Source organism: Canis lupus, chromosome 16, assembly GCF_011100685.1.
Source record: "Canis lupus familiaris isolate Mischka breed German Shepherd chromosome 16, alternate assembly UU_Cfam_GSD_1.0, whole genome shotgun sequence".
NCBI classification, from domain to species: domain Eukaryota; kingdom Metazoa; phylum Chordata; class Mammalia; order Carnivora; family Canidae; genus Canis; species Canis lupus.
In genome coordinates, this window is record NC_049237.1 from 39,048,300 (window position 1) to 39,192,478 (window position 144,179).

Here is a 144,179-nt window from a genome sequence, read left to right on the forward strand (position 1 = left end):
GACGTAGTAGGGATCCCTGGGTGGTGCAGCGGTTTAGCGCCTGCCTTTGGCCCAGGGCGCGATCCTGGAGACCCGGGATCGAGTCCCACGTCGGGCTCCCGGTGCATGGAGCCTGCTTCTCCCTCTGCCTGTGTCTCTGCCTCTCTCTCTCTCTCTGTGAGACTATCATAAATAAATAAAAATTTAAAAAAAAAAAAAAAAAAAAAAAAAAAAAAAAGACGTAGTAACAAATATATTCAGTAATCTACACCAGAACAATTATCCCAAAAGTTCCAACAAACAGATCACTAAATTGTTCATAAGTAATAAAATAATCTTAATTTCATTATGATGCCTCATATTAGATGATGCTTCTGCGTGTGTGTTTTGTTTTGAGGAGTGATGGGATAGAGATCATTTTTCCTGTGTTCATCAAACTAGAAGCATTCTGAATTCTCTTGACACATTTCAGGTTTATTTCCACTTTCTGAAAGGTGACACATTGAGCAGAAAATAGCTGTGGGCAATGGGAATAATTCAAATTGCCAATGGTCACCCTAGTGTACAGATCTGGTTACTTAGATCCTAATGGCTCACATTTCTAATCAACCACAATCTACTACATTCGAACAAAATCAGCAGATCCTAACTGATTTACTGCCTCCCATATCCCACTGGAATAAGTGTCACCATTGCCCCTATTCCTCCGAAAAGACAGAATCAAATCAAATCCTGGACACGAAGTTATCTATGGAATAAAGTGTAGCTCTAGAATAAAGAGAACATTTGGTAAACAAGAAAAAAACAGCATGTTTTCAGTCATATAATTTCTGGCAGTTAAACCTGAACTGTCAATCCTTTGTTGATTTAAGAATCAGATATAATATGGGATCCCTGGGTGGCGCAGCGGTTTAGCGCCTGCCTTTGGCCCAGCGCGTGATCCTGGAGACCCAGGATCGAATCCCACATCGGGCTCCCAGGGCATGGAGCCTGCTTCTCCCTCTGCCTATGTCTCTGCCATTCTCTCTCTCTCTCTCTCTGTGACTATCATAAATAAATTAAAAAATTCAGAAAAAAAAAGAATCAGATATAATAATTTTGATATAAATAAAATTTCTGAAATAATGAATACTTCTGTGGAGAAATTTAACTTCAGCTCTCCTAACAAAACCTTATTGCAGAAGTGCTTTACTGGTTTCAGAAGTAGTCTGTTACAGTGAAAATACATTTTGAAATATATACACAGGACCATAAAATACTAATGTTTGATGTATTTTATGCGTGTATAAATATTACTTTTACCTTCATCTTTCAACCTCTTTTATTTATTTCCTTAGAATTAATTAGGTTTAGAAACTGAGCATACCTTATATACTACATGGAAACTTGAATAAAACTTCAAAAGATAATAATATAATATGCAGTAGCATTTTATCTATATATTGAAATGATAAAAGGATTCTTGAGAGGTCAAAGGATTTTATAATAATGATGTTATTCTAATAAACTACCACTTAAGATTTTTGTGTTTCTTCATTCCCATAAAAAGGGTAAAAAGTAGCTGCATTAATGTTACATATGCATCTATTTTATGTACATCTATTTCTTTCCGGCTTATAGATATTTAGGTAAAATAAATAATAAAAAGGATAAAATGCTGGTTTAAATAATAACAAAGTTAAATAGCAAACAAGAGATAAAATAGGAGACATTTCTTTACAAAGTCCTTCTCTGAAGATTATACATATTAGACCCACTTTGCTACTGCTCCACTTAATGACTTAAAAGCAAAGTTACAGTTTGTAGATTTTTTAATGCATAGAAGATACCAAAAATGGCATAAGGCCCCAAAGAGCAAAGATGTCTTCTAGATGGACAAAATCCATAAAATGTCCTTTGGAAGAAAATAAAATCCATCTTACTTCAGCATAGGAATATTTATTACTATATATTTTAGGTTTAGCATAGGAATATTTATTACTATATATTTTAGGTTTAGAACTATATATTTAGGATATACATTCTTTTTAATGTTTCATTTTGATAAAATATTTTAAGTAACTGAACACCTTAAATGAGGACAAAATAATGTAGAATATAGTAATGATGTTTCCAAGTTGTCATGGTTACTTGCTTGTCAAATGTTTCAAACTCATACACCATGTCTAACAGCAATAGAACAGCACAGCAAAACTCTCAAAGTCACCACTCACCTGAGAAGGCCAAAATAAAAATGTCAAAAATGATGGCATATATACAGATCTTGGCTGCAATTTGAAATACTGCTCTTTTGCCAAAACCCAGAAGCTTCCAGAATTAATGAAAAATGAAATTTTGAGTTGAATGTGATCTCAACAGGAATGAAATACATCTTTCTATCTCTTTGGAGGACTACCAACAGTGTCTCCTTGCATCAGATCTGCTTCCAATTCTTAATTGGGTTCCAAAAAGGAAAAAGACTAACACTGCATAGTGAGAGAATAAATTGTATAGCTACCCACTTAATCATTCTTGTTTGGTTTAGACTGATGATTTATTTGTTCTACTTAATAAAATATTATGATAAATTTTAATAATCCACAGTATCACAAATATGTCTCATGTGATAGAGTGAATAAATAACATAAGAATGTATATATATTGGCCAAAATCTTTATAACTCATTTGCATTTAATTAAAAAGAGAAATCACATCCTAATTGCTCAATATATTTTAAAAAAATGGGATCTTGGTATTAACAAATGTATTTGTATGACTTTAAAAAACAAAATGTAATTATTTAATACATGCAGGTAATGTGTAGAAAAATAAGTATTAATGCATCTTATTATAATTCTAAATATCCAGACCAATATTACCTAAAATATGGAAAATATGGTCTTTGAAAACAGGGCCCTGAAATATATAAATCTGGGAAAACTACATTCATGAAGATTCACAATTTATCTTTGCAAGTTAAAGGTCTTGGAATGTTTGAGCAAAATATAACAATACTAGTTTACCTTTATTTTTTATTATCTTTTTTCAAAATAAATGTTCATCATATAGGCTTAAAAAGTTTAATGTTTCCCTAAAAGACTATACTAAGAAGTCTCTGCAACAAAAGGTTTAAGTAAGTCTGTCCTTCAGATAGACTTTCCCCCACCTTAGTGCTACACATTTATTTACTTAATTTTGTCAAGAAACTTAAGTTAAATCTGTTTATGAATCAATTATGGTAAATTTTATATGTAACATATTTAATAAATAACAGCACAACACTAATTTTAAAATATTTGCATATAATAACAGGTCTTAGAAAAATATCAGTCAGAAATCACTGTGGGAAAATGGCAGCAGGCTGGAAAGGCAACAAAGTTTCTTTAGTAATAGGTTTTCCAAATTAAGTTGCTTAAAAGAAAAATCAATGCAACTCTCTGGTCATTAGAATGATAAAATTAAAGCTATCTTATTTCACAGCAGTCCTAAGAACAGCTGATTTTCATAAATTGGAGAAGAAAAAAGAATCAGGTTTGCAGAAGAATAAACAAAAATGTTCTAGCTTAAAGCATAATCATAAAATTCACATTTTCCTCAGATTTATAGAGGTATAATAGACAATTTAAAAATTGTCTACATTTAAGGCATATCACTTAGTGATTTGGGATGTGTTTACATTGTGAAATAATATCCACAATCAAGCTAATTAACATACCCATCACCTTACATAGTAACTATTTTCTTTTTCTCATTTTTAATAAAGAATATATAAAACAGAAAAATATGTGGATGCTTGCTAGTGCGTTTACAACAACGTATTTTTTAAAGGGTATGAGAGAATATTCAGAAATAAACATTTCTTTTTTTTAAGATTTTATTTATTTATTCATGAGAGACACAGATTGAGAGAGAGAGGCAGAGACACAGGCAGAGGGAGAAGCAGGTGCCATGCAGGGAGTCCGATGTGGGATTCGATCTCGGGTCCCCAGGATCACGCCTGGGGCCAAAGGAGGCACCAAACCACTAAGCCACCATGGCTGCCCAGAAATAAACATTTTTAAAGGGCAAAATGCATTTCGAGAAATTGTGTAATCTACAATCATACATACATATATCCAAACATATATATGTAATGTGTACACACATATACACGCTGTGAGTACCTATATCTGAAATGTAAATGTACTGGTGTCACAGACAAGCAAAATAAGGGAATATGATAGGCATGAATATATTTCCTTTTTTAATATTTTATTGTATTTATTCATGAGAGACAGAGACAGAGAGACAGAGAGAAAGAGAGAGAGAGGCAGAGATACAGACAAAGGAAGAAGTAGGCTCCCTGCAAGGAGCCCGGTGTGGGACTTGATCCTGGATTCTGGGATCACGCCCTGAGTCCAAGGCAGATGCTCAATCGGCAAGACACCCAGGCCTCCCTAGGCATGAATATCTTAAGTCCCACCTCTGTATCCATGCTAGCCTCTGGATCCCTCAGTTTTACTCCTAATTCTTTTTTAGACTGGCAATTGTAGTTCTTCTACACATCATTTATCCATGCTCCTGGTTATATCTGAAAGTTCTTTAGGTCAGGTAAGTTTTCTCTTTTTACCAGCATTTCTTGGCCAGCAAAGTAACCTACTTGGCAAAAGGCTGTTTGGAAACAGGTAAGGTACAATGAAAAATGCCTACAGTAGAGGTATACCAAGAGAGTTCCTTTAGTTACAGTACATAAATTACAAATATTAGTAATTCCTTTGCATACTTTAGAAAAACACATTATTCCTTTCAGCACACTAGCTATTTTGGGAAATGCTGTTGTTCTATTCACAATTCAGAAGGTCTTACACTATGGAAGTTGCTACTTAGCTGGGGGCCAGCCCAAAAACTACCACATCATTGCTATTAGACTGCTAACGCTGCAAAACTTTGCAAGCAAAAGGAGAACTGGCAGGTGGCTTCATGTGGAATTGAGCATGACATATACTTGCTACATCTTACTTGTGGGTCTTACTGCAGTAAAAACTGCAGTTTTTTTTTCAACCACCAAAAGCTCTTTCATATCTTTTTGTTGTTGTTGTTAAATATTTTATTTATTTATTCATGAGAGACACAGAGAAAGAGAGAGAGAGAGAGACAGGCAGAGGGAGGAGCAGGCTCCATGCAGGGAGCCCGATGTGGGACTCAATCCCAGGTCTCCAGGATCATGCCCTGGGCCCAAGGCAGGTGCTAAACCGCTGAGCCACCCAGGGATCCCCTCTTTCATATCTTATTGTTTTTTCCACCCTCTTTCCTAAAGATAGCTCAAAGATTTAAAAAATGGTTTTAAAAAATGGCTATCTTCCATAGTGTTATAGGCGTACAAAGTTTACCTGCATGTAGGTAAATGGCACCCTACAAAAATATCTGCAAATTCAATTACAAACCTTTGAGGGAAAAATCTGTTTGTGTATGTATATCAGTGTTTATGCAATTTAACTTGAGAGACTGGGTACTCAAGAAATAAAAGTTATCTATCCTTATATTTCTAATAAATGTTTGCCATTCTAACATGTTTTCCAGTAGATTTATAAAGAAACTGTTGGGATTCAAAAAGTAATTAGATTTTGTATTTAAAGTACAAACTAAACATACTATATATTAACATATTATACACATAGGTTGGTAAAATAATAGTGGTACTACCTATATTCTGTATAGAAAACATTTTTTAAAAATGAGTTTTTAATTTTTTAAAAAGATTTTATTTATTTATTTATTTGTTTATTTATTTATTTATTTATTTATTTATTTATTTATGAGAGACACACAGAGAGAGAGAGAGAGAGAGAGGCAGAGACATAGGCAGAGGGAGAAGCATGCTCCATGCAGGGAGCCTGAACTGGGACTCGATCCCAGGTCTCCAGGATCACACCCTGGGCTGAAGGCAGCACTAAACCGCTGAGCACCGGGGTTGTCCCAAAAATGAGTTTTTTAAAAAGTACATTCCTTGAGCAAATAATAAAGTTATGGATCAGATTTCTACTAAAGGTCTTTGATTTCTTATCTACTGCTTTAAAGTTATAAAATACTTATGGCAATAATCATGCTGTTTAGATAATATAGGTATAACAAAGAAATCAAACAAGATTCAAAATTCAAGAAGGCCAAAATTTTTTTACACTTCAAATAGAAAATGAAAACTTATAGTAAAAGATGTAAGAAACAAAGGCAAAAGAAAAATTATTAAATTTACGATTAAATTTTAAAAACAATTTAATTTAAAATTATTTAGCAATTTAATTATTAAAGTACTACTTACAGCCCATTGGCAAGTCCATGTCATTCAAACAGGCAGAGTGACATTCCTCTAGGGCCTCATCTGCCTGGACTTTAATACTTTACTAAAGACAAGAGGCAATCTTAGCCTGACTCCCAGGACTCTCTAAGTCTACTTTAACATTTAAAAATGCCTTTGGAAAAAAAAAAAAAAAAAAAAAATGCCTTTGGAAAATTCATCTCTACTCTGCAAAATACATGTGTTAGCAATCATCCCCCAAGCATATGACTCACTGAAATCATATGAAGGGTCTTATGACTAAGGTTTTATTAGACAGTAATAAATGACCATTTTCCCAACAATAGTTAACCCCCTCAAGGTCCTGGAAACTTTGCTTGAAAATTCCTTAGAGACTAGGCTAATCCCAACTTCTTCCCAACTTGAAATATATAATGGGCCACTCCTCGTGAGCCCAGTGCAGCTCTTCCTGTCCATGGGCCCTCACTCCGTGCTTTAATAAAATCACCCTTTTGCACCAAAAACATCTTCTTAGGCTTTCCTGGCCATCAGCTTTGAACCCTAACATCTTCCCTATGTCAGTCAATCTTTGATATGGGATAGTTTGGTTCTTGCCTCACAGTGTCTAAGAATGGATCTAGCAGGCAACAGGGAGTGAGCAAAGCGATAGAAGTTAATTAAGCAGAGATACGGAGAAAGCTCTCAGAAATCAAAGGGATCCTGATAAGGTTGCCTCGGAGGGCTTCTGTGGTCTGTCTCTTATAGGAAACTGACCAGGGAGCTTGGTAAATTTCTTGTCAATATCAGGGTGGATTTGTAAATATCATGTCTATATTTAGAGCAAGCATGGTGGACTTGTAACTATTAAACTGACAAACAAGATATGTTTGTAAATATCACGAGCCCAAACAACGTGTTCCCTTCTCTCTGGTTATATCTCCTCCATATTTCTCTACATCTGGGATTTCAGGTAGCCCATGGCCTTGAGATTCTTGTGCCATCTTGGTTTGAGCAGGGACTATGGATAACATATTTCCGTGATGACTTAGTAGCCATTAAAGGGGGATACTCCCTAACATTTTATAGCTAGCGAGCCAAGTTTTTCTGTTTTTACTGTCTTATCTCTGTTTTCTTGGGATGGGTAGGAGCCTGACTGGGGTCTTTCCCTTATCTTTCCCTACCTAGGCCCGTCAGTCCATAACTTGTTCCTACATCATTACCAGGATATAGATACCATGGAAGAAAAGAGGGAAGTAGCTCAAGAATAAAGTGAAAAAGTAAAGTAATAATGATACTTTTCTCAACCCAGTGTTTGCAGAAATGTGTAATGTTACTGTGCCAGTCTATTTTTTTGAAGTATGCCCCAAACTTACAAGTGACCTTACCACACTGTGAACCATATTTAGTATAAGACAGTACTTGCTTATGGAAGATCATATTCTGTAATCTGTATATAATATTTAACTAATCTTCCTTTAAAGGGAAAAAAAAATTTGACTTCATATATTGTGGTTTTATAACTAAGATCCCATTCGTGAGATGGCACTTTTTCTTGATTTTACTTTGCCTACCTACACATGAGCAGAGTTTCTCTTTTTGTACAAAAAGAAGAAAAAGAAAGAAAGAAGAAAGAAAGAAAGAAAGAAAGAAAGAAAGAAAGAAAGAAAGAAAGAAAGAAAGAAAAGATCATTATGCATAACTAGTCCTGTATAAGTAAGTGGCATTAATCTGTACTTATAACCATGTAGGCACACCAGAGAGTCTAATCTAGTAGTGCATGTAAGAGTGGAAGCATAACTATTTTCAAAAGAACAACATCTAGTCTTTTGGTTACTTATGAACTTTTTGTTTTCTTAACTATACCTACTGCAGATCTATGCATGATACCCTTATTTGTTATCAGAAAAAACAGTCATACTCAAGGCATAATAGGAGTACAACTTTCCATTAAGCAATATAATTTTGGAGGTATTCACATCTTTTCAAATGGACAGTTTGACTACACATCAGATTCTTCATATAAAATATGTCCTGGTGTACTTAGCAGGTACAGCTATTAGCTAATCAAAATATACATTGCCAAATAAATTTCTCTCTGCCTGAATTATCTGTCATAATTTATAGCTTCACTGCAATCTTATCATTATAATTAATCTTATTTAATGCTTTATTGACAAAAATAATTTAAAAGAAGTAAAATGTTGAAAATTCCAATAACAAGGTAGCCAATTTAAGTATGAGATTTTCTTTTTAGCTGAATTATGATTATTATTCTTCTTCCATTATAACTTTAACCAAGCAGAAGGAAAATTTATTGAAGGGATCCTGAATACCAAGTTCATTCCTAACTCAAAGGTCCTTACAAAGTTTAATCAATAAAACTACTGAGCAAGAAAGACTGTCCAAATCATTTCTAGTAATATAACACTAAGATTAGATTCTTTATTTGAATCTTCAATTCTTCCATTGGTTTAGACATATCATGGTAATCTATTGACCCATTGCAAATAATTCTTATTATAAATTGGCCAACCAAATGCATACTCTGTCAGTTCTAAACTGTGTGTTAATAGATGACTAACTTTGCATCCTATTCCACATAATAAGGTTCTAGAACACTTAACAATGGTGCTGAACTGAAAGAAAAGTCAAGGAGAGATTACATATTTGTAATTGTGTATTCCTCTTTATGTGCATTCATTCTGACTGCATTTGAAAAGAGCTAAATGATTTTTTTGCCTTTTCTAATTTTGTGCCATCTGTACTTTCCTCGCATCATTAGAGTAAATAAGAGGTGAGTGTGTAAAATATGGAACCATAATGCAACATATTTGTTTGGCTTTTAACATTTCAGGATGCTTTCAGTTCCATTATCTCATGTATCTCTTACTATGTTTCTACAGGATATTAGGGCAGTTATTATTATACCTGTTATCATTTCATTTAAATAGGAAATAATATATCTATAAAAGGAAACCAAAATGTTTTGTCCTCTTTGAAAGTGATAATGGATAGTAGCAAAGACAAGGATTCTATTAGAAGTAATTATCTAATTTTGAATTTGACATTCAAGAAGATAGTATGCAGTCTTCATAAGGGAGAGAATAGGTGAACATCCTTTCCTCGGCTTCTTCCCAATTTTCTTTACGTTTCCTTATAAGGGAGAATTTAAGTGAGTGAAAGGTTGCATCTGAAGTAAGTGTAGCAGCACAGTATCTATCACCATAGTTATGCCTATCAGCTTCATCCCACTAGTCCTCAGAACTAAGTTCACAGTTTCTGGTTAGTGTAAATTAAGGACACTTTTCATTCATGAAGGATTAAACACACTTCTCTGGATCATACTCTTGGAGTTTCTTACACCACCATTTTTAAGTAAAGCTTATCATTGCTCTTTAAAACAAATTTATGTATCTTTTCTCTAAACTCAAGAATCCTCTAATAATGAGGATATTCCTACACCATAGAGATTTGTAATACTCATTTGAAGTCTAGAGATATTTGCATGTAAACAAATGATAATAAAGCAACCCATCAATTAAATGGAATTTCATTAAATTCGTTAAAATGGAAGCAACACTATTTTATAGTCTCACAGAACTTTCTATAACAGATTTTTATCTGATTACACCACCAATAATTTTGGTTTTTAATATATTGAGGAAAACTTTATTACTGTTCTGGGGAGAGCATGCAGTCAGAACACATTAGATGGAGTTTCTGAACCATTCATTGTTTTGTGTGGAGGCATAAGGATGTCCAGTTATCTCAGAGTCTTCTTCACTGTAACAACTGTAACACTGACCAGCATACATTACAGAATTCCTGCCAAGAGTCAGCTAATGAATTTTTTAGAAACTATTTTGAAAGCTACTAAATTGGTACAAAAATATGATTAATCCACCTGGAGGCAGCATATGTTTTGGTTAGTGGCATGGACTTTGAATGTCTCAAAAGCTCTCCTGTAGTATCTAGCTCCATGACCTTGCATAAGATTTTCATTTTTCTATATGTCAGTAAATAATCAGCTTTTATACTTTTTGATTCAATGAATTAATATTTAAAATTTATTTAGAATAGAAGTTTTGTTGATAGTATTTGTTAACATAGGCAATATGCCATATAAAATATAAAAATATGCCAGATGTCAATTTTATACATATTGCTCTTCATACTCATTTCAGAGAACACATAAATAGAACTAGAAAGATGATAAAAATTAAAATATAGACCCTGTTTGAACAATTAAAACCAATTAGCATTAATATTATCCCATGATAATTTTTAATAGTAGCAATGTTTACAATTTATTGCACTTCTACTAAATAATAGTTTGGAGTGTATGCTAGCTTATGAGTTTTTGTGTAGGGTTGTGATTGCTGCCTATGCAACCACCAGACAGCCAGACTCTCAGGAGTAGAGCTTCATGAGGTTAATAATAACCCAAACTGAAATGGTGCTATAATAAGACTTGAAAGTGGTGCTTAATGATTCCTGGATCATATGTCAGCAAATCTGTCACTCTAGATATCACTGTCTGCATTACAAGAAAAGCTGGACAACCTTGTTCACATGTAAATTTTTATCAAGAAGTTCTGAACCATTTATGAATATTGTATTTAAAGAAGGAAATATTCAGTGGAGGTAGGACAACGAATAAATCAGAGTCAACTAAACATACCTCCAATTCTAAAAAAAAAAATAATAATTCCAAGAGGAATAGCAAACATTCTACTTTGGATAATGGGCCAAAGACTCTTGGGGAGGAACAATGATAATGAATTAAGAAGATATCTCCTAAATAAGCAACTCCAACTAGTCACTGGTATGCTTAAAGTTGAACTCCAATGGCCAGAATTTGCTTCCAGAGGAATTTCACAAGTCTCTGACATCATTTTATAGATCAAAGATTTGCAACAATCAACAAATTGAACAACTGCTATAATGATGACTTTGTGTTCCCCTTTCCATACATTTGTTATAATTTAAGAAAAGATTCCTTTTTGGAGGAGTCCAAATATTTTTAACCAATGAGAGGCCTTTAGAACTATAAAGAACAGGCTGATAAACAGAAACCCCAGATTAGAAAATAAAACTGAAAATGGAATGAAGCAATTTGCATCATTTTTTACCTACCAAGCAATAGTAATCCATGAAAACACATGTTATGCAATACTATGGTATAATGAAATGGTTCTGGTGGTTTCAGAGAGTTTAAATCACCTGTCATTTATCTGAATACACTTGATTTTATTTTCTTTACCACTAAGATATTGATAGAACTTGAAGTCATGCCAAATCATGCTCATTCCAGCTTTGGCTACTTTATTTCAAATATCCCTTGGTCAGCTTCAGACTGTGAGAAACCATATGAGTAACAAAAGAAACAGGATCAGCTAGAGAAATACCACAAAAGACATGAAAAGACTGCTTACAATTAACTATCCTTTGTAATGACATTATTACTTGATAGGCAATTAGTTTTGTGCCCAACATGCCTTAAAAAAATATATTTGATATAGAAAGATTGAATATAGTCTTTAAGGAATAAAGCTTTCATTTAACTTATTCCATCATTTGTTTTCAGAACAAAAATTATTTTTTGCTAAAGTAGTATTATTTGAAAAAGTGATTCAAGTGGATATAGGTTATGTAATTCTGACTGATATTCTCCAATTTCCAAAATAAGATGCTTGCAACTTCATCTTCAGAATCATGAATACAAAAATATTTATACATGGAATAGTTTTAAATACTCCATTGACACTAGGAACATAAAATATAAGATATGATTCTCATCTTCTGAGGCATAAAGTATTTTGCATATATTTAAGACAAAATAACAATTCAAGGCAACATGTATGTATTAAATGTGTGGAAAAAGAAACAAAGATACTCCAAGAGGAAACAAACTAAAAACCTAATTGCCAAAATCTGAATGGGGGATGATGTCAAGAAAGATTCTTCCAAGTTGTTTTACATAGACTTACATATTCTAAACTCAACCACAGAGGAAGAACTGAAATTTCCACCACCAATTTCAAACACTGAATTTTACCATTGCAGTGTTAACTTCTACACATTGTTATATTTTTGTCTTTCACATGGATTTGAGGTATTTTTACAAATGAAATAATATAGCTTTTTTTCTGAACTAGAATTTAAAAATCTGTTTGTGTTTGAAAGGTCATTTACTGTCAGGAAACTATAACCGCAAGCCAAACTGTGCTGTAAACTTCAGAGCAGTGGTTTAGGTAAAGTCAGCTTTCACAGGCAACTCAGTGTTGGTTTCCAGAAGAATCTGACTACTCTAGCTATTTTTAAATTCTATATTGACTTGATGGAAGGGTTGCTATTATCTACTGTGATATTTCTAATAAAAAACTTAAAATATTTCAATACAGTATATTTTTACTAAAAATGTGTAAATGTAGCTTCCTTAATTTTCAGAGAAAAAGAGATGAACCTCTCTGGATGTGTGCCCAGAAGTACAGAGATAACAGAATTGGATATGCAGAGACAGAAAATAAATATGGTAGCAGTTAAAAAGATTAAAATCATTCCCATAGTATTTGCTCTTCCTATGGAGTTTTTCTAAAGCTACAAGTTAGCAAGTTATAAGCCGGGTAAAAGAAATTAACTCTTTTAGGATACTGTGCAAAATTCCCAGGAGGCCATTTATTACTTGTGCCCTATCTGTTCCATTTATTTAAAAATCATTTCAAGATCCCCTTTCTTTTCTTTTTTTTTAAGATTTTATCTATTTCACTATATGTGGGATGGAATTCAAAGGCAATGCACAATTCTGTATCCATTGGAAATAGAACTTTGCATGGTAAATTATGTCACCAGAACAACTGCTGCTGATTAAGCAAAAACTCAATCTCTACCATAAGCTTCTAGGCTATTGTAAGAGGGGTTTTTTTTTTGTCTTTAAATTCATGTTTTCATATTTTATAATAATAAAAGACATTAGGGCATCTGCCACTATAAAGAAACCCTTGTGAAATAATAAAAGTATTATTCATGAGCATCTTAGAGGCCAATGTGACAAAATGGGTGGGCACAGGTGGACAAGGTGATGTAGGAACAAGTTAGGGGCAGATGGGGCTAAGCAGGGAAAGATAAGGGAAAGACCCAGAGTCAGGCTCCCATAAATCTGTGGGTTCCCACAGATCCCAAGGACACTGAGAGGCCCCAAGTCAGGTTCCTACCCATCCCAAGGAAACAGAGATAAGACAGCAAAAACAGAGAAAAAAATAAATAAATCTGGCTCCCTAGCTCCAAAATATTAGGGAGTATCTCCCTTTAATGGCTACCAAGTAATCACAGAAACTCACCAGACTACAAAGAAGTCAGTCATTAAAAATATTATCAAAAGTCCTTGCTCAGACTACACAAGAATCTGAAGGCCATGGGCTCCCTGGCTAGGTTCTCAATAAAAGGCTAACCAAAAAGCCTTCAGTGGCAATCCTGTCAGGACTCCTCTCACTTCTGAGAGCTTTTTCTATATGTTTGCTTAATAAACTTTTATCGCTTTACCTACTCTCCATTGTCCACAAGATTCATTCTTTGACTCCATGAGACAAGAACCTAGCTCTCCCGTGTCTAAGGGAAAACTGATTGCTAGGGAACTCACCACTTTGTTACTTGATATAGATAAAATGTGTTGGGAAATATTAGCTTAATGAAAAGCTGAGGAAATTTTCAATGTTGCATGTTTGTGGGTCTGCTTCTGGGATCCCAAGGTAGCTCTACTTTAGCAATTACCAAGGTCAAAAATGTCTGGACAAAACCTCAAACCATGCATGGGCTCTATTTCTACCCCTAGCACACATCCTACCTCTGGTTTGTTTTTAAAATAAATAAATAAATAATAAAAATAAAAATTCCAAAGATAAGAAAAAAAAACCCTCATTTATACCCATAAGATTAAAGTCATACAGTCTTGCATATACTAAAAATGTAAGATAAAGTCTGTAACTACTTTCTGGAATGTCCTTCATCATGATGATTTGTAACTCTTTATGTAAAAAAACATATATAGCCCTGCACCAAATGTTCCTTCCCTAGAGCACTCTCTTTCTTGTGAAGATTGTGTATCCTGGGCAACAGTCCTAACTTGGGCTCAAATAAAACTCTTTTCTGTTCCCTTTAAATTTCTTTTTAAATAAGGTTTGCTCATCTTTGACAAAGCAAAAAATCTATCAAAAATATATGAGTTCCATACATTTTGGTATTCTTTATCTAAGGAAGATAGTTCAAATAATCAAGACAAGGTACACACACACATCCATACACAAAAGCACACCTTCCAATTTACATTAAATGGGTACCCATATAATTCTAAATTCATTTTTTTCTAAGTTCTTTAAAGAAGAAAAAATAGTGGTCTGAGAGGGGTTATGTTAGTGATAATATTTAGTATTTTGTAAAAGATTTACTTATTGATGGGGGCAGGGACAGAAAGAGAGAATCTCCAAGAAGACTCCCCACTGAGCGCTGAGCCTGACTCTGGGCTCCATCCTAAAATCCATGAAATTACGACCTGAGCTAAAACCAAGAGTCAGATGCTCAACCTCAACTGACTGAGCCACCCAAGTGTCCCTATTTAGTATTTTTTAATATAAATAAACTTCAGAAAGAACAATCAAATGAATACATTTCTCAAGTCTTTTTCAATATAGTAAATTGAATTTGAAGCTAAAATTACTAATATGCTAAAACTTTAATTTGTTAAAGTTTTAAAAATTATTATTATTGTATTATTTTTATTTCAAGTATATTCTCATATCTTTACCGAGGAATTTAAGACATTTTTCTTTACTCAGCAGTTAAATTTATAATTTGATTTTCTTATTTAGCATTTACATATACTCACACAATATTAACATGGTCTTTACTTTATTATCAAAGACAAAATTTTCTCTTGACAGAACATCAATCTAATTCACATGGCATTTCTTTTTCTTTTAATTTCTTAACATCAGTAATTTACTACACTCATAGCATGAAAATTCCAGCTTAAAAAAAAAAGAGAGAGAACATTGCATATTAAGAGTTTTGTCCTTTACTTTCATGTACCAGGAACCAAAATGTTTTAAGAATTGACACAGCAGGAAGGGGAGGTGGGCAGGGGGTGGGGGTGACTAGGTGATGGGCACTGAGGTGGGCACTTGAGGGGATGAACACTGAGTGTTATTCTATATGTGGGCAAATCGAACACCAATAAAAAATAAATGTATATATATAAAAAAAGAATTGACCCAGCAGGGCAGCCCCGGTGGCTCAGCGGTTTAGCACCACCTTCAGCCCAAGGTGTGATCCTGGAGACCTGGGATGGAGTCCCACGTCAGGCTCCCTGCATGGAGCCTGCTTCTCCCTCTGTCTGTGTCTCTGCCTCTCTCTCTCTCTGTGTCTCTCATGAATAAATAAATAAAATTAAAAAAAAAGAATTGACCCAGCAGATAGATCAATTTATAAAAAGGTTAACTGAGGTTAACTCTTTCATCTCAAGGAAATGCATGCCTGTAAGTATATGGGCAGGATGGATGAGACTGACCCCCTAGGTTGCTTGAGAAGCAAGCAATTCCCAAGAACGCTGGTAATCCTGGTGTAAGAGGCAGCATTACTGGTGCATGCACAGCAAAGCTGCAGTTTTTCCAGGTTTGGTTTGGCTTCATTTTTCCATTGCTGTCCCAGATGGACAAAAAAGTACAAACCAATGAATACCATGGTAGTTGTTTCCTGGGAGCACCTGAGAAGGGACAGGAAATCCAATTATAGAGATGCCTTATGAAATTAGAAAAAATTACACATAAAGGGAAGTGTACTTACTGTGAACAGGATAATTACAACAGAGCAGAAATGGCTTTTTTTAACTGTCGAATGCAAGGATATGATTTGCAAGTGGATGGCTGAAGTGCAAATGATCTCAGTGGGTCTAAAGTTAATTATATGAAAAAGGAAAATGAATTTACGAAAGAGAAAATATAAATCATGATTAATGTATGGAGCAAACACTAAGAATACTGGTCATTAAATTCAAACTATAATTTCAATGAAAATACTTTATATTTCAGCAACACAGATTTTAAATTTTAATAGCGATTACATGCTCCTTTACTAATTTGTAAGTCAAAGTTCAGCCAATTTTGTAGAAAATTAGTACATTAGATAATAAATGGTTATAAGGAAGCATTTTGTCATCATTTTTCACCTATAAAAATTATAGCTAGTCCAGGTTTTAAAAATAAATTATATTGATAAGGTAAATATATACAGAACAATTAATGTTAAAAATTTTCTTCTTTGACTTTGCTAAATTTTGGAGGACCATCCCTTCCTGGGGCATGCACATTTATCATCTAAGTATCTCAAATGCACTTTTGGAGAACGACATGGGGGAAGTTCCAGTTTTGCTGTGATATAATTGACAACGTTATATATATTTAAGATGCCTAATATGATATTTTGATATATATTTATATATACACTTTATATACACACATTGTGAAAATTATTATTACAGTGAAACCAACATATTTTTAAATTTGAGTGCAGTAGACACACGACATTACATTAGTTTCTTTTTTTTTTTTAAGATTTTATTTATTTATTCATGAGAGACACAGAGAGATGGGGAGGCAGAGACACAGGCAGAGGGAGAAGCAGGATCCATGCAGGGAGCCTGATGTAGGACTTGATCCCAGGAACCCAGGATCATGCCCTGAGCTGAAGGCAGGCACCAAACTACTGGGCCACCCAGGTGTCCCACATTAGTTTCATATGTACAACTTAGTTCTTAATTCTAAACAAATGTTGGAATGCTATTGCATTTTGTTGTCCTAGTTTGGTAAGGACTGCTGGGTGAACACAGTTGATGTTTTGATTTGGAAAGAGAACTGAGGCTCAAAGGGATTTTCTTAAATTTCCAAAATGTCACAGTCCAATGAACACACCATATACATAGTGCCTCAGTATCAATTACATTTTTATAGCAAATTTAAATTTAACATATGCTTTAAGTATTGGATTTTTAAACTAAAAAGGATATAAATAAAATCCACCTTTGGAGTTGTTTAGTAATTAATGTAAAAGAGAAAGCAAGAATAAAGAAAGGAGAGGCATAACAAGAAGAAAGAAGGCAACATAGAAGAAAGACTAAGAAGGGAGAGATGTATAAGGAGGAAGGAGGCAGAGCATTGGAAGAAAAAGACACAAATATTTATTTGAGGAAACTATTGAAACACTTCTACTAGGGTGTTTATATTTTCAATAATTACTATTTAAGAAAAGGAAAAACTCTAAGATTTAAAACGTAAAAATTAAATAACATGGTCTCGCTTCATTAAAGGATTAAATTCCATTCTGACTCAATGTTCCTTGTTAATAATTAATACAAATAATGCCAGGATTTTCCCACACCAAATAGGGAGAAATAACTGCCATAGATTTCAGTCATCCTCATTAGTACACATTTGATGACTTCAGAATATCCCAAGATCCTGGACGTTGCTGACTAATGTCCCATCATAGTCAAGTCCTTCTGGCCTCAGCTGACCTTCAGAGACTTGACTGCTTGTTTGACATCTGCCAGACGTCTCTGCCTTCGTATGGTTTCAGGTCCTGGTCTCTAGTGACTAGCTTGTCACACTACTATCCAGGTCATGTGAAAATATTTTATGAAAGCTAAGAAGTTTCAGATAAATTCATCTCTTGGCCAGATTCTTCCAAGGAATAAAAAAAATCAATATCAGTGACACCATTCAAGGTTGAAGATACATCAAATATTTAAAACTGAATATTGGCATATGACTTGTAGTTATTATGGCATGTCTTGGAATTTCTAATTCTCAAAGTCAAATATTCTGGCCTATTAGTCCTTTAAATATATCTATGCTCAATGAGAAAAATGTGCTAACTCTTCTTATATCCTATATCACTCTAAACTGATTGATGACATGAAGGTGAAAAGTAAAATGAAACAAAGGGGGACAAAAATAAAACAAAGCAGAAACTATCTGAAGGGAATAGAAGAAATACATAGTACCAGACATAGAAGATTTGCAAATTATTATAATTTTATCTCTGCCTTTGGCATTAGGTGTGCTGCTAATCAAGGTCAAAAATGAAAACTAATTGGTTTATACAGTTTTTACTAAATTTTTGTGAAATCATGTTGTTTGGTCCTCACTGGCAGAAAAATATTTCACTGTAGCTTTGTTAAAAACAAAATTGTCATTCATTCAAACTGACACTTTAAAATAAAGAATTACTATAAATGCTAAAGGTATAACAACCCTGAGGATATTTCTAGGCGTAGGACTTGTGATAACATACACTATATATTTTTCTTCCTGTATATATAATTTAATATAGAGACCAAATGTGTAATTTTAATATAGAGGAATGGATGGCTAACACATCCATTTCTCAAATATCAAATTTCTTTTTTTAAAGATTTTATTTATTTATTCCTGAGAGAGAGAGAGGCAGAAAGAGAGGCAGAGACATAGGCAGAGAGAGAAGCAGGTTCCCCTTGGGGAGCCTGATGCGGGACTCAATTCCAGGACCTCAGGATCATGACCTGAGCCAAAGGCAGATAGATGCTCAACCACTAAGCCACTCAGGGGCCCCTCAAATATTAAATTTCTTTAAAATCAATGGTATTTCTTTAATGGCGGCCTCATTATATTTAATTTTTGACTGCATTCTTAAAAATGCCCCTAATGTAGAAACTATGCTACTGTATCAAGTGAGAGCCATATGCTCTAGATACGAAAGGGCAACTGATTTGTTATTATGCTATGAAAGTGGCTCAGCAGTTTAGCGCCACCTTCAGCCCAGGGTGTGATCCTGGAGACCTGGGATCAAGTCCCACGTCAGGCTCCCTGCATAGAACCTGCTTCTCCCTCTGCCTGTCTCTCTGCCTGTCTCTGTGTATCTCTCATAAATAAATAAATAAATAAATAAATAAATAAATAAATAAATAAATAAAATCTTAAAAAAAAAGAAAGCTTAAGTGCCAAGCTAATATTCTGACTCTGACATACTGTTATGGAAATGCCTTACATGATGTTGCAAAATAAATGCTCTATAAATGTTAGTGGAATCTCAGTCTGAGGCAGTCCAACACACTGATCATTGGCCTCTGGGCCTCAGAGGGTCTGAGTTTGATAAATCTAAAGGAAATAATTTTCTTAACCTGTTCTTAGTCTTCCAAAGAGTGAAAACACACGCAGAAGCCCCTCATTAGTCTCTGAATCTACATTTTGGGATCACCTATTATAAGGTTTGTTGGTATATTAGAAATAAACCATGGATGAAATCCAAGGCAGACACTGAAGATTTGAATTCAGGTTTTCATGGTTAATTAATGTCTTCATTGCCCAGTAACAGATAGTGCTTTAACATTATGAGGATATGGAATTTGGCAGAAGAAACTCCTCATTATTTCAACAGAATAACAAGTGCAGGCTAGGACTTAAAGTTGATGACTATCATTCACCAAATAATTATGGCCAGCACCCTAATTACTGAATTTTTCAATAATAGCTTTTACACTATTCTTAAACTTAGGTTTGTAGTACTATTGCACTGCGTTGGGAAAAACCTGGCATTTCTGCACCTGAGATTAGTTTGTTTTTAGACTCCTAGTAGATAGAGAACTTAAAGTTGTTTTTTATTAACTCAAGAATGGTTTATGAATTATATCAGATTTTGAATTAAATATGATTTGTTTGAATGAATCTTTTTCCTTACTTTTTTCAAATATTTTGCATTCTTTTAGGTCCAAACTCTATTATAGGGTTTTTAGATATCTGTGTCAGATGTAATATTGGCTGCATTAGTTTTTTCACCATTTCACATAAATTTCTCATTAATTTCTTTGATGGAGTCTTTATTTTTAAAAGACTTTATTTATAATAGTTTTAGGTTCATCACACAATTGAGAGGACTGTTCAGGGATTCTCCATATATTCCCAGCCCCTACAAATGCATAGCCTTCCTCATTTTCAACATCACTAACCAGAATGATACATTTTTTTAAACAAGGGTGAGTGTACACTGATGAAACATATCACCTAAATCCTATAGTTTACATCAGGGATCACTCTTGGTGTTGTACATTCTATGAATTTGTAAAAAACTATGATAATTTATGTCCATCATTAGATCATACAGACTATTTTCATGGCCCTAAAAATCCTCCGTGCTTTGCTGACAACCCCTGACAACCACAACCACTGACTTTTTTTTTTTAAGTTTTATTTATTGTTTTAAAGATTTTATTTATTTATTTGACAGAAAGAGAGCACACAAGCAGGGAGAGTGGCAGGGAGAGGGAGAAGCAGGTTCCCCATTGAGCAGAGAGCCTGATGTGGGGCTTGATCCCAGGACCCTGGGATCATGACCTGAGCTAAAGGCAGATGAGCCTTCAGCTGACCAACTGAGTCATCCAGTCACCCCATCCCCTTTAATTTATTTGATCTTTTTGTTGTCTAGATAGTTTTGCCTTTTCCATAGGCCATATTGTTGGGATCAAATAGTATGTATCCTTTTCACGTTAATTTCTTTTTCTTAGCAACATACATTTAAGGTAGTTCCATGTCTTCTTATGGCTTGATAGCTCATTTCCTTCCAGTGCTGAATAATATTTAATTTTCTGGATATACCACAATTCATCCATTTATCTACTGAAGAACATCATGGTTGCTTCCAAAGTTGAGAAATTCTAAATAAAGCTGCTATAGATAACCATATGAAAGTTTTTGTGGTGATGTAAGTTTTCATATACTTTGGGTAAATAACAAGCAGTGTGATTGCTAGATCCATAATAAAAACATGTTTAGTCTCATAAGAAATCATCAAACTGTCTTACAAAGTACTGGTACCATTTTACAGTGCCACCAATGATAAATGAGAGTTTTTATTGTTCTACATCCTTACATTTGGTATTGTTAGCATTCCAGATTCTGGCCATTCTAATATGTGTGTAATGGTATCTCATTGTTGCTTTGAGTAGCATTTTCCTACTGACATATAAGGAGGAGTGTCTTTTCATATGCTTATTTGCCATCTGTATATCTTCTCTATGAGGTGTCTATTAAGGTCATTGGCCTACTCTATAATTGGATTGTTATCTTGTTTTAGATGTTTTTTGTATATATTGGATTATAGTCTTTGGTTAGATGTATCTCTTGCAAATACATTCTCCCAATCTGTGTCTTATCTTCTCATTTTTTTTGACATTATCTTTTGTAGAGTAGTAGTTTATAATTTTAATGAGATCGGCTTTTCAATTATTTCTTTTATGGATCACATCTTGGGCGTTGATTCTAAAAAAATGCCTTATTATGCCCAGTGTCATCTAGATTTTCTCTTATGTTATCTTCTAGGAATTTTGTTATTTTGCATTTCATATTTAGAACTTTCATTCATTTTGTTTTTTTTTCTTTTGAAGCATATAAGATCTGTGTTTAAGTTCACTTTTTTTACATGTGGATGTTCAATTGTTCCAGCACTACTTGAAGAGACTATCTGCTCCATTGTATTGTCTTTTACTCTTTGTCAAAGGTCAGTTAACTATATATCTATGTGGGTCAAATTCTAGGTTTTCTATTTTATTCCACTATTATTTCTCTATTCTTTTACCAATACTACCTTGCCTTGATAACTGAAGCTTTATTGTAAGTTTTGAAGTTGAGAAGTGTCAGTCCTCCAATTTTTTGCTTCTCTTTCAGTACTGTATTGGTTACTCTGGATCTTCTGTCTCTCCATGTGAACTTTATAATCAGTTTGTTGATATCTACAAAATAACAGCTTTGGATTTGCTTGAGATTGCATTGAAGCTATCCATCAAGCTGGGAAATTTGACATTTGACACTAGAGTTTTTCTATTCATGATCATGGAATATTTCTTCAATTATTTAGTTCTTTATTGATTTCACTTATCAGACTTGGTTTTCCTCATATAAAGCTCGTACATATTATATCAAATTTATACCTTATTCACTTTGGGGATACCAATGTAAATGGTATTGTGTTTTTCTTTCAAATTCCACTGTCCATTGTTGATTTTTGGACAGCAATCTACTTTTATATATTAACTTTTTATCCTGACACTTGCTGTAATCACTTATTAATGCTAAGAGATTTTTTTGTAAGTTAGTTTAGATTTTCTACATAGTGTATAACTTTTATTTCCTTTTCTTGTGTTATTACATTAGTTAGAACTTCTAGTGTGATGTTGAAAAGGAGTAGTAAGAGGGAAAATCTTTGCCTTGTACTAGATCTTAGTGGAAAATTTCAAGTTCTCACTATTATGTATGATGTTAGCTGCAGAGTTTTTGTATATCTTCTTTATCAAATTGTGGATATTAACTTCTATTTCTAGTTTATTTTTAGTTTTTATCATGAATGGGTATTGGATTTTATTAATTGTCTTTCCTATATATATTGATACAATTCTGTGATTTTTTTTGATCTGTAGATAGATTACATAAATTGATTTCTAAATGTTGAAACCAGGCTTGCTTGTGATAAATCCACTGGAATATGGTTTATAATTCTTTTTAGCCTCTTGGGGTTCAATTTTTAAAATATTTTATTGGAGATTTTCACCTCTACATTCACGAGAGATATTGGTCCATAGTTTTCTTTTCATGTAACGTCTTTGTCTGGTTTTACTATTTGAACAATGCTGGATTTATAGAATGAATTAGGGAGTATTCCTTCTGCAACTATCCTCAGAAGGAGATTAAAGAGAATCAGTATAATAATTTCTTCTTTATCTGTTTGGTAGAATTTCTCCAGGGAATCTATTTAGGTCTGACACTTTCTATTTTGGAGGGTTATTAATTGTTGATTCAATTTCTCTAATACAGTCCTTTATAAAGTGTCTCTTCTTGTGCAAATTCTGGAAGACTACATCTTTCAAGAAATGGTTGTATTTTTTCTAGGTGAACAAATTGGGACCTTAATGGATTCTTGGTCATGTATATGCTATGCCTTTTTAATCTAAATTACACTACACACACAAAAAAGTAATTCTATTTACTTAGTGTTTGTTGCTTTTCTAATGATATAAATTTCTATTTATTCTACAACATATTTTGATCAATTTTCAAATATTTTCATCTAATTTAATGGCTTCTACTTTACTTATATCTGTCTTAATAGTAAATAATTGATGAAATGCAATATTCCAGAAAGATATGTATATTGTATCTTGAGCATATTTACTAATGTTTCTAGAAACTTACCTGCATATTTTTATAATTCCTGATTAGTGTCACTGATAAAGGGCAATAAAACAATAAAATAGATTGCCACATGATCCTAATATTTTTAGCAACCCAGTTTTTGTTTGTAAGAAATCTAATGATGATTTCATCTTTGAAGGTGAGCTGTAAAGCTATTGAGGTAGTTTTCATATTATTACACTGAAAATACTAATTAAGTTTCCATTACAACCGTAAATTATAAAGATTATAAAATTAATACAACAGCTCAGACATTTTCTTCTTTTTTTTTGAAGATTTTATTTATTTATTTGACAGAGAAGGGAGAGGGAGAAAGAGGGAGCACAAGTAGGGGGAGCAGCAGAGTGAGAGGGAGAAGCTGATTTGGGGCTTGCTCCCATGACCCTGAGATCATGACTTGAGCCTAAGGCAGATGCTTAGCTGACTGAGCCACACAGACACCCTTCAGATGTTCTTTGTGATATTAAGGCTTGTCCTTAAAGATAGCTTTGTCCATGAAATGAACCCATAATGGGAATATTGGGGTAAGCGATTCCCAACAACACTGTCACTTTTCTCAGTAAGCTCTTTGTTTTCTTGTTTGGTTTTTATTCACTGTTGTCTTTACCTTGACACTCCTGTGACCCCTATTTGAAACATTATCTTAATAAATCACTGATTAGATGTTTTTAAGTGTGCTTCTTCATGGAGACAGCTTGTACAATATTAAAGGTGGACCCCAATATCATATTGTTCATATTTTAGTATACATGTTATTTATATAAACTACATTAGTTATTTCATGAATATTTGTAGTTGAGATTATATCATCATTATTACCATACTGCTGGAAATAGAATCTGACCTCTTTGAATTCTGTTTTTTGAAATTTGTTTCAGAAGAAAAGGAAGGAAAATTATATAGTACACATTTCCTTTGTGATAATTAAAAATTATGACTGCCCTAATAAAAGTAAACCCATACCAACAAATTATAAAAGTTAAAATGGCTAGATTTTTAAAGTTTCAAAATAACATAAAACCACTAGTTATAAAAATTCTCAATTTGTTCCTAACTGGTTTCTGGCAGACTCTAAGAGCAATTTTGTTTATTCATCTCAAAAGATGGTGGTTATTTGCCCTTCTAAAATAACTGATGAATTGCAAAATGTCTGTTCCATCATGATGCAAAGATGAAATAAAACTGAATCTTAATTTATGCTCTATAGAGTAAAATTGGTACATTCATTCTGTCTAAAGAATTTGGCTTTCCAAATTTTCACTTACTTAATTTGAAGAGAGAAAGAAGAGAAGGGCAATTACAGATTCAATATTTCACCCTAGCTATTGAAATAATGCCATATTTTACCCAAAGAACAATGATCCTTAGAATAAATACCAGCTAAGTTTGGCAAAACAGAAAGAAATAAGCATAAAGAGCTAATAATGTAGAATTGTGTATTCAAAAGAATATCCACATTACATTCAAACATGCATGTATTTTTTTAAATTAGCAACCTAAACAAACTTCCTACTCCAAAACAACTAAAATTTCTGTATTTTTAGAAAAAAAATTCTAAATACCTTAAGATAAAGCAGGTAAAATGGTAAAGGCTAAAAAGGTTAATTAAAAAGTGTACATCTAATGGTAAGAAAGCATCCAATATTGAATTCACTACAAGGGCATCTAACAAAATCTAATAACTTTGAGCCTTCTTTTGAAGATTGCACTGGACACAAAAAGAGGACTCAGAGCCTAGGGGTCCTTCTAAAAAGGGGTGTCTGAGAGATCTCTGTGAAAAATGGAACACCAGAGGATTTCACCATTATCATTGTTTTTCTAAAATCTAATAACCAGTAGTAATTCATATTAAATGTCCCCAAGTTACTAGTACTTCCAAAAACACTTCCATTTTTGAGGAACATACTTTCAAATTATTCCTGTTTAAGATTTTATTTATTTATTCATGAGAGACACAGAGAGAGAGCAGAAGAGACATAGGCAGAGGAAGATGCAGGCTCCATGCAGGGGCCCGTTTCAGGACTCAATCCTGGGACTCCAGGGTCATGCCCTGAGTCAAAGGCACTCAACTGCTGAACCACCCAGGCATCCCTCAAATTATTCCTAATGATAAAATTCTAATGAACATGTATTCACAATCAAAACACAAAATAAGAAATGGCTAACAAACATATTAAAAGATACTCAACATCACACATCATCAGTGAGATAAAGCAAAACTACAAAGAGATAATCACCTTGCACCTGTCAGAATGGTTAAAATTAACAACATAGGAAACAACAGATGGTTGGCAAGGATGCCAAGAAAGGGAACCCTCTTACACCATTGGGAATGCATACTGGTGCAGCCATACTTTAAAACAGTATGGAGGTTCCTCAAATAATTAAAAATATAACTATCCTACGACCCAGCAACTGTACTACTAGGTATTTATCCAAATAACACAAAAATACTGATTTGAAGGGACACATACACCCGATGTTTATAGTGGCATTAACAACAATAGCCAAATTATGGAAAGAGCCTAAGTATATATCAATTGATGAATGGATAAAGAAGTATATATTTATATAATGTATATAAAATGAAATATCTGCCATCAAAAAGAATGAAATCTTGCCATTTGCAATGACTTGGTGTGGCCAGAGTGTATTAAGGGAAATAAGTAAGTCAGAGAATGACAAATACTATAAGATTTCACTCATATGTGGAATTTAAGAAACAAAATAGATGAATATAGGGGACAATATGTGAGAGAGAAGCAAACCGTAAAACCATCGCTTAACTATAGAGAACAAACTGAAAGTTGTTGGAGGGGAGGTGGGCAGGGGCATGGGTTAAATGAGTGATGGGTATTAGGGAAGACACTTGTGATGAGCACTGAGTGTTATATATAAGTGATAAATCACTAAATTCTAAATTTTACTCCTGTAACTAAAATAAAAATAAATAAATATAAATTAAAAATTTAGAAAGATTAAATTAAATTAAAAAGATAAAGTAAGGAATGCTTTTAAAAAAAGAAGAAAGAAAGAAATGGAACAAGGCACCATTGCATTGAGGCCATAAGAAACAATAGCAGAATCAAGTTTTTATAAATATTAAATATTGGGATTATCATATATGAAACATATATAATTAACTATATATTTTGATTGAAAATAATACATTTAACTATCAATTATTCTATGGATTTACAGATAGATAATATATTTAATTATAGATTAATTAATAATTAAAGATATACACATTATGTATCTTTAAAGATATATGTAATGTGTGAGGCTTGAACATGTGAATAGGAATGAGAGACTATAAAATGACCAAGATTATTTAAAAAAGAACCAAGGGAACTTGTAGTAATTAAAATGTAAAGTAATTGAATGTCATAATTGAATGGACAGTTTGAACATCAGTTTAGCCATAGATGAAAGAATTCATACATTAAAAAAGAAAGCTGATAGAAGTACAGGTATCCCTTTCTTTTTGCAAATTCACATTATACCACTTAGCTTTTACAAAATATTTACTTAAATTAGTAGTTTTTTGCACCAACTGAAAGAAATCCAAAGAGGATTTTCACTTTTACAAAAAAGGTGAAAAGTGAAAATAGCATTTAGCACTTGTCTTGTAGCAAGCCTCTATACTCTATAAAAGGTGGCACATACTCCAAGCAGCAAGAGTGACACCACCAAGCTTCTTCCCCAGTAGCTATACTCAGCATCCCAATATCTAAGCCACCATACTTTTCAACTGTGAACATCTGAGCTTTATCTCAGTTTATTTTTTCCATCCTTTAGCAAGATGTTCCTTAAGTATCCGAAAAACTTAGAAGATGTTACATTTTATGTCTGGGAACACTTCCAGAAAGTTCTTTATAAATTAAGCATAACTGTGTCTTCACTTTACACCATTTGGCTTATAAAAGACTTAATAGGAATGCTCTACTTTACGTTATCAGGGAAGATTATACCCACACTGCATCTCGGAGAGTTAATGAATTAAGAAATATGAAAGAGAGGTTAAAATATATGAGAGTAGACTGAGAATTTCCTACATATTTTGAAACAAAATAAATACAGAATAAAACAGAAACAGTATGTTAAGAAATAATGCTAAAAGTGATTTTTTTGAAGTGATGAAAGATATAAATCTTCAAATTTAAGATGCCTAAAGAAACCCCATATCCAGACATAGCAAAGTGCAACTGAGAACACAAAAGACAAAGAAAATATCCAAATGCATCCAAGAAAAACTGTAAATCAATCTACAAAAAAACAACGGCTAAACTGACAGGTGAATAATAACCTCATTGTGCTAAAGGGACAAAAAAGACTTTTAATCTAGGATTATCAAAAAAAATGGTTTTTAAATTAGACAATAAAAGGAAAAGGACAATTTTATAAAAACAAAATGGTGATCATTTCTAAAGGTCATATTCCAAATCCAGAAAATTACAATGAAAATAATTGAAAAACGTGCAAAGTGTCAGAAGAAGAAATGATCATATAAAATATTCTAATTTTGTTTTTTAAGTAGATATTAATGTCTTATTTAAAAACAGAGTGATAGAATTAGATAACAATCATTAATACCGAATAGTAAATAAAATATTCTAAGATCTTTGAACCATTTGGTATAAGAGCAAAAGCAGTGATTAAATTTAGACATGTTAACTGTACAAGTAAAATTCAAGGGTAATCTATAGCAAATGGAAAAATATATAAAAGTAAAACCAAAATCTAATCAATTTAAAATATGTGACAAAAAAAAAAAAAAAAACAAGAAGAAATTAACAAAAATAGATTAGTAAGCCCAGTAATTGTAAATGAACTAAACTTTCTGGTTTAAAGACAAAGACTGTGAAAGGGTATAAAAGCTAAAACCAGCAAAATGCATATATAGGAAACACTCCTAAACCATGAAAACATGAATTATAGATAAAAAAAGATGGAAACCAAAAAAGAAAAAAAAATCATCTGAAGAAGCTGATTAGCTTTATTATTTTTTAAAAGATTTTATTTATTTATTCATGAGAGACAGAGAGAGACAGAGAGAGGCACAGACACAGGCAGAGGGAGAAGCAGGCTCCATGCAGGGAGCCTGATGCGGGACTCCATCCTGGGTCTCCAGGATCACGCCTGGGCTGAAGGCAGTGCTAAACTGCTGAGCCACCTAGGCTGCACTGATTAGCTTTATTAATATCCAGCCCCAAAACTCTTGAAAGCAAAAACAAATTACTAGAACAAAGAAAATCATGTTCATATAATTGAAGGATTTATTCATTAGGCGTATATAATAATCCCAAATTTTAATAAATCCAGACTTATTAAGACTTATTAAGGAAAAACTGCCATAACTATTAGGAAAAATGGACAAATTCCTCCATCATAGTTCATGATTTTTTACATGTGACTCAGTACATGGTAAATCAGGCAGAAAAATATCCAGTAAATCTATGGAAGTAGTATAAGTATTACATCTGTAAGTTTAACATCGGTATACAATATGAGTGTAAATGATCTAATGGACATGTACAGAATGCTGAACCCACTAACTAGAGAATACCATCCTTTCCTTTTTCTTTCTGTTTAGATTTTATTCATTTATTCATGAGAGACAGAGAGAGAGGCAGAGACACAGGCAGAGGGAGAAGCCGGCTCCTCAGGGAGCCTGATGTGGACTCAATCCTGGAACTTCCAGATCACTCCCTGGGCCTAAGACCAAGGCTCAACCACTGAACCACCCAGGCAATCCTACACATCATTTTCTAATCTACATGGATAGGGATTGATCACAAATAATGATCAAATAAATTTCCAAAATTATATCATGCAGATCATATTGTTTGTCCTTAAAACAAATAAATAAAACTTATTGACAAAACCACTTTTAAAAAATGAATATCTCTAGATTCAAAAGGTAAGCCAAGATGAAAATAAAACATCCAAAATGAACTTTAATGAAAATATATATTAAAACTTGTGGGATACACGTTTAACTCTCTATAAAATTTATTATCCTAAAATCTTATATTAAAGAAATCCTGAAAACAAAAATCTAAACTTCAAATTAGATAGCTAAAAAAAAAAAATTAACCAAAGAATGTTTAAAGACTTTAGCAGCAGAGATTAGTGAAACAGAAAACAACATAAAATAAAAAATTAAATTAGCCAAAAGTTTATTAAGTAATAAAAAATAATAAAAATAAATAAAATAATATTAATAAAAATAAAAAATAATTAATAAATATTCAAGCAAAGAGAAGAAACAGCAAATGTTAGCAATATTAATTTAAAAACAAGTTTAAAAATATGGATATTAGAGATTTAAAAGATAACTTGATATTTTTAAAACAGCCATTCTATTAAATTTGACAAATTAAGATTAAAAATGCCACAGAAAATAAAAATTATTGAGTAATGAAGAAATGAGAAAATGAAATAATCTTGTAAACATTGGCAATATTGAATCTGTAGTTAAATATCTTCCTGCTAAGAAAAACAGGCCCAGATGGTTCTTTAGGTCATCTCTGGTGAACATTTAAAATACAAATAACATTTTCAACTTTAAACCATTTTTCATCCATAAGAAATAGAAATTGTTAAAGTGTTCAAGAACTCTACCACTTATTTATACACTTATAACTTTGATACATAAACCAGAGATGAGTATAAGAGGAAAAGAAAAACTAAATCTACTCATGAGTAAGTGTGTATATATATATTTGCTTTATATCCATATAAAACAAAGGTAGACTTTCATATTTATTCTAGACATCATTTTTACCACAAAATAAATAACACTGAATTGTATAAATATCTTAGAGTAAGAACTTTATTACTTTATTTTACATATCCTATTTCTAAAAAAAAAAAATGACATTTCTCCTCAAATGTCATTTGAATTTGTCAGTCTTATTTTTAAATGTCATACAACAAATCTATAAATCATCTCACAAATAAATGCAGAATATAATGAATAAAAACATATACTAAATAATCAGCTATGTTATAGAGCATAAAATCAGAGACTTTTAAAAAGTTCATGATAGGTCAGCGCGGTGGCTCAGCGCTTTAGCATCACCTTCAGCCCAGGGCCTGATCCTGGAGACCCAGGATCGAGTCCACATCAGGCTCCTTGCATGGAGCCTGTTTCTCCCTCTGCCTGTGTCTCTGCCTGCCTCTCTCTCTCTCTCTCTCTCTGAGTCTCTCATGAATAAATAAATAAAATCTTTTAAAAATTTTTTTAAAAGTTTATGATAATAATATTAGTAAAACAATACATTTGACTAGTATTCTAGGGGAAGGTCAAGATTGAGCTCAGAACTTTTTTTCATTTGCCAAAGTCAACTAAAATATACTTGAAAATATACTTTTTTTTGAAAATATACTTGAAAAAAAAAAAAAAAAAAAAAAAAAAAAAGAAAATATACTTGATAAGACATTGGAAATTCATCTTTGTAACTGACACTTTTAGGAAAAATATATATACTAACACATATATACATAACAATGTGTATTTGCTTACAAAATGTTTCTTTGGTGGTGTTCTCTGTTTTACATTAGCTTATAGAGATTCTGCATGTTAAAAAATAATGTAGAATGATTCAATTCTATAGTAGAGCTATAATCGGAAACAACTTTAGATAGATAAAGCCAGAAATACAAATTAGCAGAGGATATGATGAGTCCAATAGTACACGCATTTGTAAGCCACTATATATTCAATACTCAATACCTATGTATATGGTCAGTATTTTAAAGAACAACTTGTTAGGTGACTTGAATATATTTTAGCATTTATATACAATTTGCCACATATAATTACTATCTTTTCATTGTAAATGTTCTCATTTATCTCATATTTACCATGCTGCTAAATATTTCCTTATACTGGTTACTTTAGAAAATGAACTGAAACAGGAATGACAAATATCTGAATATTTCACCACAATTTCTCCCAGCTGTACCAAGGTAGATATAACTCATCAAGTATTCACTTTAAAGCTTTATCAATAATAAATAGATCTTTGAGTATATATATTTTTAAAACAGTGACACAGCAGAAACTGCTAGTTCTTTTCTGATTTCAAATGGCTAATTAAAATTTGATTTTATTGTTTTTATTACAGAAGTGTGATTAAAAACTAATACAATTATGAAAATTAAACTAATTTTTGAGAACTAAATTAGGATTTAAAACTTTTTGAAGCTTACAATTTATGTTGCTTATTTTTTTTTAAGATTTTTATTTATTTATTCATGAGGGACCCAGAGAGAGAGAAGTAGAGAGATAGAAGGAGAAGCAGGCTCCTTAGAAGGAGCCTGACACAGGACTCCATCTGCAGACCCAAGATCACGATCTGAGCTGGAGGCAGACACTCAACCGCTGAGCCACCCAGGCATCCCCAATTTCTGTTGCTTCTAAACACATACAATCCTACAAATACAATTTCATTAATTCTTAAAAACTGAAATATGTGACTAAATTGTTACTAAACTTTCAGCTAAAAACAGATTTGAATATTTTCTACACTTGTTACTTTTATGTTTCTTTCAATTTGCCACATATAATTACTATCTTTTTATTGTAAATGTTCTCATTTAACTCATATTTACCATGCTGCTAAATATTTCCTTATACTGGTTATTTTAGAAAATGAACTGAAACAGGAATGACAAATATCTGAATATTTCACCACAATTTCTCCCAGCTGTACCAAGGTAGATATAACTAATCGAGTACTGCATTCTTTCCCACTGAGCCTGACACTTCTGCAATGCCTCTGTCTGTGCTTTAGTTCTCACAAACTTGGACCAAAGCAATGGAGACCATCAGGATCAGAGCCAGCATCCCACAAAGAGAGTATGTTAAATAATCCAGGGTCTTTCTTTGTACTTCATTCCAGAATTACTGATTCCTACCTCAAGCTTGGAAGCTCTTTGCCAGTCAGGATCCTATTCCAGTGAATAGAAAGGATTGGAGACTTTAGACCTGTCCCAGAGCTAACACCTTTGGCAGAGTAACTACCAGCTGGAATCTTGCACCTAAAGCTACCCTTGTCTCAATTTATACTCTTAGGATCACCAAAGCAAACCTGAGCCTAATATGTAGGTAAGTAAAAAATTTAAACTAGCTAGAACTGTTAAGTACCTACCTTATAGTCAATATCTTCTTCAAAACATGGTTAGGATTAATATCTTAGAATATAATGCTTTCTGAAACAGTGCTTTCTAAATATTTGAATCTCACACACTAAAACACACACACCCCAAAATAAATTTAATGAGAGAGTAAAATAGAGCAGACAACTTTTTGTCTTGTAAGGATAGTTAAACAAAATGAAATAAAACTATTAAACTAACAAAAAATGATGACCATACCTTCATAAAATAAATACTTCAACACACAAAGAGGAAAAAAGGAATTTACATCATCTCAGAATAGTGGACAGCTGGCAGATTAGTACTGACCTATATAAATGTTCATTTTGCTAAGAGCTGGTGAAAATTAATCACCTGTTTACAGATATAGTTGACATGAAAACAAAAGAACTCTCAAGTAAGATTAATCCAAGTAGTATTTACTCAAGGAAGCAGCTTTTCGGACTTCAAGGTTTCCACACACTACTCTCTGGATGCCCATCCACTCTAGCTCCCATCCCACTTTGTCACAATTCAAAGAACTAAAACCACATTAGTTTCAATCCAACTATTCAACACTTTCAACTCTACCTAGTTGAATAAAATAATTATAAATGGGTAATCCTCTCACTGAATCATCTATCAATGCTTAGGGAATCAGCACAATATACAATAAAAGGAATCAATTCAATTAGTCAACTAACTCTTTGCAAGTTTTATTTATGCTTACAAAAGGATAGAATATGTTCTTAATGTCCATTCTTAAATCATGGGAAATATCTTCCCTTTGAACCTATTAATTCTATTTTTGGATATTAGTGATAATGACAAAGTCAAAATAGCATAGTAACCCAGGATTCTGAGATTAATATTACACAATCCAAAGACTGGTGACAACCTGAGATTTCATAAACCAGAAAGCTGTAGTATATGCACACCACTATAGGGATAATAGCTGCCTTCTAACAATACTTAGCATCTTAATGCATTATTCATCATACAAAGTCTCTACAAAATGTTCTCAAATTAGAAGATGAATAGTTTAAATAGACCTAAACATGTTTAATTCTTGATTAGATGCTTTATTTATGTTCTCAAAACTATACTAAAAAGAACCAAGGAATGTACATCTTTTTCTTTTTAAAAAAGATTTATTTATCCATTCTAGAGGAGAGGGGAGGAGTGGGGCAGAGGGAGAGGGAAAGAGAGAATCCCAGGGAGACTCCCTGCTGAGTGCAGGCCCAATATAGAACTCTATCCCAGGACCTCTATCCCAGGATCTCTATCCCAAGATCATGACCTGAGTGGAAACCAACAAGTGAATGCCCAATCAGCTGAGCCACCCAGGCCACTGCAAGCATACACATCTTAATATCAGTAGTAATGCTCTGACTTTCCCTAAGTATAATATATGTGCTTGAAAAAAACAAACTTGGAATCCTAAGACAAAGCAGATATAAGTTAAATTATGGATGGGCTGAATATTAAACATGTAAAGAAAAAGGATCAAATAGTACAAGAAATTAATAAAAATATTAATAAGTTGGGAGTCAGGAGGTCTTTTTAATAAGGCAGAAATCCTGGAAGTCAAAAAGAACAGACAAGCTTATTTGATGACGTATGAATACACTGTATGTATTTATAGATAACCAAAGACATTATAAGTGAAATCAGAAGAGAAAACATAGCATGGGGGGAAATTACGCAACACGTATGAACAAAAAAGGAACTACAGTGTTACAATGTCAAAAGCTCCCACAAATTAATAAGAAAAGACATTGTAAGAGAAAAAAAAGCATGTGAACAATCTACAGAAAAGAATGCAAATCTCCAATAAACATATAAATACATGTACAACCTCTAATGTTCAGTGAAATGTTCATTAAGATGACAACAAAATACCATTTTTGCACACTATATAAGTTAACTTCACAAAAGTTAGTATCAAGTGTTGGTGAAGAAGCTTTGAAATGGCATCTTAATACATTACTTGTAGAAGCGTGAAATACTATGGTCATTTAGAAAATCACCCAAAATAACTTTCAAAAAAATTTTAAATGCAAATTTTAACATAGTACCACCATTTTTCAGAAACTATCCTACAAATATAAAATAACAGTGTGAAGTCATCTATATTTAAGGATATTTATTACATCTTTATTTATAGTAGCAAAAATAGAAAACCATCTGAATGTTTATCAAGAGAGAACCAAATGAATACATTAATGGTACAAGCATGCTATGAAATAGTATACAGATATTTTAAAATGCTTTTAAAATTTTTATTTGTATAGAGGGTGGCTCAGTTGGTTAAGCATTTGACTTCAGCTCAGGTCATGATCTCAGGGTCCTAGGATGGAGTTTTAAGTAAGGGCTCAGCATCCAGCAGGGAGTCTGTCCTCCTGCCCCCTCCTGACTCATGTGTGTGTGTGCCCTCTCTCTCAAATAAATAAAATCTTTAAAAAGATAAATAAAAATTTTATTTGCATAATGGGAAAATAGATACAAGTTGCAAAGGTTTATATGTATATGTATATGTTTATACATTTGCAATAACTAATAAAACTAATAAAACTTCAACACAAAATGTAGGTCATTATGGGGCAGAAAATAAAAATTATATATATCAACTATAATAATCATATAAGTTCCAACATTGAAAAGGTTGAAATATAAAATTTAAAATACAGGAGCCCAATGTAATAATTAAATAATTTTCTATATATATTATCATGCTATATGGGAACTTTGCTTTAGAAGAATTGGTTGAAACTTTTGCAATGAATCCAGGGCATCATTAGGGACTCCCAGCATGAGACATGTCTTAGAGGTAGGCTGTTTCCATAGAAGCCTCTTAGACTGGTGAGTATCCACCGGGTGTGGGGTCTGGCCCTCTACTCTGAATGTATGTTACTACTGTCCTTGTGAAAATAAGGACTTTTGTCTCATGGGAGAGCTCATGTTCAACCAAGAGAGACATATAAAATCAGAATGCTAATGCACTCTTTTATTATATTTATTTTATTTTATAGCAAGAGCAAGGGCAGAGGGAAAGGGAAAAGCAGCAGATTCCCCTGCTGAGCAGAGAGCCTGATGTGAGGCTTGACCCAAGACCCTGAGATTATGACCTGAGCCAAAGGCACACGCTTCACTGAGTGAAGCGTTCACTAGTTCACTAAGCCAACTAGGTGCCCCTAATGCACTCATTTGAAACATAATTTTAATCAGAATGAAATCAAAATTCTAATGCATGTATTTATCATGACAAATGACAGTAACACTGGACTAGGGAAACCGAAGTTCATAGGTTTCTTGTAAGAAGACATAAATGATGGGAAGTCAAAGCATAATCAAAAAATTGCTTGATGTTGAAATAACCAGATACTTAAATGTATCAAGGTGAAACTGTTCATTGGTGAAAGTGCCTTCTGTTTCGCAGCATTTGAATGAGGTAGCTTTTCCCTTTGTAATATTCATTTCTGGGTGTTTTCATGGCTGATGAACTCTTGTTCACAACTACACTTTCCCCTTTTGGATATGCTAATGCATTCAATCAAGTAATAGCTCCAGTGTTTCTATGGTAGGAACAATTCTGCCTCTTTTAGGTGATTTCATATCTACACGCTGATTCATTAGGCATTTATCTTGCAGTTTAACTCTTTAAAAAAAAAGCCACATATCCTTCATTTTACCATTCTTAAAGGCATTTTATTGCAGTTCTCCACATACTGACAATAGGCTATATTATCACTCTTCAGAGAGTATTGCTTAACATATGCACCCATAGTTTTAGATTGATTGCTGAATCATGCCAGTCTTCTCAGACACATTCAGCTCTTATATCTTCTAACTGTAAAAAATAAAATATTATTACAATGAAGAAGTGTTATAATGCAGCAATATTTCACTAGTATTCACAGAATATACAAAAAGTGATTCACAACATAGCATTCAAAATACTTGTACTGTTCCCTTGACTCACTAAATCTAGACTATTTAAGTGTCAGCAAAGGATCCATTTTCAAAGATATAAAACAGAGGCTCTGAATGAAGAAGCAAACAACATTTTTAAAATGTGGCTATATGCTTTGAAGAAGTAAAAAAAATATTCTTCCACTTTAAATATGTAACAGAATTTTGAGTGAAACATTTTCTGTTCCAAAACTGTCAAACAAGTTCAAAAAACTACTTCACATTCTAAGTCAAGCCACTAACATTTGGAACAAACAAAATATTGGGTCGTTGTATGCATGTTGACTTTCTATGTGGTTTGCTGGGTCCAGGTGGGAGATGACCATTCTGTTCAAAATAGTCAACTCAGGGCATCATTGGTGATCAGATTTTCCAAACAATAACAATATTAATATTAATATTAATTAAATGGTGCCATGAGTAGGGTTATGATTTTGATAACAGTGGATCAAAATATTTGAATTAGAAGTGTATTAGAAAATTTAATGCTGTGTTATGAATTAATTACCTTGAAAATGAACTTAAGGTAATTATGTCACATTAACTTAATAAAAGGAGAATACTATGTAAGAAATGCAGATAAAATACCACAGAACCTAGTTTACAAACAAGACCAATAGGTGATACAAGTTAATAAGGATAGGCAATTGATTAAATTTTGTGTAAATATAAATATATCCTTATATTTACATATATATACACTTCTATATATCCATGTTATAATATTTTTAGATATGAGAATCCAGTTACATGAGCTGTAATACTCCATGTTCCTGGTAGGCAGCATATAATGCATGCCACCATCAATAAAAGGCTTAGCCATTGGTCTTTTGAATCACACGAGCCTGATATTTATTTCTAATTGAATGAAAACTGGTGCTAGAGAGAGGCACCTTCTCAAGTAAGGTAGGAACAAGGAAACATCAAGAGAACAAAGCAGTTATGATGAGACTTGACACTATAATTTGCATTGTAGAGAGAGGCCAGAGAACTTATTATGATACACTTACAACCTAAATTTGTGGAGAAGCACAAAGTATAAATAAAGCAAACAATCTGCATTACAGTTTCCCGATTTCCTTCAGAACCTCTACTACAAAGTAGACTTCCCTAATTACCTCTCTCATATCCTGTGCAAGACTCAGAGTCAGCATTTGATGATGACTTAGATTGTTTACATTCTATTGCTCTAAGGCCTCTGTGTTTGGCAGTCTTTCTAGGTAACATAACAAAGGATTGGTTGGATTTCAGAGACTGGCAAGAAAGACAATTCAGTTTTGGTTGAAGGCTACTTTGATGTTGCTTTGCTCCTGAATCAAGAGCAAATAGAGTGGAAGTTATCACTCTCACTCTCACAGTGGGTATACACAAATTCTTGAAGACTTTCTAATTCCTCACAGTAGTCAGTATCCTCCAGAGGGAGAGCAGAACATGAGTTGGAGAAATGAAGAAACTGTAGGCTCACTGTCTCATATGCTGGTAATCTAGGGCTGACCACATCCACTCATCACCCAACACGTCATGAATATTGCTGGGCAGTTATACTTTGCATTCCATTTCTAGCTGCACCATAGCCAATCTCAGCAGAGTATTTTCTGTGCGCATTTAGGATGTTCTTTCTGAATCTGCCTCAGGTATTTCTGATGGAGTAAGCAGTTAGTGAGACATGAGCTGGAGGCCGGAGCAACAATAAATAGGTTATGCATTAGAAGCTTGGGAGTACAACATCCTGACCATGTGGCTCCAAGACCCCCAGGGCTAACAGAGCAGGAGCCACAGGTGCAGAAATGAGCTCTCCCCTTCCAACTCTGCCCTAGGGTAACCCCTAGACTCATAATGCATTTGCATTGTGGTTTTAGCCTCCACACCCATGGGGGAAGGCTACCATGATGGTTCCAGTAAGAACCTTGCAGGGTCCAAAACTCGCCCTCCAGACTGGTAAGAAGAGTCTTTTAGATGATTGGAAACAATCTCCGTCAGAGACTGTCCTTACTGTGACCCATAAGTATGGGTCTTATCCTAGGAAAAGAAAAGACACCTCTGACTTGGTGTAGCCACCTCTGAGCCTGCCCACTCTCTGCCCTTGAGAGTGTCCTTTTGCTCCTTCAAAGAAGCTTTGTTGCTTCACTACCTCTGTCCTTCACTGAATTCTTTCCTTCAAGAAGACAAGAACCAAGGACCCAGTGGAGCTTGGTGACATTTCCACTTGAGTAGTTGGATTCCCCCTCTGAGTTGTAAAGTGCCATGCAGGGATCAAATCTTTATCTTTTGCACACTGCTGAGTGTCTAGCACAGTGCAGTGTTCAGTATGTTATTAAAGAGCAGGGTAGACTACATTTCACGGTCAAATCAGAGGATTCGTTAGAAATATGTTTTCGCCTCCTGTATTAAAAGTTTAAAAACATAAAGTGAACATAGAAAATGAAACAAAACAAAAAACCTCACTATGGTCTTAACCCTACCCCTTCTCCCCTTAAAAAAAAAAAAAAAAAAGCAATCCAGCTACATCGATAGAGTTGAATCTAGCTTTGAGTAAAAACACTCCCATCTATGAAAAGAAGTGTGAGGTGTGAGTGTTTGGAAAAAGATAAGTTGATCCTACTATGAGAAAAAGTAATGAGAAATGAGAACAGAGACAAAAGCAAAGTATCCTGGAAGCAATCCAAGTTCCTTAATGGACCATTAGCAAGCACTCAGTGAGGAAGCACTCCAGATTTGGGTGGATGGCGTTGTTTTGATCAGTGGCTGAATCAACAATGAGATCAATTCAGGCTTTGCAGTTCCCTGGAGCAAGCTGACCGGGCCTTTTTTACTTATTTGTTCATATGTAAGTAAGTGCCTCTCTGTCCTGATGTGTATAGCTTCTAAAAGATTTGAAAATTTCCAGATCTCTGATTCTTTCTTAAAAATATTTTTTCTATTGGAAAATGGTGTGGGGATGGTGATACTAGGGAGAATGGCATTAACAGTCTACATTGCTCTGTAACTAGACTATACGTAAAATTGTTCTGCTTATATTAGTAAAGGCATAGTGCCTCTTCAATGCAAATAATCAGTTTTGCAAGGTGAGCAAGAGCAAATATCATTAAGTATTTTATTCACTGTGCTTAATCCATTATGGATGACACTTAGAAGAAAAGCATTAAATATGTTGCCACCTCATAAAGATTCTGTAATTTTAATGTATAAGACATTAGGGCATCACATTCAGCAGAGCTTTGACTACAAGCACAACATTTATGTTTTAATAAGCCATTTGATTTGTCTTATATGCAGCTACATAGGAATGAAATTTCTTTATAAAATTTATCAGATCGCATTTTAAAATCTGATGATGTAAGTTGATTCAATTATTTTTTCTACCTTTTGCCACCAAAGCTGTATCTAACAAAATGAAAGGCTTTTTTTTTTTTTTAAGATTTATTTATTCATGAAAGAAACAGAGAGAGGCAGAGACACAGGCAGAGGGAGAAGCAGGCTCCCTACAGGGAGCCCAATGCGGAACTTGATCCCAGGACCCCAGGATCATAACCTGAGCCAGAGGCAGCTGCTCAACCGCTGAGCCACCCAGGCATCCAAATGACAGACTTTTTAAAAGGCATTTCTGCATTGTTTGAAAAAAAAAAAAGAATAGAAAGCATCTGAGATTGCTCCATTGTGGAGAAGGGAAAGAGAGAAGGAGCCACAGAAGGCTGCAGGTTTGTCAAGGGACAGCACTGACATTGTTTTTTTTTGTTTTGTTTTGTTTTGTTTTTTACACAGAATCATTAGACTTTTTTGTTGTTTGCTTATTTGTGTTTTGTTTTCTTTTGTTTTTAATTTTATTTAAATTCAATTAGTCAACATATAGTATAGCATCCATTTCAGATGTAGTGTTCAATAATTTATCAGTGGCCCAGTGTTCATCACATCATGTGCCCTTCTTAATGGCTATCACCTAATTATCCCATCCCCTCAGCCCCTGCCCCTCCAGGAATGGTTAGACTTATCCTCTCTGTAAGAATAATCCTAGGACTGATCAAGATTTAAATTACTGGGCAGCCCCGATGGTCCAGTGGTTTGGTGCTGCCTTTATCCCGGGGTATGATCCTGGAGACTCGGGATGGAGTCCCGCCTCAGGCTCCCTGCATGGAGCCTGCTTCTCCCTCTGCCTGTGTCTCTGTCTCTCTCTCTCTCTTGTCTGTCATGAATAAATAAATAAAATCTTTAAAAAAAAGATTTAAATTACTGAATGAATAAGATGCATGAAAAAAATGTCATATTGATATTTCCTTGTTGGTTGAGATAAAAACTGCAAAAGAACTTTGAATTATAATAAAATGAGGACAACTGATTATTCTTCCCTACTAATACACTGGATCCATAACTAGCACTAAGAAAGAAATAAGAGTATAAACTCTGTTTTTAATGGAAAGATATTTTGGAAAGATTAACCTTAAGTTCATCTATCATGACCATCATCATTATCATCATCATCATCAAAAGAGCTATTACCTAGCTCTAGCTATTATGACTCTTCTTCCCTTCATAGTCAAGCTTTTTAAAAGCAGTACTTATACAGGTAGTCTTGACTTTCGCTCATGATGTTTATTCCTAATCTACTCCATATAATTTTAATTTCTTCTTCTTAATGTAACTGCTCCCACCAAAGTCACTCACAATTTCCTGTTTTGCAAACTCTGTGAATGCATTCAATTCTATCATTCCCTTCATCATCTGCAACAATTCCCATAGTTAATCCCTCTTTAATACCTAAACTCCATCTTCCTCATCAAGGTGCACTACTGGCTTTTTGTTTTTACTTCTCTCTTGCACTTTCATTCTCTGACTCAGTTTTTTAATCTTCCTTTCTCCATCCTACCTCTCAAAGCTGAAATTCCTCAGCTTTTGTCCTCATTTGTGTCTCTTGTTCTTTTTTTCTTCCTCATTTTCCCTGGGTGATCTCCTGTACAGAAATATCTACAAAGATTTTCCACAAATCCTCCAACTCACCACAGCCAATATACATGCAGCTGCTTCTTCTAAACCACGTTCTGGCCCAGAATTTGGTCTCTCAAGTTCTCAACCAGAAACCCAAGAATCAACCTGAAAAGATAGTTTTTAAAGTAGTATATATACTAATACTTTAGCATTGAAACTCTGTTTTCACATAACCGTTTTAAACTCTGAGAGGAATGGTGGTCCACATAATTAATACTTTAGATGAAGATTAATTATAGCAGTGAGATACTTTTTACCTTATAAGGAAGAAAATATTGATCAGATTCTACTAAGAAAAGTAATGACTAGAGTGCCTGGGTGGCTCAGTCAGTTAAAGCATCTGCCTTCAGCTCAGGTCATGATCCCAGCCAGGGTCCTGGGATTGAGCCCCTCATGAGACTCCCCACTGAGCAAAAGTCAGCGTCTCCCTCTGGCTCTCCGCTTGCTCATGCACTCACTTGCTCTCTCTCTCTCACACACACACAAATAAATAAAAATTGTTTAAAAATTAATGACGAGAAGTACTGTTTTGCTTTTGACCTTACACTATTGTATATAAATTAAATAAGGATGAACAGAGGGTTAGGGTTGAAATAGGGCACATATTCCTTTAAAAAAAAAAAAGCCTTCATACATAGACCAAAAAGTTACTGTGTAAAAAGATGATTGATTTTACTACACATGACTGATTTGTCTAGAGTATGAAGATTTATTATCATAAGAAGTTATTATTTCAGGAAACTGAAGATAAAATCAATACTTTGGAGATCATTAAATCCTGGCATGAATTGAGCACTGAAGGCAGGATATTTTATTGGGGCATTGGGGCATTTATGTTTTGGGAACTCTGGAGGTCATTTTGCTAACATTCTTCATTTCATTTCAGTCTAAACAAAGGAAAACAAATTATCTTTTTGGATTATCTCTGCTGAATGTTTTAACAATGTGTGCTACTCAACATTTGATTACAAAGTTTTGTTTTGTTCTATAACTGTGATCAATAAAACCAAGGCAGATGAGAAATGAAGTAATAAAGGTTTATAGTCAATGTAATAATTCTAGAACAAAAACATTTCAGCCACAGAAAGTATAAAAGAGTTTGGCAAAAGATGGCAAGTTAAAGTAATTTGTATTTAAAACTATTGTTTTTAATGTAAATAAAACTAAGCTATTTTATCCTTCAGTGTAACAGTATATGAAAACAGCTTATTTCTTAGATTTTGTCTTTCTCAAAAATCTGGCTGGCTGTACCTGGCTCCCTGTGAAAGGCTTTCAAAATAGATTTCAATAAACCAAGTGCCTCTAAACCACTCCTGAAACACTGAAACTATACTCTCCTCAAGGGTAGTCTATTCTTTTTTGCGAGATGGATTTCATCTTCTAGAATAGTCAGTAAATGAATGGCCACTCTAAGAAGTTTGCAGAGAAGATGAAAAATGGGCCAGAAGATCTTTATGGGAAATAACAAGTTCAAACAGACCAAATGAAAAAGTTCCATATCGCCAAGTATATGTGTGACTTCCTTCCTTCTTCTCTTTTCTCATTCCTCACTTCTTTCCTCTTCCTTTTTCTCTTCTCCCTTCTCTTCTTTCCTTTATCTCCTCTTTTTAGAAGTATCAAGGCTGAGATAAATATCTTTAATTTGTAACAGTAACTATTAATACTTCTACAAGCAGTCATCTTTGATGAAAACAACATGCCTAAGTAGCTCTGTGTTTTCAACTTAATAGTAGAAATAGTAGAAACATTTTATAATTTATTTATTTATTTATTAAAAGATCTATTTATGTCAGAAAGGACATTATTTAAACAAATGGTCCTAACATAATCTTAAAGAGTACATCTATCACAGAAGTAGAGTTAAAGAGTTTAATAATTATACCTCAATCCTATGTGTTATGCTAAATTAAAACACAATTACTGGGGATCCCTGGGTGGTGCAGTGGTTTAGCGCCTGCCTTTGGCCCAGGGCGTGATCCTGGAGACCCGGGATCAAATCCCACATCGGGCTCCCGGTGCATGGAGCCTGCTTCTCCCTCTGCCTATGTCTGTGCCTCTCTCTCTCTCCCTCTCTCTGTGACTATCATAAATAAAAAAATAAAATAAAATAAAACACAATTACTAATTTTATGTAAAAACCTCATGCAAAATTAGTTTAAGAAATAAACTATAAAAATTCAGCATTATATTTTAAGGAACGTTTTTAGAAAAACATTGTCTTGTGCTCTTCATATCACATTAACTTAAGACTTTCAGGGAATGAATTTAAATACCTACAGTCTATGTTAGATTTATTGTCTTTCGAAAAAGAAAGAAAGGAGGAGAATATTTTTATATGGTCTTAAATACTGCTAAGACATTATATCGTGAGGTATTAGATATATTTACCACAAAATAATTCTTAAATGTGCCTAAAACATGTTATCTAATTAACAGTGAATTTATAGAAGTTTAAATATTGTTAAGCTGGTACAACATAAAAAAATACAATTAATCAGTGTAAACACTGATTAAGTGATATGATACAATTCGGATTGGTTAAATGATTAAAGTCATAGTCACATGCTCTAAAAAACAGCAACACCTCCAAATTCTCTGGTCATTTCAAGAACATGGGACTTCAATTTCTGTATACCTATGTATAATAAAACTTCTCAGTTAAGTTATCTGCATGTTGTCAAACCCATAAATTGAACAGGTATAGTAAATGAAGAAAATTCACCTTCCTTTTTAAGATGAACATTTTCACATTAGTTCTAAAAAGACAGCTAATTTTATTGTGAATGAGCAACTATTGCTAGCCTAGTGGGCATTTCTTAAACTGATGGACCTGCCTGTCTTAACGGATAAATTCCTGTGATATGATATTTTTCAACTAACATTTTTATATTATTTTTTAGTTTTCAGGTTATATTCACTCTACATCTTGAGTAAAATATTGTTCTGAGTATTAGTATCTTATCTAAAATACTATTCTCAGAAAGAATTCTGAGATAATTATTTTCAAACCTACATAAACAGCCATATTTGAATATATTTTTCCTAAATACAAGTTCTTGTTAGGCATAATCTGAATTATTATTATTTTCTATCATTTTACCAAGATCATAGGAATTATAGGCACAGGTTGACTCATAGGATTAGGCCTCATCACTCTGCTTTTGTTCATTTTGAAAGCACTTTGAAGTTATGTCTATATTTGAATCTCTTAGCACTTTCAATTCTATGCAGGTGATGCTGAGTTAGTGAATTTTTTATGCTAGAGTTAAGCTCTGGATCCATCATCAGAAAGGTGAATATAAAAAAGTTGACCTTTGCTTGATAGTGTTGTTGAATTTGCTTTAATTTTTTTTTTTTCATCTTCATCCTCTAGCAACTAGTAGAGTGATTTTGCTGTGATACTTGATGAATAGAACCTTGACAAGGATGAAGGGAATTTTATAGGCACATAGGAAATAATCTCCCTGATTTTGGCTTCATGAAAATGATATTCTAAACAAACACAAAAAAGTAAAAATTACTGATTTGCCTTGAACTCTAAATTTCCAAAATGCTTACTGTTACTCAGTGGATTAAAGACAAAGGTCTTTAGCAGATTGTGATTTTTCTAAGCAATACACTTTAGAGGGAAAATCTTCTCATACAAAATATTCAGCACATCCTAATGCTCAAAACCTTCCTAAAGAAAAGATAGGTACTTGGATACAGCTATAATTGAAATCAGCATTGGAAAACTCTAGCCCAGGTCTCAGAGATAAATATGTCAATTTTTATATTTCATATATATGTCTTGTAAAAGATAGAGAAAAACTTTTATAACAGAATGCAACACTCTAGTATAAAACCCCATTTTTGATGATAAAGTTACAGGCAACTGGCTAATGTAAAAGCCATTATACAACTAAATTCATATTTCATTGATTTTTTTTTATTTTTGCTGTAAAATATTCCGGAATCTATACCCAAGTACTACGCCCAGTTTTATTTTGTTTTGTTTGTAGGTCATTAAACTGTTAAGAGAATAATAATTTATTTTTACTATTCTCTCACTTTTTAGGAAAGGTAATGAATTTTAGCATTTGTCAGTTTTGGTGAATTGCCAGTCTTTTTTTTTAATTGAGAGCAAAATTTTCATCAGGCAAAAAGAAATTAGTTCTATGTACATACACACACTCACATATGCACATACACACACTCACACACACAGGGATGTATATATGTGCTTTATCATGATGGAAAAAAACCCAGAATTTTATGTATATAATGTAAGGCAGACTATGCTAATTTTTATTATATTTTATGGTTAAATTAATTTGAAGGACTTGGAGAAAATTACTTCTTAGTCTCCAAAAAAAGCTATCTCCATATAAAATTGGACTTGATTACAATTATTATCATTAAATAAATTCTGTAAATATGTATAATTTTGTTTTATCATTCTTATGCAAATAACCATGTAAATATAGAAACAGATGGTGATATTGTTCAGTAGAATGAATATGTATTAACATATGCATCCAAATTTATTTGGCAAATATAAATTTTTATCTTCTTTTTAAATGTAATGGTTAATATAAACCTTTAGGTAAAGTAAATATATTTGGAATAGCTGTAGTAAATATGAAAAATTTATATGTTTACATTATTTGAATATATTTTTCATGGAAGCTGTGGTAAAATATATTAAGCTTTCCATTTCTAATCACTTGATTTTATTGCTGTTTTTTAAATTAGATTTATCCTGATACTGAAATATATTTTATATTTAATGTACATGTTCAGTTCCCTAATCTGACTTTTATAAACATCATTCACATAATTTGCAATGTGATAAATGCATAATTTGTGTGTTACTTACCATGTTTTACTTGATATAAACTGTTAAGCCTTCTTATATATGGTACCCAGATACATTTTTAAAATCTGTTTTGGAATTCATAGGGTTCCAAGTAATTATTTTAGTACCCTATTTTAATGATAATTCTATATATTGCAAATTCAATTTAGTATATCATGGATATATTTATGTATTGTGAATTCAAGTTATCTCCTTGTGTTGGATGCTATAGTAGGAAATACACATAAGACAAAAATGAGCAAATGGTAGCTATTGTCCTGAAAGCCTGTCTAATGTAATGCTCTTTCATTCATTTTAGTATTTGATATCAACAACATTTACAAAAAACACTTATGTGAGAATCTGAGAGTCTAAAATAAATATTTTTTTAGATGAAAGCAATTACATTTTAAACATTTAAAATTTTTAAGATGATTTTTATTTAAATGTTACTTCATTAACATACAGTGCAATATTGGTTTTCTGGAGTAGAATTCAATGATTCATCACTTACATACAACACCCAGTGCTCATCACAATAAGTCCCCTCCTCAAGCCCAATCATTCATCTAGTCCATCCTCCATCCATGCCTCCATCAACCCTCAGTTTGTTGTCTATCATTAAGAATCTCTCAAGGTTTGCTGTCTTCTCTTTTTTCTTCCCTTCCCATCTACTCATTTGCTTTCTTTCTTAAAGTCCACATATAAGTGAGATCATATTATATTTGTCTTTCTCTGACGGACTTATTTCACTTAGCATAATACACTTTGCTCCCTCCATGTCATTATAAATGGCAATATTTCATTCTTTTTTACAGTTGAGTAATATTCTACTGTATGTATATGTGTGTGTGTGTATATGTTCATATACACACCACTTCTTTATCCATTCATTAGTCGATGGACATTTGGACTGTCTCCATAGTTTGGCTATTCTTGATAATGCTGCTATAAACATCAGGGTGCATGTATCCTTTTGAATCTGTATTTTTGAATCCTTTGAGTAAATACCTAGAGTACAAATGCTGGATCATGGACTAACCCAAATATTAAAGTACTGACTGAATTATATAGTCTTTTAGGGAAATGTACAATAACACATTTAAAAGTCATAAATTGGGTTTAGTTTATCACATATTCAGGTATATTTTAGCATATTACTCATGAAAAAGTAATTTCATTTTATATCATGATGGATATAGGATTCTTTGTAGGATCTGTAGGATCCTTTTGAGCTGTTTTATTTAAAGTTTTTATGTTCTTTCCTTTTCTTATATTTTTGCAAGTAAAATAAATTAGTAATTTATTTCATTTAATCGGTAAGTAAAAATTGAAAAGGACCAAGAAATTCACTTCTAGGTTTTCACCCAAGAGAAATAAAAATATATATCTATAAAAAATTAGCTGTATGAGATTGTTAATAGTAGTTCTATACAAAACACCCCAAACTAGAAACAAATACAATGTTGTTGGTGAATGGACAAAAATCAGTGGTATGTTCATACAATGGTACTTAGCAATAAAAAGGCATACAATGCTGATAAATGAGAACATGAATAAACTCAAAAATATAATGTTGAATAAAGAACATTTACAAAAAGGAGTATGTTCTGTATGATGTCATTTGTATGAAGCTGTAGAACTGGCAAATTAATCCATAGTGGGGAAGAAAAAAGAAAAAAGAAAGAAAGAAAGAAAAGAAAGAAAATGAAAGAAAGAAAAGAAAAGAAAGAAAGAAAGAAAAAGAATGGCAGCTTCCTGGCGAGGTAGAAACTCTCTGGGTAGGGGTACGAGAGAACATTCTAGGTGGTTAGATCTATATTTTGATAGGGATTTGAGTTACACAGGTTTATACATTTGTATAAAATCAGAAAATTTACACTTGAGATGTGCATTTTATTGTATGCAAATTTTATCTCAAAAGCACAAAAACTAAACAATATTGAACTCTATAATGTATATGCTGAAATATTTAGCAAGAAGCATGCCAATATCTGTAACTTATTTTGAAATGTGTGAAAATTCCAAGGTTGGAGAAGTAGAAAGTTGTGTAAATGGATCCTTAGGTGATAAGACAATGATTGCAAGATGTTAATTTCAGAATCTAGATGTTACATATACTGGTTTGCTGTAAAATTTCTTAATCTTTCCATTACTTTGAATATTTTCTAACATGTTTGAACATAATTAGCAGGATATTATAAACCTCTACTACATAGGTGCAGCAAACATTTTCTTCTTCATTATGATATGCAAACATACTATACACTTTAAGTAAACACTACTCTCAACTATATACATTAACCAGTAGATTGCAATGCCTTTTCTTCTCAATAATACAATCAAAATATGAAAACACAAAGTCTTAAATGTTTCAGATGTTTAATAGATATCAGTTGTTCACCTAGGGACACATGGACATGATATTTCATTGGAAAATCAGTTCTATAGTGACACAATGGAGGTGCAATTGAATTTAGACTACATATTCATGACTCCTTTATAACTGGTGATAATATTGTTTTCTTTGTTTGTTGTCCAGCATATTAATTTTGGTTCTGTAGGAGTGAGACAAAAAGACTCAAAAATAACAGGCTCTAAATTTTCCAAAGATATCTGTAAGTTTTTAAGGTTATATGAAGTAACCCTCAAATTAATAAGTCTAATATTGCTTACAATATGTGTGACATAATCTTTTCTTAGTAATATAAATGAATTTATTTTTAAAATTTAATTTTATTTAAATTCAATTTGCCAACATATAGTATAACACCTAGTGCTCATCTCATCATGTGCTCTCCTTAATGCCCATCACCCAGTTACCCTATTCCCCCATGTACGTCCCCTTCTGCAACACTTTGTTTCCCAGATTTAGAAGTCTCTCATGTTTTGTCTTCCTCTCTAATTTTTTGCCATTCACTTCCCCATCCCTTCCCTTATGGGCCCTTTCACTATTTCTTATATTCTACATATGAGTTAAGCCATATGACAATTATCTTTCTCTGATTGACTTATTTCACTCAGCATAATACCCTCAAGTTTATTTTAAAAATACAGAAGAGTAGAATAAGTGATTTAACAGCAGCTATTGCAGGTGTCTATTTTTTTAAAAATCTGATATTTCCATATGGGCTTTTAATTTCTTCTGTTGAATATCTACTCACAGCAGCAAAAAGCAGTGTCATTTTTCCAGTAACACTTTTATCCGATTAGTGTCATTTACCTTTGATTACAGATGAGGAAATAAGGGAAATGATACTAATCGCATAAAAGTGTTATTGGAAAAGCTAAATGAGATCATGTGAAAACTATTAAACAAAAACAAAAAGCAATGTCATTGGACACTTCGGTTCATTACTATGCATCTATATTCTAGAGCAAAACATGAGTCAGAGCAAAACAGAATTCAGAACAAATTGTTCTTACATTACATTTTAAAGATTCATAATCTGTTAAAGACTACCAAATGTGGGTTTCACATGTTTATCTATTATATTTTTAATTTTAAAATTGAGTATTAAAATATATGTGTAAGAAACAGTCAATGGACCTGAAAAAAAGATTCTATATGATTATTCACTTTTTAATCTTACTGCTTGGTATATCATTATCTTTACCATCTACCTGGTTGTATTTGAAAGTAGTCTTTAAGGGTGCCTGGGTGGCTCAGTTGGTTATGCATCTGCTTTCAGCTCAGGTCATGATCCCAGGGTCCTGGGATCGAGTTCCACATCAGGCCTCTACTCAGCAGGGAGTCTGCTTCTCCCTCTTCCCCTCCCCCTGCTCATGCTCCCTCTCTCTCACTTGCTCTCTGTCAAAATAAATGCATAAAACCTTTAAAAAAGAGTAGTCTTTAAGAAAGAAGAGCCACTGCCTTGTTTTTAAAAAAGAAGAGTAGAAGCAAAATGCAGGAAGCAGGTAATTAGCTTTCCCTGGTCTTATATTACACCCTGAAGGAAATGCCAGTTTTTACTGAACACCGTAGAACTTAGCAACCAATCAAAAGTTTTCTAACTGCTCTTTATTACAGAGCTCATGCTGCCATTTCAATAACCTTTACTTTTACTTTGCTACCAGATCAGTCACATAACACCAAGAAGCAAAAAGATTGTTCAGATTGTAAAAATAATGACATACATGTGTAACATGTATTTCACATGTAATGTGTGATATTTTGTAATAATGTTGGGTAATATTCCATGTGTCTTTCACGTGGAATATTTTATGTATATTATGAAATACATATGTGTACATTTGGTAAAAATTTTTCCATAAAGTTTTTTTAGGATATTAACTTATATATCCATAAATAACATTTTTTACCAGAGTTTTTTGAAAGAGGACATAGTATTTTTTTTTCTGTAAAAGGTACTAAAATATATACTTTTAATTACTATGACATATGTATCAGTGGCCATTACAATAAAATGCCATGATTTGCTTGGCTGGATCATTTTATTTTGAACCAGGGATTAAGATACCATATAACACAAGTTGTTTCCCCCAGTTTTCTTTAATGGCCTTAGGAACTGTACTAAAGGAGCACTGCTGAGAGCAGAAACTAACATCTACCATGCAATGGTTCTAAGAAAATGTGAGCAGTCAGATTTAAATATACTAGAAGTTCCAAAAGTAGGACTCTCTGTTTCACTCTACCACGAGCAACTGAAGAATGCAATCTTCATTTTACATCTTGAACAGCTTCATTTTTCTCTTGAACAGCTCCAATAGTAACATTACTGGGCTAAGGATTCTGTGGTAGTTCCAGAAGTGTGAGGAAAATTAATCCGTCTCTGTCTTATGAGTTTGAACATTACTAAAACACCAATGTGAAATAGTCAAGTCTTAATGCAATACATTATGTGATGGGTCAGCGACCATAAATACTGAACTACTTCTGAGCTGTGAAAGAAATATCCAAAGAAGCCTATTTATACAGCATCATTCTGTAGTTGTCGTTGTGTACCATATCAATTACAGAAATTAATAATGAGAATTACACACCCTGCGGTTGGTTCAGTGCTATGTACACAGAACTACGTAGCTGCTGAAAGTACAATTGCATCCACTCAGAGGAGAATGGGGAATTTTGTCTTCCAACCACAAGGAAATGGTGAACATACATATACACACAGACAAATCCAAGTGGAAATTGCAAAGCCAATTTTAGATTTTACTAAAGAAGAGACTGCATTATTGCATATCTGAGGATGTCCTTTTACGTGCTCACCATTTTAACTGTAAGTTCTAGCAGCAGAGTCTGGATCAATGCTTCAATGGTGCCTGAAGTGCACTGAATTATGCCTTTTAATCTGTGGGTACTTTTCGTCGGCTAATGAGTTTAAACAATCTGCTGACCTTTCCTGCTCCATCATTTTCCTTTTCTCAATATTTTTATCAGTTGGTAAATTTCTTTCAATCCTAAGAACTAGCACAGATTCAAATGGACCACCTACTGACTGGTTGTCGACTGTAGGAACAGTGAACTTCTCTCAAATGTTTTGGAAAATATGTCAGCTTCCACATTCAAACAAGGAAACCACAGAGTGACTTCAGAGGAATAGAATGTATATTAGTCTGTTATCACAAAAGGAGCAAGAGCAGAGAGAAAATAATTTCACAAGTAAAAGTGGGTGGGTGGTATAAGACTGTACCATGCAGAACATGGCAGCTGGTCCTCAGTGTGCATGGCAGTAAGGCCCAAACCATACTCGGAAAGGAGTAAGCCAATCTATTTCATAATTTATTTGTATTTCTAAATGCTTTTCTTACCCATTCTTGTAGAGCATTTATTACATCATCCTTTACTTAATTTATTGTATATTTCTCTCTCCAATTAGTCTGCAAATTCTCAAGACCAGCTAACAAGCATTCTCTAACTATAGGACAGCAGGAAGGACAAGAAAAAGGGGAGAAGAAAAAGATGGTTTGTTTCATTACTTCCTTCCCTAAATTCTTTATAAATTATTATGTCTATCAGCTTCTGATTTGTTTTCCTCAGTCTCTCTTCCCCTCAAGGAATGACGGTTTCTTATATAGACAATAGCTTATATATTTTTATTTTTAACGTATTTTAACATATTGATCCAGAAAAGACATATTGTCTCAAGTGTAATGGCCATTACCCATCCTACCAAGGAATACTAAAACAAAAAATCAGATCAAGGTCCATTACATACATATCTATACAATTAATGATCTGTCATTCACTCAACAAAAATAAATTAGCATTCTACTTTTATGTACAGATAAAAAAAAATTGTAGAAAAGTTTCCCAAATTCTAATTTAAAAAATACACAGTGTTATCCAGTTTGAGCATTTATTGGTTTCTCTGTACTTTAGTGGTAAAATATGAAAGTATTTTCAATTTGAAGATATGGAAAATTCATTTTGGTATATTTGACATAGTACCTGAATAAAAATAGCAACACAATCATTAGTCACTTAAGTAAATGCCAGATCAATTGGATTTTATGTGAAAGGTTGGCACAAAGATAATTGTTTAAACAGTATGTTTAAACATAATAGAGGTACCATGCCACAAATGATGTTTGCACTTGGGCAAGTGTCCCACATAGAGAAATTTGTCAGATATGAGATATGCAGAACAAAAGAGCTTGAATAATTTCTGCCATATACTGTGAGAATGGTTTGTTCTCTTCTGTTGCAGCCATGAAAAAAAGAAAATCCATACAAAATGTCACTGGCAATAGGGGATTAGCCCTGTTCTAGTAAAACGTAGGTTTCCTCAGGGCTTGCTCTAGGTGACATCGTGAAAGAGGAGGTAACAAGGTAACAAAGGGGAAAAATTCTTGGACTGAAAGTCTTGATTTATGCATTTCATTCCATTTCTGAACTAAATGGCATCATTTGGGTTTTCCAAGCATCTTCATTTATCTGTATCTTAGTTTGATTATCCAAAAAATAAATATCTCTGAATCCTCTTCTAATTACAAAAATCCTATGATTATGATTATAAGTCTGTCTCTTTTGACTTCCATCATCCCACATAGCCCTTTATCCTTTGCTAACTTCTGGTTACCAGGTTCTAGAGTCTTTGGCTGCCTAGTGGCTGCTCAGAATCACTTGCAGTAACATGTAATACATAATTCCAGGGATATTCACTCTGTGGCATGGTTTTGAAAACATTTTTCCTTATATTCCTTCACTAAGACCAAAGTGCACACATTTATTTAATTTAAATTATAATTAATGCTGCTAGGGAAGAAGCACATTAAGTAGGAAGGCTTACCACAGTGGAAGGCAAATACTGGGTCCTCAGTAAATATGCATTGAATGAATAAATGAATGAATATATATGCCAAAATGGAAGTAAACTGGTAACTTAGTAACAATTCCAAAAAGTGGGAGCTATCCAATAAGGTAAAAATTCATTTTTAAGTTTTCAAATAGTATTCTTTTGAAATTCAAGCTAATTTCAGGAAATTAATTGCTAATCATTAAATTTTAAGGAAATGTAGGGAAAATACTTGCAGGCAGTTTTTTCTTTGTAGCCTTTCTCAAAGTCCACTATTTTAAGATAATGCTTACTCCTCTCTCACAGAGATCACTCATTGCAGTTCCAAACTTTCCATCAAATTTATTAATTTCTTCCTAGTGCATTCTAAAACCAAAATTTTCACCTAACCAATTCTTTTTATCCCAGATTTAAAAAAAAATATTTGTCCAAGTTGTTCAAAGTCCCTAAAACAATAGCACATGGATCCTATAAGGGTACAAGAGTAAGTAAAACTCTTCGTTAAGTCCTATGGAAAATTATAGGAATAAATAAATTTATCTTTTAAGTCTGAATTAAAGAAATAGAATAAGCCATACATATCTGTAAATTGAAAGGCTTGGTTTAAATGAAACCTCTTTCTGCCCACTTTTTCATTTTGTGATGCGGTCACCACAGTGACTGCTTGGTCATCAAATCCAATCTTTCCACCCTGGCTTAGCCTGATGGCACGAGATTGCATTACCAAACAGATTAAAGTAGAGACACATATAAGACATGGAACCAAGATAGTGCCTTGACATACAACTTTGTTGTTCATTTCTTACTCCCCATAGAGAAGGCTCACTTATGGAGAGGAAAACTTTCTCATCATGAGAAATCAGACAGATGCCCTGCCTAGACCTTTTTAAGCTTCATATTTCTGTGGAGATGATTTTGCTAACAAGATCCCTGAAAAACAGATTCTGATCTAGAGATTTGCATGTGGGAATCACACTGTGGCAAACTCTGAGGCAAATTCTTACAAGGAGTACAAAAGGCAAGACTGGGCAGAGGGAAAATTCTAACTCAGCCAATCCCACCGGAAGCTCTGGATATGGGATGGCTCCAAAACACTGTCCGGAACTGAAGCAAAGAGAACAGTTTTTATGACCTTACTTTCAGTGGTAGCTACCCCCAGGAAGAGTAGTTCCCTTCAGTTCAGAACAATTCTCAGAAAAGAATTCAGCAAGAGTTGTTCTTCCCAAACTTTAATATACCTTCATATCATCTAGATATCTTAAGATGCAGGCCTCCTGTGATATTTGATTGAAAATTCCTTGGCAACATCACTGGTACACTGACCACAGTTTGAGGGGAAAGTTATAGAGTCTCTCTCTTCTATCTGCTGAATATATGCACACAGATTCTCATTTTACATTACTTTTTTTTTTATTTCCATCTTCATCTTATCTCACTCATTCTTTATTTTCTTCTTGGATGAGCTCATCCACACCTCTGTCTTATCACTTAAATAAAGAACACTCATAACTCTTTCTAACTTTCCTTTGAGCTCCAGACTTCCATATCCAGTCGTTGACATCAATTTTTAATCCAAAAAGGCATCTCAAACTCAATACATCTAAAGAGGAATGCACCATCCTCTTCCACCTCACATCACTCAGACAACATTGGCCATTTTGAGCATTTCACATCTCAGTGAATTATAAAGCATCATTTATCTAGTTGTACAAATCCAAAATTTTGTAAACCCCCATCTTATTCAATTCACTCTTCATTGCACTTGAACTCTTACATTTATTTCCAATCTATTCATTCTCTCCCCCTCTACTACCACCAGGCTGGCTCGACATTCAATCATCTCTCATCTGGTTGATGACAATGGCTTTACAACTGACTGTGCTTCCACTTCATCCCACCCAATCTATTCTCCATTCTTCAACAACACTAAAAGGCTGGCCTTGTTTTGCAATAAAAAGAAAGCCTTATTCATTTATTTCTCAGGGGTTCCTTCTACTACATTTCTACAGATGTGTTGGCCTTCGTTTGGTCATCCTTACTACAGGGCTTCCTCCCCACACACCTGCAAGCCTTCTGTTTCCTTTGCCTGGAGTAATGTCTTTCCTCTTTTCCTAGTTAATTTCTATTTCTGTTCTTCCAATCTCAGCTTAATTATCACTTTTTCAGAGAAGCCTTTCCTAACTTCCCTGTATAGTTCAAATGCCTCAATCATGGGCTCCTCTAGTAGGCTTACCTCTTGTTTAAGGCACTTGTCACAACTGAACTTTCTCCCCTGGTTTATATTATTGATTGATATCTGTAAACTCCATAAAGAAAAGAATAGCGCTTGGTTTCATTTGCCATTTATTTCCAAGAACTAGAACAGAATTTTCACAAAGTAAATACTCAAGAAATACTTGGAATAAAATGTTGATGAAAAATGATCTGTGCCTAAATCTGCATGTTTATAGCCAGATAACTGAGCAACCCCTGCAGCCCCACTCCAAAGCCAGTCACTCCAATTATACAGCTCTCCACTGGGAAATTATTTTCAAATAAAAAGTGTCCAGTAAGCATTTGTTTGAATTAAATGAACAGGCAATGCAATGTGCCCATCTTGTACAGAATTTAATCCAAGTAGAATTTATTGAGCCCGATCTGGGCATGGCTGTATAATAAGCACGAGAATAAAATGTACCAATTTTGGTGTCTTATCAGATTGGTTAGAATGAATGTGTCGCTCTAATTTAGTGATTGAATTACTATCAGAATCTACACTCCATATGGCTCTTTCATTTGATTTATTCAAGCAATTTGTAGTACCTCATCTTGATACTATCAAACATATAGTATACGACATAATTGTAGTTCCTATTATGATTTTTGCAACAGATTGATTAAAATCACTTGAATAGATCAGCTGGGAACATTTAGAACCCCAGCATTTTATGTAAGCTTAATAACATAGATTTACAGAGTAGACACTAGGAAAAGATGGATATAGACAAAAAGGATTTGTCAGGATTTTCTGTAAACCAGGGATATACTCCCTAAACTGATCAATTTACTTAACATTTTATCAAACATCATATAGTAGATCCTAGATTAGGATGATGTGAAGATATCACATTACATTCTCTTAGGGTATTAAAAGTAAAATGGGTAAGATAGACCAGTCAATGGATAATTAAAATGGAGGGGCTCAGAGCTATGGAATATGTTTGTGCAGACGATTGCACAAACACAGAAAAGTGGAACATAAACAGTTATGGAATATAACATTGTCATTAGGGAGTAGGTTTAATTATGGCTGCCTTGAGAGTATGATTTCTAATATAAGTATTCAAAAGCTAGAAAAAATACCTGGTTAGTTTTGGTATTTGAGAAGGCAATCTGAACAGAAGAAATATTTTATGACTTCACTTGTACATAAATTATCCGTAATAATTAATGGCTAAGGTTTTCAAATTTTATGAAGTTCTGAATCAATTCTTTTAATGACCTGGATTACTTTTCATTTGGGCTAGTTCCCACAATAATATTTTCCTGTGTAAATAAAAGATGGAATTGTGAATTGCAGAAATAAATGAATATTTCCCCCCATTATAACATCTATATCGGCTTTATGCGAAAATTTAAATCATTGTGCTATTAACACTATTGTGTTTTTTGGCAAGTATGACAGGCTGAGAAAGATGTAAAGCCATTGAGAACTATGACCCAATTAATTCAAATCCAGTAAAATTAGATTTCTTGCCCTTTTCCAAATAAAAACAATGGAATGTATTGTGTTTTAAAATCCAATGTTTTTTTTTTCCACAATTTGCAATGTATGTTGTTATTAAGAAATACTATTAAATTTGGATGTCTATGAGATATTAAATTTCTGGGAAATTGTGCAATAATTGTGTTGTGACACCCTACTGTATCTGGATCCCACAACTGCACACTCAAACATTTACTCTCTCATTTTTTAAAAGCTTTATTGAGTTGTAATTGACACAAATAGCACATATTTAAAGTGGATAATTTGATAAGTTTTGACATTTTTATACAACTATAATACTATCATTGCAATCTAAATAATGAATGTATCCATCACCTCAAAATATTTTTTCTTGACCCTTTGTAATGCCTTTCTCTTTTTACCAATCCCCCAACCATTGTCTCGAGGCAACTTTTTACCCTACTTTATGATGATCATAGGTTAGTTTGCCTTTTTTATTTGTTTCATATAAATGGAATCATACAGAACGTACTTTAAAAAAGTCTTGGGCACCTGGGTGGCTCACTAGGTTAAGCCTCTACCTTTGGCTCAGGTCATGATCCTGGGGTCCTGGGATGGAGCCCCATATTGGGCTTCCTGCTCAGTGGGGAGTCTGCTTCTGCCTCTGTCCTGCTTGGATGCTCTCTCTCTCTCATTAATAAATAAAACCTTTAAAAAAAATCTCACTTCTGATTTGGTTGTTGCTCAGTGGTTTAGCACTGCCTTTAGTCCAGGGCATGATTCTGGAGACTCGGGATCGAGTCCCACATCAGGCACCCTGCATGGAGCCTGCTTCTGCCTCTGCCTGTGTCTCTACCTCTCCCTCTCTCTCTCTCTGTGTCTCTCATGAATAAATAAATAAAATCTTTAAAAAAATAAATAAATAAAAAATTTAAAAATCTCACTTATTTCACCTAGCATGATTATATTTAATTCATCCATGTTGCAGCCTCCATGACTTGTGTATTCTTTTGTTGTTGTTGTTGCTAAGTAGTATTCCATTGTATGATGTAGCACATTTGTTTTTCTTTTAATCCATTACACAATGATGGACATTTGGATTATTTTCAGTTTGGGGCTGTCATAAATAAGATGACATGGACATTCACATACAAGTCTCTGTATGGATAGAAGTTTTTCATATATATTGGTTAAATATGTAAGACCAAAATGATAGATGTATATTTCAACTTTAAGAAACTGTCAAACTATATTCTGCAGTGGTTTTATCCTTTTTCATTCTCTTCCACACTCACTGCAAAACTTGGTAAGATCATTTTAATTTTAGTCATTCTAATAGATGTATAATGATATCTCATTACTGGTTTAATTCATATTTTCTTAATAACTAATGATGTTGAGCATCTTTTCCTGAGTTTGCTTCTCATCCCTATATCTTATTTGGTGAAATGACTATTCAAATAATTTGCTCATTTTTAATTAGGTTGTTTCTTTTGTCATTATTGATTTCTAAGAATTATTTACATAATCTGATAATCTGATACAAGTGCTTTAATTTATATATGATTTCTAAATTATTTTCACCTACTCTGGCTTCTTTTTTAATCCTCTTTAACACTATCTTTGGAAGAGCAGAAATGTTTCAGACTTGATGAAATCCAGTATATTAACTTGCTTTTTGATAGGATTGTGCTTTTGGTGTTAAAAAAACAACTTTGCTGAAAGGCTTGGTTTCTTCCCCCCTACGGTTTCCTTTAGAAGTTTTTTATAGTTTTAGACTTCACAGGTGGTCTATGATAAAGGCAGAGGTGGAAGAAGAGGGAGAGAATTTCAAGCAGACTCCTCACATAGGACAGAGCCCCACACAGGCTCCAACTCACAACCCTGAGATCATGACCTGAGCTGAAACCAAGTGCCAATGCTTAATTAACTGGGCCACCCAAGCACCCCAAAAAGTACTTTTGATTTTGTATGTTGATTTTTTTTTTTTATCTTGAAACCTTGTGATTGTTAGTTCTGATCGCCGTTTTAAAGACTCCATTTAATTATCCACTTGGACGGTCACGTCATCTTTAATGTCAATTTAATGTCCTTTTTCAGAGAATGCCTTTTTGATTTTTTTCCTGCTTTATTTTACTGGCTAATACCTCTGGTATAGTAGTGAAAGAATATTTTGTAGCCAGAACAAATATCTTTGTTTTATGACTCATTTTAAGGGAAGAGCATTAAGTCTTCCAACGTTAACCATGATAATAGCTGATAGTTTTCATAAGCATTCCCTATCATTTTAAAAAGTTCACTTCTATTCCTAGTTTGCTGAGAGTTTTATCAGAAATAAATGTTGAATTTTGTCAAATGCTCTTTCTGATATATTACACTATTTTGGCAGTGTAGTAAATTACATTGATTTACAAATGTTAACCCAGTCTCTTGCATTCCTGAGATAAATCCTACTGGCTCATGAAACCTTATCATTTTTATATGTTGTTGGGTGCTATTTGCTGTTTAGAGTTTCTGTATCTATTTCCATGATGTATATGCTTTGTAGCTTCCTCTTCCCAAAGCACCTTTATCTGTGTTTGAATTCAGGTTATTATGGACCTCATAGAATGAATTGTAAAGTGGAACTCTAAGCTCTACTTCTTTTTTTTCCAGGGAATAGAAGGGGTCCTTTAAATTGCACTGCCAGCTTTATGGCCTGGGCACTCTCTCAAGGAACATAGTTGAGCTCATCATAAAGCATACTTCTTTGGCTTCACATCTCCCAGAATCATTGTCATTGCTTGCTGCACAGTGACTTGAAAACTGTTGTTTTATATATTTGTCCATTATTCTTGTTGCTTCAAGTAACATGATAAATTTGGTTCATTTTACTCCATTTTGGCCATCAGCTGAAGATGGAGTCAATTGTCAGTTGAAGATAGAGTCAAGATTGTCAATTTTATAGACTTATTTTTTATGCGGGTACAAGAGTATCATGTCTAACAGATGTTAAAATGACTGATGTATCAAGTAGTAATTTATTTAACATGCACATGCTTTGGTGTCTCTGTCACTATCTTGGTTAAAATCACATGTGTGAAACAAGAATCTAAAACTTTAGAGTAGTGTGGACTATGTATTTCTCATCTTTGCAGCTCTCATATGATTTTACAGAGAACCTTGCTTACATCTGGCACTAAAGAATGAATGTTCTGAGGCACTTACACAGCTGCTTTGTGTACATAATGTTTCCTTGGTATATGGCTTTGTGTAACTACATCAGATCTTCCTGCCACCCTTTCCTGAACTCTCCTTTTATATGTGTAACATTTTTTGAATCATTTTATCAATGTGCTTCCACTAAAAATTGATTTCAAGATACCCAAGGGTTTCAAACTAACTTTACTTTTTTCATAGTTTTTCTTTAAGTACAAACATAAATTGCTATTTTCATTTAAATGGACTATCAGTGCCACAGCTTCCAAAATAGTCACAAGATCATTTAATTTGTTATTCAAATTCTAAGCAATTGTGTATGACAAACCTTAATTTTTAAAATATTTATTTCCTAAATCAGCATTGTCCAATATAAATAGAATATGAGCCACATATGGAATTTTTAATTTTATAGTAGGAAGATTAAAAATGCAAAAAGAAATTGGCAAAATTAATTTTAATGTTATAATTAATTTGCCTCACTATATCCAAAACATTATCATTTTAACATTGATTCAATAAAAAAGAAACATTAATAATATATTTTATATTCTTTGTTTCATACTAAGTCTTCAAATTCCAGTACCTATAAAATATTTACAGCATATTTCAATCAGACCAGTTACTTTTTAAATGCTCAGTAGCAACATATGGCTAGTGACTACCATATTGGATAAATGAGATCTAGATAATACTTTTGAGGTCATTTTCAGCAACTGTGGCAACCTAATGCTAGGATTCAATTTGCCTGGCATGCTAATAAGCCATATTTTACTCAGATACCAGCGACAGTAAATGCCTAAAATTACCAACAGTATCTTTGGCTACTGTGAGAACTTCTAGTTAGTGGGTTTGGAGTGGCCATCAGTGCTTCTGCCTCTGCCATTTATCAATTTTGAGACTTACTAAGATTGTTAATATCCTTGTGCCTCAATACTCTAACCTACCAAATAAGTACTATTTTTCTTCCTGCAAATTCATAATTTGATGTGAAAATCAAATAAAATAGAGGTAAATAGAGTTAAAAATACAAAATGTCACCTAGAATGAAAATGGGAATTTTTTTTCTGAACAAAATGTCTTCAACTTTTGTCTTGGCTTGACTAAACTTCAGACAGTCTTCTTCCTTACTCTGGTTCTTGATCTGCCTTTTCTTAGAACATTTACTCTTAGAAAATTTGTAATTGGGGATCCCTGGGTGGCGCAGCGGTTTAGTGCCTGCCTTTGGCCCAGGGCGCGATCCTGGAGACCTGGGATCGAGTCCCGCGTCGAGCTCCCGGTGCATGGAGCCTGCTTCTCCCTCTGCCTGTGTCTCTGCCATTCTCTCTCTCTCTCTCTCTCTCTCTGTGTGACTATCATAAATAAATAAAAATTTAAAAAAATAATTAAAAAAAAAAAAGAAAATTTGTAATTGCCCATTGTATTTCAGCAGGAGTAACAAATATATTTTATTCAAGAGTCAAGGTAATGGAAAGATGTTAGATCTTAAATGTATAATTCAGCCTCTTTTTCTTTTTTTATTCAGCCTCTTTTTTAAAAAAGTTTTAATTTATTTTAATTAATTAACTAATTATGTTACCTTCTGTCCATTCTTTCTTTGTCCTTTTGAGGTTTAAATCTTTTAAAATGTTCTTTGCCAGTTATACAATCCAGGGATATCTTTCTCAAAGATCTAGGAGTCACTACTTTGAAAGGAAACATCAAGAAAGACAGTACCCTTTTCTAGTCTCTGTGGGAGAGTAGGTGCCTAACTGGTGGGAACTTTCTGGAGTTGCAGAACTACCAGAGAACATTTACTTTTCTTTTGAGCAGGGCCCAGAAGCAAACACACATGGCTTGTGTTCTTCTCAGCCAACACACACAGACGCACCCACCATTCACACCTACCCTCTACCCTCAGTTTCAGCAGAATTGAGCTCAGACTTAGTTCTCTTCTTTCTCCTCTTTGCAGTTGCTTTGAATAAAGTTTCTGTTGCCTGTTTAACCTTGTCAGGGCAAGTTTTGCTTTGACACCATCTTAATGAGCTCACTTTCTTCTCTATTTAAAGGAATCTCGATTTGAACTATATTAAGCTTTGGCATCCCATGCAGCTCATTTTCCAGGAAGTCAGCATCATATAATCAAAAGAGTTTAATGGTTTGGAAGATGGAAGAAATGAACTTTGTATTCTCCTACTAGATCTTCGTATGACCCTGGAAAAGTTGCAGATACCTGTGATAAAGGGATTCCTCCTCCACAGATTGAGAGGATTTGGGTAAGAAGACTTCTTAAAATTGCCTTTGAATTTGAACCCCTTTGAATCTATTCTTGCTTGAGCCCCATAGATTATTTAGGGTAAACCAGTGCATTCATGTTCTTAATCAGTTAATTCTCATCAACTTTATGTTCATGGCAAGAGACTATGCTTTTTTTAATCTAATGAACATTTTCACATTTACAACAGGAAATGAGTTAAACACGTAGATTCCCTGAGGGTGAAAATGAGCTACAGTTGTCTCCACCTAGAAAGCAGCTGCTATATCACTGTTTGCTGACTTGCAAATCATGACTGAATGCCTCAGCACATCTTTTAACATGTTGACATTGTGCAAAGTCAGCTCTTGAACTGCCCATAATTGCTGGACTCATGATTTGCTTTTTTTTTTTTTTTTTTTTTTTTACTCCCATGGAGAAAAAGATATGATTAGTAGTGTACATTGCACAATACATTTTTATGGTACTTTGAAAAAAAATGTATGCTGTAATTTAAGTTTTCACCTTAAACAAAAATACAAAACTGTCATTTTATATGGCATCTGCTGTAACATTGAATACACATCTGGGAAATTAAAATTAGCCTGTGATGCCTACAGTACCACAGCCTTCATCAAAGTATACCAGTAGGAAGAGGTAACCTGAGGGACATTTACTAGGTGCTAGGTCAGTGATTCCCATATTCCTGTGCACTTAAGAATTACTTAGAGACCTTTCTAAACTTCCAAAGCCCAGGCCACACCCCAAACTAATTAAATCATCATCTCTGTAAGTGAAATGCAGCCTCAGTCTTTTTCAAAACTCCTTGAGTATTCCAAAGTGCAGACAAACATGGGAATTCCTGTGCTGGACTCTGTACTGGTTCTCTGCATATATGATTTTACCGTCATTTTCACAACCATGCTATGAAGTGCACATCTTATTCCAAGTAGTAGTCCTAATACTACAATTAACAAAATACTTAGAAGCAAAATTACTTTGAGAAAATTCAGTTGGGTGAAAAAGCAAGATACGTGAGGAGAGAAGTGATATGGCATCACTTTTGCTCTCCTGGTGGCCCTGTGTCAGGACATTTGAAATTCCCAGTACTCTGAAGTGGGGAAAGGACTTCAGGCTATCTCTCTGCTCTTTCTCCAAGATTTAGGTCATGGCCATATTCAAAAAGAGACAGACCCAGAGAATCTCAGCTTTGTCTAAAGGGGGATTCTATACCGATGGTCCACCAAATCATATTGAAAAAATCAAGGTCTAGTTCTTATAAAAAGTCTGGATACATTTAAAAAAAAAAACACAATGATCTGAATCATATATAGGCTTCCATGCTAGTGAATCTAGATTTTTCCCTCTATAAGAAGAGCTAGACTCCTTACACACAGTTTACTTGACTCTGTAGGATTTTCACTGAATTACATATACATATATTTGTATTGACACTGACTTGTATTTTAACATGGAACTTTCAGCTTCTTTTGAAAGAAACTATAACAAATATTTGTATATCTTTATTGTCTGATAATAGAACTCATTGAATGTTCAGGGATAAGCCACAGGAGCTACTTTTCCTCATTTCTGGGGCCAGGAAGTGTGCTTTCCCATAAGAAGTGGTATTTAACTTTATCAACTATATATATATATATTATTTGGTAACTCCACTTCTTCCATATGTGTTTTGACCATGAAGCATGGACCCAAATTCATGTCCCTGTTTCATAACCCACAAATCCAGGTATATAAAATTTTGCATACCAATATTCCGTCTGAAATAATATTCCCACTTTAATTACTATTAGCATCTTTGGCATCTCTGGTTTCTTATTTTTAACTTATTATATGTGTTTCATAATCCACCTCTTATAACTATATTTATAGGTATTTATTCTTATAACCTTTGTAACATGTCTACTTCTAGCTGACAACAATACATAAGGTCAAACCACATGTTCACTGATAGCATTGTGACTTTCTATTTAGCAGAGTACTAGCAGCATTCAATGAAGAATTAAAATGTATATATAATGCAAAAATATGACAAAATAATGAAAAACTTTTACCATCCCATGCCAGTGTCAGTCTTGAGATACTGTTAATCTCACCAGAGAAATCATGAATTATAGAACATCCGCAGTGCTTCCATTTGTATCAACCTCTGATTGCTAAGAATCAAGAATGTATAAATAGGCCAAATTTATCATCTGACCTACCATATGTAGCATTTTAAGTTCTGAAAAAGCATTTGCTTAAAAATTGGGGTGAAGTATACTGTTGAACTTACAATTGCACTTACCTAAAGTTATTTGTAGTTGTTACTTCTCTGAGTAATGCATTTCAAAGACATTATGGCATACAGAGAACACCTGAGTCTACCAAAGTATCTGCCCTCAAAGAAATTTATGACTTTTGTGTTGTTGTTGTAATCCCTTTTCATGGCTAGCATTCATTCACTTGAAAATAATTTCCCTGATATATCAGAATATATATATTCTGTATACCCTGATACAGAACCAGAGGTAAGAGAATTCTGCTAGACGTCTCATCGAGGGCATGTGTTATGTATTCACAGTTGAACCTCCACCCCACCTGGTTGTGAATCTCCTTAAATAATGAGGACTCCCCTGCTCTATTAGCAGCACCAGTGCCTAGCAGAAAGGAGGCCCTAAATGAACATTTGCTGAATGAATAATGAGGGAATGTCTTCATCCAGTGCTGAACAGCTACTTAATATGTACTTAATACACTGATGAACATTTGTTTTATCACCAGGTCTAAGCAGTAGTGCTTTATCATTTTCCACAACTACTCTATTGTTCTTTCTTTTTTCCCTTATCATGAGAGCTTATTATATGCCAGGCACATTGTAAGATACTTTATATGTCAGTTCACTTACAACTAATGATATTATCATTTGTTTTTCAAACACTGGAAAATCAAGACTTTGAGATTAAAAAAATAAAAACAAAACACAACAAATTTGCCTGAAGTATACAGGCAGCACAAGGGGAAAAGCCCAAATATGAACCAGGGTCACCCTAAGACTTAAACCTTTCTCCTTACACTCATAAAACGAAAAACCTCCCTCATGATTAAGATGTATATTTTATAGGAATATTACACATATCATCAACTAATTACCAGCCTTCAAAATAAGGAAAAAATTAATAAACAAATATTTGTTCAAAACCATAAATTTCCTTACTTATCTTTCCTTTGAAACTTGGGGATGATTTCATGCCACCAGCTTTTTCAAAACCCTGATGTGCTGACATACTCTTTACAGTCCTGAAGCTTCTCATTATCAGTTATTGTTAGACAAGTTCAGCCAGCTTCTTATAGGCCATCTCAACTCTTTGTTTCTTTAAAATTTTACTATGTTTATAAATTTACTGTTTATAAATTATGTCTACTTGCCTTTGATGTCTTTTACTATCAACTCCTGTCACTGTGGCTTTTGTTTAATTTTATATTCCAGCTTTTATCAATGTTTAGCCTTAATGGGGTTTTGTTCCCTATATCTTGACTTCCAATAGATCTGAAGCATGTCTTCAGATATCAGTTTTCTATGCATTCTATACTATTAAATACTTTAAAAATAAAGGAAGGCTTTATGGAGCACCTCTTATTTTCTTGACACAAAGAGAAACCAATGACTTGATTATTTCCTGCCATCAAAGAGATTACTATTTTCCTACAGAGACAAGAGATGAATTAAAAATAAATAAAAACATTCACCTTGAATATAATCAAATGTGTTGTCCCAGGTAACTGCAAAGATAATTTTGTTTTGCAAAGATGATTTTTAATGATGCCTTATTCTTGTCAAAAAATAAGTAAATTGGTTGACCATACAACACACACACACACAATACAAACACACACATTAAGTCCAATAGATAAATATTTTGGAATTGCTAAATTTTATTTTCAGAATATATTTAATTACCTGAATCTATAATTCAAATACCAAGATGCAAAAAATTTGTAGCCATTAAAAATTAAATGATCTACAAAGATGGGAAAAGCACATAAAATGCTTACATAATCCTTTTTGGAATTTCAAATGGATATGCCTTTTTTATGTCCTTTCTGCTACAGTTGTTCAGTGTTGCTTTTTAATGTTAACTGCTACTGCATTATCTCCCCTGAGAAAGCTTTACTTAAAGAAGTGAATGAGGCAAACCTGGGGCAGAGACTGCATTTTACAGGATGTTTGCAAAGTACACTTGAATCAAAGGCACTCAATATTATTAATACCACTCCCTAAAATTCAAAGCCACACCTTTTAAAACAACTAATATCCTGCATTGAAGAATTTTTTTCACTTACTTTTTCTTAAACATGTTAGACTGATTCTTAGGAAATGAATGGGTAGTGATAGCTTCGGGTAGCTGATAATAAATTATCCTTAAAATTTAAAAAAGTGATCAAAAGGCAGTTTTGCTTTTTCCTGGTTTCCACTAATTTATATTTTGCTTTATATTTTGTTTCTCTCACTGTGTGTTAAAACATCAGTAATAATATATTTGTACATTTCAAAATTTTAATAATCATCTTTAAAATAATTATCTCAGGGTTGCCTGGGTGGCTCAGTTGGTTAGGCATCTCTTTCAGTTTAGGTCATGATCTCCTGAGTCCTGGGATCAAGCCTTGCATACTCTTAGGGGAGTCAGCCTTGAGATTCGCATCTTCTGCCCCTCCCCCCACTCGCATTTGTGCTCTCTTCCCCAAAATAAATAAAAATAAAATAATAAAATAAAATAAAATAAATAAAATAAAATAAAATAAAATAATCTTAAATATTCCTTATGACAAACTTAGGAAATATATAAACACCGATTCACCAATAGAGATATCAAGGTTTAGAGAAGCAAAATGGTAGTGATCATCTAAGTGCAAAGATGCCAAAGCTTGGGCTTCCTGGCAGCCAGGCATGGCCATGTGACAGCATTTGGACTTATGGATTGATGTAGATATGTTGAGGGACATTGCTTCACTGACTAAAAAGGAAATTTCTTGACCTGGCCACGCTCCCCTCAGACCCCTCACCAAGGAGAGAAAGTAGACACAATCAGACACAGAAAATAAAGGAAAGGAAGGCAGAGTGGGAAGTAGTAAGGAAACTACTTCTCATTAGTCAAGAGAGCCTGGCAAGCCCACCATACTCACATAAAACCAAAAATGTTCTCCTACTTGTTTTAAACCACTATATTTTAAGGGTTTAATTTTTTACGATATCTTTATGTTTGCCTTAATTAATATAAAACTATGTATGGGGATCCCTGGGTGGCGCAGCGGTTTGGCGCCTGCCTTTGGCCCAGGGCGCGATCCTGGAGACCCGGGATCGAATCCCACGTCGGGCTCCCGGTGCATGGAGCCTGCTTCTCCCTCTGCCTGTGTCTCTGCCTCTCTCTCTCTCTCTCTGTGACTATCATAAATAAAAAAATAAAAAATAAAAAAAATAAAACTATGTATGTGTGTATGTATTTACCTGTCATCATCCATTCATGAATTCTCTATCCCTCTTCATCCTTAGTCTATTTTCCTTCTCCATTCCATTGCCTACTCCACACCATACCTCATCCCTTGACATCCGGATGGCTACAATAGCATTTCCTTTGCTCATAAACTCTCCTTGACACAACTCACTAAACGTAAGACTGCCATACTAAATCTTACTTAAATATGACTTGTATAAAATTGTTTCTCTTGCTCAGAAGTCTACTATCCATTTTTATTTGCTTTGGAATAAAGCACATTCTCTTCACCCTACACTGAACACTCTTCCAATTTGATCTCACCATATCTCCTGCAGTGAAATTACCCCCATATCCACTCAGTTCAAATCCCATTTCTTCTATCAAATCTTGCCCAACTAAATTGGCTCCAAATTAATCGGTTACTTAATCTTCCATCCTTCTTATTATCATCAGAATATATTTTATAATTTTATATTTATCTTTCCACCTGTACTAAAATGCTGCCAAAGTGAAGGGAACACAATTTAGATTTCTTTTAAGGACTACACCTATGATTCAGAGGGAGGAAGCACCTGGTAAAAGTTTGATGTCTACCAAAATAAACTGCATTAATTCTGCAGGCTTCCTATGTGAAAAAGCTAGAAGAAGGGTAAATATATTTCTTCATGGGAATAATCCTCAGGATTAAATTGCTTTAAATATCCAAACAATGCACTGAAAACTAGAATTGAATAATGTCCCCCTATACTTCTTCCATTCCAGCTCAAATCCTGGTGAGTTTTTGTTCCTATGGTCCCCAAACTTGAAGGTTCCAATTTACTACAGACAAGGTACATGATCTATGAGTAGCATATGCATAAGTATATAAGAAAAGCAAGCATGACAATGAATAAGCTGTACCATAAGCCTTAGTGAATAAGATCTACCACATATTTTAATCAGAAAGCATTTTCCACTTGGAAATGTAACAGCCAGATCAAATGTATTCCTTATTCAAGAAATAATATTTCAAAAAGGAATGACATTGTATGAAAATACAGATAAGATTATCATTTTTTTTGCTGGACACAAGGGTTGGTGGTTATTGTCTCAAGTGACTGAATGCAAAGAAAATGCCAATATTTGATATAATGCCAAATACATGGAGTTTGAAAACAGGTGATGCTGGGTTTAAATACCTGCTTCATAATTTATAGGTTGTGTGATTCTGAGCAAATTATTTAATTTAATTGAGCCTCAGTTTCATAATAGAGAAAAATAATAGCACCCTTTTCTCAGAAGATTGTAATGAGAGAATACTATAATATTATTGTTAAAACTTTTAGTACAATGGGTGCAAATTAATTGCTAGCCTCTCATACCTTCTTGAGATACTTCAATAATAAAATTATCAAAATGGCCTTTGGCATCAATGCCACCACATTTCACATATAAAGAGTTTCCATTGTTTACAAGCCACATGATATACAGCAAGTTAGTCACCATATTCTAACCTCACCTTCCTCATCTGTTCAATAGGGGCAGTATTTTTTATATTATTGGCTATTATAATAGCCAATAATAGCCATAGACTAAGTTAATAGACACAGTGTTAAGTACAGTCATTGTTAAATTGTAAATGCTTAATCTGTTTGCTATAGAGAAACTAAATTACAGAATATTTATTTATTTTTCAGATTTATTTATTTATTTGAGAGAGAGGGAGGGAGAAGGGGGAAGGGCAGAGAAAGAGAGAAATTTAAGCAGACTCTCTGCTGAGCACAGAGCCTGACTGGGGGATCCATTTCACGACCCATAAGATCAGGACCTGAGCCAAAACCAAGAGTTGGTTACTTAACCGACTGAGCCACCCAGGAGCCCCCAAAACAGTTTTGTCTTAATTTTTCAAATATGAGATATGATTTTGGGGGGTGACACTAATGAACACACAAATCAGCTTCTTTGATGTTTTAGCACTAAAAGCAACAAATCTACTTAGCGTTAAACATTTATTAAGTATCTATGATGTGTCATTTTGCTATCTGTCATAGATCTGGTTAAAGAGCACAGATTCTGAAGACAAGATGGCATAGTTTGTATCCCAACTCAGCCACCTTGTTGTTTGTCCTTGAAGGATTCACTTAATCCCTGCTCCCTCATCCGTAATGCCTGACAATACAAATACTTACCTCACAGGGTTGTTTGAGGATTAAATGAGTTACTATGTCAATAACATATTTAGAACACCATATTATGGAAGTACCAGGGCTTATTTTATTGTACTAGGTGTTTTCACAAATTATTAAATGTCTGCAATACTCCTTTGAGGGAAATACACTTTCTATTTTACAGGGAGGAAATTGAGGCTCAGAAGGTTCAGTGGCTTTCCTAACAAGATAGGCAGCAAATGAGTGCATCAGACCCTGGTTTTTCTATTTCCTAAGCTCATTTACATTTTACCGTATCATAATAAAGCCCTAACTATACTGCATATCTATTATACCTTTATATTCTTCTGCTTCTTTATATATTCAACTACATAAAATTATATTTTATTATACATGCACCACAAACTCTTTATTATCTCAGGTTCTTTCAACTAATATTCTCTTTTAATTCAGATTTATATCAGATCAGTTCCTAACATAAAGATGTACTAGAGAAGAGTGATACTTAGCCTAATGACATGCTATTCTCATAAAAATTACCTTCAAGAACTTCTTTATCCTGTTTATTATGGAAAAGTCAATCATATACATAAATATAAAAAATAGTGGGATACCTGGATTGCTCAGTGGTTGAGTATCTATCTGCCTTTGGCTCAGGTCGTGATCCCGGGATCCTGGGACTGAGTCCCATATCAGGCTCCCTGCTTCTCCCTCTGCCTATGTATCTGCCTCTTTCTGTGTCTCTCATGAATAAATAAATCTTTAAAAAAAATAGTATAATGGACCCCCATGTATAATTATCAACTCATGGACAATATTATTTCACCATACCTCCAATCCTCTGGAATTATTTTGAAGTAATTTCCAGATGGCCTAACATTTAGTCTGCAAATATTTTAGTATAAAATAGCGGCTCTGGGGATCCCTGGGTGGCGCAGCGGTTTGGCGCCTGCCTTTGGCCCAGGGCGCGATCCTGGAGACCCGGGATCGAATCCCACGTCGGGCTCCCGGTGCATGGAGCCTGCTTCTCCCTCTGCCTGTGTCTCTGCCTCTCTCTCTCTCTCTGTGACTATCACAAATAAATAAAAAAAATTAAAAAAAAAAAATAGCGGCTCTGACAAAACATAACTACAATCCCATTATCATTCATAAAACAGTAAAAAATGCACTATATAAGCAAATCACAATCCTGTATCTATGTTTCCCTAATTGTCTTGTGATTTTTTTTAAAAATTGTTTATTTTTGCCAAATGTAAGTAGAGACCACATCTAGAGATTATTTTTTATGTCTCTAAATTCTCCTTTAATCTAAAGACTTTTTCTCTCCCATTTCTTTTTATCTGGCATTTAAAAAACAAAAACAAAAACAGGCTTTTTTATTATATAGAGTGTTCTTTAATCTGGATTTTGTTTACACAACCCCATGGTGTCACTTAACTTGTTTTTGATCACTGTGTATCCTAAAAGTTGAACATTTGCTCTAGATGCTTGATCATATTCAGATTTGTATTTTTGGGCAATAAATATCTTTTCAATAATGTAGTATTATAAAGTTGGTCGTTCTTGGTTATTTTTCTAATGCCCTTCCAGGGCACCTTGGTACCTTTGAACAAAAACTAAATTCCTTTTCGCAGGCTACATTTACATTTTCAAACCTCTGCTCAGTGTAGTTTACCATTCTGGATGTAGGGTAGTTTTCAACAGCATTATTGTTATTTTCATTAACTTAACACAGAAGCTTTGATATTCTGTACACTTGTGTCACATTCATGATCTGTGGATTTTTCTGTGTATAGTATGCATGGATTTCAGCAAGATCACTATTAACCTCCTTTTCCTTTCAAAATGTCAGTATCCTTTATTAAACCGATAATCATTTCCCTTTCTTTAGTCCAGGGCTGTTTATTTGAGGTCAAATATGAAAAAAAGAAAGATAAAATTCTTGAAAGATTTGAAATCAAACGAATACATTTGGATTCTTAATTTTGCCTCTCTCCCTTACTAGCCAGTCAGGAATTCTAAAATTGAAGAAAACTACATAAGGTGTCTTTTCTTTCTATTTTCCCTTGGAATGGAGAGAACAAAGTGCCAGAAATCATGACATTTCTCTGAGCTGGCTACAGCATTGGCTGGCTCTCAGGTCCTGCTGGATGTGTTAGAGGGCATATTGTCATGCCTCTCTGAGGCAAAGAAAGAGGAGAGCATTGTTCCTTTCCCTATACCCAAATCACAAACAGGAATTCACCTTCTCTCAGGCCATTTTCTGTCCTAAGACAGAGAAAACAGCTAAAAATTTATGGGAAAAGTAGAGGCTGAAATATCCCAAGATTTAGAGCCTGACCTCAATGCCTTGAATTACAATTCAAAGTAAACAGAAAGCAGTTCAGAATGCAGGATGTGTGCTTAATGTATTCTATTCAGTTCACTGCCAGAAATGAATTGTTGCATTGTGTGCAAGTCAAAGCAACTAGGAGTGGCTTAAGGATGGGCTCAAGCGGAGGACATCGCAGTTGTCCACTTAGGGCACCAGAAAAACAACACGGGCTATATCTGAGAGGACAGATCCTGCAAACACCCACAAAACACCAGTGAGAGCTGAAACATACTTGTTGAATATTTAAACTGATTTTAGGACTAGGATGTTATGGAACAGTAAAGCTCTCTAAGCCAAAGAGCAAACAACTTCTTTTCAAAGGAAATAAATGAAAACCCTCAGATGCTTTGGTCTTTGGTGGGGGCCCCCATTGTTGCTACAGTTAATGAATTAGAAAATATTCATGTTAAATATAAACAATAATACAGAATTATGGAACATTTATTAACATCCTATGTTGTAAATTACAAAGTCAGTAAATATTATTGATGGAGTAAGTAGACAAGTATTAAAGTATTGTTGATGTTCTTATGGCAAATTGCAGAAAGGATATTTTACTATCATAAACATAAAATACCTCTAAAAACAATTATTAAATGGGGGCCATCTAGTGATACGCATGGCACTGTCAAACATGGACTGTGATAAAGTAAATTACTTTGAGACTTTTGGTTATCATGTTCAAATTTGCAGCAGTAATTGAACAAATCTGAAGTGATTTACTCTTGATGAAGTACTCAATCTTAGGTAAATTATATTTTCCTGCTGAATATGTAGAAATGTGGAATAGTATTTTACTCATTAAATTTATATATTTGCCAATTATACAAAAAGGCTAAGTGCTATATCATTCAGTATTTCTCAATTTTACGTAATTTTTTTTTAGAGACTGCTAGCTTGAAAAATAGTTGGAAAAAAGGCGTTAAATGCAAGATAACTCTGTCTGACTTATTCTTCTCATGTAAGATTGGCCTGCAGAAGCCCAAGGCAAACTTTCATGACTTGTCAATTTAATAATAAAACTTTAAGTAGTCTATTTGAGTTTTTCATAAATTACCACATAACTCTGTATGCAGGATCAGGGGTTCAAAGTATCACTGTTCAGTTCAAGGTGAAGTGTAAGAGGTGTGGAAAATGTCAAAGCAGAGTATAAATGGTCAATTTATAAACTGGAATTGATGATTCAACATGAAATAATTTTCCTAACATGAGTTTAAACGTTTTTAAAATTAATACTACATGTCTTGATGCCTGCAGGTCAAACTTAAGTCTTTTGGTCCCACGTAGACAATATACTGAAGAACAATTATTGAAAGTGACTGTGATTACAAAGCTGAGAATTACAGTGTTTCCATGATTTGTTGTTATCCCTGTAAGGTATTTAAAGATTATTAGCTATGTAGCAAGACACTGTTCTTTATAGATAAAAAATATAATATATTTTTGAAAGAAGAGATATCATGGCATTAGCTCAAAAACACTGGGAAAATTTTAAAACTAAACTTCCCCAGGGGAAAAAAATAATCAAAGGAGAAATGAAAGAATTTCAAATACAAAAACACTTCTCTTACAGACAGAAAAATAATACATGTCCCTTTTTACACACCCTACTTACTGTGTGTGATATATTTTATATATTCATTTTTTTCAGTATTTCTACCAATAATTGATATCCACAGGATAATTTGATAATCTTCCTGCTACTAAATTGTGTTCTCATTGTTGTAAGCAAATACTCTAATGGCTGTTAATTTTAAAATTCTAGGACTCCCACTGGTAACTTTTCTTATTAATACTCTTCCACCTTTCACTTATATAGCCAGTCATCCCTTTCCAAAATATAGCAAAAATATCCTAAGAACCTTTTGGGAAAACATTCTTTGATCATAGGTATTTTAAGTGGAAGAAACTTACCTACATTATTAATGATCACAATGTAATTAAATCAAAACCATTTACACTTTTAATTTGAAGTTATATTGCTTCATAATTAACCCAAATGGAGGATAAAGTAATTAATTTTTCAGGAAACAATTTCACTGCATAAAGTTAAATATCAATTAATATGTGTATTAAATTGCCAGTAGTGTTTTGAAAAATTAATTTGCTCCCAAACTTTCAGAATGGCAGAAATTTCATCAGTGTCGTCTCAATGTCAAGTAATTCACAAGTAAAACACAGAATAGATTTAATTACAATAATCATTAAGGATATAATTATGGTTCTATTTAACTTTTCCTATTTGAGCCTACCATCCTATTTTTTATGGTGTAATCTGATAGACTCTCTTTATACAACTAATTTTTCTAGCTATGAAATAGTGCTTTTAAATGTATTATTTTAGGAGATACATGAAAACATCTTTTTCTTTAGAAAAATATATAATCTGTGATATCTGAAGAATATAACTAGTTTATCTAGTAATACCAATAAGAATCAACTATACATAAGTTTTAAGGTAAACAAATACACCATTCTCTATCAAAGTCCTAAGAATAAAGGACAAACTTCCTAACAAAGTCACCCACATTTCCCATGATATAAGATATAATATACTTTCTAGAGTACACAATGATCACAATTGACAATTTCTATGGCTCTTCCTTAAGAGTTTCTGTGGAAACTTATTTGTACTAGCTACTAGCTTGATTTTCCCTATATTATAAGGTTAATTTTTAGCCTAAATATGGGTCAAGAATAGTGTTCTTCTTTTTGCTATGAGGTAGAAATGATTACATTTAAAATCATACAATTTTTATGTAGCTGATGAATCAATTTTTTAAAAAATATTTTTAGTACAGCATAACAATCATCATATGGTTTCACTTATATGGTGAATATAAGAAAGAGTGAAAGGCATTATAAGGGAAAACTGAGTGGACAAAATTAGAGAGGGAGACAAACCGTGAGAGACTTCTAACTCTGGGAAACAAAGGGTTGTGGAAGGGGAGGCAGGTGGGGAGATGGGGTAACTGGGTGATGAGCATTGAGGAGGGCACGTGATGAGATGAGCACTGGGTGTTATACTATATGTTGGAAAATTTAATTTAAGTAAAAAAAATAGGGCATGACAAAATCAAACCAAAACAAAAAGCTGTTATTCTAATAACTAACCATAGAATTTTGCAGAAATACTATATGTCAAAATACATCTTAATAGAAATGTTTCACTGTGAAAACAGACTCTGGGCTAAGGGGGGAAGATATCATTTTTTTTCCTTAAGAAATGTAGAAAAAATATGTTCAGAATATTAACAAGTACATTTTTAATGTTTATTTATTCCTGGGTATGAAAAGTTGCCACATAGTCTCCACTAACTGAATTAATGACATTGGCAGGGTGGGCGGTCAGGGACAATGTATGAAGACTAGAAAAGTTAATTGCTTGGTTTAGGGTTTCAAAAATGATTTTGTTATTTCACGGGCTCTTAAGAAAGAAATACTCTTTCATGGGACTTTAAAAGCATGATATTCATTGAGAGCTCAGGGCACAGAATTTGTGTTCTAAACACTAGATAGGAGAGTGAAACTTTGCTGGGTTTATTCCCAGTGCAATAGAAATCCCAGTTAGGTTTAGTGGAGCCCCAGTGCAGATGGGTCTGTAGCCATATTTCAGAATGGTAACTTAAGTTACAAAACTAGTAGGAAATACATATCCAAAATGGTAGTTTGCGTGGTGACTTCAATAATAATCGAGGAAGCTATATTAGGAGGATAGTCCAAGGGTGCCTATGAAAGTGTTCTGTGCTCCTCAGTAAGGTATAATGAAGAAGATGGGAGTTTCTGGTGCCCCAACAGGAGGATGAAGGTGAGTAAGCAGAGTCCACCGAGCAGAAGGGGCCTTGGGGATTCTGCTGTTTAAGGAAGCATACATCATATGAAAATCTTGAATTGATCGAGGAAAATCCTAAACCGCTCATGTCTCAATCCAGAAATAACCTACCCTCAGTTGTCAAGGTTACTTTTCTGTCCTCTGCAGAAGTAACTGCTCTCTCATTAAGCATAAATGCAGACCATGAGAAACACAGAGTTTCAAATTTTTCTTATGCTGTGTTTTTTAGAAAATCATTCATGCCCATTACAGAAATAAGTAATAAGCTGGTATTCTGGATGAACAACTAAAAAGAGAGTTGGAGGCAGAATAGTGCAGGATTAGTGAAGCTCCATGGTGGGCAGTAGCTTCCTTTTCAGTGTAGGGATGGCTGGTGGGAAGCTCTGGGAGCCAGCAATGACTAAGGCTCTATTAATAAAACAGTTGTCTATCCTTTAAATCCAAGCTGTTTCATTTGTTGTTTGCTGCTGACCAACGCCTTCCCCTCCCAGTTCTAAAATGTCAGTTGAATGTTGCCCGACACACAGTCACGTCTTTTTGTACTTTTTTGAGTGGTAATAGCGTTAACTCACCACAAAAACAGAACATCATGCTTACTGTGAAAAATCAGTCTATAAACTGAAATATTAGTGGGATTTGGAGCAAGAGTTAACCTAAAGCAATGAACTGCACCTCCCACTCCAGAAGAGTCTCTTAAGACACAGGATTAGGGGTGCGATCCAAATTTATTTAAGTTTCAAAAGACCTTGTAACTTCTACCCCAACCCAGTCTATGATTTTGGTGCATCCAGGCAACTAAAAGTAGCTTACATTTCAAACAATTTTTTTGCTATAACATTGCTTACACAGGATCATTTTTTTTTTAAATTGGAAACTACAGAAGACCATTAAAATATTTTAATGAATTTAAACCACTTACAATGATACCACTTCAAAATATTAACATTTTAGCAAGCAGTAGGTTATTATTCATTGTTTTAATTGCCTTACATCCTTTATGTATATATATATTATGTATGTATATATGTATATATATATGTATGTATGTATATATCCTGTATGTATATGTGTGTGTGTGTGTGTGTGTATATATATATATATATATATATAGGCACTTAAGATGAGTATTGCTTCTGCTGGAAGACTTTACTCTCATCTTATTCAGAAACTAAGCAGGCTACACAGTAACAGGCACTTTGTTGGTCAAAATATGATACAAAGACCAGCAACATAAGAACCCCAGGAGTGAGCTGAAATTCAGAATATCAGACTCACAACTGATCTCTTTCAGCAGAATCTGCACTATAACAAAATCTCCAAGTGCTTTAAATGAGCATTAAAGTATGAGAGGCCCTGGATTAGAAAACTGTTTGTGCCTAAATTATCTGGCTTCAAGTGACTCATAAATATCTATGTTCAGCCCAGTTCCAGACCCTGTGTCAGTTGGCCACTTGATGCTTCCTTTGCATGCCATCTAAGCACTCAGACCCAGTATGTCCACAACTAACTCAGGAGTTTCTGTTCCCAAAATCTGGCCTTCTAGAGCTTCTTACATTAGTGCAAGAAAACCAGTGTTGCCCTTGAAATCTACCTCTTGCCCATTGTCCACATCCAATCTACCTTTAGATCTTGTAAAACACCTCTTGAATCTATCTGCTTCTTTCTCACTCAAAGAGTACTATTGTCTCACTCAAAGTCCTATTTATGACCCCCTGATATGCTCAGAGGAAAGAGTGAGGTGCAAAAAGGTGATTATATCATACATCCCACTTAAACATTCAAGGTCTTTCTGCTGTGCTTAGGTTAAACATCAGTATTATTAGATTCTTCTTGATCTGATTTGTACTCACCATACTGGCCTCATCTTTTTACGTAATTCACAATAACCTGATTCCCATTGCTCTTATGTGCTAGGTTTCTTCTTTCACAGGTCCTTTGCATGTGTTTTCTTACCTTTGCCTAAGTTCTCCTTCTTTTGCCCTTCTGCTCATATACTCAACAAATATTTATTAAGCATCTACTATGTGCCACTGGAGAGCTTTGCATAGAACATGACATGGTCTGGCTTAGGTATTAATGGGATCGCTCTGCCTCGTGTCATAGGATATGACAGTCACCCAGCTGAGCATATGCTAGGGCTTGGACAAAAACAGTAGCTGTGGAGGTAGTGAGAAGTGACTAGATGCTGGGTATATTTTAAATGTAAAGCTGGCAAAAGTTATCTTTACTTCATTCAGATTTATTTTTTTTTCTTTAGATAAATCTCTGCTTAATTTTATTTCCTTAGGAAAGTACCCTCTGACCTCCTCACAGCAAATCCCTTATTATGGACTGTTCCAGAATTATATGCCTCCTCACATGCATTTCAGTCACACTGGCAACTTTACATTTATTTCTGTGATTATTTGTTTTAAGATCCACAAGGGAAGGGACTGGTCATAGTTGTGTGTGTTTGTGTGTGTGTGTGTGTGTGTGTGTGTGTGTGTGTGTTAACTCCCCTATACCCACAACACCTGGAATGATGCTTAGCCTACCCATATTGGACACTTAATGAGTATTTGTTTAATGAATGGATTTAGAAGTATTTATTCCTAGTAAAAAAATCAGATAAGGTCCTTCATGTTTTAGTTATCTTCCCAGTTTTATTTCTTGAATACTGTTCACATTTTCCTTAAAACATTAGGGAAATACGTTTTCCCCTCTTTGAAATGTTCTCCACTACTGTCTTCTGGAAATTTCCTAAACACTTTCCATATCTATCTGCTTAGAAAACATTTTATACAGAAAATTTCCCCAAATCTGATGTGTTCTTTTTCTGGGGAAAAATAACAAGAAAGAAAAGGCATTCAGTGTGCTCAGAACCATGTGAGGTCTAATATCACTAGGATTACTGCTTGAGGTGGTAGAAATGGCTGCAGAGGTCAATAAAGAGAGGCCCATGGGAGGCTTTGGGGCCATGATGAGGTAGTGTCTGGTCAGGGAGACCCTGAAATGTGTTAGTCAGGGGGATGATTTGGTCAGTTGTATGCAGAAAGATCATCCTGACATCTTTATGAAGGGTAGATTACAAATGTGAGAGACACAAGACAAAGAGTAATCAACTTGGGGACCAGGGTAGCAGAGCAGAAGCTGCGTGATGACCACCTGATCAAAGCTGGTGACAGGACAGGAAAAAAGAAAGCAAGAATATGAGAAATAATTAAGTCGTTGGGAGGTGATTAATAAAGGATACAGACAGAGAAAAAAGAATTTCCTAAGATGATTCCAGATTTCTGATTTGAGTGCTCAAAAGGATGCCCATACCATTAACTGTGACAAAGTACCATGAAATGAGGAGAATATCTGGAGAGCAAGTTTGAGAGATCCATTTCCAGCAGGTTAATTTTGGGATATATCCAAGTGGGGAAGTCCTTCTATCTATGTCATGAAGCACCGGGAACTGCTAAGGAGGACAGCTCTCGCTAATGGTAATACTGTGAAGAAATAAGAGTGTTCTTGGAGAATGCTGACCTCAGGCAGATCCTTGGCCTCTGTGAAATTCACCCTCATAGGTAAAATGGCACAGCAATAACTCTATTATGGGAAAATGACATTATATACCTCACAGTTTATTGTGAAGATCAAATAAGATAGATCTAAAAATTTTATAAATTGTAACATGACACAAAATATCAAGTGCTGGACTCCAACATATCTAATATGCATAGTAATATCAATAGAAAACATTTTAAGGGTCAGAGTTACATTGTGTTACTATTCTTTCATTGTGTCCATTTTTAAAATTTCTTAAGAAGACAGGAACATTTAGTTACTGTTATGTGAGTGGTCATTTCTGAGAAGTACTAATCTATATAAAAAATTCAAGTTTCTGATTAATACAAATGATCAAAAAGCATCACTCCTCTGACATGCATTTGGATAATTGGCACAATCATGTGAACTGTGGTGATAGGAAGGAAGGTTCTTGATGATGACAGTTCCCACATGGGTATTACAGAAAGTTAGATGAAGGAAACAAGAATTGGTAATGAAAGGCTGTCTATCTATCTGGCATTTTCTCAAAGATATAGCTATGTTTAGGAAAGCACATCAGAGGAACTCCAGAAATCTTCTGAATCTCCTCTCAAGGTTCTGGACACCCATGGCCACAATGTGACGCTCAGGCTTAGAGATGGTCCTTGCACAGGAACTACTCCCTGTACACAATAAATATTCAAAACTTAGGTCTTTGGAAAGCTTGACAGGAAGTGAAACTTCAGCCCTAACTTCTAAAATGTACTTATTATATAGGGCACCTCCAATTATACAGGATGATGTTTGGGTAATGGACAGCCCACCATTAATATTCTAAGTCCTATTTGCCTTTAATAAAAATACTCATAATCTAATCAATATTGCTATCAGTCCAGAGGTGGTAAGGAGGGTACTGCTTTGTGTTAAATTAAAAAAAATGAATATGATGTTGGGATATTTCTTTCCTTAAGGGTGCGGTATATTTATTAGCTTTCTTTTTAGAATTGGATCTATCTCATTAAATTTCTGATATTTGAAGCTAAGCACTTATTTCATAATCATGTATTTCCTTGTTTTCTTTTCCTTCTCCACATACACACAGCCATCCAGTTTCTTCTTATGATTAAATTTACTTATTTAGTAGACTAGAGATAGTCAATTCTAGGAGATTCCTTTAAAATTATTAGGATTTTAATCAATGGTAATATATTATTTTTCTAGTATAAAACATACATATTCTTTTGTGGATTATTCCAGCAAATGCCCCAACATATCATCTGTCATATGCTTTTATGACAAAGCACACATTATCCCATCTGAAAAAAAAAATCTTACTTGGGCAGTCAGGAAAATCCTATTGTTACAGTCTCTGTAAATAAGTAGTGTATTGCTATAAGTGAGTTAATTGCTAATAAAGATTAAAGCAAAAATATGTTAGCACACAGGTTCTTTTTATCACAGTAAAATTTATTCATAGATCCTATAATCCAGCTGCAATGCTTCAATTGAAAGTTAATTAGCTGTTATTAATATGTGATGATATTAATCAGGAGCATCGGCCTTCCATTATCTTCTGTACCACTAAAATGTAAGGCATCATTATACTCAAAATTTGTGCTATTAGAAATAGTACCAGTCATGCCACTGCTTTCAATATATGAAGTAAAGAAATGTAACTTCCCAATTGTACTGCTCTGTTTTGTCAGAAACATTAAGGAGATTCAGCTAAGGAATAAAACATGCACTACCTTACTGTGCCTTTTCAAACACAACAGAAAAACACTGTAGCTATTGCAAAATCATAATACTTGAAGGCCCAGAAGCACTAACCTAAAAGGAGAAGAAGAAGCAAACAACTGGACATAAACATGTTTTTCCTAGCTACTCAGCAAAAACAATGAAAAAAATTGTCTAGAACTCCATCTCAGACTAAGGCATCTTTCTCATGAAAAATACATACACTCCTTGGTAAAAAGTAACCTCTGAATAAACTTCTGGGTTATAGCTGTAAGTTTTCTAGTCATAAAATGATATGATCTAGTTTATGTATTGAATACTCAGTGCCTAAGTGGTATGGTTTTAATAGTAAAAATGATGATAGATAGATTGACATCACTAATGACATATTTAATGCTTTGGAGGATAAATTCCAATTAAATCCACTAAAAAGTTAACTTTTTCATTAAGGATCAATCTTATGTATTAATCAGAGTGGAAGACTGACCTGGACTTCTCTCCCATAACTCTAAAGCAGCTTTAATTTCCCATTACAAGTGTCAATGGTAACAGCCAGGAATTTTACTAGGTGTAAATCTCTATCTGAAGGCAATTATTAATATCTGAGTCTTGTCATATGCAGGTTTCAGTTTTTATATAAAATCAGGATATGGATGCAGCACCACGAATATGTTTTTATGCTCAGATTCAACATAGACCTATATATAACTATTGACTTTTGAAAATTATGCAGAAAGCTATTCTTTTAAAATTTTTATTAGTTAACATACAGTGCAATATTGGTTTCTAGAGTAGAATTCAGTGATTCCTCACTTACATACAACACCCAGTACTCAGCGCAACAAATGCACTCCTCAATGTCAATCCCCCATCCACCCCTCCATCAACCCTCAGTTTGTTCTCTATCATTAACAGTCACTTATGGCTTGCTTTTGTCTCTCTTTTTTTTCTTTTCCTCCTTCCCATATGTTCATCTGTTTTCCTTCTTAAATTCCACATATGAGTGAGATCATATGGTATTTCTCTTTCTCTGACTTTTTTTTAAAAGATTGTACTTATTTAAGAGAGGGAGAGCATGAGCAGGGCGAGGGGCAGAGGGAGAAGCAGACTCCCTTGCTGAGCAGAGAGCTTGGTGTAGAGCTTGACCATGGGACACTGGGATCATGACCTGAGCGGAAGGCAGGGGCTTAATCATCTGAGCTGCCCAGGCACTCCTCTGACTGACTCATTCCACTTAGCATGATACTCTCTAGCTCCATCCACATCATTATAAATGGTATGATTTCATTTTTTTGATGGTAGGATAATATTCGAATATATATATATATATATATATATATATATATATATATATATCACCTCTTATTTATCCATCCATAATCAGTCAATGGACATTTGGGCTCTCTCCATAGTTTGGCTACTGTTGTTAATGCTGCTATAAACACCAGGCAGAAAAGAACCTCCAGTAGATGAAAGACAGTCTCTTCAACAAATGCTATTGGGAAAACTGGACAGCAACATGCAGAAAAATGAAACTGGACCACTTTCTCACACAAAAATATATTTAAAATGCATAAAGACCTGAATGTGAGACAGGAAATCATAAAAATCCTAGAGAAGAAAACAGCCAGCAACTTCATTGACCTCGGCCATGGCAACTTCTTATTAGACATGTCAGCGGAGGCAAGGGAAACAAAAGCAAAAATGAACTACTGGTACTTCATCAAGATAAAAAGCTTCTGCACAGCAAAGGAAGCAATCAACAAAACTAAAAGGCAGCAAAAAACTATTCTAAATCTTTCCATTTCATCTAGCTCTTGATATTGGTTGTCGAACAAAGAGATTTGTTATAGAACTCAATTTATTGAATTTATACTCTATTTCAGGATTAATAGCAAGAATTTAGCTACTTTTATAATTTGAGTACACATAGATTTAGTGTCAAGTGAATGGTCTCATCTATACCTGGGGATGTTTTTGCCTGGTTGATGGTTGGTAGAAGCATTTGGGTGGAGGACAGTACTTTTAGATTATCTCTTCACTGATTCGGACTGGTTACCTCTGACTTATTCTGATTGGTTCTTTGTTATATTAAACAGCATGTGAATGTTATTATATAAACACCCACATGTGAGAAACAGTTCAAGTCAGTCACCTACTGAAAGCATGGATTTTCTGTTATATGTAAAAAATTTTGCTTGAGCAAAATAAAGTCAAGCCATTTTTATGGGTACAGATCAATGACCCAGCAGTTGTAACACATGCTAATACTTGCTGAGAAGATGCTAATTCCTGCACATGGAAGAGGCCACAGTAGGAAAAAAGAAAACTCCTTGGAAAAGGGGAAGTGTGTACTGAAGTTTGAAAGTAAGGTGTTAGCTAGGCAAAGAAAAAGGAAGAGGAGGAAAAAGAAAAAGGAATAACATTTGCTAAGGGAAGGAAAAGCAAGAGACAAAGCCATACAGAGAAGATGCTCAATTCTTAGGGTCAGAGAAAAGAGGAAGTGTTGAGAAAGAGTTGGAGTCTCAGGTAGAGGCCAGGTAAGGGTTAACAAGTTTGCTATATACAGCATGCAACACGGCACAGCCCGGCTTCCTGCCACCTTGTGCTAGTCTGTTTGGGCTGCTCTAACAAAAATACCGTAGACTGGGTAGCTTCAGTTAAAAACATTTATCTCTGACAGTTCCACAGGCTGGGAAGTCCAAGATCAAGGCACCTGCAGTTTTAATATCTGGTGAAGAACACTTCCTGGTTCATCGAAGTCTGTCTTCTCTGTTTCTTCACATGGAGGAAGGGGCAAGGGAGCTCTCTGGTGTCTCTTTTATAAAAGCACTAATCCTGTTCATGTGGGTTCCATCCCTAAGATCTAAGCACCTCCCAAAAGTTCCACTTCCAATACCCTCCCACTGGGGTTTAGGCTTCAACATATGGATTCTGCAGTGATACAAACAGTCAGGTGGTAGCAGGACCATTTCTCATGAGCTTCTTCACAGTCTAATAATCATTCTCAGTACAATCATCAATTAATTTATCAAATGAGACTACTAGGGAAGGTCATATATGCTATACAAAGTAACGTGGATTTATCTGGAAGACAAAAGAGCAACAGTTCAGGTTCAAATCAGATGTTTAAGAAGAGCTGTCCCTTGTTTGCTAAAGATTATTGGGATGGAAGTGTGAACAAGGTATTAAAAGGGTGTTACGGGCTAAATACCTTCCCCCAACCCAGATTTTGGTTCTTGAAGCTCTAACCCTAGAAAAAGTCCCCACCCTCCCCCCCGGTGGGTTAAGCGACTCAGTCTGTAACATTTTGTTGAAGGCAGCCCTAGCAAACTAACATAAAAGGGTAAACCATTTGGGAATGGATGAACTCAGAGGTTGTTCTAGGATCACAGGTGAGAAGAAATGAAGACCAACGCTGAGGCTCTGGCAAGAGGGACTAAAAGAAAGAGCCACAATGTAGGTGCAGCTCCATGACAGACAGGAGGGCAACTCATTACTTGAGTTCAATGTCACTACCGAAGATTGGGGGAATGAAATGGCTCTCTGGGTTTCAAGATGAAATCGGGTCAGGAATCACTCAATACAATTTGACGACACACCGCTGCTCATGTAAGGATGAACTCCATCATCACATTTCTGAGGTATGATTCCAGAGATTTGGGAAGTACCAAGCCTCATCCCCCAAACTCATTTTGCTGTCTCTGGTTGATTAATCAAACGTTGATTTTGTTCGGGTGAGTGTGTTCTGTTTTGCAGAAAGGTTGTGCAAATTTACCAGGCTACTGATCACATTAGCTGAATCAGTAATGTACATTTTATTTTATTTTATTTTTTTTTATTTTTTTATTTTTTTAAATTTATTTATTTATGATAGTCACAGAGAGAGAGAGAGAGGCAGAGACACAGGCAGAGGGAGAAGCAGGCTCCATGCACCGGGAGCCTGATGTGGGATTCGATCCCGGGTCTCCAGGATCGCGCCCTGGGCCAAAGGCAGGCGCCAAACCGCTGCGCCACCCAGGGATCCCAGTAATGTACATTTTAGTATGAATGAAGGAATTGAGGGTAATAATGATAATTAATATGTATCAGGCATTTCTATGGTTTAGATACTATTATTATCTTCATTTTGTATAAGTGAAAATTAAAGCACTAGAAGAGGTCAAATCCTGTTCTTCATTGCACAAGCAGTTAGGCTGGGATTCCAAGCTAGCCAGTTTGGTTCCTAAGTACATCACTTCTGGAAAGTCCTAAAAGACTGAAGGGAGCTTGAGAACACTGAATGCTTCAGGAGGACACACAGCAAAGAGAGAGAGAGAAAAAAAATAAAAGTTTCATCTTTCTCAAAAACTATTCCATAGTTCCCCTGCAAATGGTAATCAAATGTGCTTAGAAATGAATAGCAAGACACCTGAAGATATAAATCAAAGAATAATGGAATGACCACAAGCATAACTTAAAATGTACAAGTTAGCTTAAAAAGTCACCAGTATTCAGTCAATACAAAAAGTCAGTGTCCTGATACTTGATTTTATAAAAAGAAAACTGGAAAGTAATTCCTTTAACTTCATTCCTTTAAAGTAGTAAGCTCTGGGATCCCTGTGTGGCGCAGCAGTTTAGCGCCTGCCTTTGGCCCAGGGTGCGATTCTGGAGACCTGGGATCGAATCCCACGTTGGGCTCCCTGAATGGAGCCTGCTTCTCCCTCTGCCTGTCTCTCTCTCTCTCTCTCTCTCTGACTATCATGAATAAATAAATAAAATCTCTAATAAAAAAATAAAGTAGTAAGCTCCACATTGGTGCTATGCGGTCAGGTTGAGAACTGCTGTTCTATGTGTGCTTTTCTTTTGAGATGGCTTCAGATGATGCACTGGATGGCACAGACTTCTGAGGGGAAGGGGGCAACATACTCTTAAGTTGCTCACAATGGGACCATTTACACTATTTTCATAAAAAGCAGTAAAGTTCCTGATTTTTTTAATGATTTATTTTATATAGAGAGTAAGTGCAGGGGGGAAGGGCAGAGGGAGAGAGAAACTCAAGCAGAGTCTATGCTGTGTACAAACCCTAGAGTGGGGCTGGATCTCAAGACCCTGAGATTAGGACCAAAGCCAAAACCAAGAGCCAATGCTTAACCACTCAGGTTCCCCTAAAGTTACTGATTTTGATAGGCATAGTCTTTCTCCAAATGGTGACACCATTATCATAATGACAGTTCCAAAAATCAAGTAACTTCTACTGTTTTTAATAGTGAATTGAACCTATTCACTCATTTTCCTAAATAAAAGGGAGAACCCATGTTCTAATTCCATAACCTTCTGACTTTGTCTAAATCCACATCATCACAAACCATAAGAATCTCTGAATACATTTATTTCCTAAAGCCCTGAGGTATCACCTTGTGAGTTATAGTACAACCACTAAATTCTGATTAATATGTGTAATTTATTTTTTCTACGATCAAGGACCTGGCCATGCATGGTATAGAGCTGCCAGGTACAATTTACAACTGGTGAAAGGCGGGAAACTTGGGTAAGACCAGGAGAACGCTAAAAAAAAAAAAAAAAAAAAAAAAAAAAAAAAAAAAAAAAATACAATGTTTCCCAGAACATTTCATAAGTTTGCAGGATGATAGCAGTAACAGGCAGTAAAGAGTTTCACTCAAATAGGGACCCAGTTATGAAGAGCTGCACATGAATAACTGGAGGCTTTTAAGGACAATAACAACCATTACTATACTGTTCTGGGGACTGAAGTGTTCTTATCATATGTTTAATGTTATTTTTAGAGTGCTTTGCCATATTGTGGAATTTCTAAAAAGACACTAAAAGTAGTTTCATCTGTATTCCCCCCGACTTTTTCCCACAACACATAAATTGAAAATCTGAAAATAGAATAATGGGTAGGATGCTATCACTCTGGAATCACCCTAAATGGTGCTGACATAGAAAATGGGAGAATCATCAATGACCAAATAACTAGAAAAGAACCAAATGTATACAACTCCAAGTCTCATGATCAAAGTATCTGATAGTTTGAGTTCTATGGAAGAGGAATTTCCCATTCCATTGTATGTTCTATGTGACAATTAAAAGAAAATAGAATAGCAATTATTCCCAAGAATGTGAAATGTCATACATATTACAATGAAACATTCAAACCTTATAAGGTCAGAACTAGTTTATTTTAGGAGACTGGTGTCAGCATAATAAGGATTAGTTAAGACTTTTGATAATAAGGTTAAATTTCAGCTAAGGTTCAGTTTGCTTCCTATGAAGTTTTGAAATTAATAATGCAGAAAATGAAGTCACGTTCTCAGGCTGAGTCATTTGGAGAGGCTTCAATGAAAAATCTGAGCTCTGTGGGGTTTTAAGCCTGGTTTCTCTACTTACTACTTGTGTGACCTTGAGTAAGCAACTTAACCTCACCACGTATGGTTGTAGAGAGAACTACAAAAGATAAAAAATTGAGAACATTGCGTGGCATGTAAGAGCTCAATATTAAATGTTGGCATTGCTGTTGTTATTAATCCTGGCCAGAATCTGGCAATACTGACAAAAACTTATTGGTGTTGAAACAGAACAAAAAAATAGCGAGAACTCTGTTATCCAGTGGTAAAATTTAGAGAAAGGTAAATAATGATTTGACATCTAACATTAAAGAACACTAAGAAATTTAGAAAACACAATTTGGTTTCAAAAATTATGAGTCCATGGATATTAAGGGTAAAGCCCAATGATTAGCCCTTGTTTGCCCCACAAAGAAAAAATAGTAAATAATCAATTTTTATGCTGTTGTGAAAGTTCCTCCAAAAGCCAAAAGTTAGTGAATTTATATTCAAGAATATAGGAAATCATAGCACTCCTGCTGGAATTTGTACTTCTAGCGATCCAGCTATGGTGGGATGTGTCAAAAGATTAACTAGATGCTTAAAAAAAAATCTGTGATGGGATATTTTAACTGAATAGATAAATTGCAAAAATCTAACTTGACAATTTCAATCTGCATTTCATAAGACTGTTAACACTGGAAATTATACCATCAGGGGATTTTAAATGTGCCTGTTTAGACGTTTGTGTAGTGCAAAGAAAGCTAGCAAAAATGTTGACTTTTGCATATTAAAATATAAAGGAGCAAAGTGCTGTGTCATGCATTTGAAGGAACAAATTATTAGTTATTTTTCAAAGAAAGTAAATAATAACTCTTGAAAATAACTAAAGAGGTAGTATGCTAAGTTAGCACTTTGGCTGGTACATTTAATTGTTTGCAGCAACATTAATACCAAAATTCAGGGGCTGGGTGAAAACATTTCTGCCCTCCACAGACAAGCAATTAGCTTTTCCAAGGGGGGAAAAAATGTATATATATATATATTCTATTTTCTTTTTATTTTTTGTCCTTTTTGCTGATATATATATATATATACATATATACATATATATATGAAAATTGAAACAATCCATTTGAGAATCACATCAAATGCTCTTACCATGAGCATTTCTAACCTCAAATGCAAAAATGTATTTTGATACAGAAATCAACTTTTGGAGCTCCTGGGTGGCTCAGTCATTGGGTGTCTGCCTTTGGCTCAGGTTGTGATCCTGGGATCCTGGGATCAAGTCCCACATCGGGCTCCCCACAGGGAGCCGCTTCTCCCTCTGCCTATGTCTCTGCCTCTCTCTGTGTTTCTCATGAATAAATAAATAAAATCTTTAAAAAAAATCAACTTTCTCCACTTTTGTGTGCCAGATTTTGCTATTCTGTTACAAAAAGACTCTAGAGAATATAGTGTTATAATGAAACATTTAAATATAGCTTTTGAAAAATTCTGTTTTGATTAAAGAAGTTTTGATTAAAAACTATCTTGCAAAGTTTATCTTAAATTCTTAAATTCAGCACTCAAGTTCTACTTTTCTTTTAAATTTACATCTTTTTGTGGATACAAGGCAGTAAGAATCCTGTAAAGATAGAAATTTTGCTTGAAGGTTTAGAAATTTTTTTTTTCATTTCTCCTTATGTATTCAAAGTAATTAAACTGTGATGACAATATTTTTGCAATTGAATTTTGGACAGGGGTTATTGAAGTACATCCAGACTCCTCCAAGTACCGTAAGCCAGGTAACCATACTCTTTGTCTTTTTGAACTTGAAAGGAAACAACTGGTCACACCAGAAACCATTGAGAAGTGTCCTCATAGCTTTGGTTTTGTATCTTTGTGGACTTGAAAACCAAGTATTGCTTTTTGAACTATTCCAATGCAAAATCCTAATAAAACAGTTAAATTTGGCTTTCTCCAATGATTCTATGTGTATTTTAATAGAAACTAAGAAATCTAAAATTATTTCAAATAAATATTTCACATGACTTCAGTTGTGAGAGCACATGGAGGACAACCAACCAACTGTAAGATAATTTTCATGATAATAGCTGAAATTCTATATAGTAGACTTTAAAACATAAATTCCAAGCTGTCTTAATTTTGAATGAATTCTTCTATCCTGCTTTCTAATTGGTAATAAATATTTTTTTCCAGAGAATTGTATTGTTGTCAAACTCTGTGCCCTCTACTCTGCTAAAAGTAAAATGATGCCCCAGTTTATTTATTTGTTTAAGATTTTATTTATTTGTGAGAAGCACACAGAGAGAGAGAGAGGCAGAGTCATAGGCAGAGGGAGAAGCAGGCTCCTCACAGGGATCCCATGAGGGAATCGATCCTGGGACCCCAGGATCATGCCCTGAGCTGAAGGCGGGCACTCAACTGCTGAACCACCCAGGCGTCCCAATGCCTCAGTTTAAATATATAATTGTACTTCTCCAAAATATTTATTGTTGCATGAAATGATCACCATTAAAAACTGTAAGTGGAAAGCAATAACATTAATTATATTGATGTTGATAAAGAAAAACCACAAAATTATGAGTGCATCTATACTCTAAATTCATTCTTTTCTCATTTCACTATAGTGATTAACAGTAGAAATATATTAATTAGCTCTTGGTATAATTTACCAAGCAATTATATTAATTAAAACAAGGATATCTCAATTAGTAGGTCATGTTTGCATCTAGTTTTGAACCTACACATAGAGTTCTCTGTGTATCTATACTATTGCATTAAAGAAGCTATTAAAATATGTCCTTATCCATATTAATATATTAATAGAATAAGCAGAGATGTTTAAAGTTATAGCCTGCATGCACATTAGATTTCCTGCTGCTTATTAATAGAACAGGTGATAGTATAAATTAAAACTTCCTGTTCAGCATTTACTTTTCAGTGATTTTTTTTTTTTTCTGTTCACTTTTAAGGTCAGAAAATGGTATTTGGTTTTCTTTTTTGTTTTCTCATGAGCTGGTAAGTGACCAAGCCACATTTAAAATGTTAGGAGTTATCTTGCGATTAGGTTTATATTTTTAAAAGCTATTCTGCAGAAATGGTTTCTGGTGCCAACTTCTTAATGGTAAATAAGTGGATTTTTAAGGAATGGAGCTCTGGTAACATTTTAAAAATGATATCTCGTATGCATTAGAGAAAAATGCATGCATCACGTGAGGACTCATTAAGTGATAAGTACACTTATCTCCTTTATTTGATTATTTGATGCACAGATACATATATCTTTTCTGAAATGAAATCTAGATGGATTGGGTTGTCTCAATACATTTCTCTTTGGTCGTACTGAAATATAAAACTCTTAGCTATGAACCCTTATGAACAAGCCAGCAGATTGAAAATAAAATGATCTGAATAATGGAATCATAAAGTTGTTATGGATGGTAAGAGCTTCGTTGAGCATGTATTTTATTCCCACGAATTGAAGTGCAGTGTATTTAATCTTTCCCTTGCCATCTATAATACAAAGGAATATGTTCCTCCAGGAGTATTTGAAATCACTTAAGTAATGCCTACTTCCTTTTCTTAAATGAGCTCCTCCCTTCCTCATTCCTGCCTTCTCTCCTTCTTTTCTTCCTTCCACCCATCCACCCATCTTTGGTTCCTTCCTGATCCTTTGATTCGTCTACCGTAATCTTTTGAGGTAATTTGTGCCTAGGAAGGAGAAATGAGCTAAGTATGAGAGGCAGCAAGAACTGCAGGAATGAGTCAGAATTGGACCAGGCAAACTGGATTTCAAATGTTCATTCTAGCATTTGCCAGCTCTATGCACTTAGGCCAACTACTTAATCTTTATGATTTTCAGTTTTCCTCACTGCAGGGTTGTTTTGAAGTTAAGAGGTAGTGTGCAAAAAGCATCTGTCCCATATTATATACTTAGTAAATAGTGATTATGATTAAGGAGAAACATATGCACATTTTCAAAGGTTAAATTGACCAATCACGGAGAAAACAGCAAGTAAGGCAAGTCTGTGGGCTCTATGAAGAAACCACCTGCTTCTGTTGAGCATAGACAGTTATGGTGCACACTTTCTCAGTTAAATACTATTTATGTTACTTTTGTTTTTATCCGCAGTTAGGATGGGATGACCAAGAAACCTAAAATGTAGCCACATTTGGGAGCTGGATCCAGGACAGGTTAAAATCTACTCAATTTCTCAGGACTAGTGGGACTAATAAAAAGTATTTGTTTGCTCAAACATCTTCCTTCTGAAATGAGATGGTAAACAGGACAATGGTGAGTGGTCCCAAGAAACACTCTGAGGCTATACTAAGAACAAGTCTGAGGCACCTCAGCATGTATGTTGACAGCTGGGAAACCACTATAGACAAGACCTGCCTGCTTGCTGATGTCAGTAAAGACATGGTCCAATCATTATCCGAGCAAACCAATTCTAGGCAGGCCAGAGGATGTGCTGGGCATGGGGTCAGATCCCCAAGGCTCTGACAAAGGATGTTGTGCATGGACACAGCTGCAGGTCCACAGTGATTTTATCCACTTTCTCCAGGAATGGTGCCTTCATTTTGTATGTTTCTTTGTGGGTGGAAGGCTGCTTATTCATTTCTTCACTAAGTACTTATAGAATAGTTGCTTTATGAGTATCCTTATTCCTGAGAAAGTTTCGATGCAGCTGTTCTGATTGACCTTAAGCCCCAACAAGTTTCTACTCAAGAAATATTAGACTCTGGACACCAGCCACCTGGACCTATGGTCAGGTGTCTGTAGCATTTGATCACTCGGCACAGACATGTGATTCTCTTCCCTAAAACACCAACGAGCTCAATATGGTTAGCACACTTCAGTTCCACTAATCACTAAATCCAGAGGAGGTTATAGGACCACTAGCCCATCTTGACTTTTACAAAATGATTGATTCCTTTAAAGTAGGTGTGAGTGTTGTGACAGACTCACAATTCTGTTGGGACATTTCTGGCTCTGCACAAGTGAGCAGTTCACGATTACTCAGTTATTGCCAGAGGGCTAGTATTTCTAGGCATAAATAAGACAGTCCAAGCAGCCTTCTTTAAGGACCAGTCTGTTCATTATGGACCTTAAAATTCTGAAAGAGCTGATAGAGTCTACCAGGATAAAATGTTTACAGTAAAACTTAAAAACTTCCTTTAAATTAATTGATAAACATAGATGAACTATTTGAGAATATCTGAATGAATGCTATAAAATAAGACTGAATACAATTTGCTTTATTGCTTCCTGGAAATAAGTATATGGAACAAGCAATAAATAAGAAATAATGTGGTTCTTTCTAATACCAGTTTCCAATCCCTCCTGTCTTAATCTGTCTGGGTTGCTATTTTTTAACAAAATACCACAGACTGGATGGCTTATAAGCAGAAGAAATTTATTCACAGTTCTGGAGGCCAGAAGTCTGAGATGAGGATGCCGGCAGTCAGAAGAGGGCCCTCTTCCAGGTGGCAAACATCTTGTTGTATCCTTACAACCTGGAAGGAGCTAGGGAGCTCGGTGGGGTCTCTTTCATAAGGACACTAATTATTTTGTGAGGGCTCCATCCTCATCACCTAATCACCTCCTAATGGCCTTAGCTTCTGACACCGTGACATTGGGCATTTGGATCCCAACATGCGAATTTTCGGGGCCATAAACATTCAGGCCATAGCACCTCCTGTCTAGCAATGGATGACAATTTCTGGTTATTTGACACAGATTGATCTCTTTTCTGATGGTCTCCTCATTATTTTCTCCTGTTTTTGTATCTCCCTTTTCTTCTTATTTCCATTTTTTTTCTGGTATATGAGGACTAATATTATTGACAAAAATTCCTTTTTTTGAGAGAGAGAGAGAGATAGAAAGTGAGAGTACACACACAAGCAAAGGAGGAGGGGCAAAAGGAGAGGGAGAGAGAATTTAAGCAGACTCCACACCCAGTGCAGAGCCTGACTCGGGGCCCAATTTCAGGACCCTGAGATCATGACCTGATCCAAAATCAAGAGTTGGATTCTCAGCTGACTGAGCCACCCATGCACCCTGGCAAAAATCCTTATTCTCTATATCTCCAGTTGCTAGGAGTTTTTATTCACTTCACAGCCTTTACTGGTTAAAAAAAAAAAAAAAATCACTGCCTCCATTATATTTGCAAATTAATCATAAAAAGTAAAATTTATGGGTTTCATTATCCCCAGCAGTTAATTCAGGGACTCTACCCCTCTGCAAAATTTCCCCCAAATATTTCTGTGATTTCCATAGTATAATGACTTACAGGGCACATATACCACTGATACTAGGTTCCCTGCTTGTCCACAGCTCCTACACTCAGAGCAGCTCCTGCTTGTAAAAGCCAAGTATGTAGATGATGAACCACATGCCCAACAGCTTCACTAGGGAAATTACATGGTGGAGGTGGTGGTGGTGGGTGGGTTGAGAGGTGCTGGGAAATGGCTTTCTCCATCTTTGTATTGCACTCTGCTGGTAAGATCACAAAGTAGTGTGTCTTGAGTGAAAGAGGAAGAGATAGGGAGAGGGAGAGAGAATAAGGTGATTTCTTCCATGGGGTAAGACTGACCAAGAATCCACTATTACAATAGATACTCAGAATCCCCCAGGGCTTTGTGTGGATTAAAAACAAAACAACACAAAACAAAAACAAAACAAAACAAAACAAAAAAACAATAACCTAATAAGCTACCTCACAGAATTTTTCCCAGTACCTTTGACAATTATCTGGAGAAATAATATTTTAAAAATCAATTTTTGGATTCAAGCCTGGATTTGAATCCTGGCATAGAAATATTAGTTATGCAACAAATTTTTTAATCTCTCCAAGACCCTGTTGCCTCACCAGTAGGTTGTAATAATAATTATTCCTACGGCAGAGGAGTTTTGTATAAGATTCACTAAGACAATAGGTACAGAGATCTTAGCAGGATCCTAAGCACATAGTCAAGAAAAGGCGTGGGCTCTATTGTCACTATTACATACCACTTCCCTAAAGTGAAAAGCGTATAGTCATGCCTGGTCAGCATTAGATGCAGGTTGAGCTTTTTCTGAGCATGCCTCTCGGCTCCATGTAAATTTCGTAAAGACCTATTGCTCTGGTCCACGGGCAGACCCAAATTTCAGAGGCTAACACAATGCACATTCAAACTGATATTCACACCTTGCTTAAATTTCATCTCTGTCTAGAAGCACTGCACAGCTGCTTGCTCTATACTAACTTATCTAGAAGCCAAACTTATTTTTCATAAATGCTGTCACCACTATAAAACTCAAAACTTTATGTAAAAGAATTCTAGTTCAGAGATAGATACTGAAATGCTATTAGATACTAAGCACAAGTCAATCATATCAATTTTCTCCTCACATCCAAGGCCCCAGCACAAAGCCTGCATCTGTCAGAGGTATTTTATCCTATAAACACACACTTACTCATTCAACACACATTATTCAAATTTCATTATATCAGAGACACTGTTGTAGGTTCAGAGATATCCTTAATATGATAAATAAATAAGAATGCATGTTTTAAGATAAGAAGACAGAAAATAAGCAATGAATGGATGGATGGAAACAAAGAATGAAACCGAATGAAAAATACCAGGGAGAAATAAGTATTACAGTGATTAGAAATAACCACACAGCCATTCTAAGTTGGATAGTCAGGAAATGCCTCTTTAAGGAGGTAAACTGAGACCTGAATACAAAAAAGAATCTGTTACAGAGACATCTAGGGCAAAAGAGGTCTAGGCAGAGAGGAAAGCTGGTGCAAAGGCCAAGTGTTTTTGCTGCACTTGAAAAATTAAAAGAAGGGCAACCCGGTGGCTCAGCAGTTTAGCACTGCCTTCAGCCCGGGGTGTGATCCTGGAGACCCGGGATCGAGTCCCACGAGTCTCAAGCCTGCTTCTCCCTCTGCCTGTGTCTCTGCCTCTCTCTGTGTCTCTCATGAATAAATAAATAAAATATTAAGAAAAGAAAGAAAAATTAAAAGAAGACTAATGTGCTGGAATTCAGTGAGGGAGAGGTTGTAGGTATGAGACGAAGATGTGGTGGGGGGGGGGGGCGGATTTATAGAGGTTCCTGAGTCATCCTAGGGACTTGAAAAGCCAATGGAGCCAATGGAGAGTTTTAAACAGGAATATGATTTGATACAAGGAACAGTGCTGAGAATGGATAACAGAGGCAAAAGAATGGTAGTTGGGGTGGGGGGGTCAGTCTGAGGCTACTGCAGTTTTCCAGGTGCAGAGAAGTGGAAGAATATAGGATATGCTTTGAAGAAAAAGCGAACAGAACATGGTTTGGGCAGATGGGAAATAAAAGAGAAATCAAAAACACTGTTGATTTGTAGCATATGCTCCAGAGCTGTGTAGAGCCACTCACTATGATAGGGTATGTTGGAGGGACTTGCTTTCTCATGGACTCACATTTCCATATTAAGGGCCCTCCACTAAAGCAGGCCTTTGCCCTTAGTTCTAGCACTCCTCTTTTGGGCATGTCCCTGACCTGGCTTGGTCACTAATAAGCATGGCGTTTGTCACTCCCAATTATATGACTCAAGCATCTCTCTATCAATTGCTTGAGATCTCAGGATTCGCTGAGGAAATACTGGGAGAGTAACAGATTTGGGGGAATCAGGAAGCAAGACTTCTGCTTGGGATACATTAGAGTTAAGGACAGATAGCTGAATATTTCAAGTAGACTCATGCTGATGAGCTGGGAATTTGGTGGTGAGGTCAGAGGTGGGAATGAAGACTTTAGAGTCATTGAGTATGTAATATAAAACCAAATATATGACTTCTGTGGCAAGTCATTATTACATAAACAAATATATTTTATGAGTGCGTACCAGAAGCCAAAATAGATTATAGTGGCAGTCATCAATATCTTTGTACTTTTTAGAAGTGATCAGACTCCTCAAATCAGATCGGATGTTGTCAGACCAACTGTCTGAGAAGATCATCTCTGCTGAGTCATGCTACCCCAGAAGGCCTTCCAAAGTCTATGTCTTATAGATCTGCCATCAGCAATTTATCCTTGGCTTGCTCAGTGCAAATAATTTGATGCAAATAAAATTCAATTAAAAATCCCACACATTTCACCTCTGACTCATCCAAGGTGCACATTGCCATAGTAATTGGAGACATCTGTCCTACTGAACAATACAGGAATAGGCTCGTGCAGCTGAATCTCCCACGCTGATTAAGTGACTACCTCATGTGGAACTGAGATGGGGATCAAAGCTGGGACAGAGGTGTGTGTGTGTGTGTGTGTGTGTGTGTGTGTGTGTGTGTGTGTGTCTAGTTGTTCTCATGTACACTCTCAGTTTTTCTGGCTGTCATTATTATTCTTAATTAAAATATATCCATTGTCAGTTCAACACCAGAAAATATTATCTCTAACTTTTGAAGTCACCTCTCTCAAATACACAATTCTACTACAGTGCACAAAAGGACGATATTAAACGTGATTGGCATTAGCTGTAATCAACAGAATCTATTACACTTTATCTGAACTACAAAATATTTCTTTTCATTATCATCAGTATTCCACCTGTAAATTCCTAGCTAATATATCTTCATAAACAATGAGAAGTAGTTAACATAACAATGGTTATTTAAAATACTCATACTTAAAGGGCGCCTGGGTGGCTCTATCAGTTAAGCATCTGCTTTCAGCTCTGGTCAGGATCCCGGGGTCCTAGGATCCAGCATTGGTCTCCCTGCTCAGCGGGGAGTCTGCTTCTCCCTTTCTCCCTGCCCTCCCTCCTCCACCTGCTCGTGCTCTCTCTCTCAAATAAATAACAAAATCTTTTTAAAAAATTCATATTTAAATACTTGTTTTCTCTTTCCATAAATTTAGGCTTTTTCTCAGATAGTAGTCTTACTAAAGGTAAAGAAGACCTCATTATTTATATCATTTTGGGGGTAAAATTTAAGAATTCAGTTTAAAGTGATAAATATAGTGGATTTGGGGAAAACTAATCTACATTTTTTAAGTGCTTGGTTTCTTGAGGGCTTGGGTGGCTCAGTTGGTTAAGCGTTTGACTCTTGATTTTGTCTCAGTTCATAGTCTCAGGGTTGTGATCTCAGGTTCAAAATGGGTATGGAACCTACTTATAAGAGTCTCTCTTCCTCTCCCTCTACCCCTCCCCTGCCTCCCTTTCTCTACAAAACAAAAAAGCAAGCCAGCTTGGTTTCTGGAAATCAAATAATAACTTAAAAATTCAGAATTATGCTTTTTTCTTTGCAAAAAGATTTTTTAATGTTTAAATTCATTAATATTTCAGGCTAAAGAATTATTATATATGCATGAATCTTCGATAGTTCTTCAGCCCAGCAAGTTCATCTGTCTAAAGTGCTTTGGATTCAAATGCTAGTAGAATTAATAAAATAGTCCCATATTAGAAGCTATTTTCTTTCAAAAATTAGCCATATTTAAAGTGGTATCAAGTTAAAATATTGCTCTGCTTGTAATTCTGATAGATTCAGAATTGATATCAACTCCATAAGCTGTGGAATACAGCAAAAGAACTGCAATTCATGTTTTGCTGCAAATTAGTTTGATAGTATCTGAAGAGGATGATGAATTCAGACCTCTTGGTATTATCTACAACAGGATAAAATATTGCCTTGAATCTCCTACAAGCTTGTAGATGTGTGGGAAAAGACCTGTTCAGACTTGTGTTCAAGAACCTCAATCACTGCACATAGATCAGAATCTCCTGGCTTATCTGAGGTTATGCACCCTTCTGACTTCCAATTTCTAAGTCAAAAAATGAATTAACAAGGCTTACTCATTTTAGAGCAACTGGCTAGAAATTGAGATCTCCTAACCAACCTACTGAAAAACTCTTATATAGGGACTTAAGAGGAGAAAGAAACAAATGGTGGATTATAGAGAATACAACCCATTCTTCATGTGATATGAATTGTTAATCTGTGCTTGGTTTCCTACCATGCGACTCACACTTTGCCACTGTTTTCCACTGATGTGGAATTTTAAGAAACAAAATAGATGAAAGGGAAGGAAAAATAAAATAAGATAAAAACAGAGAGAGAGGTAAACTTTAAGAGACTCTTATAGAGAACAAACAAGGTTGCTCAAGGGGAGGTGGGTGATGGGATGCACTAAATGGGTGATGAGCATTAAAGAGGGAACTTGTTGAGATGAGCACTGGATGTTATATGTAAGTGATGAGTCACTAAATTCTACTCCTCAAATGAATGCTACACTATAGGCTAACTAGCTTGAATATAAATTTAAAAAAAAGGTTTGTCTTCATGCCCTTCTTTCACTGCTGAATCTTAATTTCTTCTAGTCAAATGATCTATATTTTGTTGTTGTTTCTAGAGTTTGTAAATGAGAATTACCAGCTCTGATCCATTACCCAGACCCTGACTGCTAACTAGAAAACCCTCTATGTGCTGAAAGCACTCTCTGTGGTGACGGAAATGTTATTCTCTTTCTTCTAGACTCATTTCATATTATTATTTATTTATTCATGAGAGACAGAGAGAGAGAGAGAGAGAGAGAGAGAGAGAGAGATGCAGAGACACAGACAGAGGGAGAAGCAGGCTCCATGCAGGGAGCCTGACGTGGGACTTGATCCTGGGTCTCCAGGATCACACCCTGGGCTGAAGGCAGAGCTAAACCACTGAGCCACCTGGGCTGCCCTCATTTCATATTATAATCCTTCCAAGAAACATCCTGATAACCCCATTATATAGAAATTAGGTAATAAAATAGAAATGTAATCTTGCATGTAAATGGCCTTCAATATTTTGGTCTTTGCAATACCATGAACTGGCCATGACAGTACTATATAGTAATTCACAATGGGGCAGGCTCAAAAAATGTTAAGGTGAACATTGGCAACTCCGAATTCTACCATCTATCACCATCAAAGAATGATGCATTCCATTTAAGTGATTTCCTAGAATTATTTTTCATTTTGTTAAAAGAACATACATAATACAAAAATTATTAGATATTTTATTAAATAAGTGAATGCTTCAGTTAATAAAATATACTGCTTTAAGAATGACATGTTCAGAAATTTGGATTGAACTTTTTTCTTAAAAATTTTATTTATTTGTTTGAGAGAGACAGAGAGAGAGAGAATGAGCACAAGCAGGGCAGGGGAGGAGGCAGAGGGAGCTCCCTCACGGAGCTCCCTCACTGAGCTCCCTCACTGAGCAGGGAGCCCAAAGTGCGCCTGGACCCCTGGACCCTGGGATCCTGACCTGAGCTGAAGGCAGATGTCCGACTGAGCCACCCAGGTGCTCATAGGTTGAACTACTTTTATAATGAATTAAGTAATATCTCAAAAAGAACAAGATTTAACTTATCTTGATGATACAGGAGCAATATACTAAAAACACAACTTTACTAGGCTGAAATATAAAAAAAATTACAATTATTATAATGGTCATTGATATAGTTATTTTAGCAATTGCAACATACTTTGGTATATATTGACATTCAAACAGTCTTGAAAAATATTTTTCACATTTCATAGATGACGGTGATGCGTGCAGAGTTCAAATAACAGGAGGTTCACAGTAAGCACGCAGGAGAGCCACATGTTAGAACATAAAGCCATGGACAGGTGGATAGGAACTGTCAGCCATCCACTAAATGGCCCTAGACTACGTGTGCATTATCTTCATCCTTTTGTCTGATTATTCAGTCAGTTATCAACTATTCCAGTTGCCAGAGAACAGTAACAGTTATTTCTTCCTGGTGCCAGCTGTCATCATCTGTTTCCAGTCTATGAGCTGGAAAACCAGATAATCAAGCTTGCTGAAAATTAGACATGAAACAGATTAAAAAGCATCTGAGGGAGAGCTCCTTCTATGGAGTCAATCAAGTTCATGGCTTTGGTGTACAAGTCCCAGACAGATTATCATGGTGGTTCACAAGCTTTCTCCAGTAGCCTCTTGGTTTGTGACTGAGTTTTAGAAGGGACAGTGTAGGGGGATCCCTGGGTGGCTCAGCAGTTGAGCACCTGCCTTCAGCCCAGGGCGTGATCCTGGAGTCCTGGGATCTAGTCCCACATCGGGCTCCCTGCATGGAGCCTGCTTCTCTCTCTGCCTGTGTCTCTGCCTCTCTCTCTCTCTCTCTCTCTCTCTCTCTCTCTCTTTCTCTCTGGGTGTGTCTCTCATGAATAAATAAATAAAATCTTAAAAAAAAATAGAAAGGAGAGTGTACTGTTAAGTCTGTTCCTTGGACCTGTGAAATGTGAGTATATTTACATTTTGCACCCAAATTGGGGAAAATAACATGCCAACAGGTGTGCCTTCTCATCTTCACACTAAACTCTTCTGCCTGGCTCTCTGTTCTAGTGTTTTAAGATGGACAAATAATGGACACATGGATTATTACTCAGTGTGTGGCTGCCCATGACACTCACGGTGTGGACCTCTATCCGGTGCTAATATCTGAACTGATTGTTACCACTCAACTAAGTAAGTACAAAAATTAAGAATAAGCACTTAGAGATGCCTATGAAAATTCAACACTGACGCAACATTTCAAATTTTTTTATAGCACTGGTATGTAACAGGCTGGATTTTTTTTCCCCCAGTGGTTCCTTGCCACAGAGAATTTGGGAAGCAAATTGGTGTGTCCATACCTAGAGAACTACACAGTAGACAAAGCTATGTGATACTCCCATCTGGCCTGTGTGCCTGCCAGAAGAGGAAACACTAACTTGTTTACCCTTTTTCCAAATGCTGACCTGACTTTTCTTCTTTCCTTCCTCTAGGTCTAGTTCTCTGGCATTAGGAAAGTCTCCCCAATCTGCTCCATTCATGAGGCGTTGACCTTCAAGTTAAATGGAGGCTTACAGAGTCTGGAATACAGGAACCAGGCTAAATCATATTTAAGTTCTTACATAAGAATACCAGAAAGAGAACAATTAAAATAGTAACTTGAATATCACGCTCAAACTTCTAGGGCTTTTACATGTCCAAAGCAGTTGGACTTGTAATTCACTGACAGTTTTTATTTGTATATTCCTATATCTTGGATATATGCAACAATGATTTCAACTATGGACTTTGCAGATAACCAGGTACCATAAACAAACAGCTATTCAGTAAATTCTGCTTTTGGTGGTTTGGTGGTAAATACTATGGTAAAGTAAAATCAAGGCCTTCTTTGGTTTACAAAAACTGGAAAAGGAAATAACTATGGCAGATGTTTAAAGAGACATGAGTTTGATGAGAAATTTTTGAGATAGAGATTTTCATTCCACCAATATTTAGTGGGTGCTCTGCCTGGCATTTTTTTTAAACACTTGAGATAAATGCGTGAATAAGATCAGCAAAACTCCACACTCTGTGGAGTTTACTCCATAGCAAGGGGAGAGATGGAAATAAGAAATGAGACATATTGGGGCACCTGGGTGCTCAGTGGTTGAGCATCTGCCTTTGGCTCAGGTCATGATCATGGGGTCCTGGGATCGAGTCCCACGTCAGGCTCCCTAGAGGGAGCCTGCTTCTCCCTCTGCCTATGTCTCTACCTTTCTCTCTGTCTCTCATGAACAAATAAATAAAATCTTTAAAAACAGAGACATATTAAATAAGTGATTTTTATAGTCACTTATTTTTATAGTCAGAAGGCGCTAGATGCTGCAGATAAAAGACAAAGAAAGAGCAGAGTAACCAGAACTACAAGAATAATGACACAATAATAACAGTGTAATAAGGGCAGTTCTCTGGAATGTGATTTTCCAGCGAAGTCTTGAGCAAAGATTTGAGCAAAAAGTTGGTACTAGGCAGTGGCCAGTACTAATACTATCTAGATTTAATGGAATACTTCCCAAAGAGAGACTCAATTTAATGTCTATATTTAGCATAATCTTATTCAACCTGACTAAATATATTAAACGAAATGGAATTCATAGTCTACTCTAAGAAGTGTGAGTTTCCAAGCCAAGGTGACTCTGTTTAACTTCAACAAAATTATGTGAACTTTATGTGTGGACAGAGCTGAGAGGCTCAATCCCATCTGCTCCTGTTTTCTCTCCAACCTTTAAGAGAGAAATGCATTATTTTTTTTTTTTTCAAATTAAGACAAGGGAGACACATGAGTTTCAGGCTGTCATTTTGAAGACACATAATTGGATCTTATCCTCTTTTCTTCTTTCTGCTATCATATTAAAGGGCAGAAAAACCTAGAAAATAAAGCCTTTTCCCCTCCAGCAGTTTTCTTGGGTAGCTGAGAAGTGGAGAGGCTGAAAAGATGATCAAAGAGTGCTAAGAAACCATAGGTTGGGGAAAAAAAAGCAGAGACTGGTCAAAGACTTTCTAGTTTGAAATTCCAATCTTCTGAGGAGCCACCAGAGATGGGATGACAACCCAACACTGGGAATTCCAGAGCCACTAATAGGCCACATAGGACCTCATATTTGAGTATTTAGATTTTAATTTTAATTTTCTTTTGTTTTATTTTTATGTATTTATTTGAGGGGTAGGAAGGGAGAGAATCTCCTGCAGACTCCGTGCTGAGTGCTGAGCCTGACTTGGGGCTCGATCTCATGACCCTGAGATCCTGACCTGAGCATTTTCCAAGTTTTTCACTTCCACTACTGAATACAGTAGTGCTCATATAGAGAATTTGAATTTTTATTGTTTATATATTTATTATTATTATTATTTTGATTTTTATTGTTTATATTAAAGCCTGATATGAATGACCAAACTTCTTTTTTGGTTCTTCTAAAAGGAAGAATTCTCACACTGCCTAGGTTTTCCTTTCAATATTGGAAAAACATATTTGACCTCTTTTCTGAAAGAAAATACTAAGATAGTAGAAAGAATGTGATTTCTGTATGTTCTACAATTTTCTCCTTCTTCTTCTTCTTCTTCTTCTTCTTCTTCTTCTTCTTCTTCTTCTTCTTTTTTCTTTTTCCTCTACAATTTTCTACTTGTTTTCAAGTACTAACATTTTCTGGGTGGAGGAAAAATTTTAAATTTTTAATAATCATCAAAGGATTTTGTCATGACTGCATGGCAGATTTTTACAGAAAAAAAAAGGAAAACAAATCACAGATTAAGATAAAAAAGACAAGTTTGCTATTGTACTTCAAAGTAAAACATGAAGAAGTTCAAACAAAAGTGCAGTAATTCCCATTTATATATATTGTCAGATCCCAGCTGTGCTCAGATACCACTGGAGCTTGGTGCACAGCTGTGACATTATAAAAGGGACTCGATTGCCAATCAGAGTTTGGCTTGAGAGATTCATTGTCCAAGCTATTCGCTAATAAAGCTTCTGGAACTCTGTGTCTGCTTCACTTAATGTCTGCATGAACAACTTTGTATTGTGCAACTATAGACATTGCAGAATTTCTCTATTATACTTTGTTATTTGCCATAAGAAACTCTAGCTTTGAAATAAAGTTCAACAGTGAGTTTCTCTGATCACTGTACAATTTTATTTTTGAGGAGACACATGTATATCAGATAACCAAAATGTTAAGTACTTATGTTTACTCTGGCTTATTGATGGTTAATATTCTTTTAACCCCTTTGAAGATGGCTTCGGGATAAAGATTGCACCACACATAGAATCACAGAGGAGAATAACTGTTGTTATTACTTTTGCACCTGAAATGAAGTCTCCAGTTGCCCAAGTATGTACTGTCAATATGGCACAAAATGGCAGCTTTTCCAAACCATTGTGTCTCTGTGAAACCCTAACTTCATGAGATGTTTTTGTTTTATGCCTTCCCACCTCCCCCAGCAACATCTTTGGTCAAATAAGTTTTTGATCCTCCTCATACAGAATAACAATGCATACAGACTTTTTAAAGATTCCAAGATATCCTGGAATAAAAAAAGAAAAATTACGCATCTCTGCTTAATATCAGATTATATCTCTATAGAACACTTCTCTATATAATATTAATCAATATCCCAGTGCTTTATATAACACAAATGGGCAAGTTATTTTAGGAGTTGTTAATTTTAAAAGAATGCTTTGTTATAATCAAAATTTGTCTTTGATTACATAAGAAAAATAATAATTTTTTAGGAACTACTGTATATGTGACATTTTGATACTGAGAGATTTTGATGCTTTTATGGCATAAGTTGTATTGAACTTGACACATTCTGAATAAAATTCTGCCTTTCTAGAATACCTGCAAGTAAATATCCTAATTGTATATAATAGTATTTACACCTAAAGATGCAAAGAACTTATATAATAGAAAGCAAAATTCCATTAAATTAACAAATCTGAAGATATTGTGAAAGACAAAGTTGGTCACTTCAGATAAATGGTTAATATCAGATGATGTCTTCAAAGTTCGAAAATATGTTAAATTCCTTGTCCTTATAAATCAGCATCACTTGTCTTATATATTATTTTTAATTTGTGACTGTAAGTCTTAAAGAAAGAGAAGGGCAGCAATCCTTCCTCATAATTTATGTTTAAAATGTCAAATCTACTTATTGTATACATTTATTTATTTTATCCTATGCCTGGCACTGTTCTAAGCATGTAATATATATTAACACATTTATTCCTCATAACAAACCTACAAGGTATGGATTCTTATTGCCTCCATATTAAGTATCTTGAACAAAGACACAGGGTTAGTAAAAAAACGTAGTAAACCACTGATATTCCTAATAATTATGGAATGTTGCCTAACAGTTTTGCTCTATTTTATAGATGATAAATTTTTTCTTCAACTGTCCCTTAACTTTTAAATAAAATGAATTTGGATCATAATTATAGACTTATCAGAAAAATTTAATTCTGTCAGAATTTAGAATGAAATTGCCCTAAATAAAGAATTCGCTCCTCATCTTTTGGACTATAGCAATTCTATAATTTGTATGAAGATGAAAAGGTCATGTGTACTCTTTGTTTTCCTCTGAAATCTTTATTAGTAGTTCCATAAAAAATACGTTTTCTAAATAAACTTGGTGTTGCTTCTGAGGTCCCTTCAGTCATGTTGATTCAAGTGGATAAAATATAAACCATCAAATGATACTATAAATGCTAAATATTCTGATCCCAGGGGTAACTTTTACAAATAGCTTCAATTATTCCTTTTCTAGATGCAAGGATTAGGTACTTTTATTAATGAGATTAGATCTGCATATCTAACCCAAAGACTGTATCATTCATCTTCATATATTACTGAAACAAAATCATATATTTTCATGGCATTTAAAGGTCTGTAAATCCTCCAAATTCTATTCATTTAAAATAAATTCAAGAAAATTTAAAGGCCATGTTGCAAACATGTTCATAATTCAAGTATTCCGGATGATTGTAAATGTGCAAACAGAAGAACATTCTCCTGCATTTTGATGAAGTTACCATCTACATGAAATCTAATTACCTATTACTACACCAATGCTTAACCGGAGATAATTGGGAGACAATGGCTAGCATTTCAAATTTGAAATTATTATGGAACGAACTTTGATTTGTAGTCTATATATAATATACATACTAACAAAACCAAACAATAAACAGAAGGAAAAATTCAACATGCTTTTGGTATCCTATTTTAATAATTTTGAAAATCCTGATAACCTTGCCTTGGAAAATTGGAGTTTAAGCATTTCAAAATTAGCATTTGAAAAATGGAATTTTATTTATAGAAACAAAACTTATGCCCATATGTGCATGTATTTAGGACAATATTACATAATATTGTATTTAGGCCATATTCCAAATAAACGTAATTTTTTCTGTGAAGCTTTTGCTGGATATCCTCTGTGTGTGTGCATGTGTGTGTGTCTGTGCACACCCATGCACATACATTTATGTGAGAGCTTAAAAATTAGACTGGTTCTTATAATCAAATCAAAGAACCTTAGTATGACAACTGCAATTTTGAAACAATTCTCTAGTGAATAGTTTAAAAGAATATATATATTTTTTTTTTCTCTTACTCATGAGAGGAAAATGTTATTTGAGGATTTAAAGACCAATCCAGAAATCCCTTATCCATTGTAGAATAAGAAAAAATACTGAATCCCATTTTTGTTTCTCTACAAGTTTATCAATTTTTGATTATGCTTTGAGTAGCAGGGTTTTAAGCCAAAGCCTTTATAAATCTATTTCAACACAGCAAAGCTATCATCATGCCTTCTGAAAATAATGGCTTCCATGAGATGGTTATAATAGATCATCCTGAATTAGAAATCCTTTATGTACTTTCATTCAAAGCAAGCAAGTGTTCTGAAATGGAATGTGTGCCTCTTTATTCCATTCACTTTGCCACACATTTTCAATTCAACAAAAGTTTCCGAGTACCTACTCTGTGCCAGGCACTGTTCTTAGTTTAAGAAACAAAAAGATGAAAGCTGTCTTCACAGAGCTCACATTTTTTTTATTAAAGATTTTATTTATTCATGAGAGAAAGAAAGAGGGAGAGAGGCAGAGACACAGGCAGAGAGATAAGCAGGCTCCATGCAGGGAGCTCAACATGGGACTCAATCCCGGGTTCCCAGGATCACACCCCGGGCTGAAGGCAGGGCTAAACCATCGAGCCACCCAGGCTGCCCAAGCTCACACTTTTGTTAAGGAGATAACATGAAAAAGAATTGCATCCACACAAAAACCTGAACATGAATGTTTATAGAAGCTTTATTCATAATTATCAAAACCTGGAAACATCCAAGATGTCCTCCAGTAGATAAATGGATAAACTGTGGTATCTCCACACAATGGAATATTATTCAGTGCTAAAAAAAAATATTAACTATAAAGCCATGAAAAGACACAGAAGTACTTTAAATACCTATTACTAAGGGAAAGAAGACAATCTGAAAAGGCTACATAACGTATTATTCTGACTATATGGCATTCTGGAAAATCCAAAACTGTGGAGACAGTAAAAAGATTAAGGACAGCCAGGGTCTGGGAGGAGGCAGGAATGAATAGTTGAAGCATAGAGGATTTTCAGTAGTAAAACTACTCTGTATAATACTAAAATAGTGGATATATGTCGTTATACACTTGTCCAGACCCATAATATACAATACTAAGAGTGAGCCCTAATGTAAATATGGACTTCAGGTGATAATGATGTGTCAATGTAGATTTATTGATTTTAAGAAATGTATCATTGTGGTGGGGATGTCAGTAATAGGGAGGCTAGGGGGAGAGGCATATGAGAAGTCTCTGTATGTTTTGCCCAATTTTACTTTGAACCTAAAATTCTCCAAAGAGTAAAATAATAAAAATAATAATTACAGATACAAGAGTACATGCAAAAAGAGCAATGGGTACAACACTTGGAAGTAGCAAAGAAAATGGAAAGAATCCCCAATAGAATGAGCAAACAAGAAACGGTACCTAAAATGATATCTAAGATGATCTGTGAAGGCTGAATAAGAGTTCTCTTAATACTAAAGTTCTTGTTCTTCCTGTAATTATGATTTAATTTCCACCTGCAGATAATAACACAGTGAAAATATTTCTATCCTAGAATGGGAGCAAGAATAAGGTTTAATTTATAGTTATAATATTCTTAGAGTAATAAAGATTTTTAACAATGATGTGATACTGCTAACCTCATGGTAAGGATCTCATAATTTCAGTGTAATGGCTGATAGAGTTTTAGGGATACATTTGTGTCTAAAGCAGTAGATGTTAGCTATCCAAAGCATTTGAAGGAGCTGGAAAAATAATGAGAAGGGATGTAGTGTCAGAGCAAAAATGTGAAGGATCCATATCATCTGACTTAGGTAAAGTCATCAGAACTTCATTAAGTAAAATGCTCACTGAATATACACTACACAGAAGGGACCATTCTAGGCTCCTAGAATTTAGAGACAGAAGCAATTTTCTTTCATTAGAATCCACAATATGGCTAGAGAGAAATTTTACCAAGTGATGATAATGTGGTTAAAGACTACAGCAGAGGTATCCACAAAACCATGTGGAGATACTCTAGCAAAGAAATGACTCAAGAAAGAGTTGGCCACTTGGAAAAACAAACAACTGAGAAGTACAGTTAGAATAAAGGAAACAGAATCTACCAATTCTGCAATCCAGGAGATCAAATCAATTGTAATTTTAGAGAACATGATATATGGAGACAAATTTCCTAACAGATCATTCAGAAAAGAAATTCTTACTTCATTTTAGATAAATATATTTCATTTCTTCATGTGGAAATTATCTCATTGAAAACAAACTGTTAGAAAGGTCTATCATAAATCTGTATTGAAGTAGTTTTATTCTAGCTAGGGGGCTCTGGCTCTTATTCTTAATGTATGAAGTTATTCATTTTAAAAAAAAGGTCTTATTGCCCAGTATGGCAAGTAAGTTCATTATTACATGCCAAACCTAATTATTTCTTAGATGTTTGGTTGAAGTATTTAGTGTAAGGCTTTGTCTAGGCCATGAGGTAAAGAGTGCCATGCTTGATTAGTGGTGTCTGTCATTCATCAGGAAGTAGGGAGTGTTAAATTGCAAACTAATTTCTTAAGAAGCTATTTATTCTGCATTAGGCTAAGATCCCTGGAAACAAAATCCATAATATCAGTGATGGCTAACATTTATTCAGTACTTACGAAGGATTTCCCCCATTGAAGGACTTTTTACATCTATTAATTTATTTAATCCCCACAAGAAACTTGAAAGATGGAAACTAAGCCACAAGAAAGTCAAAGAATGTGTACAAAGTTGGCAGCTAGTGAGGCTTCCAACTCCAGTACTAGACTCCAGAGGAAGTGCTCTTGCCAGCTATACAATTCTGAGGGGGAAAATTTTTTCTCTGTCTTTTAAGTTTCTTCTGGCTGGTCTAAGAATTAAATTGACATGAGACAGATTAATAGGAGAAAACTAAAATAATTATGTACCTTCAGGAAATCCACATAAACATGAAAGATTCCAAAGATCATCAGACAAAATGAATTATTTTGTCATTCTGGACTAAGGAGAAGAGGGAAAAGGTTTAGCACGACAAAGAGAAAAGAGGCAATTTACTGCAAGAATGGAAAGAGTAAATGTTTGGTAAACAAGTGTTTTTGAGGCCATTCAGAAACAATGAAGGCATAAAGACTTTGATGAAATAGGCCTTGCTAAATTCCTCCCCGTCTACCATACATTGTTCATATTATACTATAGTTAGCTATGGTGAGAGATCACTTCCTGGAGCAGATACTCTTTCTAAATTCTTTTAGGTAATTAAGTGGGAGGCAAAAAGAAAACAAATATACAAACAAACTTGTGTTCTTAAAATAATAAGCCCAAAATAATCCCTCTGCAAAGAGATACATTTTGGGGTGGCAAATTTCACTCCCCTACACGATAGAGCCTCTCTGTCAACCATCCATGCTAAATTATTTATAGGACAATGTCAGCTCTATTAGTGATGCCCCAAAGACTATATATTCAAATACTATTCAAATAAACATCCAACAGGATTCATGCAGACATAGCAACCTGTCTCAGCACCTTCACTCTGGAGCCAGAGTTTTCACTGTGCAGTCCTCTGAGTTCCATTTTAGTATACACCAAATGTGGGACAGGGAAAAGAGTGTGGCTTGGCAGTTTCACAGACTCAAATCCCAATGTATGCAATTGCACAAATAACTTGTCTGAGCCTCAGGATCCTCATGTCTAAAGTCGGAATATATAAAATAACATATGTTTGCCTAAGCAAAGTAAAAAGTAGTGACACACTGTATGTAAATGTCTGACTTTAAGTTTTTTATTGTGAGTGTCTAACACTGAGCTTTTGATCCATTTTAAAGATGTCTACCTTGAGTAACTGGGTGGCTCAGTTGGTTAAGCAACTGCTCTGGGCTCAGGTCATATATAATCCCATGGTCCTGGAATGGAGTCCAGCATTGGTCTCCCTACTCCACAGGGAGTATACATGAATAAATAAGTTAGGGTACTATTTTATTCTTTTAATTAATTAATTTACTTTAGAGAGACAGTAAGAGAGAGAACACATGAGCAGGAGGGAGAGGAAGAAGGAGAGGGAAACAAGCAGACTCCCCACTGGGGAAGGAGCCAAATGTGGGGCTCCATCTCAGGACCCTGAGATCATGACCTGAACTGAAATCAAGAGTCAGATACTTAACACATTCAGCCACCCAGGCACCCCTCAGGCATTATTTTAAATGTAAAATTTCTATTTTTAATTATTTAAATATAAAAAAGAGGATTTCATCGGTGACTATTATTTCTATCTTCAATTTATTTTCAATTTCCATTTTCAATTTCCATTTCCATTTTCAACTTATTCTTTTGGCATTCTATTTTGCAAGAAACACATAGTTTGGATGAACAGGGATAAGAAAAGATATGTGTGGTATTTTCAGAAGAGGGCCATATGAATCCTACAGTTCTATAATGTTGTCTTTGAGGTTATGATGGATTTATTTATTTGTTTGTTTATTTATTTATAAAGATTTTTATTTATTTATTCATAAGAGACACAGAGAGAGAGGCAGAGACATAGACAGAAGGAGAAGCAGGCTCTGTGCAGGAAGCCCGATGTGGGACTCGATCCAGGGACCCTGGGATCACACCCTGAGCTAAAGGCAGACGCTCACCTGCTTGAGCCATCCAGGCATCCTGAGGTTATGATGTATTTAAATATGCTAGATCTTTTCCATTTCTTAATGTGTATCTGTGTATTTGTCAATACTAAATTACTCAATATTGTGCTGACATGTTTGGGAGAAAAATAGCATTCATTTAAATATTCTTGAATGGTACTTTTTAAAAAGATTTACTTATTTGAGAGAGGGAGAGAGAGAGAGAGAGAGAAAGAGAGAGAGGAGAGAACATGAGATGTGGAGAGGCAAGGGAAGAAGGAAAGAGTCTCAAGCAGACTTCCCACTGAGCGCAAAGCCCAGCACAGGCTCAATCATGATCTAGGCTGAAATTAAGTCAGATGCTTAACCAACTGAGCCACCCAGGCACTCCCTTTCTAAAATAATTTTTTAAACCATGTAAGAAACTTTTATAAAATATACATAAATTTTTGAAGCTTTTTAAAAGAATGATAAAGACATTTGTTGAAATAGTTTATAAGAATCATTTATGAAGGTAAATTATTCACACAAAAATATTTAACATGACTCTGTTTAATGAAATTATGGCTCATTCCTGTGAATAAAATTTGTGGAGAATCATCAGAGCAAAAGACCTTCTCTTTCCTTAGAAACTCTCATGATGATTATAGCTTTGCATTCTGCATAAATCCTTGACTTATTAAGTACTACTAAGATTTAGGCCATTCACTAAGATGTGTTTATTTAAAACCATTTCTATAAAAAAATATTGATTAATTGATATAGCTTTCTTGTGTAATTTCATTTTAGCATGCTTCTGGATTATAGAAATTATCTTAAGATATTAGATTTGTATTTATTATATGACTTAAAAATCACTATCATCATGAATTATGTTCACGAACATTAGTTTCTTCATCTACGGCAAGTAATCAAGAGCATAAGTGGGCTTTGAAATCAGACAGTTTGTATTCTGAGGTAGCATACTAGCTATGTGATTTATCAGTCCTTTACTCTGAAAGTCAGAGGGTTTTATGCTATTTATCAGGAAATATTTCAGCAAAAGAAATAACCATTATATATTCTTCAAAGCATGATTTGCAATGGCTTCATAGATCTTTTTTAACATTTGTACGCACTTTTTTTATTTTTTTATTTATTTTATTTGTTTTATTATTTTTTTTAAAGATTTTATTTATTTATTAATGAGAGACACAGAGAGAGAGAGAGGCAGAGACACAGGAAGAGGGAGAAGCAGGCTCCATGCAGGGAATCCGACATGGAACTCAATCTGGAAACTCCAGGATCACACTCTGAGCTGAAGGTACTCAACCTCTGAGCTACCCAGGCGTCCCTGTACACACTTTTTAAATAAAAGGCCAATTAAAGACATTTTTTTTCTCAATCTTCCTACATATATCAATAATTTATATATTTTACATGAATCTTTATTTCCTCATACATTATTCACATTGGAAATTTTCCTCCAATGTCTATAACATTTTTGAGAATGTTGATATATCTTATCCCACACTTGACACACACAAAAAGTGCAGCAACACATGCTCTCACCTGCACATATTAGTGAGACGTACATGAGAGAGAGAGAGGTCCTCTTCCCTAAAGTCTCACTAACATGGGAGCCTACCGACCATTTTAGGTTAGCAACTTTATAGAGAAAATGATATCTTTTTTAAAGTTTATATTTCTTTCAGTATCAGGAATTTGAATACTATTTATATGCTTATACTCATTTTCCATATATATGTGTATTGCATGTCACAGTTAGATTTAATGGCTAAAGTGCCTCTTACTGGGGCACCTGAGTGGCTCAGTCAGTTAAGCCTCTGCCTTCGGCTCAGTTTATGACCCCAGGGGTCCTGGGATTGAGCCTAATGTGAGGGTCCCCAGTCAGTGAGGAGTCTGCTTCTCCCTCTCCCTCAGAATCTCCCCACTGTTTGTGCTTTCACTCTCTCTTTCTGAACTGAATAGATTTAAAAAAAAATCTTAAAAAAATAGAGTGCCACTTTTTGTTCACACTACAGTTCCAAAAGCTTTAATTCTATTTGGCACACTATTATTATTATTATTATTATTATTATTATTATTATTATTAAAGACTTTATTTATTTATTTATTTATTATTTATTTATTTATTTATTTATTTTTCCCTTTTAACCAAAACACAGAAACTTTAATTGGGTCATAATAACACCTGTCAAGGACCTGGGCAGTTCACTTTTCTTTATAGCACCAATTCCTTCTGAGGGAGGATTTCACAAGCCATCTGGTAAGTGCTCTGGTTATACACCAGACTGGCGCTAGTAATGTCCTAAGCATGGAAGACTTTATTTATTCATGAGAGACACAGAGAAAGAGAGGCAAAGAGACACGGGCAGAGAGAAAAAGACTCCACACAGGGAGCCCGACGTGGAACTCGATCCGGGGTCCCCAGGATCAGGCTCTGGGCTGAAGGCGGCGCTAAACCCCTGAACCACCCAGGCTGCCCAGGCACACTATTTACTTAAAGTAGCAGGCTATTTCTCCATTATAACTTAAACTCCATATACTTGATATATTTAATTTGCAATAGGAAGTAAATAACCAGCAAGCACTCTGAAAATTCAAATTCAATATCAAATAAAGAGATTCTTTTATTTCAGCTCATATAGGAGTTATTATACAAAACCATGATAGCAAACCCCTTACTGAAGTAGCTACATGGATAGATCCAACTGTAGTCAACAGATATTCAAATACAAATAGTTCTAGGGACGCCTGGGTGACTCAGTGGTTGAGCTTCTGCCGTGGGTCAGGGCGTGATCCTGGAGTCCTGGGATTGAGTCCTACATTGGGCTTCTCTCACGGAGTCTGCTTCTCCCTCTGCCTCTCTCTCTGTCTCTGTATCTCTCATGAATAAATAAAATATTTAAAAATACATACATACATACATACTAATGGTTCTAAGAAAACAACAGTTTTAGCTCCCCCCACTAACATTCCTCCTCTTTCCCTTTTCCTCCATGCTAATGACCATAGTAGAGGTATATTATACATGCTAATGAAGTAGCTATCAGTCTCCTATTGTCTTTTTTTTTTTTTTTTTAGTTATTTTGTTTCCAGGTAAAAGAGCATGATTATATTTAGTTGACTATGATGCTGTATTTTAAATGAATTGCTTCTTTGTGGTAAATGCTTTCTAACAGAAAGAGGTATGTTTCTGCCCAGTTTCAGGAAACATCAACAACTAGGATGAGCTGTGACTTACATCAAGCATATGAAAAAATAACTTCTTTGTGTGTTTCTGTTTCTATGCCTACTAAAGTCAGGAGAAATTGGTAAGCTTGCAGACTCGTGAAATTTGATTGCAAAGCTGTACTATGTGGATTTAAGTATATTGTTGGAAAAAAAGTTTATGAAGAACACATTTTGTGCCAAATTTCATTTGTCTCCAAAATTGAAATAAATGAAATGATAAAAATTACTAACAAATGAAAATGTATTTTCTAAATATATGGGTATGAAATATATCAAATATATGCTTTGACTGCTGTTTAGAGTAATGAGGCAGCTTACATTATTCAAACCTTAGAAACCATATTTATTTTTTTCTGAAGAATTCAGTCAAATAAGTACATACTAAATAGATATTTCACCATAATCTAGTACCACAAAAAAATAAATCTTTAAATGTGCAGAATTATTTTAAGCTTTTTAGATAAGATCAGTATATTTATGAATGGATATCTTTTTTTTAAGATTTTATTTATTTAATAATGAGAGACACAGAGAGAAAGAGAGAGAGAGATGCAGAGACACAGGCAGAGGGAGAAGCAGGCTCCATGCAAGGAGACCAATATGGAACTCAACCTAGGGACTCCAGGATCACACCCTGAGCTGAAGGCAGATGCTTAACCACTGAGCAGCCCAGGTGTCCCAATATCATTATTTTTAAAGTAAGTTTTAAATCATGGCTATAATTATGTTGGTTATATATTTCAAATATAACAGGCAATTATATAATTATTATACAATATTTTATATATACTACATATAATACTATATATTGTATAATATTATACAATTATATATAATAATTATATAACCTATATAATTATTTTGGTTTTCTTATCACCATATAAGAAGGGCTAGGTCTCTAAAAAAGATTAATATATGATCCATAATAATAATTATATGATTTATATAATTTTCATTGGCTATATATATACATGAAGTACATATGCAATGACTTAATCAAACAATTTTCAAAAGTAATGCCTAGTCAAAGTCAGAATAAGTATCTGCATGGAAATTCTTAAATCGATTTTAATACATTTAATAATTTTCTTTTATCAAATAGTAAAAAAGTAAAATAAAACTAGTTTATCATGGAACCTGGATGTGCACACAAACACACAAATAACTTTTCAGATGGGGAAGGACTCCTGATTCCTTAGGTGGGGAACAAAGGGATGTCAGTAATTTTACACCAATTAAATATATAAGACAGACATCTGAAATCCAAGAAGATAAAAGATATTACCTTACTACCCAAAAGATAACAAAACGTTAACTAATTTGTAATATATTCTGTTAATTTTTACATCTGGTCCCAATCTCTTCTATTTCCTTTTCAATCATGAAAGTAATTCTGAAATACAATGTAATGTCAAGCATAAGAACATGAAAAAGGCTGAAGAAAGAAAAGGAAAATAATTAGTATGTATGTTCTCCTAGTTGATTTTGGCTGCATTCTACCTTTATTGTTCTTGATGGGAAAAGTGCATTTTGTGGGAAAAGTCATTTGTGTTCCTAATAAGATGATACAGATGCTGTCTTGGCCAACATGTTCTGGCCCTGAGTTAAAATGATGAGAAACTTTTTAGAGCTAACCTAAATTTATCTACAGGAAAGCCACACATATTTAAATCAATCTCTGGTTCACTAATCGACCCCACCAGTGTATCAGAGGAAAGCCTTAGTCCAGTTGATGGTTAGTTCCCTTTCGTGCGGAAGCCTCTTTGCTGGGGGGTCCACAGCCCTCTTGCCAGGCCCCCACCTACCGTCTTTCACCGTCATGCTGCACGTTTCTCATAGAGTGAGCAAAGTTTTATCCAGACCACAGTTTGGGGAGCTGCAACATCAGCTGTGGCCCTACAAGGTAATACACCCCACTATGTCACAAAATAATTCATTTCTCATAGCTCATTGTATTTCCTCTAAAATAGTGAGATTTAAAGGTGACCTAAAACAAACAAATAAATCCTTTGGAAATAATATACCAAATCTACAACCAGATTATTTCCTGATGTGGGTTCACATATTGCCACTTTTAAACAGTTTTTTCCTTGATGAAAGTCTATACATTCCTCCTGCCCTCTAATAAAATTCTGATTTGGTATGAAACTGTTTGCAGACAAGCCTAAATATAAACTTATATTTAATAAACTCTTGAGAAATGCTACAAATAACATAATAAAATGCTTTTTGGTAAAATAGCACTCTCCCCTTCCTTACATTAAACAAGAATTCTGTTTTTTTCTAAGTCAAACCCAGGCCTCCCCTGTAAGGTGAAAGAGAGAAGTTCATTTTGTTTTACATCCGGGCAGACATTGCCTGTTTCATTAGTTCTTCAACTGCAGTGCCCTCTACTTCCATAATGAAAGTCGTTGGCAGTTTCTCAAAAGGCATATTAGAACTTCCTGACTAGAGGCTTTGTTATTTTTGCTCATTTCCTTAATCACTTAACCCTTCACCATACAGAACAGCTGGCATGGTAACATACTGTCTAGAAGAAGTGCATGGAATATTTTATCAGAACTTCTCCAAACACCAGTTGGAAGTCTTAGGAATCCGTCATATTAAAGAAGACAAAGATATTGCTTTTATTTTATTTTCTGGGAAAAAGGTCATTAAATAAACTAACCATTCATTTGTTTTCTCTTTCGGCAGAGCAGCATGAAAGCTGCCAAATGTATCTTAAAGAGATTAGAAAACTCAGTCACCGAAAGAAACAAAACCAAAAATGAACTACTGGGACTTCATCAAGATAAAAACCTTCTGCACAGTGAAGGAAAGAGTCAACAAAACTAAAAGGCAGCCTATGGAATGGGAGTAGAGTTTTGCAAATTACATATCTGATAAAGGGTTAGTATCCAAAATCTATAAAGAACTTATCAAACTCAACATTCAAAAAACAAATAAACCAGTTAAATGACCAGAAGACATGCATTAACACATTTTCAAAGAAGACATTCAGATGGCTAAAAGACACATGAAAAATGCTCAACATCACTCATCATCAAATCAATACCACAATGAGATACTGCCTCATATTGGTCAGAAAGACTAAAATTAATAACAGGAGAAACAACAGGTATTGGTGAGGGTGCTGAGAAAGGGGCACCCTCTTGCACTGTTGGTGGAATGCAAACTGGTCTAGCCATTCTGGAGAACAATTGGAGGATCCTCAAAAAGTTAAAAATAGAACTACTATTTACCCAAAGAATACAAAAAAAAAGCAAACAAACAAATTTGAAGGGATACATATACCCCAATGTTTATAGCAGCATTACCAACAATATCAACAATTATCAGCATTATCAACAACAGAGAAAACTCAAATGTCTGTTGACTGATGAATGGATAACAATGACAAATATATAATATTATACATTATAATATTATAATTATAATATACATTATATATAATATATATGTAATTTTATATTATATAAAATGATATGATATGTATATGTATATTCCATATATACATATATGGAATGATATGTATATATTACATATATAAAAATATATATTTATATTCCATATATTTGGAATATATATACATATCAGATCCATTATATATATATTACATAATATATATGGTATATATATACACATAATATATATGATATATATATATATATATATATATATACACAATGGAATATTATTCAGCCATCAACAAGACATCTTGTCACTTGCAATGATGTGGATGAAACTAGAGTGTACTATGGTAAGTATAATAGTCAGAGAAAGACAGATATATGATCTTACTCATATGTGGAATTTAAGAAAGAAAACAGAAGAACATATGGAAAAGGGGGAAAGGGAGAGAGAGAAACAAAGCATAAGAGACTCTTAACAATAAAGAACAAACAGGGTTGATGGAAGGAATGGCCAGGGGAATGGGTTAAGTGGGTGATGGGTATTAAGGAGGGCACCTATGATGAGCACTGGGTATTGTATGTAGGTGATGAATCATTGAATTCTACGCTAGTAACCAATATCACTATATACTAATTAAAAGGAAAAAAAAAAAAACTCTGTCAAAAAGTACACTTAATATTGACTAACTTTCTTGGTGGTTTTGACCCTAATATAATTTTAAATTATTTTATTATTAATTAAATTTATGTTTTTATGTTGTAAATTTATGCTGGTCCTTTTTTTTTTTTTTAAGATTTTATTTATTCATGACAGACACAAAGAGAGAGAGAGGCAGAGACACAGGCAGAGGGAGAAGCGGGCTCCATGCAGGGAACCCGACCCAGGACTCGATCCCCGGCCTCCAGAATCACACCCCAGACTGAAGGCGGCGCTAAACCGCTAAGTCACTGGAGCTGCCTTGCTGGTCCATTTTAAATGGCTCATGATATAGGTAAATTGTATTAAACAATATAGCAGGGTTTTTTTGAATATATATTTGAATAAATGAGGCTTTTCTCAAAGGATTACTCTGTGGTAAATTAAATAGCATGTTAATTATCACAGGTGCCTGCATGGCTCAGTTGGTTAAGCACCTGCTTTCACCTCAGGTCATGATCCCAAGGTCCTAGGATAGAACCCTGTGTCAGGCTCTCTGCTCCGTGGGGAGCCTAATTCTCCCTCTTCCTCTGCCTGCTGTTTCCCCTGCTTGTGCACTCTCTGCCTCTGTCAAATAAATGAAATAAATAAAATCTTAAAAAAAATAAATAGCATGTTACTTGTTAAAAACAAGTAGGTGGAGAAGCAACATTTTTCTTAATATTTTCAAAAGTCATTGAAATAGTAAAAATGAAAATAAAATATATTTAAAAAGTATAATGAGTGAACTTTCCTATATTATAAAATAATTTGTTAGAAAAATAATTTCTTAAGCATGTAATACATAAAGATAAGGGAAATGTTATAATATGAGATTATATTTAATAGCAAAATAAGTTTGTGAGTCAAAAAGTTTAGAAAATGCTTATTTCAATAAACTGTGGCTCTCATTTGTGTTGTAAGTGGCAGGACTGTCTTGTGAAAGCCAAACACACTGTTTTGGTTTAATAAGTTGAAATGGGAAAATCAGTAGCTTTGCTCTGGGCTGTGCAACCCATCCCTACCTGCTCTCACAGGGTATTCTGTGGAAAACTATGTGAAAATCACTGGTAATCTTCGTCCCCTTCAATGCAGAAGATTCCAGATGAGCCTGTCTACCTACCAAGACACCCCACAAAATGAAGATGAACTGCCATTTCTGTACTTCATGTAATGTGGATGCTTATTTATCTATAGACAAAACTTTTATGTAAATAAGTAAATAAATCATGTCAATATATGTAAATAAATATTATATACATAATATGTACAGCGACCATGCCATATCGACTAAGCCAAAATATCATGGGCTCCAAAACCAAACACACAGCTTAAAATTATTATTTGCTTGCCACATGTTCATTTGGCAGGGGTGCACTGTTCAACCTGGTTCTCTGTCAATTAAACTCTTCTAGTTCTGCCCACACTTATTAAGTCAATTAGAAAAATTCACTTTACATTTGGGTTCATTAGCTTATTAAGTGCCCCACTGGGAAAGTTGAAACTCTTTGGCAGGCATATGCAGTTTTCTGCAATACTCTTGACAGAGTCTGCCTTTGCCTTTTGGTGAAAATATTTCACTTTGGAGTAGATGAAATTATTTTTTCCCAAAAAACACATCCAGAATCAGAGGTGGTTATTAAAAAATATGGTAAAATTTCAGAGATTTCTGAAAAATCTATGGTGGATTAAGACATTTTTATTAGGGTTGAGTTTAAGATAGATAAATACTCATAATTGTGTTTGATTTAAAAAGCGTACATTGTGAATTCATTGGATAGAATTATTTAGCTCATGGTTGTGAGAATTGCAAAAATGGGTAAGATTAGGATTAATTAGGAGTTAATTGGTCTTCAGGTATTCTGATGTATGATGGATAGAGTTAGGAAGACTGATTTCTTACCAAGAGCACAGCTAATATGGAGACCAGAGACGCTACAGGTAATTTTGTGAAGGTAATTTTACATTATTTTATTACAGTAACTAATAATGACTATGATAACGTGAATATAGAATGATATAATAGCATGTTAGAATGATTTTGGTTTTTTCCTTTATGTTCAGAACTACAGAAAGTAAAGCTCAACAAAATCTCCTGGTTCCTAGTTGCTAGATTTATTCAGAACATTGGGTATGCATTTTGGGTGCCAGACATAGATCTCAGTAATGGGAAATGTCATGAGCTTTTTATATTTCCTTATTGATATGATCACTAAACACAGTTTTTGGGTTAATAAGCATCACAAAATACCTAACCAGTGGAAGAAATACACGGAGAAAGAAATTCTTGCCATTCAAAGCTAAAGGCGTATTAAAACTTATTTTAGGGAGACAAACAATAGAAGAGACAGTATGATGTAGACAGTTTGGAGGATCAGATTCCTTTTGTAGACCTGAGTCAATTGAATTGGATCGCAAAATGATAGGAAGCGTAACAATGACTTTGACTTGTGTACCTGTCTTGTGGAAAGAAAAATAATGTTCTATAGATAAGCACAAGGGCAAATGTATATGGCTTCACAGTTCATTATATTTTTAGACCTGAATTAAAACATGTTTTATACATGTAGCTTAAATGCATAACATTCAACTCCTCTACCTTGGGACTGAACCAACAGTAGCTTGGGTTTCAGATGGAGGTTACTTTAGTAGGTCAGTGTTAAAGTAATTCTGAGATGTCATGTTTGCGCTTATCACTTATTATTAATTATTTATGCTTGCAAATCACATTTGTTTATGTTTATATCCCTGTCTTACACATGTGGAACAATGTGACTACACTGATCTGTATCCTGGTGCTCTGCTAGTCTGACAAAGCAGATGTTCTGATCAGAGTTGAAGGCTCCTTCCATCAGCCAAATTGATTGCAAGTGACATTTGACAAAGTGGCTAATCAGAGCAGTAGTCAGTTTCCTTCAGCGCAGACACTATCCAATCAGACAGACTCTCACTGGCCAAGCAGAGACCAAATTAAAAGAAAAGGACTAGGAACATTCTCCACTACACTGTTTAATGAGATGACCTAATGTCCGGAGACTGGCTAGAAGATTTTTCTGTTCAAATAAATGTCCTAACATGAATGCAGAAGACACCATAGTCTCTAACATCCATTTATACATTAATATTATATAGACTACATTCTATTAAATTATGTTGTTGGTACACTAATTTACATGCAATGATTTCTATTTTGGCTATGTGCTTTCATATTGGTTTTCATTCTATCTGAAGAATATTCTTAATACAATAGAGTGCACACTTAAAAAAAATAAACTAAAGCAGTGGAATTTTTACTGTCCTATCGAAGAACCTAACATCGTGCATGTCTAATACTTTTTACACATACCATTACAGATAGTGTAAATCCTGGAAAACAAGTATTTGAGATATTAGTGAAGTAAACACATTAGTTTAAAAAACAAATCAAATATCAAACTAATGCACATTCAGGTGAATTACCAAAATCATTGTGTTTCATTTATTTGCTTATTTACTTGTATCAATATCAGCTTATGGATGAATTTATTCAATGAGTTATAATCTATTATTAGTGTTATCTGTTTTGATGTTAAAATTGTCCCAGAGTTGACCAGTGAAGCTTCTTCAAGTTCATTGCATCTCTTTCTGTGATTACGTGCCATTTGTTACTTGTTGCAAAGTCAAGAAACATGATACATTTTAAAAATAATAACTCATTGAAATTCAGTTAAGAGGTTCTCAATTTTGGCGGTCTAATAGGTTTGATAGTCTTATAGATTATTCTATTATTAACAGTTGCTTTCTTCACCTTCAAACCCTTCTTAACCTCAGGGATTAAAAGATCTCTTTAGATGCATCCATCTAAAGAGAAAAGTGAATGACTTGCCAACTGGGTCAAAAGTGTCGAAAAAAGTGGCAGACTGGAGCAGAAATGGGGAAGGGTCATGGGAAGGAGGCCAATATATATATATTCATATATGCTTATTATATATATATATATATATTCTTTATAGGTTTGGTTTCTTTCACTCAATATAAGATCTTGAGATTTGGGGGTGAGAAGTGGGAGGCAAAAGGAAAGGAAGAAGCGGACTCCCATGGAGCAAGGAGCCTGACTGAAACTCAATCCCAGGACCCTGAGATCATGACCTGAGCCAAAGGCAGATGCTTAACTAATTGAGCCATCCAGGCACCCTTGAATACTACAATTTTGAATTAGCAATCTTTTAATTATAGGCATGTAGGTTATTTCAATTTGAGGCCTATTATGAATGACACTATGGGCATTCTTATATGCATTTTTGGTGGACATATACATTTATTCCTTTCTAGTACATACTCTAGTACATACTCATGATGAGTGTAAGGAATAGCTCATTTTGGTTTTAATTATTTTTTAAAAATTTTGTTGAGAGCAAGAGGGAGGAAGAGTATGATTGGGATGAGCAGAGAGAGAGGGAGAGAGAACCCCAATCAGACTCCTTAATGAGCATGGAACCTGACGCGGTGATTGATCTCACAACCCTGAGATCATGACCTGAGCTGAAATCAAGAGTCAGATGCCTAACCAACAGCCACCCAGGAGCCCCTCATTGTGGTTTTATTTTATCTTTTCTGGTGTTAATATTTTTCTTAAATGCTCCCTTGGTGACTATGAAGTGCATCCAGGTTTGAAACCAGTCTTAACCGCTGTAGCTTGGAACTGAAGAATTGCATCTGAGCATATAGTCAAGCCTGTGAACTGGAAGGATAGGAAGTATTAGAAAGCTGGAAGAAGGTAGCCTACTGTGAGCTTGGGGTGCCACAGTGGAAAACAGGAAGGGCTCATTAGAGATGAGGCGGTCAAGAAGCAGAAGCCAGGACCTTTTTGAATATAGAAGTCATTAATGTTAATGTAAAAATGTGGATGCTGAGAGATAGAATCTGAGCCATAATTTAGAGGTTCAAATTGAAGGAGGGACAGTTTAAGCTGGGTCATTTATCCCTACAAGTTCATTAAGATTTCATCATGAAGAAGGGAGAAAGATCAAGAGCAACAGGTTTTAACATTCAGAGCAGGGATATCTGCTCATTTTCCTTTACTTAGGAAAGAGAGGAGTTAATGAAAAATCATCCATATATCAGGGCTCCATGGAGAATGATTTCCTAAGTATACATCCAAGCTTCAGTGAATTTAAGACTATAAAAACAGGTGATAGGGGCATTTGCTAAAAGCAGGATAGAAATCCCACATGGCAGTGGGAAGCAAGTCAGAGGGATGGTGGGTGGACTGAGTCACAGACACAGAGAGGGTACACAGACAACAGAGATCTGGATGTCCTGACTGTGGAAGATTACAGGAGAGCTCCGTGCATCTAGTAGTTCAATGGTCACTGGTGGGATGCATTGTGTTCGGGGTCAGTCCTGAGGGTTTCCTTGAGAGTATCTGATTCCAGTTTTTTGTTCCCTGAGACATTCCTTTCTACCCCATGTGGAGGTGTGTGGAGCTGCTCCCTGAGTCTTGTGGGAGATATGACAGAGATTTGGGGCCAAGTTTCTTTGAGAAGAAAAAAAGATTTTCTGATCAAATAGATTTTGGAAATGATACATAACTACAAATTACATTATTACACAGTCTTTGAGAAGTCATGTGGTGAAAAACAATCCAATTTTAATTTTGCTTAACCCAGTGTTTTTCAAGATTTCTGATTACAAAGCATGTTAAGGGATGATATCCTCTGAACCGTGGGTGGACATTACCTCCAACATATTTATTCTCGGTGTTAAGAAATTACCTACCTGATACACTTCTCCACATCACTCTAACCCACACAGCTAAGTTTCCTTGGCCCTACTATAGGCTCAGTCCCTACAACTCCAGCAGAGAAAAGCTAAGGAACACTACTTCAAAATCCAATCTAACTTAGCAGTAACTAAACCTATATTCTAGCTCCGGTTCAGTAATGGAACTCCAACCTGGTGCTTGCGATTGTGTCTAATTCATAAAATTACAAATGTTCTCTCTTCCCTATTTAAGCCTTGTTTTGACAGCAGGTCTCCTATCCCAGCTCATCTAAGTCTAAACACCCTGTCATGCTCATGCCAGCCCTTCTTGGAACTGGAGTCACAAACTCCATAAGTGTGATAAGAATTTCATTTTTCTTATTCCCTCTCTAACAATTGTGAATTTCCTAAGTTGTTTTCTTTTCCTGACACTTAGTTACTTATCTTTTGCCTTATAGAGAATCTCCCTTTTCTTCTCATATCCCTTTCCACCTGGCTGGTTTTCCTCTCATCCTCTGCAGCTGATTTCACATGAGTACTTGCTTCCATCGTGTATCTGTGTGGTCTATATTATCATGTGATCATCTGCACCCTTGGTACTGAGCATCCAATTGACGGCTTACTGCCCATCTCCATCATTAGAGTCACAGATAACTAAGAGCAAGCCAAGAAGAGTATCTAAGGGGAAAAATGGTTTAATGTCATTTTGAGTTTAATGAAATTTAACCATGGAATAGAAAGTTGAAGTGGTAAGTTTGGTTTTACCTTTTTCAGTCTTTCTTTTTATCAATGAAGATATCAGAGAACTCATCTCTTAAGAGATGTTTGACTGTGACGTAGGTTTCTGTTCTCATTGATGTTTACCTGGATCATCTTCATTTGGTTTGGATATTTCTGAGCAGAGATTCTAAAGAAAGCATTTCTTACCATTTGTACATATGCTTATTATGAGTTTGACATAAACCAGCATGTCATGCTGCTCCATGAATGTCAGATTTCTGACACCCAGACCCAAAAGTTCCCATTCTTAAAATGTGACTGCCTTATCTTCCCTGACAAAATTGAAAGCAAGAAACAAATTTTGCATCTAAGGATTGAAATTAACATGACGTATTTGACCTTTGCAAAGTAGATGTGATGTGAGGAGGCTATGACTTAGCAATGCTTCAGAATCTAGTACCTTGACAAAAACTAAGCATAATGAGATTCCCTTCCAATTCTCCAGATATTTATAAGTAGCTATAAGTTAATATCTAACTCTTATTCTTAGTGAAAGTATATGCAAATACCAAATAATGGTAATCATTTATTTTAAAAATCATCTCAACATTAATCAAAATATTTTTTAAAATAGTCATACAACTTTTTATTTCTCCTAGCTCTCTGATGTTAATTCATATGGGTCAGTTCAGCTCAGCCCCACTCTTACTCCCTTGGTCCTTAATTTCCAGTTATTTCCCCTCCACACCTCTCTCTCTCTTTTAAATATTTATTTATTTAATTTGGAGGGAGACAGAGAAAAAGAGAGAGCATGAGCAGGGGGAGGAGCAGAAGAAGAGTGAGAGAGAGAGAATCACAAGCCAACTCTCTGCTCAGCATGAGGCCCAATGCGGGGCTCAATCCCATGATCCAGAGATCATGACCTAGCCAAAACCAAGAGTCTGACACTTTACTGACAGAGCCACCCAGGACCCCCTCAGTTTTCATTTAAATATGCACTGGCCTCCACCTCTCAGACAGCATGCAGTTCAGAAGCTATTGATAGCTTATATGGCAGTGTCCCTTCTGTTGTCTACTCCACATCTACAAGTAAAGTACCCAGAAATTACTAAATCCCGGAATGATGCAAAAAAAGACACTACCTTTCCCTCTGTGGAAAGATTGATTTGCCTATGCGCTTCCCTTGCCCCATGTCTTGGCTGGAAAGAGAATGTAAGGATAAAATAGTTTAAGCTGAGGGATCTATGTTCATACTTGGATGTATTAGCTCTGCTTTTTTCTAGGTGGGTAACATTTGCAAACTTATTTTAATTCTGTAAGACTCAATTTTGCTAAGGCTTCAAACTGAGTTTCTATATGATCGTACCACTTCTCAGTTTATAATCCTTGACTGGCTCCCTATTATCTGGAGGATTGAGTCCATTCCTTATGGTAGAGCATTCAAGACTCTTCATAATATGGTTCTCATTCTTAAAACCCACACTTATGCACTAGTTAGGCACTATCAATGACTTGTTGTGCAACCTTGGACCAATTCCTGACCTCTCCCTGCTCTATTCACCACTCCAAAAAAAAACAGATATTGTAGTAATACACACTTTATATGAACATTATAGAAAATATAAAGCCTGACTCATAAATTTTCAAGAAATGATAGTTATTCATATTATTGTTTTTATTAATTTGGCTACCCTTTCATATTTGTGGTAGGCCTTGTCCAAAACATGCCTCTAGATACATGAGTGGAAAATTTCAGTTACAACAATATAGACACAAGGAATGACTATACAGAAATTTCAGAAGAAACATGAAACTAGTTCTGGGAACTTGGCACAATGAGTGGCAGCATTATTGGTTTACATGGAAGTGTGCACCATGTCCAGGCAATGGCATGGCCCTTAGGAGATTGACAGGGTCAGGGTGTGGGAGGACCTTTACCCAAGGCCCCTTGAACCATGTAGATCTGTCACTTGTGCAGGGCTGCTGGCTGCCACTGCCAACCAAAGAGGGTCATGAGGAAGACCTTGAGAAGTGGTGCTTGCTCAGCAGGCCAACCTCAAGCACATCCTTGCGGTGCTCAATAAAGCTATGGAGCAGAACAGATCACTGTCCTTGAGCTGCATTTCCAGCCACAAACCCAGCCCGACACCTTGGAAATATTCCTTTAAGCCTTCATTGCTCCATCTGCCTGAAAGGCCTGTCTCCCTTGACCTGTCCTTTTCATTTAAATCCCTGTTCTCCTTGACTTTTTTAATAACTAAACATAATATTAAACTTCAGTGAAATATACCAAGGGTAAAACTGGATACAACTATTTAGTGGTATGATGCCCTCCTACCGTTCATTTTTAAACCTGTTTAGAAAATGTACATAAGCAGGTCTTTTACCCTGGATAATTCAATTCCTTTCTGAAGGCCTTGGTCCAGAATGCTTGTGTGTGTGTGTGTGTGTGTGTGTGTGTAAAACAGCCCCCACCTCTGCCCTTGTACCCCCTCCCTCAGATCAAGTATTGCTGTTTATAATGCTAATCTTAAGGAATCTTTACTTCCAGAACCTTGGATATAAGTATCCTTCAGAGCTTTCAGCTGTGGGCACATAGCTTACAAAGGATAATATGAACAGATCTGAGTAGAATGTGTTATTATTTTCCTATTCTATTGTGAATGTTAATTAGGAAGAAAAATATGTTTTTCCTTGTGCCTCCGATTATATTTTCTGTGACTTGAAAACAGGAACTCTACTTTGCCATCCAGACACAATGCCAGATCCATTGAACGATGAAGTCATTATTTAATAAGTAAACAGATGTACAAGTGAGTGAATGGATGCTGGTTTTCTAAGCCTTCTTTCCCTTAATGTGCATAAAAAAAAAAACGAGCATTAAAAATAATAGCGTCTAAATCTAGATATGATATGCCTCCATTTCCTTCTTTGTACTGTATCTTGATTTAAACCTTCCCCCACTCCACTCCGAAATAAAGTTCTCTGTCATATTCAAAGCTGGCTAAAGGAGATTTTGCCAAACTCAGGGTACATGCAGGTTTAATGTGAGCTAAAATGTCAATATTCATGCCGCTCCACTTCATTAAATCCACCTTCCCAGTAACTTGGACTGAGTAAAATTTATTTTTTTAAAAGTCCCGAAATTGTGCTCATGTCAGCAATGCGGCACCTGTTAGTCATCATGGTCCCAGTTCACCTTTTCGAAGCTCCCGCTCAGCATTCTGACAGGTGAGGCTTCTGAGGGGCAGGCTGAAGGTGAAGGGGATGGAGGTAAGAACAGCGGCATACAGCCGAGCCCTCACCTCTGCCAGATTGTGTGTGCAAGGCTCCGAGTGCGTGAGGTCACACTGCCAAGGGCCATGACGGGAGAGCAGGCTGCAGGGCCCTTAATTGGGTGCACATGCTTCGCCACCACTGTGCCCTGATTAGCACCGTGTGGGCTGATTGGCACTAGCCCGGAGCGCAGCACTTTCAGGGGAAGAGCATATGGGAAGTGCAGATGTTCAAAGGGTGGCTTCACCCCATGTGCAGCCAGCAGTCCTCCTCGAAGAATTATCGCATCCTCTCTTGAGTAAGTACATGCAGAAAGGATCTGCATAAAAGTGCTGTCTGAGAAAGAGCCTGGCAATTTCCTATTCAGAGACTCCCCACTTGGTCCTCCTATGAGGCACTCTGACTTTAAAATATGTGTCCTTGAAGCACGCAGACGTTCTTCCCTGTTCTATGACTAAAAGAGAAGAAAGATTATCAATAACATTACATATCAGAGAAAAATCAAAGACTCTCCCACGGCAAGTAGAACTGAAGCAAGTCAAATGTTACCAGGTCCTATAATTCATCAGTGTACATTATTAAGGTATTATTTATTCCTATATTAATTAAACATGTTTATGAAGCACCTACAATGGACCAGAAACATCGAAGGGATAATGGACCTAGGCATGCAGAAAAATGAAGGCCAAAAAAAGAAATTCATTCACTTACAAAGGACACAATGTGGCATGGTGAAATGTAAATTAGATGACAGCTAAGTAATTAGTCCCAATTCTTCCAATAATTAGCTGTGCTCCCTGGGCCTCAGATTTCTCACTCAGAGCTAATCATGTTCAACTAAATGATTACAAATGTCCCATCCAGGCTGAAAATTATGAATTTATATCCCTTATCTTCCTTATCATGTAGTTAATTTATTCCTTATTTATTTCCATTCAAGGATGTCAGAGCCTACTCTGTTCCAGGCACAGTTCCAGGTGGTGGAGACACTCTGGCCATAAGACACTTGTTCTTACATTCTTTGCAGTGATACAAATTTGAAAATATTAGTAAGTACATAAATGTAACTGTTCAAGACTCATCAGGACTGTGAAGAAAAGTGACATGAAGAAAAGTGACACAAGGAAATAAAAATAGCACGAGGTAATTAATTTCGTAAGGATGGTCAGGGTAGATGCTTCTATCACATTCTAGTGGCAAGATAGCAAGAATAAACATGAATGCTAATCAATTAACAAGGTAGTTTTAAATAGTGATAATTCTTTTAGAAGATAAGGAATATTATAGTGAATGAAGGAGTGGGTCCACAGGTCATGCTGGGCTTTAAGACCATATTGGAGAGTTAGGATCATGATGTCATGTTCATTGGAAATGACATGACAATTTTACCCTGTAGGAAGTACACTCTGGTTGCTGTGTTTAGAGAATGGATTGCAAAAAAGGGTATGGTTAGAAGCAGGAGGACCATGGGTGGTCCTGTAGAAGACCAGATGAGCAACAGCAGTGGCTTGCACTGGAGTGAAAGCAGTGGAAATGAAGTAAAGTGAATATGTTCATGGCAGATGGGATGTGAGGGCAGAGAAAGAGAGAACATAAAGGATAATTCCAAATTCTCACTTGAGCAACAGAGGATTGAGGTATTATTTACAAATGGAAGAGGACTTGGGGAGATTAAAATTTGTGTATTAGGAGCTTCAGAGGTTGAAATGAGGAGGAGTAGCAGGAAATAGACTGAGCCAGGACTCCTAAGGCAAGAAAAAAACCTAAGGCAGAAGACTATGGGGCCATCTGTAAATGCAAACTTAATAAAGGATGGCATAGAATGCGGGGCAGTGTTAAATACCTATTTGACATTTTAGTGATTAATTCAAAGGGAAATTAGCCAGTAGGATTGTGTGATTTTTTTTTTTTTTGAGTACTATAACAGGTGCTTAGCAGCAGTTATGGGTACAATTGATGACTTTACCTGTGATTGGATTTTTGTCTCATGAGAAGAACAGAGGGCAACACCAACACTAGAGTGAAGCATGTTTGCAAGGAAGTAGTTGTAGTGAGGAGTCATTTGCCACAGTCGTCAAATGGCAAAGGGTTGGGCCACACATCTAAAAACTGCCATGTAGCAATGTAGTAGCTCTTACCCCATGGCTCATGGCCTGTATGAGTCATAACTAAGAGAGCTAAGTACAGGAGTGGAATCATTAAACAAACAAAAGAGTGAACAAACAAACTAGATCATGAGAGAGCAAGAGCGTTTAAAGGAGAGAGAATAAGTAGTAGAGTCGATGGATTGGTGGGTATCTATGTGCTTGTAGAATTCTAGAAAGTGGATACTAGAGTTTAAAAAATGGAGGAATTAGAGGCACCCGGTGGCTCACTCGCTTAAGTGTCTGACTGTCGTTTTCAGCTCAGGTCATGATCTCAGGGTCATGGGATGAAGCCCTGCATCAGGCTCTTTGCTCAGTGCTAAGTCTGCTTGTCCCTCTCCCTCTAATCTTCATCCTCCTCCTACTCCTTCTCCCTCTCAAATAAATTTTTTTAAAAAAATTAATTAAAAAGAAGGAAGAATGAAAGCTAGCTGTGGGACCGTGAAATGCCTGAAATGCTGGAATGGATACTTGAGAGATTTTAGGAATACTGATCCCACCTCTCCCTCTCCTCTCTCTTGCTCTCTCTCTCTGTAACTCTGTAACTCTCTCTCTCGGCTCAAAAACATTGACCATTCTCCTTTATCTGAGGCTCCTCATGTCAGGAATCCACGCTTCCCCAAGTTAGGAATTAAAATTGACTTTCCCATCCTCCTTGGAATATTGTGATCTAGAATCCGCCCATCATTCTTGCTGGAAGAGTTTGATTTAGAAGCTGGTGACTAGAAGAAGCATGTAGCCCAAAAATATCCATTCAGAAAATGTGGAAACACATTCATCCATCTCCCAGAGGCAATGGTAGCAGAGATAGCATCCTATGTTCACATCAGCAGAGCCTGCTGGCTGGGCAGCAGCTATGTTTCCATTGGAGCAGGTGCTTAGAGGATAATTTGGGCCTTGTTCCAGACTGTGTAGCCTCTAGTCTTGGTTCTTGCACCTTTGCAAAGATTTTTTGTGCCACTGAATATCCTTTGATAAATTCCTTTTCTGCTTAAGCTAGTGGGTTCTAACTGATACAGATATAGTACAGTTCCTGGTGATGATAAGTTGTAGTATTTGATCATGGCAGTGGATCATGGAGGTGAGGCCATCAAGAAATGAAAAGACCTGGATATTAAATAAATTGAAAACTTTATAAATTACTCACTGGAAAAGTCTGGTAATGCTTGATACACAAGTAAATGCATATAAACATCTGGACATCCAAATAAAATTCAATGAGGAATTCCTTGTGGGTCACTTGTCCACATCATATCTACCACTCAACATACCCACCCACTGGGAAAGATATCAAAGGCTCTGGTGTACCTGCTGGGAAGACAGTGATGCAAATGATGCCTGTGTTTTCCAGTCCTTTCCAGCCCATTATTAAAAAAAAAAAAAAGATTTACTTATTTATTTGAGAGAAAGAAAGAGAGAGAGCACAGTGGGAAGAGACAGAGGAAGACACAGGGCTCAGCCTCATGACCCTGAGATCTCAACCTGAGCCAAATCAAGTCTGACACTCAGCTAACTGAGCCACCAAGATGCTCCTCCAGCCCAGGAATTTTTAACATAGTATTTACACATACTAGGTATACAAAAAGTCACGGCTAAATAATTATCACCTTGGTTAAGAGGTTTATAATTCTCTACTTGGGTGATTTAGCAGCTTTCTATCTACTTTAAGTTTGCCAGATGAATCTTGCTTATAAAAACTATCATGCCTCTTCACTTCCAAAGAATATCATTGAAGATTTATTCTCTTTTATGACAAGACCAAGACCTGCAAGAAGCTCTAGAACTTAATTCTATCTGTTGAATCTTATTTGCTATTGAAGTTGACAACATGATGTAATAGAAAGAACGCAGGATTTGACTTTACTCAGCTTTGTCTTACTCTCTTACTTCCTAAGTGACCTAAGCATTATGCATGCTTCAGTTTTCTTGTATATATATATAAAAATAGTAGTTATAGTTTTTACTTTTGTAAGTTAATAATTTGCTTTATAATTTATCATAAATCATTATTTTTCTCTGATACTTAGTATGTTCTAGTGAACAAAAAACATTAGTTTGGAAATAGTTTTTATTTTTTTATCAAGGCTCCATTTTAGGCAAGTCATTTAATATTTCATTCTGGACAAAATAAAGATATTAGAATCTAGCTTGAAGGACTGTGGGAGGCTAGATATGCATGTAAAGCATCAAGCATAGTGCCTGGCACATAAACATATACTAAATCACTCTAGTTATATTTCTGCAGAATTAGCTAAAAGTCGGACAGAAGAATTAAGTTGTAGGTGAGTTAGCAGGAGACACGCACACACACAAATATGATTAAATGAATGCACCGAACTCTTTTTTTAAAGGCTTATTTACTTATTAAAGAAGGAGAGAGAGAGAGAGAGAGGGAGAGGAAGGGGAATAGGGAAAGGAAGAGAATCTCAAGCAGACTTCCCACTGAGCATGGAGCCTGGCATGAGGCTCCATCTCATGACCCAAGATCATGACCTAAGCCAACATCGAGTCAGACGCTTAACCTACTTAGTCACCAGGTGCCTCTGCACCAAACTTATTTCTAATTACAATTTCTTTTAAAGATTTTATTTATTTATTTATTTGGCAGCAATAGAGAGAGGGAGGGAGCACAATCCAGGGGGAAAGGCAGAGGGAGGAGACTCCTCCCCAAGCAGGGAGCCCGACGTGGGGCTTGATCCAGAAACCCTGTGATTGTGACCTGAACCAAAGGCAGACACTTAACTCACTGAGCCACCCAGGCACCCCTCTTATTATAATTTTATATCAGTTGTGATTTTGAGTAACTCTCTAACAACCGGGCAGAAGAATCAAGCTGCCAGCAAGTTAGCAGACACACACGTATATACAACATATACATATGATTAAATGTTTATTTTTTAATTTATCAGTTGTAAGAAGCATCATCTCTAAAATTGCTCTCAACATCCTTTTACAATGATGATAATTAAGCTCTAATTTCCTTTCCACCATTTTTCTCAAGTATTTGCAATATATATATATTTTTTTTCTGTCACTGTTTCATTACTATGACCATGTAAATGTTTTTGATGCTAGCCACGCAGTGCATTGGGATTATATTTCAACATTTTTGGGTTTTGCTTGGTTATACTGGGCATTAGTTTGCTCAGGCTGCCACAACAAAATGCCACAGACTGGGAGGCTTAAACAGAATCTGTTTCCTCACAGTTAGAGGCTGGAATTCCAGCATCAAGGTGCCAGCAGAGTTGCTCTCTCCTGAGGCCACTCCTCGGCTTGCAGATGGCCACCTTCTGGCTGTGTCCTCACATGGCCTTTTCTCTGTGCACGTGTCCCTGTGCCTCTTCCTCTTCTTATATGACACCAGTCATAGTGGATCCGGGTTCAGTCCTAATTGCCTCATTTTAACATCAACACCTTTTTAAAGACCTAATCTCCAAATCTGATCATATTTTGAGGTACTGAAGGTAGAAATTCAACACGTGAATTGGACAATGGCACAGTTCAGCCCACCACATGTCGAGTGATAAGCTACCTCCTAACCTCACTGGCTATGGCATCGTTTATTTCTCACTTACATGGCAGGTAGGCAGTCAGTCAGCTGGCTTCAGGTATGTTCTGCATAGCTTTTTCATACTGTGGTTTAGGCTGAAAGGAAAGACCCAATCTGAGACATGTCATTTCTGAGGTTAAAAAAAAGTGGGAAACTGAACTATGTTATTTCATTTAAGGTTTCTGCTTTGATGTAATGTGTGTCCCCATATTCTATTGGTCAAAGCAAGCTACATGTAATATACCTCCCTTTGGAGGGGGGACAAGAAGTAAATACATGTGTTTCTACCACATGTTTCTACCACATTCTATCACAAATTTTATTTTTTTAATTATTCCTGTACCTAATGCTAATTTTACTAACATTTTAGGAGATTTATCAAATACCTTTAAATATGAACCGGTCAAATTTATCAATCTACTAAATTCCATTTAGTTTTTCCCTGGAGATCTTCCTCCTAGATAGTTCCATCAGCCTACTTCTGAGCCTGTGGCACAGCAGTGATCATAGGACTCCTTGTCAACATTTCTAATGTTGGATTAGGTTTCCAGGATCCTATGTCTTCTCTTAAAGAAATCTTGGTCACCATTCAGATTACAAAATGTGTTACATTTTGTTTCCACTACTGCAACTCAAAAATAGTCAAGCTATTCTTTGTGGATCCACAAGTAAGGTACCTATACTCCCTATACAGAGATAACAGATAGAAAATTGTATTTGGGGCACCTGGATAGCTCAGTGATCAAGCATCTGCCTTTGGTTCTAGATGTCCCAGGGTCCTGGGATTGAGTCCCACATTGGGCTCTGCCTATGTCTCAGCCTCTCTTTCTGTGTCTTGTATGAATAAATAAATAAAATCTTAAAAAAACAAAAGAAAATTGAAAGCAGAAAAGGGAAATTATAGGTAATTTAAAACAGATGTCTTTGGAAGAAATTTATTAGGTTAACTTTTTTTATATAAACTAATGGCTTATTTAAAATGTCTCATTGAGTCATATTTGAAATGTTTTCTTTTTATTTTTTAATTTATTTATTTTTGTTTTCTTTTTAAAGATTATTTATTTATTTATTTATTTGAGAGAGAGAGAGACCACAGAGGGAGAGAGAGAAGAAGAAGCAGACTTCCCGCTGAGCAGAGTGCCCAACATGGAGCTTGATCACAGGACCCCGGGATCATGACATGAGCCAAAGGCAGGGGCTTAATTGACTAAGCCACCCAGGTGCCCCAATATTTGGAATGTTTTCTATAGCTAATTTCTAAAATATTAGTTTTTTTGCTAATTCTGAAAGTACCAGCCAAATCAAAATGCCTGAACTTATTTTATATTTCCTATTTAAAGCACAATAATAAAGTGTTTTTGCACACAAAAATCTGTAATTACAATTATTTAATATATAATTACTGATTAAAAATTGCAAAATAAAAATATTTGTATACCCTTAAGTGAGTATATTCAGTCTGAGCTGACAAAAATAGCAGCTGTCAGTTTCTCCCATAGCTTGCATAAGTGCTTGTCAAAGTCCATCCACTGCATCTCATCTCCCATAGAGCAGATGAACCCAAGCTGCCCACACTGACACTTCCTAAAAGAGTTGCCACATCTATTAAAATGAATGGATTTTTTAGTGAATACATTTTCAAAGTAAAACAATGACCAGCTTATTTACACCAATTATTAAGGAATAGTTCCTCTCACATCTTCCATAAAAAATAGTTTCTCTAACATAGTCCACATGGAGGGCTTTGTTGTAAAATGCATTAGAACTTGGAAGAAACTTCAACTTAGGAAATAATCATCAATATCCTCAAGTTACAGATGCAAGAAATCATCCCAACTGAAAAATAGATAATTAGGCCTCAAATATTTAAAATGTAGTTTTCCTACATTAATGATGCTTTCATTTTTTTTAAAAAGATTTATTTGAGAGAGAGAGAGAGAGAATGAAGAGAGAAGCATTAAGAGAGAGAAAGAGAATCCTAAGCAGCTCCAAGCTGAGCACAGAGCCAGACATGGGGCTTGATCGATCTTACAATCCTGAGATCAGAACCTGAGCCGTGGACGCTCAACCAACTGAACCACCCAGGCACCCCCTAAATTAATGATGCTTTAATTCATTCATGTATTTGTTTGTATTGATTATTTGAACATGTAAATCTCTAGCAAAAGTAGGTGATTAGGAACATATCACCTGGTAAGCCAGTTAGTATATTATGAATAGTTAATAGGATTTCTCTCCCTCTCATTTGGCCCAAGGTCTCTTAATGATCCCAGTTCTCTCTTAAGTCTTCCCATTCTTTTTTTTTTTTTTTTTAAGATTTTTATTTATTTATTCATGAGAGAGAGAGGCAGAAACATAGGCAGAGGGAGAAACGGGTTCCATGAAGGGAGCCTGATGCGGGACTCAATCCCAGAACTCCAGAATCATAGCCTGAGCCAAAGGCAGACACTCAACTGCTGAGCCACCCAGGTGTCCCAAGTCTTCCCATTCTTTATCTTCTTTACCTTCAGACAAGTTGAACATAAGGGAATAGAAAAATGGGTGTTGGGGGAAGCAATGTGCTGTGGCTCTTCGAGTCTTGTGTCCTGAGTCCCCAAACAAGAGTTCTTACAAAGTATGGCAAGAATTTAAGGCCCTCACTGCTTCTTCCATGGGCTATTCTGAGGACTAGGTTTGCAGCCAGCAAACTTGAGGGATGAGGCAATGTTCCTCTCAGACAAAGAGCTGCCTTGTATCCTTGACTTTGGGACCCATATGATGTTAAGATTCTGGGCTCTTATATTCTTCTTAAGACCACTGTATTGTTGTTGCTGTTGTTTTAGTAGGAACTTACTGTAGCTAAACTCAAACTGAAAAATCTGTCTCCACAGTGATGGTAGGAGTTCAAATATCAGTTTAGTTTTCAACCTTAACTGGATTACTTAGATTCTCCACCATGCATGGGAGGCTCAGGGACCAGCCAGACACATGGGTAGAGTTTATATATAGGTCATGGGGTCCCCCCAACCTTTATGGTTCTTTCTTTTCTGTGATACCACCTATTCTTTTCTAGTGGCTGTGATGGACCCAATGTCTGCCCTCTAGTTCTTCAAGTCAGCAAAGGTGAGATATTTTACCTAAATGTTAGCCACCTCACAAGGTACTCAGGCTAAAAGCCATTAAAAATGGAAACTTCACTCAATGCTATTCCCTTCCTCCAAAAGTCAATTCTTGTCCAATATCTGCCTGTTTTCTTGTGGTTCTCCAATGCATTAGATAATCATTTTCCATATTTTGTCTAGAGTTCATAATCTGTGAAGGGATCAGACCAATAGGAGATAGTCTGGAGTATCTCCAATGACAGAGAAATTTTAAAATATATTACTTAATTTGGGGTGCCTGGGGTGGGGGGCTTAGTCTTTTAAGTGTCTGATTTTAGCTCAGGTCATGATCTTGGGTCCTGGGATCCAGCCTGGCATCAGGCTCCCTGCTCAGCAGGGCATCTGCTTTTCCCTCTGCCCCTTACCTTGCTCTCATGCACTCTCTCTCTCTTCTCTCAAATAAATAAAATCTTTAAAAAAAGAAAAAAAGAAAATGTGTTACTTATTTTATAAAGGAATACTGCAACTTGGTACCATTAATCTACTGGGGGATATTCAAAATTATTTTTGTAGTTGTATATAGTAAAATATCACTCCATATGATTGATTTAGCCCATTTGAGCCAGTAAAGATAAAGAACTAGGAAATGTATGCAAAGACATGCAGTTCTAACTTTTTTCAAGAATACTCAATAAACAGACCTAGGTTAACAAAGTACTGCGTGGTAAGAGTCCTCAAGGAGCATGCTAGGAAGAATATCAATTGTTTAGAATGGCACTTTCAGTGTACTTAGGGATGATTTGAAGGCATTTAATTTCTTTCCTGTGTCTCTTCTACCTCTTGGGTTTGTCTAGAAAATCCTTTCTTTAGAGAATAAAACAAAAGTAAACTTTTTTCTGGCCCAATATAAATGTAATTCCATTGTGCTGTGTATGATTTCCCACTAACTTAATGAAATTCTTTTTTCTTTGGAACTTCCTAAGAGAAAAACAAAGTCCAGTGAAATGAAAATTACTATAATATGTAAACAGTCAAAACTGTAGTGTGCCCACAAACATAGGCACTTTAAAAAGCAATACTTGTCACCATTCAGAAATTCAATTGGTTATTTGATTGCTTATATTGTCCTTCTTCTGTAGGGATAATTTTTGCATAGCTTTTAAAAAAGGTAGCCTGTATAATTCTTACATGTAGAAAAAGTTATATTAGAAAGCTACAATATTAAGTTTGACAAAATAATTCAGAAACTCTTCTGACAAATCATTTGGCTATCATTTAAGTTTATTACCATGAAAAAGTAGCCCAATTTATTCCTTCATGACCGTCAATGATCTCTGAGAATCTCTTTTAAAGTGCAGATCCCTTTAATGCACTTCAACTTTTGCCATAGCTGTACTGTCTTCATTATTCTGAAGTGACTTTGAATATTGCTTTTCCAAAGATTTAAATTATTTTTACACACATAGTGCTTCACAGAAGCCCAGTGAACCAGTATGCATGACTGGTTATTACCATCATAATTTGAAAGACATCCAGAACAAGACTTAAGTGAGGTCATGGGACATTTCTACTTGAAATTGAGTCATTAGTATTATTTAAATTTAACTTCCTGTAATGTCTTTCTAAGAAGAATTTTCACTGCTTCATCTTATTGATTTCATTTCATGCCTAAGACTTAGAGTGGAGGGTTGCCTTGACTCAAGGCTTGTACTTCTCTCTAGATTAGAAAAAAAATATTTGATTCCTTGAAATTATTTTATTTTCTGTTACTCCAATATTTTATTCTGCTCCTCAAATGATAACTCAGGCTTTCAACTAAGACTCAAATTTTCCACATTATAGGACCTCCCTTTCAGTTTCTATCCTGTTTTCTCTCTATCTACTTTCCAAATTGAGGTGTTCTCCAAAATTCCCCACTCTGGACATTCTTTTCATTCTATGTTTTATTCCTGTGTAATTTCATGTGTGCCTATGGCATCACCCACTCTACACTTCTATGCTCCAGACTCCTGTATTCAAATGCTCACTGAACATAGCTATCTCTACGTCTTAGAAGCTCCAAACAACAAATAGCTGAAGGAGGATTCATCACTTACCATCTTAGGCCTCAATCATTCCATATCTCCATGGCTAACACCATCATTTTCTCATACTTTACCCAAACACCAAATCATTTTCACTTTTTCCTGCTCTTTTCCTGCACATGTATTTTATAACTGTGCCCTGTTGACTCTTTTTTGCTCATTTTCATCACTATGTACACTCGACTTCAGTCTCACCTTACACCAGCCTCATTTTTTTCTCTATTCTGTTTCAAAGGACTTCACTGTCTTCACTTCTTCAGGCTATATTCCTAAATTAATTCTATATGACATCATTAAGGGAGACATCTAAATGCACCAAGCAGATCATGTCAGCCCTTCAAAACCTGGGCTTGATCTTCACCTCTTCAATTCTTCACCTGCCTACACCCATGTTATCTTGCAATCATACAGGACGACTTGCTCCAAGTGCTACCTATTCCTCTTTGCCTTGTTACTTCCTCTGGCCTCTATTTCAAATTCCATTTTCCTCCAGCTCTTCCTTTATACACACATGCGCACTTTGGCATTCCTCTGTTATTCTCAAGGCAACATTCAAACATTCCTTCCTGGTAAAACTTCTTTCTCCTGCTGCTGCAGGAAGCCTTATAAGGACTCTATGCTTATTGCTATTGTTCTTATGACACCCCTTATCACATGGTATTATAATTGCTGAGTGACTGATCCAATCCTCTGAACAAGCCTTGAAATTCTTGGGGTCACCATGTCTATTTCAGTAAGCCCAGAATTTAACAGCTTGTGCTGGGCACATGGTAGGACCTGAATTTGAAGTGCATAAATGTGGGCAGCTCGGGTGGCTCAGCGGTTTAGCGCCGCCTTCAGCCCAGGGCATGATTCTGGAGCCTCGGGATTGAGTCCCCTGTCTGGCCCCCTGCATGGAGCCTGCTTCTCCCTCTGCCTGTGTCTCTCTCTCTCGGTGTCTCTCATGAATAAATAAATAAAAATCTTTAAAAAAATGAAGTGCATACATGTGTTTTTGAATGGTTGGATCCTTGTTTCACACTTTTCTGTTCTCCTATTCCTATCTTAACTCAATTACTGCTAGCAGCTTTGTTCTAGTATTTGTGTTGGTTAACTTAGAAATCTATCCTATTTTTTCACTCTTCTGTCACTTTGGGGTTATTTTTAGGCTTTCATTTCCCTTCTGTGGGGTATTATGATAACTATTCTGATAGTCTAAACATAATTTTTTATATCTGTAAAAATCATATACTCCCTAACTCAGCTTTATGGTTGGATTTTTTTCAGATTTCTTTCACTTACTATAAGATTTTCATAATCAACTTTCATAGTATTTTCTCCTCTATTTCATATCTTCTGGTATATTTGCTTCAACTAAAAATATTCTACTAATGTATTCAATTACTTCCACTTCTTCCATTTTTAAATAACCTCTATACATGGAATATATTACTTCCTTCTTTCTTTTGAGAATGTGCATCAGTAGGTTTTTTAGACCAGCTTATTTCCATTCCATAACTCTCAAATTCTGCCACCCAAGTCTCTCACTATGAGATTTTTATTCACAGAAAATTTTTGACACCAAGCCCAATACATTATCATGGAGGAATATATAGTTGGGAAGCAAGAAGATTTCTCTGTATATGAAAAATGGTCTGAACTGACAAGCAAATACAGTCTCTCTCAAAAGTAATATCTTTGTGCAAATCATCTGTATTCATTGAGGTTTTTATATGATATGAATAATCAATAACTGGGAGAGAAAAATTCTTCTAGAACTGAAATAATCATGAATTATATTTGAATATGTGGTTATATACATAATAGCTTGTATCTTTTAAAAAATATATATGTAGATTGTATGTAAATATCTATAGTTTTTAAACGGAAATGATTATGTCAGTTTAAAATTCATAACTTTGTATTATTTTCAGTCATCTATTTCTATATATGATCTTATTTCTTTGCAGAAACTATGCTTATATATATCCATACATATTCACATACACACACAATTCTCATAGTGATTATTTTTAAATATGCATGCTGAAATCTTATATCACAGATTTAGTTGCCTTTAATTTCATAATTGGTCTAAAGAATCATGTGTCTCAGAACTAGAAGAGACCTCAAGGAATTATTCAACCTCTTGCATGTAGGAATATAAGTCTTATTATCCCTACTCTATAGATAAACTGACTTTACAAAGGTCATCCAGTAAGTAGCAGGAGGGAATGACTGAGAATAAATTCTCTTAATCCTATTCTCTTGACAATGCTATGTAAATACCTTTGATTGCTATCCATTGACTGTTTACCAAGACTTCTTATGAAATGCTTTATGCTTAATTTGTACCATACCTTAGTTTTCTGAACTTGATAAAATGATTTAATATGAGTGTCTTTGATTATATTTATATTTACCACTATCAACCTCAGAATCCATTCATCCTTCTTTCATCCATAAATATTTATTGGTCTCCTATTTTAGGCCATGCACTGTGCAAAGTAAAGAAAGCAAATGCAACCCATCATCACAGAACTCATAGTCTAGTATAAGGTACAAACAAGCACTGCAGTTTAAAAGCATCATCATGCCTCCTAAGCCATGCTATATAGAAGCCCATTAGAGACATACCTAATAGAAATGGAAATGGGAGAAGAACACTATCCAAAATAAAACCTATAAAATGAGTCAGAATATCCAATTGCCCTGAAAAGAATTCATCTTTTAGGCAGAGCAAGTACCATGCATAGAGGACATGGCATATCTAAAAGTGACTGAAGGTACTTTAGAATATCTGGGTCATAGAGTGTAGAAGCATTGTCATAAAAGAAGCTAATGCTGATGCAAAATGGGATCAAATCAATATGAACTTTGAAATCCTTGTAAGAGAAGTTAGATTTTATCCTCAAGGCAATATGGAGTAGAGAGGTAAACTGTTATTCTAATGTCCTAGTATGCAGTTTACTTACTGTAAACCATACATCATTGTGATATTTCTTCTTGGGTGTTAATACCATTCTAACGAGACTTATCTTTAGGGTGATCACTCTTCTCAGTTTCCCAATTCAATATCTATCTCCAGATCTGTTCATTCGAGTACACTATGGTGACAATTTAGTCTTTAGGCCTAGAACATGTAATAATTACCACAATTTATTAAGCGCTCAACAGCATCAGGGACTATGTCAAGTGTTTTACATTTGTTATCTTGATTTATTACCATAAAAAATTAAAATTTGGTCCTTTTCATCCCCAAGTTACAAATGAGAATATTGATGTTCAGAGAAAATATTTGTCTGAAATCACATAACTAGTAACTTGTATTGTTAATTTTATATCTATGATCTTATTTATACCCACACTTCTTTTACATACAATGTGTTCTTACAAAGAATTCTGAAAGTCTAAACATGTAAAACTTGAAAACAATAAGTATATTTTATAAGAAAGGCTCTCTTTTGCTAAAATCTTCCAAGACATATTAATATTATTTAAGATATTCCTCTAATTTAGCATATTTTTAAAAAAATATTTCTTCCTCAAAAAAAAAAAAATATTTCTTCCTCACTGCACACATGGTCAACTACTGAGTTAAACCCAGCAAATCACAGACTGAGTTTACATATGTGTTGAATTTTTTGGGTCCATTTTTTTCTCCATAGTACCAGGTTTATAGGCTCTGCGCTCCTAATACTAGTGTCAGCACTTTTATTTTTCTGCTTTATGTTAATTTTTATGAAACAAGAAGAGCAAAATACAATGAGATATAATATTTAAAAAAAAATTAACCCTGCTGGACCAAAAGAGATTACTGCTAAAATTGCAGCATTGGTTGATAGGCAGCACCAATACTCAACATTCCCAAAAGTTGTTTATTCATCTGATGATCAAAGCCCACATTCTGAGTACCTAAATGCAGCTGTACAGATTTAATTCCATAATTTAGCACAGTGCAGGGTTTTGAAAGCATACTGTTCAAAGCTTAGAATTGCTTTTTACAAGGTTATTTGAATATCACAGAAATTCATATAAAGGTTAGTATTTTCCATGTGTGTATATATCAAGATTCTATGTTGGGATAGAAGTTTCCATCACAGTTTCCCTAAAGTTCTTTCTGGTTAAGCCCACCCTGCAGTACAGTAGTCCAATATGTTTGGGAACAATAACCTACAGTGCTTTTCACCTCCTGGATTCCATTGCTAATTTCACTTCTCTCATCCTATTAATACAGTTCTGATCATTGCCCCCTAAATGTATTGCCTTACTTTTGCTCACTGTGGTATTCATATATTAATTTATTTCACACTCTTTTTTTTAAAGGATTTTATTTATTTTCAAAAGGTGCAGAGAGAGAGGCAGAGACACAGATAGTAGGAGAAGCTGGCTCCCCACAAGGAGCCCGATGTAGGACTCGATCCTGGATCCCAGGATCCCGCCCTGAGCTGAAGG

At 35.0% G+C, this 144,179-nt stretch overlaps 2 long non-coding RNA genes across 3 annotated transcripts; one reads left to right on the top strand and one right to left on the bottom strand.

Annotated features, from left to right (window-relative positions):
• Positions 1–8,850: 8,850 nt before the first annotated feature.
• Positions 8,851–115,140, top strand: LOC111090324. Of its 2 annotated transcripts, none has more exons than XR_005371103.1 (5): positions 8,851–9,026; positions 32,412–32,617; positions 62,647–62,853; positions 101,633–101,755; positions 115,031–115,140. It is a non-coding gene; the product is annotated as an uncharacterized LOC111090324 (long non-coding RNA). The 2 variants fall into 2 exon arrangements; XR_005371102.1 differs by lacking the exon at positions 115,031–115,140 and adding an exon at positions 102,055–102,372.
• Positions 115,141–128,636: 13,496 nt separating this feature from the next.
• Positions 128,637–138,133, bottom strand: LOC102157373. Its single transcript, XR_005371576.1, has 3 exons — positions 138,087–138,133; positions 134,607–134,676; positions 128,637–129,341 (listed from the first exon to the last, which is right to left on the bottom strand). It is a non-coding gene; the product is annotated as an uncharacterized LOC102157373 (long non-coding RNA).
• Between the last annotated feature and the right edge of the window lie 6,046 nt (positions 138,134–144,179).